We start from the raw sequence: 112,412 nt of genomic DNA on the forward strand, positions 1-112,412 counted from the left end.
ACTCTTTATCCAGATTCGTTATTCTAAGAGAGGTAAGGTTAAGTTTTTTTTAGATGGAGGGAGTACATCAATCCGGATTTATAGTATTAAAATGTGTTATATCTGATTCTATATTCGTTTTTTATGTGACATGAATATATTATTAGAAACAAGTGGAGCGATGAATTAACTATCGGCAGTCAAACTGGTAGTGTGAATGTTAACCGGATACTAGATGATTAATTATTGGTTGATTATATGTTACTGGTGCAAGACTGCATGCAAACACGTACTGGCGTGATTTGTCGTGTGGCCTGTTATTTATCAGCGTAATGCTCTACACGTATGACAGGGGATTCAGGGATTGTGTGCCTTGTGCTCCGTGCTGATGAATCTTCAGTAAACAAAGCGATTAAATTGTGCCACATGCCTGCAGCTAGCTAGCAGCATTTCTCTGCATAAGATGAGAGCAAGTATAATAGTAGGCTATAAGCCGGCTAAATGCTGAGATGGAGGAGAGAAGAGAGGAGAGAGAGGAGAAGCGGGCTATAAACTTATAGCCAGCCTGGACACAAGAACCAATAAACTTTCTAAGAGAGACAAGTGGATCCTATATTAATTGTAAAGAGCTAACTATTATATAGGTAGACTAAGAGAAGGCTAAAAAAAAACTTATAACCAACATGTTAGCTGTATTATTAGCCTTGCTTTGAGGGGGTGTGCAGTTCTGTGTGTGTTGCGTGGTGAGGGGAGTGCAGCCAATCCGGCCGAGGAGATCGTCGTTCAAAAAGTTGTCCCGACACGGCCAGAGTTAAGCCTAGAGATTGGTGGCCTCATGTCCTTTAGTTTTTGATGACTGATCCATGAGAGAGAACACGGAGGAAGCAAGCGGCCGGCCAGGCAGGTATCTTTTGGAATTTGCAAGCCTTTTCTCGCTTCTCCAAGTTTGAACCATTCATCCCTCGATCAGCACTACGACTAGTTGTTGTTTAGTTCAGTGCACCACCTTAAAATTGCAGTTAAGTGCATGTAATCCTCTCTTATGTACAGGTCGTAAACAGTAGAAAAATGAACAGCAGAAGCAGGTTGAGAGGAGAAATCCAATGTTTTTTACACGTACGCTTCTCAAACCACTAAATAGTATGTCTTCTCATAACAAAAAAATCTCTACGAAAGTTTATTTAAAACTCATATTAATCTACTAGTATGTTTCAAGCTTAAAATAATTAATACTCAATTAATCTTATGCTAATGATTCACCTTGTTTGGTGTATATTCTCAATATTTTCTAATCCTCTCCTCCCAAACACTCCCTAAGCAATCAAAATAATTTACCTAATAAACTTTTATACCTGTATTACCGACAATTTGAGAGCTAAGAAACCCTCCAAATCAACTTAAAACTAAGTTATAAAATTTAAATTTAAGATGCGGGTAATAAGCAAACAAGCACAGTCGATCACATTCACATGCATCGATCTCGTGGACTCCTGCCGATGTGGCACAGCACAGTCGACCAGATGGATTAGTACTATAGGACTAGCAAAAATGCATTCAAATGATTAGGTCGATATGACCATATCATTAGCAAAACATTGGTCTCGGCCGGAGGATCTACTCCGCTAGGATCGATGCGGAGAACGTACGCCGCCATCATATCCAACCCAACAACCCATGCCGGGCTTTGCTTGCTTTGGCGCCTAACGGTTGGCGGGCCCACGTGACATGACCCATCAGTGGTACTTCCTGCGCCTTTTGAAACCCCGCTTCCGGGGCCCACGACCCGGCCCACCTAATAGCTGGCCTCGGGCTCGAGATTGACTGACGCTTTTGTCCCCCCTGCTTTCGAGGGCAAATTAAACTTGGGAGTAGTGAAGGAGTTCATCCGGAAAGCCCAATTGCACATCTAGGAGTAGGGAAGGAAAAAGGGCCCAGCTATGTGCTGGGCCGAATCTGGTTTCAGCTGGATTTTATTAGCCCATCCTTGACCAGCCTGAAACACTTGGTCAGGCCAGCCCATGACACTCTGAGCCCGGTACAGAACACACACACAACCTGGCCTAATCGAGGCCCTGAAACGGAAAGTAATGTTGCAGATGGAATGCATTTCACGACATGACAGCATCCGCTTCTCTCCGTGAAAATACCGTGCAAACGCATAGGTACAACTATGATCACCTTAAAAAAAGTAGATCGATATATTTTGGAATTGATAAAGTTATCACTGTCTTATTATCGACAAGTATATCGTCTATCACTAAAAATATAATTGGCCGCAAATACGAGTATCTTTTTTCTTAACACATGAAGACGCGCACACGCAAAACACAGGTGTCACTTTCGATATTGGTGGTCGTTTTCTTCAGCATCGATCTATAGCAAAGCATGCAGACTGGTCATGAATCATGATATTTGTCACGAAACCTTTGACGCCGTTGGTCGTTTATGCACGTTTCTTTGACTCGACGCATGCGCCGTTGATTAGTGCTGTGTGTTTGTTTGTTAATCTTTCGATGAACATATTGGACTAGCTAGTATGCTATCAACATATCAATTAGGCAATTACCATCAAAGGATGGCAGCACTTGGGGCCACATTGGCATTATCTCAATATCTCGGAATGATGTGACCGAATACAAGGAACATGATGCGGATCATGATTCGCTGGATCTTGTTTTCTATAGTAAAGAACAGTGCAACACATGCGCGCAAAAGATTAGTGCAAAATTGAGATGATTATTGCACATGGATGCATGATGCAGGAGGGTTCACTGTCTAATACTATGACTGCAATTTTTCTCTCCGACGAGACCTGTGTGATTTGATGATTGATCAATCTCTCTGTACACTTAAGGTCCATAAATATATCTGGCAAAAAAAAAAAGGGTTCATGAATAATATGCATAGTGACAGAACACCTATCACTTTTTTTTTCTATAGAAAGCAATTAAGATTCATCTTTTTGTACCACACAAGGTACAATGGTAGTTCAAGTAACATAGATATCCCAATCATCATTTACTCATTCAGTACGTCAACATCTTAAAGATGAACTACATGGCACAAAAAATCTTGTCAGGCTGAAGCAGATGTTGATTTGGAGAGCATGACTCTTTTGAACAGAAGACCATGAACTATAGCTGGGGGAGGAAAAAAACAACTGCTTGATTCTTGAACTTCCTGTCACTGAAATGAGGAAATTCTTTGTTATTGCACAACGTCGAACCTACTTGCGAAGTTTTTCAGCACATCATCCAACGACATGTAAATAACTAACAAGTTGCCTTTTCTTGTTATTGAACTTCAGTTGGTATACCAGTGCACTCTTGCTTACGATAGGTTGAAAGCACATGGAAGGAAAGCATTGACCAGCTTGATTATCACATAAAAGAAAAATTAGATAATCCACCCTTAGCTGGGATGTGTGAGGTAGACACTGATGTCAAATATAAGGATTGAAACAAGACATGTGTGAATTTAAAAGAAACAACTTCCAGGAGCATCGATATCTTGTTGTATAGTATCTGATGAAGTATACATTGATGTCAGCTACAAGGATTGGACGGCATTTGCGAGAACTTCAGGATCACATCCAGCTAAAAACCATTAATACATCAGGGCCAGTGGTAATAGCTAAGCAAAAGGAAACTTCCAATTGAACATGACAAATACACAGCACATCGATCCGTTCATCATAGGTTGGCAGGATCAAAACGCCCTTGCCACTAACATCAATCCCATGTGACAAAAAAGAAGGGAAAAAAATAAAAGAAATAGAAGAAGAAAAGAAAAGGAAAACAAAATTCGACCTTTCCTCTGGACCACTATGGCAGTATCTAGTGGAGTAAATGACAATCGGAAGCAATGGCTAAAGAGACAACAAAGTGTAGTGTACATAATACAACAATAGGAAGGCCTACCGATGACCTCGTCAGCAAAGCTCTGCTGCTACTCTGTAAAACTTACCTGATGATCCATGAAGTACAGACCAGTGTGATCACAGAGTAGAGAGCAGAGTTGGCAGCAGCAAAGTCTGGAGATTCTTCCAATGCAATCATGTCCTATAAAAGCAAGTGCCATTATGTCATTCTCACTAACCAATCTTTTGAGGATTTTTGGTTTGATCCATGATGATAAACGTTTGTGTTTGTTGCACCAATGGAGGAGAAGGATGGATGGATGGATGGATGGTGTTATTGCTGCGTGTTGTTGTGGGTGGCGAAGCCGTCGACGAGCTCCACCGGGTAGCGGTCAATGCAATCCTCCCAGGGGCTCTCCGGCGACGGATTGACGTTGCGGAGAGCGTGCCAGACGGCGCTGTTGCACTTGAACCCGCTGCCGAACGCGATCTGCCAGATGCGGTGGCCGCGGCGGACCCGGCCCTTGGCCTCCATGTAGGCGAGCTCGTACCAGATGGAGCTGCTCGACGTGTTGCCGAAGCGGTGGAGCGTCATGCGAGAGGCCTCGACGTGGACCGGCTGCAGCTGGAGGTTCTTCTCCAGCTCGTCGATCACGGCGCGGCCACCGGCGTGGATGCAGAAGTGCTCGAACGCGAGCTTGAAGTCCGGGATGTAGGGCTTGATCTTGGCGTTGAAGAGCTTCTTGGCAACGAGCGTGGCGAAGAAGAGGAGCTGCTCGCTGAAGGGCAGGACGAGCGGGCCGAGCGTGGTGATGTTGGTCTTGAGCGCGCCGCCGGCGATGGCCATGAGGTCCTTGGACAGCGACACGCCGGTCTTCCCCTCGTCGTCCTGCTCCTGGTACACGCAGTTGAAGGCCTTGTTGTCCGCGCCCTTGTGCGTGCGCACGACGTGCTTGAGGGCGTACTTGGCGCGGCGGCGGTCGGCGCCGCGGTTGGAGAGCAGCACCGCCGCGCCGCCGACGCGGAACAGGCAGTTGGGGATCAGCATCGACTTGCGGTTGCCGAAGTACCAATTCTGGGTGATGTTCTCCGTGCTGACCACCACGGCGTAGGTGTTGCGGTGCACCTGCAGCATGTCGCGCGCGAGGTCAACGGCGATGACGCCGGCGCTGCACCCCATCCCGCCGAGGTTGAAGCTCTTGATGTTCCCCCTCAGCTTGTACTTGTTCACGATCATGGCGGAGAGGGACGGCGTCGGGTTGAACAGGCTGCAGTTGACGACGAGCACGCCGACGTCCTTGGGCTTGACGCCGGTGAACTTGAACAGCTTGTCGAGCGCCCCGAACATGACAGACTCCGCCTCGGCGCGGGCATTCGCCATGGTTGGTTCCGGCGGGATGAGGTGCATGGCCTCGGGGACGTAGGTCTCCTCGCTGAGGCCAGACCGCTCGAGGATCTTGCGCTGGAACTCGAGGCAGTCGTCGGAGAATCCGCACAGCTTGGAGTGGTGGAGGAACTCGTCGAAGCGGACCTTGAGCTTGTCGGGCGGCTTGTAGCAGGCGAAGTCGACGAGGTAGACGGGGCGTGGGCGGGTGAGGACGTAGACGGTGGCGCCGAAGACGAGGACGGCGGAGAGGACGAGGACGGAGACGAGGTTGTACTGGAGGTGGAGCCAGAGCTGGCGGAGATCGTCGGGGTCGGTGCGGCCGGCCTCGAGGACGATGACGGCCATGAGCGGCAGCAGCAAGAGCGTGAGGAGGTGGGTGATGAGGTAGTGGTACCCCAGCTTCACGTACTTGAGGTTCACGCTCTGGAGGAAGTCCGGCAGCCGCCGGTGGCTCGGCGTCGCCGCCGCCGCCGCCGCGTCGCCGCCGTTCATGGCTCTCGCCTAGATCTGATGGCGGAATCAATCACCCGAGTCAAAGATGTGGGTGCTCGTCCGAGATTGCGCGTGGACTGGACTGCCTGCCTGGTGGATGAACGGATTGTTCGGGGGCGGCGATGATTGGGGGGCAGCTGGAGAAGAGTGGGAGCGGAGGAGGAAACGGATGCGAGGCGATTCCGCCGCCGGCGGATGCGGATGCGGCGGCGGCGGAGGAGGAGGAGGAGGCGGAGGCGGACGCGGACGCGGTTGTTTGGGGCTTTGTGAGAAGGGAGAGGTGAGGGATGGGTGGATAAATAGAAGTAGTTAACCACAGGCGAGGCGAGGTGTGGTATAGTTAATTTGAAGGAATTTTTTCAGGGAACCCCTCGAAGTGTTGGAGTATTAAAGACCGCAGGTTTTTTTTCCTTTTCTGGAACCCCTCGTAGTGTTGGAGTATTATTGCGATATTAAAGGCCGCCGGGTCTGCCTGTTCAAGCGATCCCATTCCCTCCCTTGTTAATGTGATTGTATTTAATAATAATGTTGTTTGCTTAGCAATAATATTGGGCCTACATTGTTTATTAGATTTTCACTTATGTGCTCGAATCCTCTAAACCAGTAGTTTTGGATGTTCCACTGCACTATTATACAATTTTTTGTGAAGTTTAACAGCTGACATCAGTTTTTTTTTTAATTCTGTTCATTTTTCGAAGTTGATAATTTGAAAGTAGCACAGAGCTGATAGTTTCATATACAGTCCTAAGTAGACTATAACAACGAGGAAAGACAATTAATATCCAACTATTTTCAAATAGACCGCTAATTGGTATTTTTGGTAATGCACACATGCATTGTTAACTTTTACTCATACAAGAAAAACAAATACTCGCATATTTTCATCTTAAAACAGTCAGTTCAGATTCCTTTCAAAAGAAACCAAAAGAAACAGGCTCAAAATTTTGCAGACAGGACGAGATGCCCAAACAGAAATCTCTGTTCTCACCAGGGCGTGGCTGAAAAGAAAGGCATGACCAGAGTGAAAAAAAAAAAGAAAAGAAAAAAAAAGGGCAAAAACTCTCAAAAGAGTCAGAGAGAAAGGAAAGCCCTAGGCTAGGCATCCGGTTCCCAGGCTGTGGCCCCACATGCCAGTACAGCCACGAGACGCAGCGTGTAGCCGACACGTGGGCCCCCACGCGCGTCTTCTCGTCGCACCTGCGGTTTTGTCGGCCATCGGATCCAGCGGACGGCTCCGGCTGGTTCGTCGCCGGTCCAGTGGACGGCGGAGATTCTCCCAAGTGAGTGAGTGACGGATGAACAGATCAGAGGAAAAAGCGGCCGGCCGCGTCGTGCGATGAGAAGATGTGATGAGCAGTTGATCGCGACAGCGGCGACGTTGCGCGGTCACGAAGAGGGAGATATATGGGCGGAGTTTAGCTCCAAAATTTTTCTTTAAACTATTAACTTTTTCATCACATCAAAATTTTCCTATACATAAACTTTCAATTTTTTCGTCACATCGTTCCAATTTTAACCAAACTTTCAATTTTAACTTGAAAACACACCCACGGTGTGAATTTACGTACCCCTCCTGTTGCACCCGTGTGCCATTGTCGTACTCATCCTTGCAAAGGGGGAAAAAAAGAATTCCAGCTGAAAATAGTAGTTGAACAAACGTACCAACATATACTATCCAAATATGACCTGTTTGGTTGGAGGGAGTTTTTAAAATGGATTGGAAGTTTAGAGGGATGAGGCTATTAACTATTTTGTTTGGTTGTGGGACATGGGAATTTTAGTGGGATGGAGATATGGAATTGAGAAATAAACTCCCTCCTTTTCAATACCTGGGTAGGGGCAGCTAATTAGGAGAGAATTTCTCCTTTACTTTGCCTAAACAAATCTCAGCCATCCGTTTTCATTAATGATCTAATCTCCAACTAAACTCCCTATCAATTTCCACCACCTCTACCAAATAAGAGACTGGGATAAAAAATCAAATTCACATCTTAATCTCACCATCAATTCCCTCGTGTAAACTTCCAATCCCCTTCCCTCAAGTTGCCAAACAAGCCAATAGGGTTTGTTTGGCTGCATGATACGAACAACACTAAAAGAGTGCAGCCGAACATGCCCATAGACATTTTTTCCTTATCAAAGGGTCTGAGCGAGAGTCTGAGCCCTTCATTTTCATTAATAGAAATGAGACTAGAATATAGAGGTAGCAACAGAGTCTTAAGAGTCTTTAGATACCACAAAAACAAAAAATAATAATAAAATAATAAAAAAGACAGAGCTAACTACTTAAGGAAGCCGTTTCGCTTATTCACGGAATAAGCAAAACGGTATCTTTGCAAACAAAAATAATTTGTGAATAAAACTTTTATACACATGTTCTTTGCAATATAAAAGTAAAGCCTGAAAAATAAACTTCAATGAAAAACCCTCAAAATCAACAAATTCAAATTTTGGTTGATAAGTATAAGTATAAGAAAAAAGATGATGCAGCAGCTATATTACACAGTAAAGAAAATGTATAGCACTGATCTTACAATGCATTGTTACTGAACAAGACCATAGTTGCGGGTGAAATTTTGTAAAAAAGATTATGAATACAAATGTGGTAAGCCTAGACCTATAACATTGCTCATGACTCACCCCCATTGGTTTATTTTGTATGCCTGCAAAAATTCCGAAGTAGGAATAGTAGGTGACATTGTCAACTCCCCAAAGAAAAAAAAAGGACGTTTGCTATTAGTTTGATGAAATTTGCTCAACAAACTTACCTGCTGGGTTGGCTGCAGTCTGCACTCTCTCAACACATGATTAATCTGGCCATTGACGCATGGTTGGCATCGGGAATTTGGAAGTTTGAAGGAGAAGACGATCTTTTTTGTGCAAAATAATGTTTTGAGGAGAAAAAAATTTCGAGGAGAAGACAAAGTCGCTGCACCTGTCCAAGCGTCCTGTTTGATGTGTAGACGACTTTGCAAGTTAGCTAGCGGTGGCCACTGCCAAGAAAATTCCGACTTTGCGACGACTCGACAAAACGAAAGGAAGAAATCGCGAAGTTTTCCATGGCCATGCACGTCCGATCTTTCTAGAGGGATGAGTAAAGTGTGACATGAGGTTTGTTTGAGAGTTTTTTTAATTCCGTTGTACTCCGTAGCTTCTCTAATTTTTTAAAACTCTTTTAAATAGGACTTCCTACTCCAATAGTTCATTCTACTACCCTCGTAGTATGGTTCAGCTTTTTTTTTTCATATTATGTAGGTGTAATAAAATTTATATAAAATAAATTAGAAGATGGTTTTCTCAGTTTGTTTAGATTCTCATCAATTAGATTTTCACTATCTGCTACTCAGAATTTAGAACTCCCAAAAGAAACCCATAAAATTTCATCAGACGATGCTGCTCTTTTCAGGAAATTTCCGAGCCAAATCGGCAACCAGACGAGCAGCCGGGAGAGCGAGTTGGTGAGATTTGGTTAAGTAGCTGCAACCTGCAAATACGTAGTCACTGAACTTGTCTATCCATCCAAAGTCATCTGAGAGATTGTAAAAGAGTCCTGAATTTTTGTGGCAGTTTGTTGATCTGATCACAGAGACAGCAAAAGTGGATTAACCACTGGAACATCCATTAACCAACTGGACCAAACTTTCACATAAACAATCATGCATCTTCTTCGAATCAGAGAAAGCAAGAGAAAGACAGCGAATTCAATTCATCCCCTCTTCTTCTTGGTACAGAAAGGGACGTGACCAACTTAGCATTAATGATCTCACGGCAGCACAGTGAGAAGTTGACAGGTACTGAGAGAATTGCTGTGATCATGCCATGCAAGATCAGACATCCTACCTGCTCCAGCGTCCAATTCCATCAGAGAACAACAGGTTAGTTAATACTTTCAGAGAACAACAGTGTATTGGAATGTTCTTGAATCTAATCACATTGATGAAGGGATCAATTGAACAGCGGTGATTCGTTAGTATGTATCTTGCTCTTTGATGATGCTGTCCTTGTCTCTTTGAGTTCAGCTTTGATGGATGAACTGATAGGTTCATCATCGCCAGTCGCCACTGTACTTCTTTTTTTGTTGTGATATCTAAAGCTAACCGAATACCTGGAGTGCATCTCTGAATTTTGCTAAGATTTGGCTAGCAGTTTGGAGGCAACAAAATTAAGGTTAGGTCTGCGAAACGAAAATTGCATATGTGGTGACCAACCAAAACCCATCCAAGTTTCGAAATTGATTGTTTAGCATGAAGAAGTCAACTAGCTAGCTATTTATACCTCCGTTTTTTAATATACAACACACTTAACCTTTTCTTGTCTCAAACTTTAAACATCATTTTTTAAGAGAAACGAAAATAGTACCGTCAGAACTTTCATCAAAATTACTTTAAGCATATCCATTTGCTTATCTATTTGCAGAAATATTTCTAAAAACAGAAATATTCAAATGAATTAAAAAGCAACCTATGTCGTACTCTCCCTGTTTCACAAAAAATAAAATTCTAATAATGAATCTCGAATTTTTTGTGAAACTGAGGAAGTAGAGTATACTATTAAAAAGCGGAGGGAGTAGTACGGTAGTAAAGTTAGGTATAACCAATAGGTGAGGAGTGAGGACCATTGAGCAACACAGGATATAGTCATTACATTCTCAATTACAGGCAAGTACGGCATGTCTGTGACTGCAGTGGTGGAGGAAGCTGACTGGTGAGCAGTTGGTAGCTTTGACAGACTGTACTGAATCTGGAGATAGCAATCCGAGAGACCATGTTCATGACACAAAAATTCCGGCCTGGCAAATTCAGATGATTTGCTAGACCAGCTTGGGACCATGTGAGACAATCAGATTAATTTGCCATAATGCAATTTGGTTTAGAATGCAATGGCAATTTACTGGTACAACATGTTTTCCAGGTGGCATGTGAAAAGAGGATATAATGCAAACCTGTCAAAAAGCTACGCACCCTTTTACTGTTTCAGGCCTTTCAGAAAACACCTCCTTTTTGTAACAGAAACAAGCAGGACAAGCACTGTAAACTCAATGATGCTGCAAACTGAAGAAAATACTCAAAACTGAAGAAGCATCAGAAAACACTGTATGGCTGTAAGCTTTCATCATTGTACGAGTGACTTTTGGACCCACTATCTGACCATCTTCTCACTCCAGTTGCTATACAACAAAGAGATGCACAGATAAATTGAATAGACAAGGCAACTTTTGAAAGAGCAAGATAATATTTAGACAGTTTTTCCCTAACTATTTGGGACTTTTTCTAGTGCATGGTCTTGGAAATGTCCCCCTGTTACCACCAGCATCAGGCATCCAGGCATGTGCAAAAAGATTCAGGCCTACTTCTTGGAGACAATGCCTCATCGATCTTGCAAAGGCATGGCAACTCACCTTGCAGACGCTACATGCCATTGCCCTCTAAAATAAAGTAACTTTAGGTGTAAGATGCAACTTGTAACATGAGCTGTTCCTCTTGGACACATAAAAAAATGGAAGGGCAGAAGGTCATGCAATCTTCAGTTAAATATATCACCTACATCTGGAGCCTTAAACAAAAAGGTTTACTTGCATGGATGTTTGAGAGATATCATAATCTTCACTGAAATAACAGAGATGAGCATAGCAAAATTGTTTGGTATAGTAGTGCTATCACACATAGCAATTTGAATTTTCAAACTTAAATTTGGAGCCGATTTTGAAGTTTTCTCATCGAAGTTTATTTTTCAGTCTTCGCTTTTAGATTGCTAAGAACACATATAATAAAAGTTTTATTCACAAATTACTTTTTGTTTGCAAATATATCGACGATGGCTCTGGTACCCCAGAAAAAAGTTGTTGCAGCAACTCCAACGAGAAAGTTCAAGCACTCTACTTTGGTCAAATCTTCAGATAGAAGAATGTTCAGTCCAGAAGTGAGCCCGGTCATCTAGAATCTGGCTGTGTTTAGTTCACATCAAAATTGAAAGTTTGTTTGAAATTGGAACGATGTGACGAAAAAGTTGAAAGTTTGTGTGTGTAGAAAAGTTTTAATGTGATAGAAAAGTTAGAAGTTTGAAGAAATAGTTTCGAACTAAACTGGGCTTATGTTTTGAAACAACATCAGTTGGCAACCTTGCATAGCGTCGTCCACATCCTTTCTCCAATATCAGAACACGATAGTAATCTTTTACTTGTTATGGCAGCATCCAATCAGTAAGATAGTAAGTGCAAGGCTTCTGAAATGGACATGGCGATGGATCGATTCTGAAGTTGACGTTCCACCAAAACCTCTAGAAACGGTTAATGTAAGTTAACCTCGCAGCTAGCATGGTGCATGGGGCATGCCAAATCAACGATTAGGCCAAAAATCGCAACAATTAATCAACACAGAAATATTTGCAACGTCAGACGTAAGTGTGGATGGGATGTGTAATCATATCTGATTCACTGATTTGACAAATCGTTAAACATTGTAAGGTTAGCTTAAAAATAGCTAACCATGTACTATTTTTTTTGTTGAACAACATCTGTATACCCAAGGCCTCTGGAAGACAGCAATGTCAAGTTATATAATTCTTGTCCTGGATGGATTGGTTATTTGCTGACGATAGAGAGCAGAAAGGTCAAGAGGTCACGGATGTACGTATCATTAATTATCTTAATCTAGACTCTGCACTTTGACCAGATGGACAAGCTTTCCTAAGAACTTTCATGAGCAGAGTTTAGCAGCCATAACTCGTTCCTGTCTTGCGTCCGTAGCTGGTGGGTTGAGCTAAGGTTGATATCCAAAGAAATGTGAAAAGACAATAAAAAATCATGCATAATCTTTTATATCAGATAAATAAGGCAATAAAATTTGTTGTTTAAAAGTTAAATCTGAAACATAGACCATAATATTTCATAAAATCAACTCTAAATTTAAATTTTAGCTGTGTCTAAGCCAACAAGCAGATAACGAAAGCGTGTGTAACTGGTTACTGTAGCCATGAAAACATGGTTGAATTAAGCTAGCTCGATGATGCTGTTGTAACGTGCATCGTTTGACATTTAGAATAGATTTACTGATTTAGTCCAAGAACCATCGTTCTAACCTCAATTTTCCTTTTCTCCCGCAGGGAATGGCACCTCAATTGTCATCCATCCAACAAGAATTTCAACACTTAATACCAGCTTGGTGACGCTGTTGTAACGTCAATTGTTTGACATTCAGATTAGATTTAATACAACAACCATATAGTGGAGTTTCTAACCTCAATTTCCATTTTTTTAATGGGGAATTTCAAGATTTCAACACTTAAGTACCAGCGAAGTGCCGGGCGATTTCTAGTTGGATGTATACGAACAGAGGGTACGAATTGATGCAAGCAAACCACTGTTTTTTCTCGGTCTGATGCTAATATAAATTCGTGCAGATAGTACAAGAACCATATAGTAGAAATAGATTTCTGAGTGAATTATTATCATGGGCTATCTACTTGATTATAAAGATAAATTAAATATTTTAAAAAATAAGTTAACAAAACAGGTTAGAAAAAAAGTTTAACCAATCAGTAGATTTTTTAAGTAAATTACACCCACAGTGCAACAACTTGAGAGCAATAAATGTCTAAGTGCAACAACTTGATAAATGAGTGTATTATATAGTGCAAGAAATATTCTGGGGCAACAACTTATGTAAGTACGTGCTATTTTGGTTAACAAGTACTAGGCGAGTTATTTTCATGATATTAATATAACATCATATAGCAATTCTATAGATATTGCCTAATCTTAGCAATTCTATGGATATTACCTAATCTTAAATTTAATATTTAAAATTTACATGGCACATCCAATTCGCATCACCGGTTTGATTTTTTTATTCACCTTCTGAAATCTCAATTGAAGTATAATATTTTCTACATAGTAAAGATTAATTGACTTTCAATTATTACAATAAAAAAACTAAATATGTTTATGCAAATCCGTACAAGTATAGTAACAAAATAAGTACTAAAAAATTAAATATGTATATCAAATGCTCAAAATAATTAAATTGTCATATCACTTCTTAACTTATTGGACTAAAATGAAACCGTCCTCACAAGTTGTTACACTCGTACGGTAATTAGAAAGTTTTTGCGCTAAATTACACCCTCCTGCCTTGTTGCACCGCAAATATAATTTACTCTTTTTTTAAGAAAACATTTTTGAGAAGAATGGATCAAATAAACTATAACAATAATGTGAAGAAGCAGCCGAGAAGAACGGGATCTAAGCTAGCTCGGTGTCGCTGTTGTAACGCGGGTTGTTTGACATTGAGATTAGATTCAGTACAAGAGCCATCCGGTGGAATTTCTTGCCTATTTTCCCCCCTTTCTTTTCTCAGGGAATAGTACCTCAATATTCATCCATTCAATTTCAAGTTTGCACTCACTCAATATCGATGAAGTACCGGGCAATTTTTCTAGTTTCGATGCAGACGGACAGGGGATATGAACAGAATAAAGAAAACGGCTGTTTTTTTTTTCTCGAACCGATTGCCACAAGAAATTCGTGACAGTTACGTGCTCTAGAAAATGAAATGGACAGGGTGACTACGAGATGAAGTCGAGAGTGACAGAGCACGTGTACACTTGGACATGGACGTGTAGAAGAAGCAGGCAAGCAGCATATAGCCCTGATCTGATGACCTCGAAAGTGAGGAGGCCCAGGCCCAAATATCTGTCAAGAAAATCACGGCCCAATACTACAAGGCCCATATCTCTCGCACGCTGAACCGAACCGCCATTCTCCCCCGCGGAGTAAGCCCGCCCACCCACGTGGGCTCCACGTGTCGCTTCTCCCGAGGCCCACGAAGCCACTCCATATCTTCGCCATATTTAGCGGAGCACACGCGTTCGTGGCGAGAAGCAGAGAGAGGAGAGAAATCCAGAGACGCCTCGACCCCTCCATCCCGATCAAGGCGAGAATTCGTCGGCGACGATGCTGCGCGCGGCGGGGAAGCGTCTCCTCGGCGTTGGGCTGCGCCCGGCGGGCGGCGGCGCTGGAGAGGCGGCGGCGGCGGCGGCGGCTTCGGCGGTGGCCGTTGTGAGGAGGAGGGGGTACCACGAGCGGGTGGTGGACCACTACGACAACCCGCGGAACGTGGGGACGTTCGACAAGGACGACCCCGACGTGGGCACGGGACTCGTCGGCGCGCCGGCGTGCGGCGACGTCATGAAGCTGCAGATCCGCGTCGACGAGGAGTCCGGTAGGATCGTGGACGCCTGCTTCAAGACCTTCGGGTGCGGCTCCGCCATCGCCTCCTCCTCCGTCGGTGAGTAAACCTAGATCCCCAGTATCGGTGTGCTTGTGAAAATCTGGTGGGTAATTGTACGAATGATGGAAGTGACTGATGTCGCACTTGAATGTGGCGATGAAATTTGTAAAATAGGGAAGTTATTGTAGGTTTTGGTTCCATTTCAATCAAATTCTATTATTGCAAAGCCCTTAGTATTGAATAGTGCCGTCCCCGCTAGTTCAAAATTACGAATATGCCTACCTGAGCATTGCAATATTGTGAATCTGAGAATTATAGTAGATGGCTGAAATTGAGTTTGACTTACTTTTTTGTGATGCTATTGGTTCTAATATTCTACGCTGTTGCCTTAATGTGTTCATATTAGTTTTTATAGGGTATAGATATATCGTGTGGGCATTGTATATTTGTAGATATCATATATCCTAACACAGAAATTCCCATTTCCACGGCTAGTATCCAGATTACTTTGTGGATCCTATGTCTTATGTTAGGAGACAAGGCCAACATGTTAGGAGAGCAGTCACTGAATCACTCACAAGTTGTTTTGAGGTTGATCAACCAACTGATTCAGTGACTGCTCTTGCTTACTATGTTAAGATTTGAGATAGTGATAAGCACTCTTATGTTGAAAACTGCAAATATCTGTACATTATTCCATAAATTCGCATTTAGCAATTGAACTCTGTTGACCTTTTAATTGTTTGCAAGTGTCTTTTAGGTAATAACATGAGGACGTGCCGTTATGTATCCAATTAATTGCTGTCTCCCTAACATGTTGGACTTGTCTCCTAACATGTTGCCATTATGTAGCCAATCTAGCTGTCATTGCGGTCACAATAACATTTGACACACTTGATATGCATTTAGGGTGCACCAAAAATATATTGACTTCAATGTTTAAGAAGCCGAAAAAGTTAATTTTGCATGGAGTGTCAATCAGTTAAACATACTTGAGATACAATTTTTTTTGGGTTTAGAAGTCTCTTTTAGATATAATATGCGTGCTTATGAAGTTATAAAGTTGAAATGGCTATTGGCTGGCTCTCTCTAGACTGCATAGATACAATTCTTACTATCATGCATGGCTTTTCCTAATATCATTATTACTATATTACAATTGAGGTTAAAAAGTTTGTCTCTCTAATATAGTTTTAATTTCAGCCAGTGAGTGGGTGAAGGGAAAACAAATGGAGGATGCAGCTTCAATCAAGAACAGGTAAATAACTGCTGTACTTGCTGATCTAGTCCTTTTTTTTGTGGGGTCTTTGTTTTCTTGTTGATGTAGTCTTTTCATTATATGTTAGTTCTCAGCAATAAAGGTTGTTTTCTATGTTAGTTCTCAGCAATAAGATTCATTAGTTTCTTGTGAGATACACTAGAGTGTCCTCTAGATGGCTCGGTGGTATGGGCTTCAGGATATGGGCTTGATTTTTTTTGCAGCATTGGTAGTCATAGGATATTTTCTGTTCTTATTTGCTTGATGATATCTATTTGCTTTTATAGATTTGAGCACAATGCCTGATTGCTGATTTTTCTTGGAAGCATTGGCTGACTCATGGTAGTGACTACCATGTCCATTGAGTCTGCAAATTCATTGAAAATACCAGGGCAAATGTTAAATTCATGTATCCTTAAGTTTTAGCCTGTCTTTTTTACTATAGTTTGCTTGGAGTTTTAATGGTTTCCAATTGCATGCCTGGGACAACGACCGGTTTTTCTGGTAGTGCACCAGCACATCTACATTTATTTTTACCTCTTGCGCAGCTGTACCCTGCATCTGAATGTTAATTGTCGGAACTTCATAGTAATACTTCAGGACTGCAAATTTTATCTAGTGTAAAATTTAGTACCTCAATACTGATTGGAGAAGAAGGAGAAAACAATAGAGCAAACTGATATAAAAGAGAGAAGTTTTAACAGCAAGCTGAACCACTTTATCTTCTGCAAAACCCACCCCAAAGTGTGTTGTCCAGGCCTGCAGTAGGCAGTAGGCCCACATTGGTGTTCATCTCATATCTGTGAATGGTTAGATGCAAGATAAGGCATCTAATCCAAAAGAAGAATGGAGGTGGAAAACTTAGGTCTTCTAAATCCCGTGAAATTCCCGAATGCTTAGTTATCTATTAACTAAATAAAGTCATCTATTTGATGTTACAAGTTCTCTCTTTTATGTCAGCTTGCTCCATTGTGCCTTGGTATTAGGAGGTACCAAATTTTTTTTATAATAGAGAATTATTACTTTCTGCATTTTGTAAATGTATGATACTATTAATATAAATGTCTATTTGCACAAATATTTATAGAACATATGAAGTTCGAAATGAATTTAAAAAAGTCAACGATGTCATACATATAACCAGAGGTAGTACATCTCAGGGATCGTAGGCTCATCCCTCATTTTTAGGAAACATCCTTTACCATATTATTGTGAGTTTCACTTACAATCCTATTGTCTTCCGCCTGTGGCTAGCATTGCTTGGGCACAAGCTTTATTGTGCTCATTGGAGTTCTATTGACTTATCATGTCCTGTTTTCAGTGAGATAGCGAAGCATCTATCGCTTCCGCCTGTAAAGCTCCACTGCAGCATGCTTGCAGAGGATGCAATCAAGGCCGCCGTGAAGGATTATGAAGCGAAGAAGGCAAAGTTGGATAAGGGGAACGAGTAGACATCCTAAAGAGAGAACAGGGGATAGTCCAGTAGCATAGCATGTACTAGTATCATAAAATGTGTGATGATGTTTATATTGCCACGGAAATAAACGCATGCAACGTTATAGTTTGTATTAGGCAAAGCCTGCCCCTGGCAGCGGTTCGTCCAGCTATAGTACACCACATGTTGTCGAAGGTGTACACGAAGGTATGCAAAACTTGCCAGTGTCGTTTGTACCCAAGTTCTGTACATGAAAAGTGCTTGATACTGGTGAGTCTAATGTAGAAAAGGCGTTTAACCAACCTGTAAATGATACAGTACCCTAGTATTGTAGTACTTCGTCCGTTTCACAATGTAAAACTTTCTAGCAATACACACATTCATATATATGGTAATGAATCTCTACGTATATTGTAGGATCGAAACACAAAGAACTAAACCAACCAGAGGGGGATGAATGGTTGGTATACCCAAAAACCCAAAGTTTTTGCGGAATCAAAAGTTACCCTTAAATTCGACGGATCACGGTAACCAGTTTGACCGCCTGGAAGTCGTCGTTTGACTGAGATAGTAACACCGGTCGAACCGCCGAGATCAGCTCCTGCCGTCTGTAATCGTTGCCGGTCTGACAGCAGGTACTCCGTCGGTCTAACTACCGCGATGCTGCCAGTCTAACCACCGATGTCTCGCTGGTTGGGCCGCCGCACCCGAGAAAACACAAATCGAAGAACTCTCGAAGTAGATGTCTCGCCGGTTGGACCGCCGCACCCGAGAAAACACAAATCGAAGAAATCTTAAAGTAGATAACACTTTATTACTCTTATATGTGTTTACAAAGTGCAACAACAGACTACTCACCAAAATCTCGACTAAATTCGAAACCCTAACTAAATGCTCTCAAAAGTGATACCGGGAAGCCTCACACTCCCTCTCTATTTATACACGAGGTAGGCAGCCTAAAGCCACGAACCAAACTCATACTAGAAGTCCTAATCCACCTAGGAAACCTTCTCGTACCAGAAACAAACTTTACAAACTCCAATCATAACAAATTTGGACTCCTTCCAAATTCAACTCCGTATCCCATGTGCACACAATACCTCCATCGTATGCCATATGGAATCTTCACCAACCACGTACATTGAACTCTAGCCTAAGCATCCCGCATGATATCTGACCGTCACGGACATCGCCTTATCCCCAAGTCAACTCCCGATCCATCACCGGCAATACTCTCCCGAGACATCGAGTCACCTACACATGAAGCAAATAAAGAAACCATATTCCAAGACCAATCTATCTCCAACTTGACTCATTAGTAGCAAACAACAGTATTACATACACATAGTATCCTTCTAGAAAACATAAACATAAAACAATCACGGATATCCAAACAAACAACCCGAAACCAAAACCAACACAGGGTCGGCCGATCAAACCGCGAGCTGGCCGGTCTGACCGCTCGATAACCGCCGGTCTGACCGGCAACCCATGCCCGGTCTGATCGGACCAAATCCAGCAATACATGTTTAACACCTGTAAATCCAATCATCTCCAAAACCACTTCGTCAATAATCTTCAAATATGAAAACCAATAATCACATATGTCAATTGTTCATCACAGAATAATAATCAAAAACACCTTTGATTTTACACATATATGTGTTTAGATTCATTAATATCTATATAAATATGGATAATGCTAAAAAGTCTTACATTGTGAAACGGATGGAGTATATGTTAGAACATAGTCAAGGGCTCAAGGCTGCTGCCTGTTGTGCAACCCTGTCCTGTTTCTTTTATCGGGGCTCTTTTATGATTGAAACGCATATAGACGTCGATAGTCCATTTCACAGAGGCATGAAACATGTGGCGTAATCTGTGGACTTTGGGCTGCTTACGGTTACCAGCAGAAAGCTAATGGGTTTGGCAAATGTGGCTTCCAGCAGTAGTGGTGCATTTGCACTTCAGCTAGCAGCTGGAAATGAAACAGTTTGGTACAGACGTTACGCTCTTCAGGATTCAGGAACGTGGTCTTGTTTGTAGCTATGGAAGTTGGGCACTAGAGTACACGGTTTTCATTAACTCGGGTTCACTCGATAAGATACTTGCAGAATTAAACACGAGTACCCTCACTCTCATGCACCACGCAAAAGCTTAAGATCCATTGCAACCTTCAAGCCTGCAAGCTGCTTATCCAAGCAACAATAGTTTAAGGAATAGCAACCATATATCTTTGCCTATACTCCATCCGTCCCATAAAAAATGAATCTAAGATCAGATGTGATATATTATAGTACTACGAATCTGGACATATGTATGTTCAGATTCATAATACTAGGATGTGTCATATCCGGTACTAGGTTGGTCTCTGTTCATAAAAAAACGAATCTAGAACCGAATATGACATATTATAGTACTACGAAGACATATGTATGTCTAGATTCATAGTACTAGGATGTGTCATATCCGGTACTAGATTGGTTTTTTATGGGACGGAGGGAGTATGTAGTTAGTTGCCTGCTTACACACACCGTTCCACAATTAATTCGTAGTGTTGTTCCTTAGTACGATTTGTCTCTGATGTGTCTTGAGCTAATCTTTCACGCGATTGGTAATACCACGATGTACTACTAACTAGCAGGGGAATTTACTATTTGACATCCTCCAACAATCAGTTTTTAAATATCACTCTCCTAAATTTCTGTTGTAATTTACTACCCGATCTTCACTAATTCTCTCTCGTGTGTCACTCTTTGCCCAATTCCTAACTACGTGGCTGGTTTTTTTATTGGCCCGTGGATGCCCTCATAAAAAGACCAAAATACCCTAGGGATCACCTACAAGGAGCGGCTTAAGAATAGGCCACACTATTGCAGTCACTACGGTCAGCCGCACTGATGAGCAGGATGGCAACGGCAAAATTGCCCATGGCCGACGAGTAGTAGAGGATGAGACCACCTGAGGAAGCCACCAGCACACGGCCCCCACGCATGGTGCGAGCGTGGTAGAGGTTCCAGGAACGGTCCATAGCATCAAAGACGAGCAGTGAGTGAGGACAGTTAAAGAGCATGAGCAACCAGTGGTCCAACGAGACAGGGCACACCAGTTGTCGTGGAGGTCCTTGTTGTAGGTCCTTGTTACAACTACAGAGGTTCGTAACAGTCCTCAACCCTCGCGGCGGGCACAAGTGGTAGGGAATGAAAGTTTAGAAAAGTGACACTTGAAACTGTCTTTTTGGAAGGACGGTAAATAATAAAATCTCCCCTAACTAGCAAATTCAGCTTCATCTCCCTGCTAAAAATTAATCAGCTACCTAGTCAGAGCATGATTGACAGATTGAGACTGAACTTTGACGTGGAGATCCAACCTAGCTCCACGTAAACATTTCCATGGAATTCGCACGTGCGAAATAACCAATGGAGAGGAAAAGGTACATAGATCCAAACCAATGGCAATTGCACGTAACTATGATACGATCAGTTGCCGAAGAAGTTAAAGGCAGTGCAAGGCCAAACGAGACGATCGAGCGCCCGTTTGATGCGACACGCCAACCCCTGCAGCCGTTTCGGGGGCTCCCGGCGAGCGGCTTTCCGAGTTAGGCGTGCCGAAGTTGCTATCCATCCATCGTATCATCATCATCAGCCACCTCGCGTCACGTCGTGCCAGCCTCCCCCGCGCGCGCATGCTGTTCTTCTTGTACAGTGCAGTATATAAGCGTGGCCGTCGCGCGGCGAGGTGTGTACGCCGCCGCCATCGTCCGTACGTCGTTGAGCCGCCGGTAGCCATGCAGTATACGGTGGAAGGGAGCGGCGGCGGCGGCGTGCAGACGGTGGAGGCGGCGGTGCGCAAGGGGCCCTGGACGATGGAGGAGGACCTCAGCCTCGTCAACTACATCGCCGCCAACGGCGAGGGCGCGTGGAACACCCTCGCCCGCGCCGCCGGTACAGTGGCTGTGGCATGGCATCCATATGCTCCTTGTCAACTGATTGGTCCTTAACCATTAGTGATGATAAAAGACAATTACCATTATAACCTTCTAGCTTTTATACCTGGCCCACACTCTTAAGTACCTTTGCATCTGTACCTTCTATCTTAGCTCTAATATATACCAAGCATAGTAGAAAATCTCTCTCTCTCTATATATATATATATATCTTCACGCCATCAAGCTGCAGGGCTTAACCGTACCGGGAAGAGCTGCCGGCTGCGGTGGCTGAACTACCTGCGACCCGACGTGCGGCGCGGCAACATCACGCCGGAGGAGCACACGCTCATCGTCGAGCTACAGGCCAGATGGGGCAACAGGTAACGCACATTAACTCGATCGCCTCCATCGCAAAATATTGCTATGACATACAGCATTTATGATTCCGAGATGGTCTTCCGTTTCGGGCTCTGGCGGAATGACGGTTTTCACGAAATCCGGTACAAAGCCGGTAGATTCCGAACAAATTTCGTAAACCAAACTTTAAATACAACTTCCCTGAGTTTACCGATAAGCTCGCGAAAACCGGTCAGATTTGTTAAATTCCGAGCAAAATCATCGAAATTTCATCAGTAACTAGAAAAAGAGGTAAACTGAGATTGTTTTTCTTTTTTTAATTTGTTATTCTTTTCTTTCGTACTGTAAATTTCAGTAAATACATGGAATACATCTTTTTTTTATTTTATAAATATCATACTATTTATAAGATTTTATTTAATTTTTTTTTCCTTTTTTATCAATTCAAATTTGAATTTGGATGAAACTCATCAAAATCTCAGACATCTTCTATTTTGGAGCCTCGTCGAAACCTCGAAATTTCGCGAAATTCGACCGGTTTTCGTTGGAATTGTGAACCCTAACGACACATGCTAATATTACGAATCTACGTATATATATATCCAAAATTATAGTATTAGTATGTCTCATTTAGTACTGGCTGACAAAATTTTGGAAGGGATCATCGATAGATTGATCACTTGGATTCTTCAGGTGGTCCAAGATTGCAAGGTACCTTCCTGGCCGGACCGACAACGAGGTCAAGAACTTCTGGAGGACCAAGATACAGAAGAAGCACAGGAAAAGCACTGACGGAATTTACGCGACGACGACGAGCGAAAGCATCATGCCTGCGGCTACAGTGCACCAGAACACGGTGGCCGAGGACCAAGGCAGCAGCAGCGTCTCCGGCCGGACCACCACCGCCACCGTCGCCGTCACGCAGGAGTACGCCACTGAGGCGCCGCCGCCGAGCGGCATGAGTAGTGGTAGCTACTTGGACCAGCTGCAGCCAGGCTACGCGAGCTCAATCCATGGAGGACAAGATGGCGGTGCTGCTGCCGCCGCCGCTGGTGACGTCGTCGTCTCCGACGAGTTCTTGGCAGCGTCGAGCGACAACTTCTGGGCCCTCGAGGATTTGTGGCCCACGGTGCAGTCTCTCCACGGCAATTGCTGAATGGATCATGGGTGATTGTGTTCGATCATGTAGGCCATAGCAAATCTATCTATTAACTTATCAAAGAAATAGAAAAAATAGCCTTCACATTCGCTCTCACGGCTTAAAAATTCCCACATTAATCGGAGAAAAAGAAAAATAGAGTCCATATAGAAATACAATTTAGAAATAGTTGAAATTCGGAATTAAAAAATAAGAAATATTAGAAGATAAGACTAGAGTACATATAGAAATACAATTTACAAATAGTTGAAATTCGGAATTCAAAAATAAGGAATATTAGAAGAGGAAACTGGAGTCTATATAGAAATACAATTAAGAAATAATAGAAATTCAGAATTAAAAATAAGGAATATTATAAGTAGAGTATAGAGTCCATATAGAAATACAATTAAGAAATAATAGAAATTCGGAATTAAAAATAAGGAATATTAGAATTAGAGTATAGAGTCCATATAAGAATTTAAAACTAACTAAAATTCAGAATAAACATAATAAAATTAAAAGTAGAGTTTAGAGTTCGTATAAAAATACAATTTACAAATAACTAAAATTCGAAATTAAAAAAAAGGAAGAAGAGTATAAAGTCAATATAAGAATGCAATTTAGAAGTAACTAAAATTCGAAATTATAAATTAAAGAATATTGAAATATGAGTTTAGAGTCCATATAGAAATACAATTAAAAATAATAAAATTTTAGAATTAAAAATAAATAATATTAGAAGAAGAGCCTAGAGTCTATATAGGAATATAATTTACAAATAACTAAAATTTGATATTAAAAATAATTAATAACTAACACGTATATAAAATACAATATGAATACTATACATTAGTAGTTTCGTAAAGGTAGTACAAAATTTAAAATTATGTTGTCATTTTAATATATTTCAATAATACATTGAGAAAACATATATGTTATTATGTGACAAAATATAATGATGCTAGCCACGCAATCTGCGCGGGCCACCATGCTAGTTAGCAAAGTATCTGTATATGCACATCAATTCTTCAAAGGAAATGTATAAACCGGAATGTATGATTTGGCAAATCCAGTTATTCAATTCTTGCAGCGAAACAACGATGATACAAAATGTCTCGAGGTGTAATGCAACACAAAAAATTGAGCAAGATTTGGGTGTCCTAGTAGCCTAGTGCGTGTGTTCGTCAGGGAGGTCAGGCGATTGACACCTTGGCGCCGACCTCCTCGAGCTGCTTCTTGGCCTCCTCGGCCTCCTCCTTGCTCACGGCCTCCTTGGCCTTCTTGGGGAGACCCTCGATGAGGTCCTTGGCCTCCTTGAGCGCCAGGTTCGTCAGCGCGCGCACCACCTTGATGGTCGCGATGCGCGCGCTGCTCGGCACCTCCTCGATCACCACGTCGAACTCCGTCTTCTCGGCGGGCGCGCCGTCCTCGCCGCCGCCCGCGGCGCCGGGCGCCGCGACGACCGCGGCGGGCGCGAACGCGGCCGCGGACACGCCGAGGCGCTCCTGGAGGTGGTCCACGAGGCCCCTGGCCTCCTCCAGGGTGAGCCCCGCGATGGCGTCCCCGAGCTCGAGCACCTTGGGGGAAGAAGCCGCCGTGGAGTTGCAGGCGACGGAGTGGCGGCCGCCGCCGCGGCCGCGGGTGGTGAACCGGAGCGCCGCGGGAGCGGAGGAGGCGGTGCGGACGTGGAAGAGGGGTAGGGTGGAGGAGACGGCGGTGGAAGCCATGGCCATGGCGAGCTCGCGGGTTCCTGGATGGCGCGCTCTGCTCTGCGACGGGGAGAGGAGAAAAACGCGGGAGGAGGGCGCGCGCGATAAGATAAGGCGTAGATGGGTTCGAGTGCGATGTGGCCACACCTCCCGTGTTCTACAGCCGTTGGATCTGAGATGGACGGCCAGGAATAACTCAGAAACTTGCCTATGCCTGACGTGGCATTTCGAGCTGTTCAAATTATTGTCAAAAATAACATTTCCAAAATTTAGCAATGGCCAAATTTTAGTACGCTGATAACATCCCCAACATTACCAATAGTATTAAATAACAAAATAAATATTTATTAATTTACTAAAATTATATAGTTCAAAATAACATCCATCTAAACAGGTCCTCCTGAGAGTGGATTTTGATCCCTTGAGGGGTTTGTATCTCGCTCAAATGGTTATAAAAAAATATAAAAAAAATTTAGAAGATGTATCAACATGTGATATATTACTCTAGAAACATACCAGTTCAAATTGAATTTCTACATCTCACAAAAAAAAAATTAAACTACAGCTAGTTAACATATATTCACAGTAAAATTTATTTTTTTGTTATGAGATTTAGAAGTTAAATTTGAACTTACATGTTTGTGGAGTGGTATATCACATGTTAATATATCTTCTTAATTTTTTTTAATTTTTTTCATAACCATTTGAGTGACATGTAACCACAAGGGGACAAATAGTCTCCCTTCCATCGTACTTTTGCACTCTCTATCTACTGCCTAATGACACACACTGCCAAGCGATCCTTCTTTGTTCTGCTCAAGATTCATGCAGAAAAGGACCAGATTAGCATTCAGTAACAACTTTTCAACCTCTGGCTTGAACAAAAATCCATTCTCTGTCTTTTGCTGTGCACAATGTGTCAGAAAAAAGTGCTAGGATCCTTGGCTTTGTCATGGCCAAAAAGGGGAAATTTGGAAAGTAGCAAAGTTCCAATCCTCCCCTTCCACACTAACCCCAGCCTTTAAGCTCACTCCAAGCATATTTACCCAAGTGATATTAAGTAGCCTCCAAATTGTTCTTAGCTCTCTCTGCACTAAGCACAGGTTTGCGTGATGTCGATGTCCTCGCCGGCGACGCCTCTTCTGGCCGGCGGCGCGCACGCCATGCGGCCGCCGCGGCAGGACACGTCGGCGGCGGCGGCGGCCGGGGCCACCGGCGGGGGCGGGTCGTACACGCCGGTGTTCATCGTGCTGGGCGTCATCGCGGCGCTGCTGGTGATCTCCTGCATCGTGGGGCAGGTCTGCACCAAGAAGCACCTGCGGCCGCGGCCGCGCCCGGACCGCGTCGCCTACTACGACGACGACATGGAGGGCGGCTTCGTCCACGGCGGCGGCGGCCCGGGCGCCATTGCCAAGATGGAGGCCGCCGCGCCGCCGGCGACGTCGGTCGAGGCGCCGCCGCCGGCGGCCTGATCGTTCGGTCGCCATGTACAGATGCTTGTTCATTCTGTAGGTAGTTATCCCTGAAATTTTCATGTGAAAAATTTCTTCGTCTCAAACAGCTGTAAAGGAGGTGATTAGATTGTGAATAAGACATGAATCAGGTTCTAATTTGATAAGATGTTCTGCTGGTGAAATCACATATTCGTTGCAAAATATACCATGTCTGAACAAGTTTGAACTCCACGGAAGGCAAAAATTTGACGACTGCGAAAGCAAGTCCTGCAGAAAATGTTCCACTTTTCCAATTTCAACGCAACACGAAATACACAAATCCTTAGCATACATCAGGTTAATAATTTTGCCAAAAAAAATGGTGAAAAATGCAAGAACAGATCAACAGAGGAAGAGGCCAGCAAGCAGGACAGAGAGTAGGGTTCTTGTGTGGCTTCAGAAGGTTAGCACCTGCTCATCATTGTCAGAGTCATCGAGGTCAAAGACAGCAGAGCAGCAGATTATTCGCACGGTCTAGTGTAATTAACTAGATAGGGACGCAAATTACCTTATCCTATGCATGTCTGAGGCAACAATGCACATGAACTGGGATGCTGCAGAGCATTGCTCACATCTGACAGCGCCACACCTGGATCTGGATCTGACCGATCTGGTCGGCAGCAGCAAGGCAAATTCAGTATACTAATCTCTGTTTACCTGCACCGATTAGAAAACAATCATCAAATCAAACCTAGTGGAAGCTTAGTACATCAGAGAGATATTTTTCTCTGAGATATTCCTGACTCCAAGCAACACCATGCATGCATTTGCACAGCATGAAACAACTATTAATCCTCCCCTGTTTTTCCGATGAGCCGTTGTAAAAAAGAAAAAAAAAAGAACTCTTATTCTCTCCGCTGAATTCGGGCTCTTCTTCCCGTTGCGATCTTGAATGGCGGAGGCGTCGTCTCCGCTTCCGGCTGAGCAACACCTACACGGATCGTCGAAGCTGAAGCTTTCGGTGGTGTTGGGTTCTTCCATTCTCTGACGGCACGGCAGCAACGACGTCCATGGATCAGGAAACTGCAGTTACAATGATCTCCCGCTCCAAGTAAGTACACCAATCTACTCTTCCTCGATCATCTCTATCTCTTTCTGTTCCACTCGATTTAAGGCGTTTGATTGGAAATGTGATCAAACCATCAAATTCAGTGAATGTGGCGACAATGTATTACATGCATGAGCTGCCATCTGGGCGTCTGCAGCTAATGGTGCTGAAAGCCTGAATCTACGATCTCACTCACTGAATTTCGAACAAGATATATGCTTCTTTAAGCCTGTGATTTTCTTACCTTTCCGGCCGCTACGATCCGAAAAGCATGACATGATCACTTGCAGTGTATGGGCAGAAATGCAGGAATTGCTAGGTGCTACTAGCTAGCTTTTTGCCCATGTACCTCGACATGTGTGAATTGTGATCAACGGACAGACAGATATACAGTATAGCCCCTTCCTAACTTGATTGCCATGTACTGCTCGTAGATTTTATCTGCTACTACATATTAGCTTTTGTAACGATTGGTAGCTAGCACTCTCATATTTTGATCAGCAATAGTAATTACAACTCTGAAAAACCTCTGAAACAGGTAGGACATCGTATAGGCCTAATATGTTCTTTTTAATTAAGGTGTGGAGTGACCATAAGCCTAGCTAACTTCTCACAACGAAAATATTTTTGGTCAATGCACTAGTTGATTAATTATCGATCGATTCCCCCTTAGCTTGGCCATATATGCTACTACAACACACTCAAAGATATTTTTTCATGTGAATAAACTATCTCAATATTTCCATTTTCCATATAATCTTTGATCAGTTTTTGCTTACATACGCATTATTTTCTGAGCTTATATACACAAGATTTTCCGGTCAAAATATTCTAGGAATTGATAAATGCAATGTGCACGCCGAGCAGAGATCAGAAGTTCAGAACCATCAGATTCGGTCCACTCCCGACATGTTCCACACATGCACAGATGCACTGATGCCCCCTCTCGGATGCAGCACGCGTACACAGATCTTCCTCCTCCAGCCATTTTTCCAGACAACCATGCATCTTGTTTTATCATTGATCCAATAATGACATGCAGAAAAAAGTCATTGCTTGCACAGTTGCATTTGTCCTTGTCCAGCATCTGATCAACGTACTTGTCCCAAAGCCCCCTGCAATCTCTGAATCTGATGATCAACTCACTCAGGCCCCCCCATACTCACACAGTCACAAACAACTCTCTTTCTCTCACTCTGAATGAACTCTCACGTCAGTACTAATGCATGGATGCATGTGAAGTAGTATTGCTGGGTCCTGGAACAACAAGGGGAATCAGACAGCGGATCGAGAGATGTTGGCAGCTACAGTTCCCAGCTGTACTAGAGCCTGTGAATACTGACGTGTTGGCACAGTGGCTAGATCAAAACGCACAGCCACTTTGCTCAGAAATGGCGCCCTGCACTGCACGGCCTTCAACTCACGGGTACCCAACCCCTGTCCCCTCCCTTCCCAAAAGGCGTAGCCGCGACCAAAAGCGCCCCAACCTTGCAGTTTTCGAGCACTGTAGCTACCATGTCCTCTCTCCAAGTAAAAGAGATCAGTGTGACAATGGCAATGGCAATGGCATGGCCTCTCTCTCTCTCTCTCTCTCTCACCTTCTGAATTCAAAGTTACTGCTTCTGCTGCTGCTGCGTCTCTGGCTGAGAGGGTTAAATTCAGCTTCGGCTTTGCTTCAGTGGAGAGGAGGAGATGGCCAAAACTGAGAAACATCTCTTCTCCTCTCGTGGCAGTGGCATGCATTTATAACCGTTGCTGTTTCCGGCTTTGCGATGCGACTGTGCTGCTAGCTAGCTGCTCGTTTGCTGACAGTAACAACGCTTTACCTGCCTCCCGGTCTGACGGATGCAGCGCATGCGTTACTACTGCGACGTCGTAACTACTCAGCTCGCACCCGAACCCTACCTACAAAACGCTAGCAGCAAAGCTCGCCGTGTCACGTCGCGATCATTTCCTGCATCCTCTCGAGATCGCCGGCGAGTTCAGTGTGTGTGCCACTACAGCTACTAGCTCACTCGCTCGCTCACTGACGCGAATCGCGCATTGTTCAACTATGAGCAGGGCCATGCAGCTGCAGCGGCCACGGCGGTGGCGCGACGGCGACGGCGACGGGGAGGAGGGGCCCACGACGGCGGGCGGCGGCGGCGGTGTGGGGTGCAGGTGCCGGTCGTGCGCGGCGGTGATGCTCGCGGACTGCATCGCGCTGGGTTGCTGCCCGTGCGCGCTGGTCAGCATGCTGAGCCTAGCGCTCGTCAAGGCCCCGCTCGCCGTCGGCCGCCGCTGCGTCGGCCGCCTCAGGAGCCGGAGGCGGACGCTGCTGCACAACAAGCGCGTCCGCGACGTCGCCGCCACGTCGGCGGCCGCCGCCGGCGAGAAGAAGGCGATCGCGAAGCCAGAAGAAGAGCTAGAAGCCGCCGACATCGTCGCCAACGACGACGACACCGCGTCCGCCGCCGCTGCCACCGCCGGCGCGGGTGCCCCGACCGACGAGGACCTGGCGTGGCTGGAGGAGATGTACCAGATGGGTCACTGGGGCTTTGGCCGCGTGTCCATCTCGGGGAAAACCCCGTGAGAAGCGCGCGCGCCACGCCTCGCCGCGCCGGCGCCGGATCGGATCAAGTCCACGCGACGCGCGCCCCGGCGGCGCAAGGCGCGGGAACGGGTCAACGTAGTACGTGCAAAGGTTGCACCACTATTCGGTTTGATGTTTTCTCCAGCTGTTTTCGTGTACGATTGAATTTGTCGGGGTGCACACGCGCGCCCGTGTGGCCGTGTGCGCTGTGCGTGCGTGTGTGCGCGCCTCGCGCGCGCGTGTGGCTCTGGAAAGCGTGTGCTGCAGCCTTTCGCGCGCACGAATCTCAATGTAAAAAAGGTTCCCAACGGAAGCAGTTTCCGAAGTACTCATGGGCCCTCTCGTATCTGGCACTTACTGTAGCCCGTGCAACTGATGGGCCCGTTCTACTAGGCCGACGACTGGATCCATCAAACTTTTGTCGCGTAGGCGAACGTTAAAAAAAAGGAGAAAGTCTAATATTAATCCCTCAATGTAGGTCTGATCATGTTCGTATCTCTTAATAGCAAAAGGAATACATACTAGCATATCGACTATTAAAACAAGTGTAAAATGACTCCCTCAAAAGTTTTGAAGGCGAATTCCATTGACGTGGTTCGTTGACCTAATCAAACCAACGTCAAACATCTGATGGTATGCCACATGGTTTGCTGATGAGAGATACGAATTAAATTAGACCTATATTTCAGTGAGTCAAATTAAATTTATTTTATCTACAAAAGTAGATATGAATAAGAGTCAGCTCAAGCACCAGAGAGAACATCTTGGCCCATTAAACCCCTAAAAAATAAAGAGTTTGTGCTTGTTTGGTTCTCTACCGTACCAATTTATTGGTAGTGCCAAAGTCTAGGCAAACTTTGGCACTACCAAAATATTGGTAGGGTAAAATTATTTGGCTACCATTTGGATTGCTACCGATATAAAGTCAAATTCTTATAGTATAGTGAAGAAATTTCTAGAAAATGACCAAATAGTATAAGGGTACTACCAAATATTTGGCTTCAATCCAAAATAACACGCATACTATTCAATTTGCCAATAAATTGGTAGGGTATGTTTTTGGTATCAAATCAAAACGGCCCTTTATTTCCTCCGAGGAAAAAATGCCTTTTATTTTACGGAAAGAAAACCCTGCAGAGCCGTTCGACTCTTTTGTGAATTCACGGGCTCACAGTATGTTGGTTGAGTAGCGTATGTACTGCACAGTACATTTACATGTGCTGCCTTTGATTTTTTGCTGTTACCATGGCGTGCATCTTGAGTGAAACATACTTTACTTAGAACGGAGCAGATTACCCGGGCGCCATGCCGTCAATCACACGCCATACAGATCAAACATCACAAGCATCGATCCTAGGACAAGCTAAACGGAACCCCAGAGCTGCTAATTTTTTTCTTTCCTTTTGTGTTGTTTCCCTTTCAGTTTCATCTTTTGCTTCTAGATCTAACCCAACAACGTCTTCTGATCTCGGTGGTAGGTGATCCATTTGGAGCTCAAGGAAGCAACAAGTAGAATAGATAGACAACAATAATTTTTTTTTAAAAAAAGGCTTGTAAGAGACACTAGAAAACGATGAGAAAAGCACATGGATCCAATCCATTCCGTTCCATTCCACTAGGATTCTTTGCTGTCCAGCTTGCATTCTATTTCCCTTCCATTGCATGCCAGCCTTTTCTTTTCTTTTCCTCTCCCAAATGGCAACTCAACTCAAGCATCGTCCGCCACGTGTCGCGTGGCCCACCGTGGCCCTCATGGGCCCACGCACCAACCGACCAACCAGCTCCCCCCTCTCATCACTGGCGGGAGATTGGTGGGGCCCACCTGTCGGTTAGATTATGGGCCGTACCGGCCGTCACTTGTTGCTCGCGACGCGCAACCGCCCGTGGCCCACCTCACGCGCGCATCTCCCGCCTCCCTTTAGTTCCGCCGCCCCGTTGGCCACAGCGCAGCGCAGCTCGCGCCACAGAAAAACTCCACCACCACCAGCCACGCCATGGCGGAGGCGGACGGCGACCGTGGCGTCGCTGCCGCCGCCGCCGCCGCCGCCGTCGTCCACGACGACGTCCTAGAGTCTGACGAGGAGGACTTCACCTTCGCGGCGGCGGCGGCTGTCACGTGTGTGGTTGGAGGCGGCCGCATCGGCGCTGTCGTGTACCCGGTCTTCGGCCGCCCGCGGTCGCCGCCGCCGGTGCAGGAGGTGGAGGAGCCTGACACGGCCACCGTGCGGGTGCCGCTGGGGCAGCTTCTGCTGGAGGAGAGGGCGTCGGCGCCGCCGTCGGGGGAGCAGGCCGACGAGGATGGCGTTCTTGACGGCGTGCCGGCGGAGACGTACTGCCTGTGGTCGCCCGGATCACCCGCGCCGGCGGTTTCTAACTCTCCGGCGAGGTGCCAGAAGAGCGGCTCGACCGGGTCGGTCCTCCGGTGGCGGCAGCGGCTCATCGGGCGGAGCCACAGCGACGGGAAGGAGAAGTTCGTGTTCTTGAGCTCGGGCTCCGACGTCCGTAGTAAGGGGAGGACGACCACGACGTCGCGCGGCGATGCCGGTGGCCGTGGCGGCGGCTGGAGATATTACGCGAGTGGAGGCGGCAATGGCGGTGGCCGGAGGCCGTCGTTCCTCCCGTACAAGCAGGATCTCGTCGGCTTGTTCGCCAACGCCGGCGCGTTCCGCCGGAGCTACCACCCGTTCTAACGTATTGTAGCGTTCTTTCTCGCTGATCGTTTGCTTAATTAATTCCTTAATTATATATATTTTTGTCAAGTCATGGTGTGACTTCGGATTGCCTTGTGGTAGAACTGAAGTGTGACAGATTTGTAGTAGCAGAAAATCTTTATGCAGATTTTTTTTGTATGTGGGTAATACTAATACTTATGTATATATCGTGGATTTTGTATTGGTTTGATCACTTTGATGATTCCTACTACCTTTTTAATAAGCATTGGAATTCAGAAACGTGTAGTACGTTTCTCTCTCTTTCCAACGTAAAAACGTGTAGCAGTACGTGAAACGCGATTCCGCCAGCCGAAGTTCGAATTAATTCGAATTCGGTTTAGAACATAGGAATTCCAAGCAAATAGTTTATTTTAGAAAATGGATTAAAAATCCAGCCTTTATACCTTAAAGGATGTACGCGGTCACAGTTTGAACAACTATTGGTACTTAGGCCTTGTTTATTTCAGTCTAAGCTGCGAGTTGTTTGTTTCTCCAATATATGCTCTTATATTGGAGGTATATAAGGGCAGTGGGTCTTATAGATTATTAGATTATACTAATCTGGCTTATAGATTATAATAATCTATCTTAATAATCTACTTATTTATTTTAGCTTACTCCTAATAATACAGATTATAATAATCATAGACTGAATCAAACAGGGCCTTCGACGTAATCCCTCCTTCCTATTTTAAATACAATCATGAGTTTACATGTCCAACTTTAATTGTCCATCTTATTTAAAAAAAATAAAAAATGTAAGTCGCGCATAAAATAATATTAATATTTTATCATCTAATAAAAATAAAAAAACTAATCATAAAAAAATAAAATAAAAATCAAATAAGACGGAAGATCAAAGTTGGAAACGAAAACTCATGGTTGCGTTAAAAATGGAACAGGGGAGTACACCTTAAACAAGTCTTTCCAAACAAATAGTTTACAATAACATTTGAAAAATGCAACGCATCATCACACCAAACAATGCAGATTACCCAATTAGCTTTAGCTCTCTCAGAATCAAGGACGCAACTTGTGGTTGCGGCAATGGGGAGTAGGATTACCTGCTTATGTTAACACATCTTATCGATCTGGAAGCCTGAAGAGTACATCGGATCAGACGTCGCAAATACATACGGACGCAACACAACACAACACAGGACACAAAAATCGCTGTCAAATCTTCAGTATCTTTCTCACCACTCGATTACCAACCCTTCTCCATCTCCTTTTCAATTAAGCCCTGCGCTTTGGGTTAGTGGACACAATTAACCCGGTCGTTGCGTCTACGTAGCACTGTACCCTGTTTCGTAGGTGAAAGGTACAAGTGGTTCTTTACTTCTTTTTTTTTTTTGCCTCTTTTATTATTAACCCGTTACCTATAGAGTCGTCATTTGTTGGCACCTTGTCGTTGAGCTATTGGACTCATGCTTAATTATGCTGTATTTGTACAGCAGCTAGCACTCGACGCAGCAACGTCCTTCATTCTCGTACAGTCTCACTGTACCCAAAAGGGCACTTGTATCGAGATGGGGCGTTAATCTTGACCGCTGATCACAGCATTAGAGAGCTCACGTGGCCTTGACACGAGATGTGGGTTTGCGGAGTTGCAGCCCAAGCCCACGTGAGCGCTCTGTACGAATCGCCGTACAACTTAGGTGGGCCCGTCTTGTCATTGAGTGACTGAAAAAGTTCATTTGGGCCCCTTAATTTGACACCGAATCCGATTTACGTCCCTGGAAAAAAAACAGATACAACGGGTCTCCAACTTATAAAACCAGTGCAAACGAGATCCCTCGGTAGTATTGTCCCTTTTTTTGGTTGTCGTGGTACCTACTAGGCTAATTTGACCATGTCTTTTGTTCCACGTGGTATTGACGCTTACGTGGTAGTTTACTTCGGAAAACAAATAAAAGGAGCAAAATTGAAAACTAAATAATTAAAACAAAATAGGGGCCTACAAACAAGATAAAAAATGGTGGGACCCACATGTTAATGGGTCCTACTTCCTCCACCCATGGCGAAGGGACAGCGTGGCGAGCCGATGCCCATGGCGAGGATGTTGTTGAGGTCGGAGCACGATAGAGTACAGAGGATGGCGAGCAGGTTGGAGGGCGTTGGGAAGGGCGGGCACTGTGTGGCGAGCAGTGTCCGTGAGAGGGAGTTGAGATCGGTGAAGGAGAGGAAGGAGGTGGAGAAGACGAAGTGGCGGAGGAGGTGGCGGAGATCGTGCTGGGAGAGGTGCGGCGGTTGGAAGGGGGAGGGGAGGACGAACAGCGTGGTGTGGCGAGCAACAGTGGTGCGAAGACGGATGAGACAGGGGAGAGGAAGAGGAGGTATGCGTCCTCCTCCTCAAACCCATTACCGTTGTTGTCGTCGTCTTCGGTGGCGGGAAAGCAGGTTGGGAAGCGGGAGCTCACCCGCCACTGCCCATGGCGAGGATGCCATCAAGGTTGGAGGATGGCGGAGACAGTGGCGGGCGCCACGGTGGTGAGGCATGAGTCCTCCTCCTCCTGTCCATTAAGATGAGGTTACCACGCATTACGAGGAAATGTAGGCCCTCTAGAGTCCGTCTGGAGAAAATCACGACTCGTTCGGCCCATTACGAAGGAATGGCGGTCGACTGCGGTCCATTTAGAGGAAATGTCGGATGGGCCCATTGACGGTTAATTCGGCCCATTAAATAGCTTCTGCGGCACTCTGCGGCCTTATTGGGCCTAGGGAGGCCTAACCTGGCGAAAAAAGAGACCTACCTAGGCCCAATAAAAAATTCGGGCCTACCAAAATTGCCCAGCGATTCGTAAGGCTCCGCTCAGGTGGGCTTGGGCCGCAACTAGCCACATCTCTGCATGCCACGTTGACAGCGAGTGCAACCTAACCCAACTAGTAGTACGATTCAACTGCAACGCGCAATCACATCCGTTGCGAGCTGTCAAATATCGTGATCAGCGGTCGAGATTAGTGCCCCCATCTCGAGGCAATTCGAAACGCTTTCGTGCAGTACAGTTGAGAATGAAGGCTTCTACTACTCCGTAGCTTGGTGTATATAAGGAGAGCCATGGCGCCAAGACACCGAGGAGGAAGCCGCACACGCCATGGGAGGCGACACGCACGGCAGAAGCAGCTGAACGCGATGGAGCTCAACGCGATCATCGCCGGCGGCAACATGATGGCCGACGACGACGGCGGCGGCTTCACCTTCGCCGAGGTCCCGCCGCTAGCCGGCGGCCGCTGCGTGGGCCCGCCGCTGTACCCGGTCTTCGGCCGGCCGAGGTCGCCGCCGCCGACGCCGCCGCCGCATCGGCAGGCGCCGGAGAAGGCCTCGCGTCTGCCGCTATGGCGGTTTCTGATGGTGGACCACGGCCCGCCGCCGCCGCCACCACCGACGACGCAGCCGGCGGCGGACGACGACCTCGACCTCGACCTCGACGGGGAGCCGGCGGAGTCGACGTTCCTGTACTGCCCGCTGTGTCCCGCGTTGCCGGTGGCGGCGGCGGCCTCCCCGGCGCGGTGCCGGAAGAGCGGCTCCACTGGGTCGTCTCTCCTCCGGTGGCGCCAGCGCTCCATCGGCCGGAGCCACAGCGACGGCAAGGAGAAGTTCGTGTTCTTGAACGCGAGCTCCTCCTCCTCCGGCTCCGAGCACAAGGGCGGCAGAGGCGGCGAGGTGGGCCATGACGGTGCCCTGAGCTACTACGCCAACGGCGGCAGCAGGGGCGGCGGCGGCGGCGGCGGTCGCCGGAGGTCGTTCCTTCCCTACCGGCAGGACATCGTCGGACTTTTCGCCAACGCCACCGCGTTCCGCCGGAGCTATCACCCGTTCTGACGTCGCGAACGTCTTCGATACCAATGTTGCTCGATCGATTTTATTCTCTTCTCTCTGCAGGTTAAGTATGTACTTAATTACTTGCCACGATAAATTCGTGAGCAGGTTTAATTAAATTTGTTTGATGCGTGTGGCTGATAAGTTTGGCTGCACGCTTTAATTTGTTTGTCTGCGGTAAATGGTAATTGTAACAATTTATTCCAAAAAAATGTTGAGTGTAACAGAGCTTGCATAATAAGTATATATTGTATACAGAGTTTTTATATGTTCATGCAGGGCTACTATATAAGTTCAAATATAGTCATAAAAATGTTTTTAAAATTTTTCCTCGAGTCGCAATATTTTCCACAAGCTTATTTGCTCTTGTTCGCAGAATTTCTAGTAAGTACAACTTCGCACAGAATCTTCAATTCCCTTATTAAGAAAATAAACTAGAAATTAGATGCTGGGAAAGTTACCTTTTATAAATTCTCAGAAGCAACGTACCAATCAATTATTTCTTATAATCTTAAACCCCTTTAAACATAGCCTTTGTTTTTTTTATCATAGAGAAGTACCGAAGTAGTCATATGTTTTTCTCTTTATTGTTACTAAATACTCCATCCGTCTCTGGAAAACCAAATTTTCTAAGAATAAATTTAGACAATATATATTCAGATTCATCCCTAAAAGTTGATGGCCAATGCTGTATGTTGGTAAAACAGTCTACGTGCGGCTCCTGTCATATTTCTAGCTCTGCATGGTGTGGTGAGTATGTGGTAGTGCAGAGATTGACTTGTGTTGCTAATTAACCAACATGGCACAGTTGTAGTCGACTTGTAACACTTGTTTCGGCATATTCACATAATTAGCTACATCATTAATGTACTAGCTAGCTCAACACGTACGTACAGGACAGATGCAACCTTCAAAACAAAACTAATTAAAGTACAGATCGATGCAACATTCAAACGAAACTAATTAAAGTACAGGTGCAAACTTCTTTGTTTCAACAGGGCCTTTAATCTCTCCAACCTTCTCTTCCCCTGACCGGCCACTACGTACTGATGATAATCTGATACTGAACTACTCTATGAACCATGCTGCATGCACCATAGATTTCAACCATATGCTACAAATGAACGGTCATTTTCCAGATATCTCCTTCGATCACCAACTCTCCTTTACCAAGCTTTACTCTTAATTCGTCCTGAAAAATATATATTAGTGCCCTTAATATCATAATCTGTACTTGTGCAATCATGCAAATCCGGTCATGCGCGAGAATATGCTACCAAGTCCTCCCTAATTAAACTCATGAAAGTTAACTATTTCTCCGGTCAAAAATATATTATTAGCTATATTTAGTGAGAGAAAGCCCATCTATGCATGCAATAATGTAGTACTGATTTGGCTTGTTGTCTCATCTAATTTATTACTAGTCCATCAAGATGAAAGCTAAACACCAAGGGTACTCTGAATGATACAAGCATAACTACCTAACCAAAGTTCCAGAAGAGCAAAGAGGTGAAGTACAAATACTACACACTTCGGTTAATCCATATCTTTCGTATAAATGACAGCTATTAAAAACCAAACGAGTTTTAGCCTACTCTGTCCGTGCTTATCTCCACGATCTTCTCTGATAGGCATATCTCTTTGGACCACGTTTGATTAGCAAGGAAGGCTCTGATTAGGAAATTACTATGCATACGACCTATCTGTTATTTACGTACGACTCAATTTAATCACTAATTTTAAACGAATGCAATGCATATAAATATACTCTATTTTAATTAATCTATAGTTGTATGTCTCTAATTATACATGAGTTATGTAACTGGATCACACGTATAGCAGTAATCCTCTAATTAATCAATTTGTGGGTGGTAATCTCGCTGAGCGGCTGAGCCGAGCAGACTTCAATGTGAAGTAGACTCTGCACGCGACAGCCGGGGCCAACGGCGGCTTGACCGATCGTCCTGCTCTGCTCGCTCGTCAGCGCCCCGGTTGAGCGATTATCGACTTATCGTAGCGGATTATCAATTTGGTTACAAGGATAAACTACTCCCTCTGTTTCTAAATATTTAATACCGTTGACTTTTTAGCACATGTTTAACCGTTCGTCTTATTAAAAAATTTTGTGAAATATGTAAAACTATATGTATACGTATAAGTATATTTAACAATGAATCAAATGATAGAAAAAGAATTAATAATTACTTAAATTTTTTAAATAAGATGAACGGTCAATATTTAAAAAAGTCAACGGCATCAAATATTTAGAAACGGAGGGAGTAAATACTTTATTACAAAATAAACTTAACAAATGTCTTACAATAAGTGGGTAAATAATGTAGTAGAATTTTTTTTAAGAAAAGGTATTTTCTAATCAATGGAACAAACAATTCATAAGAATCCAATGAATAAGCATGTGTTTAGTTCACATCAAAATTAAAAGTTTGGTTGAAATTGAAACGATATGACGAAAAAGTTGAGAAAAGTTGGAAGTTTGTGTGTAGAAAAGTTTTGATGTGATAAAAAAATTGAAAGTTTGAAGAATTATTTTGGAACTAAACATGGCCTAAGTTCAAAAGAATAGGGCAAAGTGTGTTATAGTATCATCTTGCGGCTGATTTATAGCCGGTTTCAGATAGCAACACGGTACGGCCGTGCAGGGCTTGATGAGAAGTTGCATGGAATCAATCAGCATGGCTAGTTTCTTGATTACATCCTACCTCTGCTATACTTAAGAGACAATTAAGTTTTTTTTAATGTATTCTTTGATGAAGTCAGATATGATCCATCTATCAGAACTTAAAGTGGACTGTGACGGTTTACCTTGCAAACAGTGCCCAGACCGATGGACCTGACGTCTGTCTACTTGTCCAGAGCAGCAAGGATACTGTAGTAGTATCACTTGAAAATCCTCGTACTGGTAATTGTTTATTTATTTATTCTCTGATATAAATTAATCATGCAATGAACATGATTAGCTTTTCGTTGCTTGTTGCTGCGGTGCTTCCTTTCTAAAACATTGCATCCTTTTCACTTGTTGCTCACAGATCTTTTCACGCCTTTGATGCAAAATCCTCGCAGAGGTGTGACCATGAAGCTAAAGTATCTTCAGAGACTTCTTTGATGGTTACCCTGCCGCGTTTACAGAAACATCAGCCCTGCCTCTCGACAACCGTATGGATCCCCAAAATCCACGACAGGGTCGTGTGTGGTTGACACTGCTGTATTAGACATCACGACATAACCATCACATTAATCTCCATGCCATCGCAGACTACCCAACGCATTGCATTGGCCATGAAAACAACTTCTCTAGCAAAACCTGCATGGATTCTACTGTCAGAAAGGATTTTTAGGTGATATGTGAGATCAGTACGACCATCAACCTGTTAGTTCATAGATGGCCCAGTGATGAATGCAGTGTAAATACGGTAGGCCATGTTAAGTAGACTTACGGAGCAGTGTGGGGTCTACTATATAGTCTCTGCTGTACATGGTCCTCACCAAAATACAGGAAAACAGAGACATCACGTATGACACGTCTCTACTGAGGCGGTTACACCAGAAGCATGAATGACAAGGAAATAAGCCAAATTGGATTTTCTCTTTTTGCCAGAAAATTTACAAGCATGAATTATGTACAGCGAATTCCGTGGTAGGGGAAAATGCTAATTTCTTGTATATATTCCATTTCTGCATCTATGTGGACATACAAACAGTAGAGTGGATCCTATGGAGGTGGCTTACTATTATGATTCATCTGGCTTTGGTTCAAGAATCACGGGTATCTTCTCCTTTTGATCTCCACGCAATACTTCCACAGTCACCTATAACACAATATGCATAAGTACCTGAGCTATTATCAATCACAGCAATTTCTTCCTTACAAAAACGTGTGAAAGCTTACCTTCTCTCCAACTTTACACTGATCCAGAATCCTATACAAGTCGCTTCCATTTGTTACCTTTGTTCCATTCACAGAAGTAATTATGTCCCCTAGGATAAGCCGACCATAGGAATCCCGCTTGGTCGATTGCAGACCCTAGCATACAACAAGATGTATAAGTTTTAGTTGCACCAGTCATTTTCAAAGCAAGCAGCTAGTCTTCTATTACACGAACATGTTCAAAGAAAATACAGTGTCTGCAATAAAAAGGATTTGTTCTATCAATCACATAAGGTTAGCCTTTATGCTAAATGAATTATCACTGTTATGTCTGTTCAGCTGTCCTTAGTCCTAGTGACGATTGAAAACACACGAGAGGACATCAATCAACATAGCATATGATGTTATGGAGTAATAACTCAGGTGTTCTCCCAGTAAACTCAAATTGACACGTAATTGGAACATGCCTAGTGCAAGAAAACCAATGCTTTTAAGACTGACTGCAATTTACAGGAAACCAATAAATAAGATCTATGGACAATACCGCTTTGCCTGCTGGTCCATTTGGAGGAGCATCCAAGACAAGCACTCCACTTAATCCAAGCTGCTCTACAGATTGATCTGGAGCAAATTTTATCCCTAGAATAGGTCTTGTTACTTTACCAAACTTTATAAGCTGATCCACAATACCACCAACCTGGATGTGTTCAAAAGAGATGTTAATAGAATAGAAAATAAAAAATTCTGAAACTCTGAGTTTTGTATTTATGTCAAGTTGCATACTGTATCAACTGGAATGGAAAAGCCAACACCGGATGATGCTCCTGAAGGTGAGTATATAGCAGTGTTTACACCTATCAAGTTTCCTGAGCTATCAAGAAGTGGCCCACCACTGTTACCAGGATTGATAGCAGCATCAGTTTGTATCACATCCTGTATAGGGCGTCCTGTTGCAGCTGAACTGATTTCTCTACGCAATCCACTGCAGGGAAGGGGGTCAACAGAAAAACAAAACAGAGGTGTCTCAGTGTATTGCATTATGAATCAGCAAAAGACAGAATCTGTTTACTCAAACAACATTACACCTGATGACTCCTGTAGTAAGAGTGTGGTCAAGACCAAACTGCATAAACATAGACATAACATGTTACAGACTGTTAGTGATCAGTAAGTTAATGCAAGCATGATAGAAAATAACTCAGAATAATCAAGTGTTGTAAGCATATTTTTCTATCCAGGAATCAATACGTGCTAAAAGCCTAAAGATATCACCAAAACACGCGATACATAGTCTTAGTGGCATAAGATCATTTTGATATATTGGTTGTTTGCATAGTGATTAATTGTATTTTTTTTGTGTACAATATTCTCTAGCATATATTGTATTTTCATTACAATGTCAGACATATTCATGAACAGCTAGGGGGATTTCTAAGGTTGTTTCAGCTCTGAACAGAAAAGTACATTGAAACTATGGAAATAAATTATTCAGGGGTGCACATCACAAGTAAAGAACTGGATAGTGTTTTTTTGAGACTATGTTAGAATACATTTTATTAAGCTTATGAGCCAGTTGTCATGAATGGGTAATACACCGAACAGTTGGTGTAAGAAACACTCACCGGGTTCCCTATGGCAAATACTTTCTGACCGACCAGTAAGTCTGCCGACACACCAACTGGTACAGGTCTTAATTTATCTGTTGGTGCTTTAATACGCAAAACAGCAACATCCTTATCCTGGTCAAATCCAACAACTTGCGCTTCATACACTGTCTGATCAGCAAGTGTGACCCTGCATAAAACTAGCGTGGTAACTTCACTTCGCCATGATACCGTTGGAGGTTATTATGTCATAAGAATTCATCAAAACAGTATCTTAGATGGATGGATGTTTTAGCTCTATATGCAATAATGCATTGTCAATAAGTTGGCACCATGTAGCATTAGCAGAACAGTGTACACAGCATACTAGTATATGCGGCTTAGAAGAAACCAAAACGCAAGTTATTGTTGGGCTCGGGAATGAATTATTGTGCACCAAATACTCAAGTGTAGCATTTAAGTACATAATGAAAATGATATGCAAAATATAATCGTTTTAAAGCTTCAAACACACAATCCTGTCAGCAACTATGACTAATCTATATCATAGCACCTTTGAACATATTAAACTAAGAAAAAGGAAGCCATTGAATAATGAGTCACTAGTAGGAAGTGTTTACAGTTCACTGAACCGTTGTCAGTTGTCACTGTAACCACATTACTGCAGCTAACCAACATCTATTTGCATTACTCCATCCATTTCAAGTTCTAGAAGTCTAGAGCAATTTACACTCCTATACAAATCTTCATGCACCCAAAAAAATCTATCAGAATTGTGAAGTATGATTCGAATTCAGCTCTAAGTGGGCGACAGCAGCATGTCATTTTAACAAACCTGAGATCTGACGCGCCACGGATGACATGGAAATTGGTGACTATGTGGCCGCTCTTGTCCCAGACGAACCCCGACCCGGACCCCTGCGGCACCTCGAGCACGTCCAGCGTGAAGGCATCCTGCCTATAGCAACCCGAATTCGCATCAGTACGCGTGAAAAAAAAAAAGGCAAGCCGAGGAGGACGAACGCGGCGGATTTCTACCTCACGGCGAGGTTGGTAATGTAGACGACGGAGGGCGTGTTCTCCTGGAAGAGGCGCACGGTGGCGAGCTCGTCGGCCTGCAGCTTCCGCGGCGTGGCGACGACGAACGCGGAGGCGGAGCCGGCGTCGCCGAGGATCAGCGCGGCCGAGGCGAGGGCGACGATGAGGGAGCCCGTGGCGGACGACAGGATCCGGCCGGTCTCGTCGGGGAGCAGGTCGCGGAGCCGCCGCGGCCACGGCCACGGAGAAGCCGAAGCCGAAGGCGAAGGGAGGGCGAGGGAGCGGGAGGAGGAGGGCCCCGGCGACGGCGACCTGGAGGCGGCGCACGCGAGGTGTTTGATGGAATGGTGGCGCGGGCGGGGAGGAGGGGACGGGGAGAGGAAGCAGGCGGCGGCAGAGGAGGAGGCGGCGGCCATTGGAGGAAGGGCGGAATCAGTGGAGGGGGAGGAGCAGCAGCCGCGGCCTCCCGTAGAACTGGATGAGTGGACGAGGATTTGCTGCTACTTGGCTCGCCACGTCGTCGTCTTCTTCTTTTTCCTTTTTTTTTTCTTCTTGTTTATTGTTGTTGCCCTCGTCGGGGTCTTCGCCTTGGTTCGGGTTGCTTCTTCTTTTGGTCCACGGATGGATCAACGGATGGTTCTCGATTGTTCGAGTTTGCATTTTGGATGGAATTCAGCGGATGATCTGAATTTGATGGCAGTTTGCAAGGCTGCTTGTTATTATCAAATTTTGCGATAACTGACAACACTCACGTACTACCAACAAGATCCGAAGAGGTTTATACGGCTGGCAGCTCCAGAACCTGAAGCTGCATCTGATACTTCAATTTGATTCTGTCTCGACAAATGATCATGTAATAGCTGGTGAATTCTGGCACTGGGAGGTGGATCTGGATTCCAATCGATTAGTTTTTTTTTCCTCTTTTCAACCTTGCATCGGAGCTTGGCAGTATGGTCTGTTACGGTTTTGTTTGCCATAACTGATAATTTGTAGTATAACCTTTGGGCAACTAATCATTGTCATCGTCGTCAACTAAAAGTACAAACTAGGCTTTTGGTCAGCAACAGAGCTTGCCATCGTCCCCAGATTAGTTCATATTTCTGTCATCGATGATCCTTTCCTCAGTATTTTTCGTCGTTATCTAGCTCGGGCTCCCTAGAAATGCAAAATTCAATTTTTGAAAAAAGAAAAGCAAAGTCATCCAAAAGATCAGTTTCACCAGCACCTCCATTTTTATTGGATGAAAAAAATTAATACATGGTGGAGAGTGTACCTGCAAGGAGAGATTAAATTCTGTAGTTGAACCAGTGTATCGCATAATAAGTTACTCCTGCTGGTATTTATGTTCTAGCAATTTAGTATTCAGCAAAGTGCCCATTCCATTGACTAAAGAAGAGAGTTTGAACAACCCCTAGAAGCAAGGAAACCTATGTACGACAATACATTTTATACTTGCAGTATGTAAGGCTACATTTTGTACCAACAGTTTTACATATACAGACATACTCTATCTGATCTTTTAAGATCAAAATCACTAACAAGGCCTAGGCCCAGCTCTTATAGAAAGCACTACAAGGCACATTACAGCAGGTCACACAGCTCAAAAGCGACCACAGCTAGTAAACTCTATCTTTGAACATCTATAAGCAACACCAAGGGCAATTTTCAGCCAATAATGCTTTCTTTTTTGTGTGAACAGTTTCAACCCCAAATCACATTACAAGAGGAGCTCACAGTTGTGTCACTGCATCATCACGGCTTCTAATCAGCAGAAAACTACACCTACCAAGTCAAGCTACAAGAAAAGAGCACCAGGTTTACTATTTTTCTACAAGCAAACTGGGGAAACAACAGCAACCGAGAACTAATTCATCATCAGAGATCTTGTACGGCTTGACAGGTCTACTGATCGCTCGATTCAAATTCTGCTCTTGAGGTTGTTCCCAGCTCCACAAATCCAACCCCGTTAGTTATTTATCAGTAGCCTCTCGCACTGCAGTAGCAAAGCGATAATTAGAAATATTACACTTACAATTTATCTCTAGTCTTTCAAGGGAACACAAAGCAAAGATCACAAGAATTAAAATGAGGATAAAGAACATCCACGACTATTTAGTTAATGCAAGCTCCAAGATACATATATCAAGGTGTTTCCAAACCAGTATTTCCTGAAACTATTCACGACCCTTGCTAACAGCCACCCCATTGAGGTTTTCAAAATTTACACTGCACCAGCAACCAAGGTTCAGGAATCTCTCTAGAGCACAAGTAGTACGTACTCAAATCCTTTGGTACATTGCAATTGCGCATTTGCCCTGGATCTGCGGTGGTAATGCAGGGCCTAGTGGACACAGACGGGCATTGAACTGAAAGGTGAAGCAGGTGTGCAGTTAGAAACTGAAAAAGTTCAATAAAAACTGAAAGAGAATTACTACTGAACAGATTGTAAAGGAAACAATGCATTATACAGGATTGGTTTTGCTTAAAACTTACCCCAGCGGCTTCTACATGTGTCCAATTTGTTGGCTCTAATAGGCAATAGAGACAAGCCTTGTTTCTTTCTGGCATTACGCACGTAAGCCCATAGTCCTTGGGGAAAAAAATAGTGAGAGGCGATTCAGTTCACTGCTACGATCTAAATACTTTTCCACATCACTAAGGAAATCTGGGAATATACCTGATTTAAGATTCTCAACTCAGGCAGGAGGCCTGAAACTTCATAGAAGTTTAGAACCTGTGGTAATTTGCACACTTTCATACGCTTGTATCCTACAGCGATCTTGCACTCATGACAGTCCAGGTAACACTCCTCTTCAAACTCGGAGACAGAACGGCCATCCATATAAATAGATTTGCTACATTCCATGCGGGTGAAATGTACAGCACAGTTGTAGCATCCCCACTACAAAATTATGATAATGTAATATTCGCACAATACAAGCCCAACTTATGTTAGAGATAAGGGAAGTACTACCTTTGTGGAGGACTCAAAAAGAAGAAGATCATTTGTTTGTTGTGTGAAGCTGACTTGCATCAAAACCATATTCATTGAATTCTCATAATCCTTCTCTAAGCACCAATAGTCAATCTCAGATAGAAGCTCATCCATAAGAGCTTGTACATTCACCGTCACTGTTTTTGGCTCCCCTATAATATTGATAAACTACCAGTAAGAACACTGCAGATCAGGAATTTAGAGTGTTCAACTATAGATTGAGTTAATAACACTTACAGTTTCTGAAAATAAACAGGGAGTTTGTGATGCGTTGTATTTCCAAATAGTCCATCAGAATATATTTATTCAATTCCTTCATATTACATCTCAAGCACAGATTTCCTACGTGGAAAAGATAATAAATATGAGTGGTTCACTTCAATGGTTGAGGTTTTGGGAACAAAATAACATAGGGATCAGATTAGTACCTCCAACATGTCCAACATCATAACTATGATGAGGAATGTCATCTACGAGAGCTCTGAGACCAGGGATTGCTTTCAGGAGAGCATAAGCGCATACCTGAAAGCATATTCAAAGGGATGATTTCCTAGAATTGAACTTGATTCTTTTCAAGAGTACCATGCAACATTGTAATCTTTCATACTACTACTGCTCCATTTGAGATTAGCTAGATACATAGACCCTACAAAACATTTATTATAACTGCATTGTATCATAAACCACATCATATCTGTGGCATGAAATTTTCATAAGCCTGAAACTAAGACACTCATGTAGGCTCGCATATCTTGTCTGCTGTAAAACACTACTTGTGCAACCAGATTTATATAATCTCTTCGGAACTTTCAAATTTTATTTGCCATATTCTGTTAAAGTATACGACCTCGGTTTATCACTTGCCTAGAGCAAGACCTTATGGTGTACAGTTTTTTTTTTCTCTAAGGTAGTAAAGCAAGGAATAGGGATTATTTTCACAAAACATGCACGCAAGTCTGACTGCACATTCGAAAATTGGCTTTAGGAAACTATAGCCTGAAACTGGACTTAATACGACCAGAGGCTTACCTAAATTAACAGAATACATAAGGTAAATAGAGGTCAAAAGCTTAAATACAACCAGAAAATACTGAATTCGCCTATATTTTCTAGAACCGATAAAGATTCTGCACTTAATTTGCTAGAAACGAAATAAAGACTGAGGACAAATATCATGTTGAATAACTTAAATTTGGTCCAAATATATCAAGTTTAAGGATCCTATAACGCAAATCATAAAGAACATCAAGCAGAATCTGAAAGCCTGACATGGAAACTAGGAAATTGAAAGGATTTTTTTTTAATTCACCCAGAGGATAACTTCTTCATCTGAATCATTCCATTGGTAATAAGAGTTGCCGCACAGATGAAAAGTACTACTACATTACGACTTTGCAACTTGATCATATGATTGGATAACTAGTAAAACGATCAAAGCGGAAGTAACTGCTAATTGGTGTTGTTCTCCAGTGTGGCCAGCCAAAGTTGGCCTTGGATCGCAGCATGTGAGATTGTGTTTCTGGATAATTTTGACCACTCTCTCCTTGGCTGGAACAGTTGTTATGAACAGAAATGCAAAGGACAAAAAATTCTCAGGTCTAAGGTCATGTGGAGTTGTTGTTGGGGACTCTTAATTATAGTGTACTCGCCCACATGAATGATGCATCCAGGCAAACAGGTGATCAACTGCTGGGCCTCTGTGTCCAATGACACTGAATTTTCAGGTTGTGCACATTAACATTCCTATATATTTTCAGTGCACTGTGTGTCAGGATTCAGGATGATTCAGGAACAGATATTTCTTCCATTTTTTTCATAATTTGCAATGCATGAAGAAATGTAATTAAGTGAAATGCAAGTCAATTTATGTCTGGTTTTTTTTTTCATCTGAATTTGCAGGGAATAGCTAGGTTTCTGTCCACTTCCAGATTTGTAAATATAACTTTGGAGCTTCTTTGCTTGACAAAAAAAAAGTAAGAGCCTACTCAAGAATTTGACCAAATCCTTCAGATATATGTTCACGAAGAGGGACTAAAGAAGAGAAATTTCTAGGAAGAAACTGAACAAGGATTGAGTTGTATGAATAAGCTTACGGCAAACAGGGTGCGTCGGCCATGGACAAAGTCCTCCATATCGACATCAAATATCGTACCCAAATCCAGAGGCCCGGCCACCAGCTCCAAATCTGCTCCAGACAAAGAGAAATGTGGTAGGTCAAAGAAGCAAGAACTCTCGTAGCATGGAAGAACAGAGAGAGAGAGAGAGAGAGAGAGAGAGAGAGAGAGAGAGAGAGAGCGAGAGAGAAATCCGAAGAACAGAAAGAAAGAAAGAAAACAAGAAAAGAGGAAAAACACTATAATTCAAGCAAGAAGAGGGGATAAGAACAAGAAGAAGAAATCGTGAAACAAAAGAAAGAAAAGAAAGAAAAATCGCAAGAACAGAAAGAAAGAGAGAAAATCGTAAAATCAAGAAAGCAAGAAAAAGAAAGAGAGGGAGAAGAACCAACCTGGAGAGGTAACAGAATCGCTCCCCTCCATATCGGTGAACTGGGACACCTGGTCGGAGAATGCAGGGAGCGGAGGGGCAGGCCACACGCGCGGGAGGCGGGGAGAGGAAGGATTTGGATCTCCGCGAACGGGGAGGAGGCAGCAACAATGGTGGACGCCTGGTCGGAGAAGATGCAGGGAAGCGGAGGAGCAGGCCACGCGCGCGGGAGGCGGGGAGAGGAAGGATTTGGGAGGAAGCCGAGCACGGGAAGAAGAAGAGAAAAAACATTTGGGCTGGCCAGATACTCATACCCGCCCACGGCTAGGTACCTCAAATGGGCCGGGCTAAGCCAAGCCACAAAGTAGGCCCAGTCTGATATACAACCAGACGGCCCATTTGGCTGCCGATGCTACCACCGAGGCACCGACTAGGGCTGCGGCGGCGGCGACCGGGTGGGCGGTGAGGCGGCGGCGGCGGCGGCATAAGAGATTTGAGTCTCTCTGTGCAGTCTGCAGCCAAGGGATTTCATGGATCTGCCAAGTTGACGATGGCTGAAGCAGATGGCGGCCGATCGATCGAACGATTCGAGCAATCGATCCCATCGCTTCAAACTTGGAGCGGAGCAGGACGACGAGGAGGATATATTATAGCAAGGAGGTAAGAGGTCGCAAGTAAGCGGCCTCAATGCCTAAGAGAGGACAAGATTAAAGAATCGGAGAAGGATGAGCAAATCGACAAGAGAATGGACGATTTTTTTGGAGATCTACAGAGCACAGACCTGGGGAAGAAGAAGAAAGCAAACCGTATGTGGGGATTCTCGCTCTAGCGCCTTTGGGGGTTGTTTACCATCTGATACCAGCCCGACCCATCTAATAGCTGAGCGACTGAAGGAATAAGTCCACTTTGACTCCCTTACCTAGTGCCTGAATCTAATTCGTATCCCTCAACCATAATAGAGGATCTCTCAACCCCAACTATTAAAACCGGTGCAATTTAACTCCCACGACGGTTTTGCAGAGCGGTTTTGCTGACGTGGTGTCCATGTGGCATCTCAATCATCAAATAAAATAAAGTGGGACCCATATATCATCTTCTTCATCTCTCCCATCCCCCTCTCTCTCCTCCTTTCTTCTTCTTGACGCCCTAGCGCAATACGACGGCCGACACCACGAGCATCACCGCTACTGCCACCGCCTAGCTCCGGCGGCCACTACTCACGTAATTGCCACCGCCACCGAGGCCGTTTCTCAGCGTCATCAGTGGACGGCGCAGCAGCACTCCAACATCCAGCGCCACGCACTACCACTCCTCCTCCGCTCCCACCATCGCCTCCGTGGAGGCGGGCCCTCTTGGACGCCTTCCAGAAGCTTCTGGAGCCCACGCCACTGATCTGATCGGAGCAGCGCTGCTGTCGCGTGCCATTGCCGATGAGGCGAAAGCGAAGGGTAATGTGGCCTTCTCTGCAAAATGGAGCATAGACTGCAGCAAAGCAAGGCCAAGTAGTGCCACGACCACGACGGGCAGTGAGGATGGAGCTACAACAGGCAAGCCGCGGACTCACATGGCTGCGATGGGCGGCGATGCCGTGGCGAAGTAGACGAGTTTGGGACGGAGTAGATTGGCGCGATGGCTAGTAGTTGATGGCTGATTGGGGGCCCCGCCAACCTTCTCTAGTGGCGGAGGATGGCGCGCGGCGACGGGCGGCAGAGGATGGTGCGTAGCGACAGGCGGTGAGGATGACAAGTGCCGCGACGAATGGTGGTTGACGTGGGATAGATGCACGTGGAGGCGAACGCTTCCTGCTAGTTGCTATGAACTGCTGCTGCTTCATACTTCCTCCGATTAACAATATAAGACTTTATAGGATTGCTCATATTTATATAGATATTAATGAATCTAGACATATATATGCATCTAGATTCAGTAACATCTAGTATATGAATATGAGCAATGCTAGAAAGTCTTACATTATGAAACGAAGTCTTACATTATGAAACGAAGGGAGTAGATCTATGAAGAGATGATGAGCCGTGAATAGAAATGATCAAATGAGAGTAAACCCTAGCTTTCTTCGGTGGGGGCAAAATAAGGAAGGGGAGGTGACTAGCTCCCTCCCCCTTGCACGTGCGGGTGCTATGTGCTATTGCATGGGCGCAGTACCACTGTATCCATGGAGCCAGGTTGAGTTGCGAAGTTCAATTCCTGCGTTTCCGCTCGGCATGGCTCAAAGGCAATTTTTGCATTGCCTCATCCTGTCTCGAGAGCCAATACAGGCAGCCAAACATATCAAATCTGCATGCATGGTCTGACGAATTTGCTATATATCTCTCGTGTGATTTTTTTCTTCGTATTTGACGTTTTTTCAACCGTCGGATCTGCACCGCGATTAGGCGCGACGAATCAGACACGCACAAAGTGGTCCAGCGCCACACGTCTCACGGGCGACATGGTGGAGGAAACGATCGATAAGCTGATAGTAACACAGTAGACAGTAGCCAGTAGCCGGAGTATCTCAGCTTCCAGTCAACAGAAAATGGATCATGCATGGCGCCGCATGGGGCCCATGTTCACCACGGTCTCCGTGCGATATTTTGATTTGCGCGCCCATGCTTCTCTCTATTTCTTTTTTTTCTTTTTCTAGTTACCAAAATTTACAGTATATTTGTACTAAAATTATAGCGCACTTACATACCATAACTACTATTTTTACAAATGTAATTTTAGTTATAAAGCACTATAATTTTAGTTATAAATGCAATATTTAACACTTTAGATACCTGGACGGTTTCTCAAGCAGTGCATTTATACTAAAACGATAAATATTCTAGTTACCAAATTTTACATTACATTTGTACTAAAATTACAGTGCACTTACATGCCATATCTACTATTTTTACAACTGTAATTTTAGTTATAAATCACTGTAATTTTAGCATATTGCAACCCATATTGTATCTGTTTTATTAGTCTGTATTGGCCCGATCTTATTTAGACCTGTTTTTGTCTGTGTACTATTTTTTCTACCGTTGGATACAAATATGAGGGGATAAAAAATCTGGGTAATTTTTTTTCAAAAATCACACGAGAGATACCTAGACAGTCCCATGGTCTGATGCGAGCTAGGCCTAGTACAGGCAACCAAACATACCCTAAATAGACCCTAAGTGTCCAGCTACGGTCGATCGACATGATATAGGTGAGATTTTTCGTACAATATAAATGTGTATAATTTACAGTGTAATCTGACTATTTTTAATGAAAAATAGCTAGTCAAATTTGCCTTACTAACTGCTCCGCGTAATTATTTTTGTAAAGTTAAGGCCCCGCCACCCAAAATAGCTCGCGTATAGAACAGATATATTAATTTCAGGCGTTTGGTGGAGTAGCAGCAGCCTCGCAATGCGAACAGAGATAGCTGGACTTTAAGATCGCTGGACAGAACAGCTGAAGTGCTGAACGCAAATCGCAACCCCGCGCGTCGTGGCGAGCGACCTCCGAGAGTCCGAGTCCTAGAGGAAGAAGAAAGCGCTGTCCGGTACGTACGCTCGGTGCCTGAACCCAATTTCGAATCGTATCCGGACAACGCCTGCCTATTAGTTTACAGAACAGCTGAAGTGTTGAACGCATTGGACGATCTCATCATCATCCTCGTTTAGGGTGTTAAGCCAATTAAGGAGCTGGGCATCAGGGCCAGGGGGTTTCGGTTCCGGTTTCGATAGATCTACTGGCGAGGACACCAACTATGGAGACGATCCCTGTCGAGCTATGGCAAGAAATCTTGCTCAGGGCATCAACCAAAGACGTCGCCCGGTCATGTTGCGTCTCGACGCAGTGGCGCGACATCGTTAGGGACCCCTCCTTCCGGAAGCTCCACCATGACAGGCACGCCACGGCGCACGATGTCCCCGACGCTCTGCTCGTCGCCACATACAACATCGACTCGCAAAGAGTCGCCAGCGTCTTCCCGGTCGAACCGGCCGCCGTCTCTCCGACGTCGTCCACGCGCACGGCCACGGCGCCCATCTGCCGGGTCAACCACATGGAAGGCTACAGGATCGCCAACATCTGCAACGGCTTCCTCTGCTTCGCCTCCCATAGCACAGCCAAGGCCATCGTACACAACCCCGTCACCGGCGAGAGGCTGGAGGTCCCCAGGGCTCCTCGCCTCCCTCCCGACCAAGACAACGCTCGCTCGCCGGTCACGTTCGCGTTGGGGTTCAGCCCGAACAACTGTGTTTACAAGCTGTTCCGCTTCACCAACCGCACGATGGATGTGTACACGCTGGGCCGCGGCGCCGAATCCACCGGGTGGCGCCGACACGCGCTTCCTCTGCACCCGCGCAACCTGGTAGAAAGCAAGCCGGCCGTTGTCATCGGCGGCAAGATTTGTATGGCGACCATCGGCCCTGCGCCGTACAGGCACCCAGCCGACAATGGCACGCCCGGCCCGGTGCTGGTGGTCGACGTCGCGCACGAGGAGCCCTGCACGTACAGCCCACCGGACTACGGGCTCCCGTGGGCGGACGCGGCGGTGAGCGTCTTCGAGCTGCACGGGAGGTTGTGCCTGGCCATCAGGACAGAGAGGATGATCCAGTTTTGGACAATGCCAGTTGAAGAAGACGACGACGACCAACCATGGCAGCTTCTCTACAAGTTCAAGGTCGTGGATGATATCCGATTCAACCAATTTCAAAGGCTAGTGCCCATGAGTGCTTGGCTCGACGGCCACACCAACACGCTTTGCTACCGAGAGGGCAACAACGTGTACCGTAAGTACGTCGGCACTACCACGGCAACAGTACGACGTTTTTCTTCGACAAAGGTCGTTATTATGTCGTGGGACAGCAAAATCTGCCTCCCGGTGGCTTCATCGTCGTTGTCGTCGTTCCAGTGGGACATCTACGCGGGCTACCGTCCGACCCTGCTATCGCCTCTCACCTTTGCATCCGGGCAACATGAGGAAGATGATAACAAGTGTGATCTGTTCATCCGCAGCTTACTACGCACACTGCGATCCCAAAAATCACAGAAATGCCGCCCGTCTCCGACGTCAGCCGGTTGCACCAATGCCAAGAGAATTTGCTGCATAAATCCACGCGGATTCTAACATAACATAAATCCCGTTCCCTTTTGTATAAGTTCGACCTGCACAGACGCACAGACGCAGTTGAGTTCGTGAGTGCGGTGTACGGACACGGACCTTGTCTTCACTGTAACGAAAAAAATGAAATACAAATTTGTTGACAAGTTTTCTCGGAAAAGGAGTAAGATGACATCACCTCGTTTTTTTTCATGTCATCTAAATATTTATAAAAAAAATCATAACATGGATTAATATAAAATATCACTTCATAAACATGTTAGCATAAATTCAACTTCTACAAATTACAATAAAAAGAACAAATTAAACTGAAAATAGTTAACATATTCACAATTATATTTGTTATTTTTATTATAACTTGTAAAAGCTGAATTTGAATAGCCATGCTATCGAAGTTACATATTTCATATTAATATATCTTGTTATCTTTTTTAAAAAAAAATAGTGTGACTATTTAGGTACAATGTGACATGCAAGAAAATAGGAAAAGGGGGTTGAAAACACTTTCCCAGCTTTCTCTTCCATAGGCCCAACTATAACGGGCACAACCCAAGTAAAATTACGGCCCAATATTATACAGGCAAAATGGGAGAAGAGAAACGAGGCGAAGGGGAAAAAGGGTAAGGAAACCAGCGAGCGATCCAGGGAGGCCGTAGCCCGTAGCGACCATGTCGATTGCTCCGTCGAGCTCGCTCCGTGCCCTGGTCGTCCCCATCCTCCCCTCCGTCTCCTCCTCGCCCTCTGCTCGCCCAGGGCTCCGCGGAGTGGCGGCACCGGTGCAGCACGCGCGGGCGCGGCGGCGGAGGGGGGCGGCGGTCGTGGCGCGGGCGGCGGCGCTGCCGTCGGACGCCGAGTGGCTGGAGCGGCTGCCGGAGAAGAAGAAGCCGCTGTACACGCACAGCCTGCCGTGCATCGAGGCGTGGCTGCGCAGCATCGGGTTCTCCCAGACCCGCGAGGACCGCGCCGTCTGGGTCGCCGAGATGCCCCTCTGGCACGCCCGCCTCAGCCTCGACGTCACTGACCTCCACATCAGGTAGATTTTGCAGTAACTTGTCCGTAGATTTTGCTGCCCACACGTCGTAGGCTGTAGTAGTCTCTGAAAACTTGGTGATGCACTGCACAATGCGTGCTCGTTTGGGCTTTAATTCTTGCTCGCCAAATTGCTCCTGAACCGTGGTTTTGCCAAATTAAATCTCTAAATTATGTGGTGTGGGTGCATCAAATGGATGGATATGTCTACTGAATATTCACTGTGGATGTTTCATTGCTGCCCTTTGTAGCAATCGGCATATTGTTCAGCTAATGCTGCAATCTCTTCATAGCAATCAGCATATTGCCAGTTCAGCAGATATATACCAACTTTATTTAGTACCCTGACAGCCTGACTTCCCCGACTGAACCCTCGAATCACACTATGGAATGTTTCGGTATAAGGACGATGATTCTGTTTCTCACTTATCAAAATTCAGTTACTAACTCCGTGTCATATTGTGAATCAGGTACTTGAAGAGCGGCCCTGGGAATCTTGACAAGGACGTAGAGAGGAGATTCAGCTATGCCCTTAGCAGAGAAGACATCGAGAACGCAATACTTGGAGGACCTTAATCTCATCAGGCCATCAGAGGCTCAAGATTAGAAGTTCTTGCAGGATCTTAGCTTATGGGCAGCGCAGTAGGTGCATGCTCTTTCATGAGTGACTAAGAAAAGCTCTGCCCTGCTGCTGATTGGTCGTTCGACGTCCATCAGGAAGGAGCTTTGCTTAAGTTCCCTTCAGTCATTTGTACAAGAGAAAATTAATTATGTATCTCAATTTCATTTGTAATAATTCAATGTGCTTAAGGATGAGACGTCCAGCTGATAATTTGGCAATTTATTTAAGCTGCAACTACTGTTGAGTAGTACTCCAGCAGTTTTAGCTATAGTCTGGAAGAATTTTTTTTGAGTAGCCTCTTGACCTCTGTGCTTGGGTTCTTCTCTGGAACAGCCGATGGTAGTGCGATGCACTATCGTATTCGTATCTCAGAGCCTTTAAATCGGTGGTTCTAGTTTTATTTTTGGGTTTGTTAAAACTGTTGCGTTCTCTTTGCCTCGTTGCACCTAACGAGCAGGGGAACTGCATCCAGCTCAGATAGCCAGCAGTAGCCTACAAGGCACAAGATAGTGATTGGCAACATGGCATCATCCATCAGGCATTCAGGCTAGTACTTATCTGAACGCCGAATAGCGACTCTACATAAAATGGAATCAGGAAGACTCGCCTTGCCTGTAATTGCATAAAGTTGGTGTCCCGAATGTAGTACTACAAGACAACGTTTGCTACTTGCTACTGTCCTGTGTTTCATTTCCAGATCACGCAATATCGCCACCGAGAGAATGGTGCCTAGCTCAGCTGACAGGCAGTTGCTAGGAGTAGAGCACTGGCCTGAGCTCAAATCCTCTCAAACGCAAGTTTCTTATCATTTTCTTATTTAGCAATTACACTATGCTAAGTTTCTCATTGATTCCAACACATTTTAGAGAACGATGCCTAGCTCAACTGGCAAGCTCCTGCTAGCAGTAATACGCTGGCCTGAGCTCAAATCCTCTTGGGCGCAGGTTTCCTCACTAATTTCTCCTCTATCAATATCAATAATGGGTACTATGTTTCTCTCCAGTACTTTCAAAGGAAAAACATATCGATGATTTGCATCTTTGTGTATCTGCTGGGGCAAACCAGGACTGATCAATGGTCATTATAGACAAAATCGACCATTAACAACGGGAGAAAAAAACGGAGTACATGATCAATTGATCAGGTTTCCGGCGCAACCAACCTATACTAGACGGGTGCAGATCCTCTGGAGTTGGCTTCCAATTCTAACCGGTGAATTTGAACCAATCTGACCCCTTACTTTGTTTCTATGGGCTAGATGTAGCCATGTTACCTCTTTCTAATTACACATTTACAACAGAAATAATCCTATCTACTTTTATTTTTTTGTGTTGTCCGTCCATTCAGATCAATAGTCTCGGAAGAGCATTATACATCATGGAGTAAAAAATAATTATCTTTAAACTTTTTTAACTGAGTTGTTATGAAATTTACGGTATTGAGACCTGTATCGAACTCATTCATCCTAATAATCGACAGAACAAAAGGCTTCTATCGGTGCAATGTTTTTGTTTTGTTCTTCTCTAATTGTTGCCAGAAAGTTTGAAGGTAACATGTTCTCTACAATACTAGATAACATTTTTTTATAGACTCTACATTGTAGTATTTCTTTTGAAAGAAAATGGGCCAGTAGTAACCAGGGGAAAATGGATTGGATTTAATCTAATCCATCAAATTAAAGGGACGGCTTGGATTAAGTAAATCCACCATGTGGATTTGGAGGCAACTCCAGGGGATCCACACCCACACTAGACCAAGGAGGAGCCCCCAGGATATGCAAGGAAACAAGAAAAATCATTCAGCAAACCGAGACACGGACGAGGTATCAGTGAAGCCACACACACGAGGCACACTAGTTCCAAACTTTCTGTTTAAACTTCTAATTTTTCCATCACATCAAAACTTTCCTACACATAAATTTTTATTTTTTTATCGCATCGTTACAATTTTAATCAAATTTTTAATTTTAGCGTTAACTAGACACACCAACTGAACTTCTATTCCAACACGCATGCTGCAACGAGGCAATTGGATAGGTCTGGTCCAACCCAATCACCGGGCGCCCCAATCCAACCCAAGCCAGGTCAGGGCGGGATCAAAAAGATAAGCTAGCTAGGCCCCGTGAGCTGGCACCTAGTCACTGACCGCCTCGTCTCCACGCTCGCGTGGGCCCACCCCCACACTGTTCCCGGCGACGTGGCTCAATCGCCTCCTGACTGCTGCGTAGGCGCACATGGGCGACGACGTGGCAAAATTGACGCACATGTCCCCTTTCTTTTTCCTTTTATTCCCTCCTCTCGCACTTACTCCAATCGCCAGGCTATAAGCGGTGGCCCCACACCCCCACACGCTCGGGCCCACAAAGCCCACGCCCCACGGCACGCCAACGGCGTGGGAGAAGCTTCCGCTTTTTTGCTCGGCAAGTTTTTAATAGTATAGCTAATTGTGGACTCTAAATTATTTATAGTCAATTTAATTACCGATTCATATAATAATTATTTAATAGATGGTCACACATGTCATATACATATGCATCTTGAAGTTCGACACATGCATCTTAAAGTCTGTGCTACAACTGGCTACAAATCTATAGTCCGTTGTCCTTTTCTCTCCTGTTTTATCTTTATGAAATGTGTTATAGCTTGTTTAGGGCCCCTTTGAATCGTAGGGTTGAAAATTTGGAGAAATAGGAAAAACACATGATTCTGATATGAATTGAAGTGTAAAACAGAGGATTATAAAACACAAAAAAAACACAGGAATGATCGTTTGATTGAAGCGCAGGAAAAACGCAGGAATCGGATGAGAGAGATGAATTTTCCAAGAGGTTAGAGCTCTTGCTATATTTCCTCTAAAATCCACATATAATGTGTCATTCCATAGAAATTTCATAGGATTTGGAAAACTTCAATCCTTTGAATCAAAAGGCCAGGTAGGAAAATTTTCTATAGGATTTGAATTCTATGAAATTCCTAGATAAATCATTTGATTCAAAGGGGTCTTATATTTGCTATTGTACTTGCTCTAGCACGAAAAAGTTTATTTTATTCTGTGGGGGGTGTGGGTCCCACCTGGGGATGCGGGCACCACGTCACCCACATGACTCGGATGCAAAGCTGGACCTGGAGGGGGCGACGCGTAGAGCGGCGAGATGGTCGACACGTGAGCGGACGGATGGAGGTGACGAGGAATAAACAAGTGGCCCCCACACCACGCAGCCCGTGGCCCAGTGCACCCTCCACTTGCCGCCTCGCCCATCACCCGACCCCAAATTCCAGACGCACCCCCCCAGAGAATGTACACACCAGTACACCACCACCACCATTTGGTCCATGGGGCGCACAATGACACAAACCACTTTGCTTACCTAACGAGCAGTCGAGCACGCACGTTTATCACGAAATTAGTACTACTAGTTCTTATCCTGGAGATTCTATCTGGTACAGAAGCTTGTTGGCAACTCAATTATTTGCTTGGTGCGTGCAATCTTAGTCGTCCAGTTAATCACAACATTATTGTTCTTAGCGTGGTAGGTCTCCTTATAATTGGAGGATTAGCATAGAAACTTTAGAGGATTCTAATATTATATTAGCAATTCTTGTGAAACCTTTGAAACAAATGATTAAATCCTGTTATATCTTTGAATTCATATGGAATAAACAATCCTATAATGATTTTTGAGGAAAATAGCCAAGAGATCCAGTATCATGTTTTTAGTTCTTTCTCTTTTGCAATCATATGTTTTCTCTTGGTTTGTAATCAAACATCTCTTTTGAAGTTTTTATGTTAGAATTGAGGATTTTTTGTGTAACTCCTATTCCTATGTTGTGAGTTTTTCATGATTAGGGTCTATTTATATACACCAATGCTAGACAATCTTAAGCTAGGGGTGTAACAAAAGGTACACGTAGCACTTGGGGATGAGGTTCACTGGCTGGCTGAAGGCTAAGGAGATGGGGGGAACAAACAAGGTACATCGGCGGCTGACGGTGTTAACATAGTGGACGACGGCACTGATGGCAGGAAGTAGTAACTCGAGCGAAATTCAACAGAGGAGTAGAAGGATACTGAGGGAAATTCAGCCGCTCGCTTAATTTGAATTTGAATCCAAAACGACCTACAATCTGTAAAATTACTTATATACGCTAATGTGAATCAATCTCAAGTTGGGGTGCAATAAAGGGTACGCGTAGCAATTGGCGGTGCAGGGCAACCCCCGGTGGCCTAGTCCTTATCATAGACACGTGTCTCGTGACGTGGCTCCAGCCTTTGCCGCCTCCCCTTTCTCTCGCCTCCCTCCCTCCCTCCTCTCTCCGCGCCCTTCTCTCTCTCCCCTCTCTCGCTGCTCATTGGAGATCAATCTGCTTTCACGTCTCCTCTCTCTCTCCGCGTGCTTCCTCCGAGGGTCTCCTCCTCCACCGCCGTCTCGCTTCCCGGCACGCGCGCGCGGGCGGCGGCGAGCTCCCTCTCCTTCGCCACTCCTCCAACCCCTGTGCGGCTACTCCGGTGCGGAGCCGGCGAGCGAGCATGTTCTAAGTGGCTCTCTTCCTTAAATCTCTCTACAAGAGGCAATTGAATTGAAGGTATTTGTTCTCTTCCTAGCCGCTGCTTTCATGAGCGATAGGAGATCCATGCTAGCAAGTTGGATTGATTTGTTCACTCCGTCCAAATTATTAGTCCGTGTCCTCCTCTTTGTTCCGGATTTCGATGATGCGTTGGTGGTGGAGTTCTAATTGCAGTTTGTATCGATTGGGTGTGTGACTGAATATCTAGTTACTGAAGCAGTTTCATGTTGATGTATGCGTTTGCCCTGTCCTGTTCCTGGAACCAGGATTAATAATAAACATATGAAAAGTTATTTGACCTCGAAAAAAAAATTGTGCTCTCCAATGTAGGAGACCGACGAAACTTTTGTTTTTAATAGCTGCTTTTAGTTCTAAAAATCATAATTCGACTTGTATGATAGGAATTTGCATCTTATGAAAAGATTGAGAATTGTTTTTACACAAGTTGATAGCTTTATATCGATACTGTTGGGCAGTGTGCCAAAACGTCCTTTTGGTGAAATCAAACATTTCTCACATTTCAGGCTCACGCAAATTTTTATTTATTTTTAGTTGCTTAACTGCACACCATTATAACCTGAATTTCTACTTGATAAGCAGACAGCAGGCTTTCATAAAAGGCATGGCTCATGATGAAGCTGTTGCTACACAAAAGATTGGGAAAACAACCTCCCCTCCTAAGGTAAGAATACCTGTTTTAGTTGTAGTTGTACTGACTACTGAGATATTCCTTGTGATCTGTTATGTTATATCTTCTTTGCTGTGAATTGAAATTAGTTGTACTGTTGTCGAAAACAGTGGCATGACCAAAAGCCCCAGATCATGATCAATGTATATATAACCCGTCTCTTTTTCCTTCACTCTTTTTTGCTTTCCTTTATGTACCTCTATCTCTGTCTCTCTTCTCTCTAACCTTAAACTTGTAACCTGTAAACCTCATTTCTATTAATGAAATGACTATAAGGTAGAGCATGCTCTACCTTCTTGCGTCAAAAAAAAAAAACTAGTCTCTTACCGCCTCTTTTCTAAAAGGGAGAGTTCTTCTTTCTCCAAAAGTAGGGGACAGAGTACGTAAATGAATTAGCAACCTTTGAATTACATCCAGTATTCCCAATCTGTTAACATGATGTCTACACTTTGAGGTCTTATTTCCACTACATGGCTTACTCTGAGGTCTTGTGTGGAATGACAACATATTGTATTTTCTCACCTGACTCATCAATTTCAAGGGTAGGAGAGTAGAGCTACATCCATAAACATCTTATCAATTGCCTTCATTTGCAGGATCAACCAACTCCATGTCCATTTCCTGATTGGTCCGCTGTTCAGGTTAAGTGTTTTGCTAGTAAATTATCCTATAATCTCCACTTCCAAAAGATAGAATATATATAATGTAAGCATCAATACAAAATTTTTCAGGCATATTATGGCCCTGGTGTCTTACCACCGACATATTTTGCCCCAGCAATAGCTTCAGGCCATGCTCCTCCACCATATATGTGGGGTCCTCAGGTAATTTATTTTCGATCTATCTATGCAATGAAGTTCCAGGTGTTGCATGAAATCTGAATTTCTCTCTGCATATCTGCAGCCTATAATGCCACCCCCTTTTGGGACCCCGTATGCTGCAATGTACCCACACGGTGGAGCTTATCCACACCCTCTTATGCCCATGGTAAACATTAATCTTGATGTGCTTCCATACACTTTTTTGTTCAATTAAACTTGTTAGTTGAAGCATTAAATATAAGATTTCTGCCTAACCATTTTAGATAGATGTTTTGTTATCAATAATGGACTTGCACAAGATATTGTAGTTTTGTGGAAAATCGGACAACCAAGTCCCATCATATACAGTATCAAATTAACTTCTAACATGGCAGATATTTCGGAAAAGTCTATCACGGTTGACCAGACAACACAGTATATTAAAGGGAAAAAATGTATGCTAATCTGACTTCTGTAATGTTGTTTACGGTGCACCATAATCAGCACTGATTTCATACCAAGCATATCAAACTTTTAAATGATGTGCCGAATACTAGCTTACAGGAAGAACATACGTGTAGGCACAGTAACAGAATCACATTCCTAATGATCCATCACGCTTGTTCCCCTTGGACCATACAGTCCGATTGTTTTCATTATTTCAGTTACAGCGTCAGAACCTCTCATATTGATTCTTATTGAAAAATTTTAGCCTTAATCCTATGTTGACTTGTGATTCAATATATTTATTCTGCTGACTCCTATTAATTTGTTTTATGTCAATTCTTTCAAGATGGCAAATCCATTGAGCATGGAACCAGCCAAGTCTGCAAGCAGTAAGGAAAAAGGCTCCAACAAGAAACTTAAGGAAGTTGATGGGGCTGCAGTATCCACTGGGAGTGGTGACAGTAAAAAAACAATGACGTCTAGTGGGGATTACAGTGCAGAAGGCTCTAGTGATGTAAATGATCTAAAGGTACCAGTTAGTTTCAAATGCATGCTACATTGTGTTATCTTGTTGTTTTCTAATGAACATGTCTGAATATGCTTAAATATACTAAAATTGTACATTCTTTAGGTGGGCAAGACTGGCAGGAAACGGAGATTGGATGATGGAGCTGGTATTTCACTTTGTAACAACTTTTTTAATATCATAGGCATAATGCTAATTTCATTTTCCCTCATCTTTGTAAGACTTGTTATAGATGTATGCAGTACCAAACTTGATTAATCATTTGCTTCAGCGGTTATCTTGTCCTCTATCATGCCTTGTTTGGTATAACTTGCAACAATTTTTTTATTCTCAACATTATCCCTTTGTATTATTTGGCTCTTCTTAATAGAAAATAGTGTAAAGCTTCTGCACCTTCCTGAGAAAAGGGAAAAATATTTATCAAATGACACATAAGACACATCTTTATCTTTCAGTTTCTTAATGGAATGGTGACTAATCAAATCCTGTTTCAAATTTGACTTTGTAAAAAAATAGTGGCTAACAACTTAAATCTCTGCCAGGTGCTGAAACATCAGCAGCTGCAAAGATGGAAAATGCTTTACCTCCCAGCCATATATTGGGAAGTACTGCGATTTTGCCAAATCACAGCTTTCCAGCTCAAGTAATTAGGCCCAGTGCTACTAATGTTGCTAATTCGAGGGCATTGGGCACACCAATATCTCCACCGCCTGGTGTGATTGTTCCAAGTCATACAGGAGTATCAACAGAATTACTGATCAAGGTATCTTCAATCTGACATCATTTAGAAAACTGTGAAATCAGAAATTATGAAAAACAATAATTTTATGTAAATAAGTTAACTTTCATGTCATTGTTATTCCTTGAAAAAAATTACACTAGTATATATACATTTCTCAGGGATTAACTTTGTGGAATTCTTATATGCCAGGATGAAAGGGAATTAAAGCGTGAAAAGAGGAAACAATCAAATAGGGAATCCGCCAGACGATCAAGGCTGAGAAAGCAGGTATATTATAGTAGCAATTACCCTGTGATCAATATGAGCAAAACCCAGTTTTCTGAAGAAGAAAAAGAGGCATCATCCTGGAAACATGGACTGAAACTGAAAACCAATTTGGACATTCTGTTTTGGGAAAGGGATTTTATTGCAAATCCCAGTGAAGTCACAGGATAATTTAATCACATACATGTCATGTCACATACAAAATTTCAAGTTAGTACAGAACATATTTCCATAATGCTTTCACTTATGATGTCAGTGTTTTCGTTTAGGCTGAAACGGAGGATCTGGCTACACAAGTAGAATCACTTACAGCAGAGAACACGTCACTTAGATCTGAAATCAGTAGGCTATCAGAAAGCTCCGAGAAGCTCAGGCTGGAGAATTCGGCTCTAATGGTACTGAACCTCTTTTATGCTTCCACATAACCCTTAACATGTATTATATACATTTCTCTGATAGAAATGTGCCTTATTATTCCTAGGGGAAGCTTAAGGATCCTGCAGCATCGACCCAGGCAGAAACATCTCTGCAGAAAACCACCACAGCCTCCTCTCCTCGCGTCGTGGAGAACTTTTTGTCAATGATCGACAACACGAACAAGACGAGTGTCAGACACACAGAGCATGCTGAACCCAAGCTTCGACAACTCCTCGGCTCCGGCCCGGCCACTGATGTTGTTGCTGCAAGCTAATCTGCCATTTTCCCTGTCACAGAGGAGAGACTACGCGCATGCGGCCTGGGGATTTTGCAAGCTCACGCTACTACTCACATAACATTCGGCAGTACAGTGTTAGGTGTCAATTTGGTCAGTATATTCAGGTGACCATCTACTACTCAAAATACCGTTTCCAATTGCTGTTCCCTGCTCAGGCATGGAAGCTTGCTAGGTGAGACCAATGTACCACGTTTTAGCAGTGTTGTAACATAGGGGTGTTGTGCTGCATGCCAACCTCAAACCTTGTGAGATCGCTAAACACTTTTTAGAATTGAAATTTGTGGAGACCAAACTAAATGAAATGTAACCTACCCTTTTTACTTGGGTATATGGGCCCATATTCTTTACATGGCTTGGAACTGTAACTTTGTAAGATGTTTTTAGTCAAACTTCTTTAAAATTTATATTTATAACACTAAATTAGTTTCATTAAATATATTATGATATTATGTTTGTTTTGGTTTGAAAGTGTTACTAGATTTTTCTAAAAGCTTAATTAAATTTAAATAAATTTAACTATAAAAGGATAAACTCTATTATAATATAGAGTAAAGTGTACGGGCAGTACTTAAACTTATAGTGGTATGTTATCTAGGTCTCTAAACTTTTAAAATACATATCCAAGTCCCAAAACTTATCACAGTGTGTTATCTAGGTCCTAAATCACCGCAACGCCTTCAGCATCCTGCGTGGAGTTGATGTAGCATGCCACATGGACATGACATGACATTATACAAATGGAACCCATATAATTTTTTCCTTTTTCTTTTTTTTTCTCTTTTTCCCGTTTCTTCTCCTTTCTCTGTGACCCGAGCAGAAAAAAAAGGAAAAAAGAAGAATGAGAAGAAAACGAAAAAGAAAAAAAATAGTAAAAAAAAAGAAAAGACATGTCACGTCCATGTGGTATTGCCACATCAGCACCACGTAGGATCCTAGAGGGGATGTGTCAATTTAAACTTAGATGATACACTTTAACCAGTTTTGGGACCTGGATATGTATTTTGAGAGTTTAGGGAGTTATATAACACAATTCTGCAAGTTTAAGAACTGCTAATGTATTTTACTCTATAATATATTACGAAAAGGAGGAAGTAGTTCATATCCAAAAGGTTAAGCCATACTAGTACGTGAATCCATACACTTTCTACAGTACACCCTGTGATCTGAACTTCTGATCTGATCAACTCTAGTTAATGACTCTGTCGGCCTGTCCTTGTACAGGAGGACCACTCTGCCCCAACAGCTTTGACAGTTTGACGTTTGACCCTTTGCAATCGGATCAAACGACAAACCACAAACGATTGACACCGAAACACTATCCAGATCCACTTTGACCGCTGGATGCCAAACTTCTTCTTCTTCTTCTTCTTCTTCTTCTTCTTATTTTTTTCCAAAGCCAAACTCAAGGATGGTAGAAGTCCTCCTGTCTTAAGCACATGTACTACATTACAACACGTGTATGATCTTTCAGTTTCTCATCAATTTATCCTGCTTAAAGTTCAACATCACACCAACCGCAAGTTCTTGAATCTTTGATGCATAATCGTGCCATGTCTTGGGAGTTTGATCAAGCAATTCCCTCTTTTGTGCTGTGCGCATTAGCAAGTTAGCATTAAGCAATGGCGCACTCTCGCCATGACATGCCACCACATGTAATGTCCATGTACTGATGCAGAGTTAACACTCTAGTGGCTTAGCTAGTGCTTCACTTGCTCGCAGTTAAGTGGGAGATTAGGTCCTCTTTCAGCTTAAGACTTTGCTCGAAATGAAAGGAAAAGATACAGAAAGAAAAAATGGAATGCCGTACTAAGCACTTGACCTCTCCTGATCTCTGACGGCGATGGGTGAAAGAAAATCTCTATCTCTTCAACTCAGCTTAGCATGGTGCTTAGCTAGCAGCCGTAGCTTTACACGGAGGATGCCGTTAATTTCGCCATGGACCTGCCGCCCATGCACATGCGGGAGACTCAACGAGACGACAACTGAAGACGACCTGTGCAGGGCAAATCTCCAAGCTTCTGACTTGTGGATTACACTCGCTGCACTTCTCCCTTTCCGAAAGATTCGCTTAAACAGTTTTCGGATCACCATTTTTGTCCGAATCATTGAGTTCTTTTTTAAGTTAAAAAAAGTTAAATCACTGGGTTGATGTAAGTAAATGAGAGGCCCCTGTTCTAAGCAGGTTTCAGAGAGCACGGCACTCGTACATTTGGCGACCATGGATAAGTTCCAGGTCCTGAAGCAACGCAAGTGTTCCTTTCGCTGCACTGTCTGTGAACAAAGCATACCTGGCCTATGTGTGCATGCAAACAAAGTTATTTAGAGATCGTGTCACGCATAAGAATCGTTTGTTTCTGGAAATTTGTCCTCTCCGAAAACAAAAGAACACATTACTTCGATGTTTGAACAGACGCCATGTTTAGAACAAGGCTTGTTGATTATAGTAGCTACTACTAATCTGCCGTTCTGCTTTAAAGAAGAGAATAAAGATTATAATAAAGGAGTAAAGAAAGAGAGATGGCGAAGCGGAAGGCTTAAGAAACGCCAAAAAAGCCTTTGAAAAACTTGGAGGAGAAAACTTGACCGTTGCAGCGTGGGCTCCTCCGCGAAATTAAAAAGAACCGGCTAAAATTAAAATGCAGGCATTACATTACGCAGACTCAAGGCAGGACACGAGAAAAGCTGCAAGAGTTTATCCGATTATTATCCACAAGGCAGAAGCCAAAACAATCTGTTAATTCTCCTCCTCGTTCTTCCTTCAAAATTTCTTTCTCCTACTCAGCATTGCGTCGTCGATGAAACCCTTTTTTCCTTTCTCAGTTTCTTTCCTGAGACTTTTCTATACCTGCAAAGTGCAACAAAGTGGTCGAACCCCCACGGTTTGTCTTAGTTTTTTCTCAACGAAAAAGCGGCGACTGCACGTGTCCTCCATGGCCGCGGCGCTGGGTTGGTTTTACCGGGTTCCGGGCTCTGCCGGGTGCACGAAGCCATCGGTATCAGCATCAACCTCTCCTCTCCTAGCCTCGGATCCTCTCATCCTCCTCGCGCACTAGAGAAGCTAGAGCTTCACCCACTCGTGCTTCTCTCCTCGCCTCGCCTCCCTCATCTCGATCTTCCAATGGCGACGTGACGAGGTGGTTGCCCTGCGCTGCGCTTCTGACCACCACGTGCATTTCCATTTCCCGCTGCATCCGATCCGTTTGTTGTTGTTGCCGTGGCGTGCCTTGTGAATTTGCTGCTCCGAGCGAGAGCGAGCCGGTGGTTTGGTTGGTTGCAGAAGCTTTGGCTTCCGCTGAGGCTGCGCTGGTGTGGCCGGTGGCTCACGGGTTTCAGGCCGCGCGCGCGCTCGCGCGGTGTTTTTTTTTTTTTTTTTTTTTTTTTTTTTTGCGCTCACAAGGAAAGTGCAGACGCGCAGTGTAAAACGTCGTGGCAACCCCAACCGTCCCAATGGCGACGCCGCCCACTGCTTCCCGCGCGTCGCCATAAAATCTCGTACGCGTACGTGCGCGCGCTCGTGTGCGTCTCTCCTTCTCCTCTACTCTCTCTTCACGCGGGCTGGCTGGCTGGCTGTTGATGAGCATGGGGCACTACACCAACCTGACGGATCCGAGGACGGAGCTGGAGGTGGTCAGGGACTGGAACGGCGTCGACCAGGTCGTGCTCCGCTCGCCGCGGGGCGCCTACGCGCGGGTGAGCAGGTTTTTGCGAATGGATTTTGATCGGCTTGGCATTGAGTCCTTTGGTTTGGTTTGGTGCGATTCTGATGGCTTTGTTTTCTTCGTCGTGGTGTGTGTTTTGCAGGTGAGCCTGCACGGCGGGCAGGTCCTCTCCTGGAGGAACGACCGCGGCGAGGAGCTTCTCTTCACCAGCAGCAAGGTGACGTTTTTTTTTTTTCAATTCATTTTTCGATTCTTCAGTGCTCTGCAACCGGGTTCACATTACTGCGATTAGCCTAGGGAAGTGTATTTCGCAAGTTCAATTGATTGCAGTAGAATTCAAACTGTACGCTCGCGGGATATGTTCTTGGATTGATTCTGTTTGAGAAGTGTGTACTCTGAACATTAAACTGTACTTGTGGAAGGACAGTTCAGACGGGCTCTGAAGACACAAAAACCTGAACTGTTTCACTGTTTCCATCTGGGAAACTGAAGAAATCTTCAGTATTCTCTTCCATGGCTCTTTCACTGGCTTCAACACGCAGTTTCTTGACGTGCAGGCAATCTTCAAGCCACCAAAGGCGATGCGTGGTGGAATCCCGATATGTTTTCCACAGGTATCATAGTCTTCCATTGCACTGAAGATTTGTATTATATACTGTTACAAATAGGATGCCAATTGATAAGGAAGCTAGCTTCCCTTCTTTTTGGTCTTTTCTGATATCCACAAGACTCACTGCAGTTTGGAAATTCTGGAACATTGGAGCAACATGGATTTGCAAGAAACAGGATATGGGCCCTAGATGAGGAGCATCCACCATTAAATCAAAATGATAACAACAGCAAAGCTTCTGTTGACCTTATACTAAAGCCATCTGAAGATGACCTGAAGTGCTGGCCACATGGGTATGCATTTGTTTTTGTCCAATATGTATTTCCTTTTCTCTTATAGCACGCCTTTTTGTTAGTAAGGGCCATATGTCAAAGTTTTGTTATGTACTGCATCATGGGGGTAATTAGTTGAACAGCCTAATCCTGGCACTTTTGATGATAATAGTCAGGAGAATATTTTATTTCAGGGAGGTTGTTGAACATTTGCACCTCATCTCGTTGTTAATGCTGACTGAATTTGATTTTATGTATGATCCTGCAATATTTGATTTCAGTTTTGAGTTCCGCCTGAGAGTTTCTCTTACAAAGGATGGGAACCTGTCACTAGTATCACGCATCAGAAATGTTAATGGCAAGCCATTCAGTTTCTCATTTGGTTATCACACATATCTGTCTGTTTCTGACATCAGGTCAGGCATTTCACCCAACATTCTTTTTGTACTTCAACCACTTTTTGTTGGTGCCATATAATATTTTGAAGATGACAGATTATATATCTTGTTAATTCCAGTGAGGTGAGGATAGAAGGCCTTGAGACACTTGATTATCTCGATAATCTTAGCCAGAGAGAACGTTTTACAGAACAAGGAGATGCCATAACATTTGAATCGGAGGTGAAAAATGTTTGAATAATCATATGCGCTATATACTTTGATCTACTGATTCCGCAAATCTTGTTTTGACATTTTGTTGTAAAAATTTACTTGCCACATCATAAAGTCCAAGATTTACGGTGTTAGCACCTGGTCTATGTGCAAACATATGCAGGTTGACCGAGTCTATGTTAGCTCACCAAATGTAATAGCTGTTCTGGACCATGAGAAGAAACGCACATTTGTCATAAGAAAGGAAGGACTGCCTGACGTTGGTAAGACACAATATTCTCTTTGCCACCTAACCATGGTAACTTTGCTTGAAAAATTTCCATCATATTCGCTTTATTCCTCCCAGTTGTGTGGAATCCGTGGGAAAAGAAATCGAAAAACATCGTGGACTTCGGCGATGAGGAGTACAAACAGATGCTGTGCGTTGATGCGGCTGCAGCGGAGAGACAAATCACTCTGAAACCGGGAGAGGAGTGGACAGGGAAGCTTGAGCTTTCTGAAGTTCCATCGACTAACTGCAGTGGCCATCTTGATCAACCCGGTATCATCATTTAGAATATGGCTTGATAGTTTAGAATTTTACCATTTTCCTTTTTTACATGAGATCGATATGCTCCTCCTCTGCCATCTTGGTAAAAATTCTTCTTGTACGTGTACAAAGATTTTACCATCTTGGTCAGCGGTTCGTTTTAAGCTTATGCCAGAGTCATCTTGTTTGTTTTGGTTTCTGTGATACCAATACATGTGGGCGCAAGATATACTGAACTTTTCTGATCAGAATTCAGAGCTAACAGCTACGCAGACAGAATTCAGACTTCAGGGTGACACTTAAAAAAAAGAGGACTTTTACGGTACATTATACTGCAAGTATATACTAGCAGTATATTTATGGGTATAATAGGAATTTGTCAAAAACCTAAAAAGTGCTTATTAGTCATTTGAAGTTGAGATTTATAATACCGTCCATCGACAGTACCCTGGAGGCCTGGATCTCGCATGAGCGGTCGGGGCATGTTCTGACGACGACGCGCTTGTAGGCTCCTCGTTTGACGACTGCGCGATTCCTCCCCGCGTGGCTTTCTCCTCCGCATCCGTCCTCACAGCTCCAGCCTTTCCCAAACCGCTACGAGCTGGCTGCCTCCCCCCGCTTCCCACCTCCAGTCTCACTGCTCCTGTACTCCCCAACCCGTGGCGGTGAAGTGTTTGTACACTACTCTCGTGGCGGCTGGAACCCAGCATCAGCCTCCGTGCCCTCTCGCGGCGAGGCGGCGCGCTGCTATAGCCGGCTGCCTCCCCATCTTCTGCCCTCCATGCCCGGCCGTCGCCGATTCTGTAGGCTTCCTTGGACTGCTGGTGTTGCAGAAAATGTTACTTCCATGCGGTCTGCCTCCTGAGGGAGAGACAAAGACTGAGGTCGAGCGTTCAATGTTACATGCTACTACTGAAAGTATCAGATTCTTATCCAAAACAGGATCAAAATATTTTTTTGCGTAGCCATCTTGAACATCTGAAGCCCTCTATATGTACCCTTTTCGAACCTGTTCATCATTAATGTTCAGTCCTTGTGTGTAGCCTTGCCGGTGCAAACTGCCGCAGCTGCGCGCCTTGGCCTGGGCCCCCAGCAGCCGGCACCCATATGCAGCTCCGCCTGAATGCCGTCTCCGCACACCCGAGCCGTCAATAGAGGAGTTAAGGAAGGTTTTGGATGAGTGGGAATGATAGAAGAGGATGAAAAGAGGACGTAAATAGAATCGATTCCCGGGGGCGGCGGCGCGGGGCGCGGCGTGCTTCCGGTGGTTGTCGGCGGCGGCGGTCAAACATGCGACAAAGGAAAGGGAACGGCTCTAACTCTCCAACTGGAATTCGCTCGAGCGGGATCTGACGAAGAAGTAAAGAAATGCGAAAATACAAAAATATTCCTCCACGCAAAAGATGAAAAAAACTAATATACCCTATTCAATTTATACTGCAGGCTCATTGGGCGGAAGATTAGATGAATCTACACCGTTAAATCATATATACTGCTAGTATATACTTGCAGTACAATGTACCCTAAAAATCCTCTTAAAAAAAGGCCAATATTAGAGAAGGATCTAATATCAAATAATTAGAATGGGTGAGGTTTCAAACCCAGATCGTCTAGCCCACCACCTTATGGAGTTAGTCGGAGGAAAATGGGCTGAATTCTGACAATCCTATTGGGCCGCGGGCCGAAAATGGACACCTCAATTTCATCGCTCTTAGGCCCATATGCTTCGTGCCGATAGTTCGAGTCGTGGGCGCTCGTGGCAGCCGGCGGCAGCGAAGCATCTGTCGCGGGAGACACGTGCCTCCTCCAGAACTACACGTGTGCAACTGCATGGGCGAGTCAGCGCACCATAAGAACAGCTCGCTCGCACTCGAGTCTCTCTCTCGTTCATCCATCCAGCGGCACACACACCAAGCTAGCTTCTAGTAGTTGAGCAATGGCGGCGTCGTGCCACGAGGTGGAGGTGCCGGGGAAGCCGACGGAGACGGGGACGGCGCTGCTGGAGGCGGCGACGGGGAGCATCCAGGGGTTCGGCCCCGTGAACCAGATCCACCAGCACCTGTGCGCGTTCCACTTCTACGCCGACGACATGACGCGGCAGGTGGAGGCGCACCACTTCTGCGCCCACCTCAACGAGGACATGCGCCAGTGCCTCATCTTCGACGGGCCCGACGCCGGCGCGCGCCTCATCGGCGTCGAGTACATCGTCGCCGAGCCGCTGTTCCTCACGCTCCCCGACGACGAGAAGCCGCTGTGGCACACCCACGAGTTCGAGGTCAAGGGCGGCGTCCTCTTCATGCCCGGCGTCCCCGGCGTCGTCGAGCGCCGCGACCTCGAGAGGGTGTGCAAGACCTACGGCAAGACCATCCACTTCTGGCAGGTCGACCGCGGCGACGCGCTCCCGCTCGGCCTGCCCCAGATCATGATGGCTCTCACCCGCGACGGCCAGCTCCGCCAAGAACTCGCCAAATGTACGTGCAAAATCATTCATGTTCAATTGTGTTTTTTTCTCCAATCTATCGTCAGTCGTCACAGCTTAACTACTTGTGTTGGTGATTGGTGCGTGCATTGCAGGTGTGGAGGAGAAGTTCAGCGTGTCGTTCGACAAGGAGAGGGAGAACCGAGCGTACATGAGCGGCCCGGATCACGGCATCCACCCGCTGGCGAATGCCGCCGGCAAGGGCTTGAAGACCGATCTCCGGGAGGTTGATCTGCCGGCGATGACTACGGCGCACGCCGGGAGGGTTTTCACCTGATGACGACACACTGATGAGCGATTGAGCGACGACTCGACGGCCTTGCTGCTTCTGCCTGACGACGGTTAAGTAGTATGCTAGCATATCACGGGATGCTCCGATTAGCTTGTGTACCTTCACTCGTGTTATGTATCGATCTGTTGTCCCTGAGCGTTTGTTCTGAAAGAAGCACACTAGAGTATCCGACTGTAGTACCTGTAGCCTCTTTTCTAGCAGCTTGATGAACACAAGAACAACAGAACAGGTTGTGTATAGCTAGTTCAAAACGTGACATCTGTACCTGTCTCGACTCGTCTCACGTCTCCCCATCTGTACTGTGTTGACTCGTCTCACGTCTCCCCGAGTCTACACGTCACCACGCACGTACGTACGACGACACAGAACTCTCACACGAAGGGGCAAATATTTTCCAAATATTTTTCTTTTTTAGAGGGTTGTGGTTACCTGTCTTGATGCCTTTTGGATCTCAAGGGCCACACCGCTGTACGGTGCACGTCGCGTAACGGCGCGTGGAGCGGGTTCCACAGCGCCAGGACGCCGTAGTGGTCACCGATCCCCCGGAGACGGCCAGGTATCAGCGCTGCGAGTTGAAAGCGACGGGAATTTTTTTCATTTTTAATTTTTTTTCTTTTAATATTTACAGAAATAATCCATCAGCGCAAAAAATTACAAAAATAGACCCTACTGCCCTCCATTAGGGCGGCAAGCTGACGTGGCAAACGGGTGAGGGACGGGCGGTAACGGCAGATGGGCGGCAAGCTGACGTTGCAAATAGGGGAGGGACGGGCGGTGACGGCAGACGGGCGGTGACGGGAGAGGTAAGCTGACGTGGCAAACGGGGGAGGGACAGGCGGTAATGGCAGACGGGCGGCAAGCTGACGTTGCAAATAGGGGAGGGGCAAGCTGACGTTGCAAATAGGGGAGGGACGGGCGGTGACGTTGCAAATAGGGGAGGGACGGGCGGTGACGGGAGAGGGAGGGTTTTTTTTTTCGACGAAAACCGGCAAGGGGCTCCCATGCAAAAAAAGCCAACCCGGGCCTAATACTTTTTGGCTGGTACTTTTTGCATCTGGGCCTTTTGCCGCCCTTGGTACTTTTTGCATCTGGGCGGCAAGGGGCCCAGATGCAAAAGTACCAGCCAAATGCTCTTTAGCGCTACGAAAATTGCATTTAGCCCCTTGCAACCCTTACAGAGGGCGGCAAGGGGCTAAATGTAATTTTTGCAGATGGCGGCAGCCGCCGTCTGCCACGTCAGCTTGCCGCCCTCTACTGTTTATTTTTGTAATTTTTTGCGCCATAGATTATTTCTGTAAATATTAAAAGAAAAAAATTTAAAAATGAAAAAAATTCAAATAGACGGTACAAGTACGGTCTGGCCGCTAGCTCGATGGGCCGCCTAAAAGGGGATGTGGTCTACGTGGGCCATATTTTTTGGGCCGGAAAGGATTGATTGAATCCACCACATAAATAAGTTTATGTATTGTTTGTACTGCTTAAAATACAATTTCTATGTGAATATTGTCAACGAGGATCGGGGAATTACATATTTACATTAGCATATGCATGGATTTCTATAGCAAACTCTCTTGCCGTTGGTATGATCGGTTGATGTTGGAGACATGCGGCGTTTCTGCGATTTCTGGTGTCGTAGTGCACACAACAATCTGCGGACGAATGGACGGGACTCGTCGCCTTCATCTTCATCATCGTCGTTGTTATCTTGCTGGGACGCAAAGGTGAGAGGCGAGAGCAGGCTGGGGCGGTATCCCGTGTAGATGTTCCAGTTGCACGACACTAACCACGGTGGAGTCGTAGGGAGACGGATTTTGCAGTCCCATGACATAACCTCGGTCGGAGAAAGACACCGTGCCGCCAGCGATGTTGTCATCGTCATGGTTGTGCCGACATACCTGGAGTACAACTTATTGTCCACTCCGTAGCACAACGTGTGGGTATCACCATCGAGCCAAGCACGCATGGATATTTCTTCAACAGGCATTTTCCAGAAATGGATTTCCGTATCAGACCTGATGGCCAGGCATAGCCGTCCGTGCAGCTCAAAGCCGCTCACTGCCATGTCGGCCCACAGGCACCCATAGTCCGCTGGGTTGTACGTGCGGTACTCCTCGCTTGCGACATCGACAACCATCACCGGACCGGGTTTGCCAACATCGTTTGGGTGCTGATGCGACGCCGGGTTGGCTGTCAGCATGCATATCTTACCACCTACAACAATAGTTGGCGTATTTTGTACCACGCGGTACGGGTGAGGAAACGGGTGTTGGCGCCAACCGCCAGCAGCGGCAAGCGTGTACACGTCCATCCTGCGGTCGGCAAAGCGGAACAGCTTGTACGCACCGGTGGTCGGGCTGAACCCCAAGGCGAACGTGACCGGCCGCGAGTAACGTCGACGCTTCTCGAGTCCAAGGTGAGGAGCCCTGGGGAGCGCCAGCTTCTCGCCGGTGACGGGGTTGCACACGATGACCTTGGCTCTGCTCCAGGAGGCGAAGCAGAGGAATCCATTGCAGACGTTGGTGAGGCTGTAGCCGTATGGGTTGTTGACCCGGCAGATGGGCGCCTGGCCCGTCACCGCCGGAGAGACCAGTGCAGCCGGGAAGACGCTGGAGACGCTTTCACCGTCGACGTCAGACGTGGCGACGAGCAAAGTGTCGGAGATGCCGTCGTTGAGGTTGGGCACGGCATGCCTGTCATGGTGGAGCTTCCGAAAGGAGGGGTCGCTGACGATGCCGCGCCACTGCGTTGACACGCAGCTTGACCGGGCGACGTCTTTGGTTGGTGCCCTGAGCAGGATCTCCCACCACAACTTTACCGGGATCATGTCCCCGCAGAAGACTGCCGCCATGATTGATCTGTATGTCCTGTAGTATATCCCCTTGTCTTAATTGGTTATTAAACGCGCCTTACTTAATTTAAGTAGGCACGCATTGTCCATTTGGAATTGGACACGAATACGATTGATCGGGATAACCCATACATAACCGTACCCTGATTCCGGTTATTAAACCGCCTTGTCCGCATTCAACTCGCTGAATCCCCCCACCGGCATAGTTTTCCCCTTTTCTTTTTCTCACTTTGTTTCAAGGCTTTTGCCTTGACTCGACAGTTTAATATCGGAATACATGTATTTTACTCTCAATCTTAATGAAATTTGGTCGGCATTCTTTCGCCGACCCGGCAAATCCCCCACCGGCACCGATCCACCACCACCAGGCGCCTAAAACCTACCCAGGGGCCAGGGGGAGGCCGCCATGGATTGGGAGGGCTACGCCAAGGGCCAGCACTGCCTCAGTGCCTCGGTATCGCCTCCACAGGTCCTTCAGCCGATCCAGTTCCAAAGAAATCTCCCAAAGAGTTTGAAATTTACTTCCAATTAAAGCACTTGACGGCCAATGAATAACTTGTAGTATGTGTCTCAATCTGACAAACTGATGATTTCAACAAACAATTAAACAAATTGCTTGTTCCTCATTGTCTTCATGACTAAATACACAGTAAGAGTATCTTATTAAGGGATGCACTGGTTTCAACTATAAAAATTAACTTCTGATCTAGTAACAGTGGCGGTGCTGATGAAACTGAACTTCTGGATGACTTTATTGAGCCTGACCAGATAACGGTGAAAATACTGAACAAAGGATTAGTGAGGACCATAAGGTTATCACAGCGACTTCATTTTGTCTGCAAAGTCTGTTGCGATCGTTATTGTCAATTATAGCAGTAACATGTAGCCTTCCGATGCTAGCAAATGTAAAACAGTTCCTATTTAGCACACATATTTATTGAAGAATCCGATGGTTGCATTAGCTTGAATTCCAGTAGATATGCTGATTAACCTAGAAGAGCTTACTTTTTTTTTTCTAAACATCCACGGACCTCCCAAAAAAACCAGATTTTTTGTGAAGAGCGGAGAAAAGGTCGGACAAAAAAACCCCTAGTCCGTATCTCGACATGAAGAACTACTGGTGACGATGCAATGCATCATGTATTCATGTGTTGCACACCTTTACTTTTTTTTTCCTTTTTTTTTAAAAAAGAGAGGATTATTCTCCCCCATTTCCATTATAAGAACACTGCTACACATACTTATTTTTTTTCTTTTTACAAAATTCTTACTAACAATGATATCAAGAAACGGCAACTACAATTAACAGCTTTTGACATCCGGTGCTTCATCAGGGTCATTTGAATCAGAGCACGCCGTCACTTGCCGCTTGCTGCGGCAGGTTCAATCTCCTAGATCACTAGCAGCAGGACGCTTCTCTGCACGCTGATTCTGCTGTGGCTCATGGTTACAAGCCGCATCTTGCAGCACACCATCCAGTTGCCCACACGATGCAGCGATTAGTCCTGCAGGTCGGTATACATGTTGATCAGATTGTCAAAGAGAAATTTTGACGGTACTCGAGAAAGCGGTATGTTGATATTACATCGCTAACTTTTTTTTTTTTCAAAAGAAAGATATATATCAACTTCCCTTGGGTCGTTTACAGAGGTTTAAGTAGCTTACCGACAAAAAGTGCGGAAGGTTTCGAAGGTCTCGACATAAACTCGGGGTGAAATTGAACGCCAACGAAAAATCGATGATTGGGTATTTCGACGATCTAGAAAATTGGACAAACAATAACATCAGCATGCATGAATAATGGAAAAGTGAAAAGTTGAAATTTGTTCAAGCAAGCTGGGTTCTTCAGCTTGTACCTGCACAATTTCTCCGGTCTTGTCTGTGCCTACAACCTGAAGCCCATTGTTCTCAAATAATTGCACCACATTGGGATTTACCTGGGAAGTTAGTCAATATCACAGTTCTTTTTTTAAAAAAAAGGTAAAAAAGCAATTAAAACACCATGAGTAACATTATGATGAACTACACTAAAGATATTGAACAACAAACCTGGTATCTGTGCCGAAACCTCTCATCTATGTGGTTGACGCTACCATATCTGAGTGATTGCAACGTAATTAACACAGAAAATTAAAACAGAAACAATGCAATTACAGTAAGGGTAAGTGTTCATGATCACTCACAGCTTGGCAGACTTGCTATTTGCAACCTTGAAAAATGTCCTCTTTGATCCACGCCGCATGGTACCACCCTTTCCTTCGTTGGAGCACTGAAGGAAATGCAAGTAAATTAAGTTACTTATTTAAGGAAACAAGTAACTAATGGCCTAAATTAAGTTTATAGCTAACCAGTACATACACCTAAATGCAACACATTTTTCTAAAAAAAAAACTAAAGGCAAATACACGTTTTTACACAATAAATAGAAATCTGATATTTATATTCACGAGTGGATATAAATGTTACAATCATATCTATATATATAGACTGAGGGTTTGACAGTTAATTACCTCTGGCATTATAATTACACATGGGTTCTCCGTTTTGGCATCAAACTCTGTGCTGTTCGCATCAGGCAGTTTCAAAACATGGCATGCGAATTCTACCACGGCGAGCTGCATGCCAAGGCATATGCCCAGGAAAGGGACATCGTTTTCGCGTGCGTGCTTGGCAGCCAATATTTTCCCCTCAACACCTCTTTCTCCAAAGCCACCAGGTACTAAAATGCCATCTGCACCCTGAAATGAAATATATTTCAGATAAAGCATATATAATAAAAATTCTACATGTAGCAAATATTTCAGGAGTAAACTTCTCACCCTCAGTAAACTCCATGCTGTGCTGTAAGCATCAGGTGCCTATTAAAATTTAACAAAAAACATGTAAGGAGACAAATATATATACTACAGAGCAAAATATGATGCATAGTGTAAGTTTTTCAAACCACACTGGCAGTTGAATCCTCAAGATCGGTGGAAGGAACCCAATCAACAAGAAGTTTTCTGCCACAAGCTATACAAGCATGTAGAAGAGCCTACAAGAATTGCAAATCAAAAAATATGTTGGACAAAACCGATGAGGTTTGTAATGGACTGAAGGAAGAAAACACCATAGGGATCCATGCATCCCACCTTCATCACAGAAAGGTATGTATCAGATACACCGGTATATTTTCCAACCATGGCAATCCTGACCTGAAAAAAGAGTACACAGATTGCTTAGGTCTTTCTAAATTTTTCTTACTGAACTTTTACTAACAATGATCTCAATAGTTTGATTTAGATAAATCTAGATGTACTCACACCATGACACATCAGTGTTAGTAAGAAAAACAATAGAACGTATATATTTTTCCTTTTTTAATGTAATCTCAAATATCCCTTTCGTTTCCATCACGAGGATAAAAAATATTGGATGTGTATATCTTTCGTAAATATAAAGACCGGATTTATGAAAAATCCGTTATTTAAAAAAGGATGAAAAAGAGGCTGACTGTTTCATGTAAAGTGTCATATAGATCAGCCCTTGCCATCCATTCCTCCAAGTTAGGCTCTTCGGCAACGCTGCAAATGAGATAAAGGAGAATTTAGGATTGCGTATAGCAGCATGACACCTTCAACTTACATATATATATGACACATGGAAATTTTACCTTTCAAGATTCAAAACTTTAAGAATAGCTTGATCTGCCTTTTGGTCCTAAAACGATGGAGGAAGATATTCAGCACAGTGCAAGGGTGAAAATTTTCGTCTGGTGTATAAGAAAGCTGTTTACCCGCAATAACAGAGGAACACGCCAGATGTTTGAAACATCATACAGAGTAAAAATGTTAGCTACCTGCGATGACCACAAGAGTTCATTAGCAACTAGAGCAATTAGTTGCTGAAAATAATCATTAACTAAAAGCCAAGAAAATTTCATTACCGGCACATGGCAGAAGAGAGAGAGTTTTTCTTTCACATTTTTCTCCAGTTCCTATTAATAAATAAACACGCTCTTAGTTAATAAATAAAAGACTACCACAACTTCCAAAACTAAAAATGAACCGCAAGATGAAGGTTACTGGGTTCATAATACAAACCTTGGTACAGCGGCAAGCTATAATATTTGGCGTGAGACCATATTCTCTACTTACGTATACTGTTTTGAGTGGGCTTAGTTTTCTACACAAGAACATAAACCAAAAGATGTAGGATATTATTTTCAAGACGAAGACGACAATTAGCAAATAGCAAAGCTGTGGTTAATTAATAGACATGATTTTTCTGACCTGCTCACCCACAACGTTCAAAACTGGAACAAGACCAACGTGCACCACACATAAATTACCAGCACCTGTCCAAAAATAACATGCAAATAAGGTTATCATATCACCATGGAGAAAATTAAAATATCTGTTATGCAATAATTCAATTTATTTACCAACACGATAGGAGAATTGACTAAAGGCTTCAATAAATTGCGTGGATTCAATATCGCCTGCAGCATAGTGTCGAACAAATACTGTTAATAAACTGAAAATAAAGACATGATATATAGCTTTTAAATTGACTTGTAAGTCCAAAAATTTATGTAACTCTAAGAATTTGTTAAGAATAAAATGCAGCTGGTTAATTGTCTCTTGTTACCTATAGTGCCACCGAGCTCTATTATATAGACATCGGCAGGATCCACCTCACCATCAACGGGAACCATCGCGATACGCTCAATCCAATCTTGTATCTCATTTGTAATATGTGGGATAACCTTAAAAAAATGATGATTGGTTGGATTTTCAAGAAATGTAGATATTAAATTTACCAAAAATTGAAAAACAAATTAAGAAGAATTGAGGAGAAGTGGTTGGCACCTGAACAGTCTGACCCAAGTAGTCTCCCCTTCTCTCTTTTTCGTAAACATACTGTCGTCAACCACCACAAGAACATGGCTTTAAGTAAACAAATCAAGAGCTAGCATATTGCTTAAAAAATGAGACTTATTTATTTATTTATTCATTTGTTTGCGAAAGCTCATAGCTTTCATTATGTTATTCTAAGTACTTACATATTACAATATTGATTTTTGTTTAGTTAAATAGTGGGAGTATATCATAATCTAACATACATAACATTTGGCTATGTACATCTGTTTGGATGTAGAGGTTGGGTTTTACCCATTTTCTAAAAAAAAATAACATCCATTTATTTTTCAAACTCTGCCTAAGGCGTTATTTTTTAAGTGTAAATGTGGCCAACAATTTATTGGCCATAGCTTAGACATGCATGTGGGTTCTAGGCAGTAAATCAATGTTTGGGAGTGAATGAAATGATGTGTTCACTCTATTATTCAAAAGTTTATACATACATGATGGATCTTTCCGGCGGTTATGCTATGGTCTCGAGTTAGTTTAATGTCGAGAAACCTCTCATAGTTTCCAAGATCCAAGTCCACCTGCAACAAGTGCAAGATAATATATACATCAATTGAACAAAAATGACTCCTATTATGGATGCATCGACGTGAACATCAATTTATCCAATACCTCACCACCATCATCTAATACAAACACTTCGCCGTGTTCATGAGGAGATATAGTTCCAGCATCAGCGTTAAAGTAAGGATCTGCACATTTGAGCGATACAGTTACAACAAGTACGTCTTACCTCAATCCATCAAACGCCTGATTAAATAAAAGTTGGCATGATTATTCTACAAGGCAATACGCCTCGCTGATATGAAGTGTTCTTTTTCTAGAAAATCCTCTAAAACAGATCGATAAGCAGAAGGAAACAGCAATCGGTAAATCTACAAAGAAAAGAGGTGACTTTAGGTCGGACTTAAGGCCTTGTTCTTTTCAGCTACTTCTCTAAAAATACGTTTTCTGAAAAGATTCTTCACCTGCATTAATTAGTCTACTTACTCTAAGCTATTTGTTAAATTTATTTTAAGGAATATTTAATTTATCCCTACAATCAATTTTATAATCCTATGTAACAATTCGTTGTATAATGTGTCAAACTTGACCTAACAAGTGCATGCACTTCTAGGATTCAAATAAACATACTACCTCTGTTATATTTTGAGACAAAAAAGGTATACGTTAGAATTACAGTTATTAATTTAGGGATGGAGGTTAGTACAGTAGTAAACTAAAACATACACAAACATATATAGGAAAAAGAGAAAAGGAGGAATTAGCAGCACGTTGGTTGCTAGGAGTACTCCAGTACGTACCGATCTTAATGGACGTAACGCGGAGGCCGCACGCCTTGAGGACGACGCCAATGCTGCTCGCCGTCACCCCCTTGCCGAGGCCGCTGATCACGCCTCCCATCACCACCACGTACTTCATCGTCTCTATGTACCTAGCTTCTTGCTCCTTGGGTTAAAAACCTAACGCAGCCAACAACCAAAGGTAAATTAAAATTACCTGATCGATCGCTCACCGGCCGTAACTTCAGCCCTTTTATTAGCCGCAACAAGGGCAGAGCTGGACTCGGACTAGAATTTGGTTTCCACGTCGACAGTGCGTCGATTAGCATTCAGTTAGGGGCTTGTTTAGCAAATAATAACAACCATACATGTTGGAATAATCTGGAGGAGTATATGTCACACCATGATGTTCTGTTCCTTCAGACAAAGGGCACACGATTACAACTTAGGACTGAAATTACAACTGAAACTACACGAGAGACTCTGGCCTTCTCTCTAAAAAAAAAACTACACGAGAGTCATCATGTGTCAGGGTGTAATTAAGCAACCTACAAGTCTAACCAAGGCAATTAAGTGCTATATAGCCACAAGAAAACGTATCTGCCTTTGTGGAACTAGGCAGGCATCGCGCTTTTCTGCTAGGATCAGTCTAAAGCCATGGCATCTGAAGCATCGCCGCTACCTTCATCTGTGCTCATGTTCTGCTGCTCTTCAGCGCCAGCTCTCAGCTCATCCGCTATGCTCCTCTGCTCATCTTCGATTGAGATCTGCAATTCCTCGACCTGTAATAGATACAACATCAGAAATCAATAGGCATCAGCCAAAACAATGAACTGCATGGCATGATTAAAATAGCTACATATAGTCTTCCAAGTTCCTTCTTAGACAAATGGATGCTAATAGTTATAATTTGATAAAAATCAGAAACAGTCATATTTTTCCTAAACGTAGTTTTGTGTTGCGGTCTTGCGGGAAACAATGTTTGTAAAAGTAGTATATCATTTAAGCTTACCATGCAGATTAATAAATTCCAATGAGTATCCTCTTACCACTCTATATAGAAAGGGAAAAGGCATGATTCAGAAAAGCAAAAGGAACCTGACGAATAAACTCACCACATGAAGAAGAAGAGAAAGCTGCTTCTTCCTTAGTTCCAGAGTCCTTATACATGCTGTATTCTCGGCCTCCAAATTAGCAATCTCCTTCTCAAGACCCGCGATGAGCTTCTCTGTTTCCGATCGTGGAGGCTGCAAAGAAATCATTTTTCTGATCGCTTCGCACTCCTCTTTGTACAGCCTCTCAATTCTGCTCTGTTCCAGTTTCTTTTTGAGTTCCTCAATATCAGTCTGAGCTTGCAAGATTTGTCGCTGAATCTCGTCTTGCAGCTCGTTGAAGCTCTCCTTCTCCCTAAGGTTTGCATCAACCACGGCCTTGCTCTTAAGAAGAGGCAACACAAAAGCATTAATTTCCTGTAAAAAGGCCTTGTACAACCTCTCACAGTCACTTATGTTGTCAGCATCCTTCTCAACCTCAGTGGCAAAGGACATGAACTTCTTCTGAAGCTTCTTTAGTGGTGGTTCACCCCTGGTAGTTGTTGTCCTGGTCAGAAGCCTACGTTTAATGATCGCATCATCTTCCTGCAGCCCAAATGCATAGTGTGCAGACATGTCTCCACCCCTTCCAGCAACTTTCCTCCCTTTGGCAAGCATTTTGCAATCCGAGGGATCCAATAAACGAAATCAACACAGTGCTATGATAAAAAAGAAACTGTATCATTTAGAAGTCAACCAGTTGAGCAGTTTTGACTGGCCACAAATGTAGCTTAATTAATTTCAACAACAGGAAAATAGACATGAATGGGCATAGTACTCAGTAGTGAAGCACAGAACCAAGCGGCAGTAGCATATGCAAGACTAAAAAGAATGAGGAGTGCTTCCAGATCACACACACTCAGTCTTATGACCTGCTGCATCAGATCCACAATATGCCCAAACACAACTAGTTTTGCGCAATCGCACAACCCTAACATCTCACGTGTATCATTCTAGAGTTCCATGGACATCAATCACAACTAAAATTTGGCAGCAATGGGGAACCTAGACCCTAACATCTCGCGTATCATTCTAGAGTACCATGAACATCGATCACAGCTTAATTTCGGCAGCAGTGGAGAATCTAGAAGAGTTCACCTCCCACCAAATCGCGCGCCCAAACCCATCAAAGAACAAAATTTTCACTCAAATACCGAGGAAGCAAAGAACTAAACAGGATCCATCCAGCCACTCACCGGGTGCGGCCGTGCGGGCGGCAGGCGGAGACGGCGGTCCGGTCGTCGGGTGCGACGCGGCGGGGCGGAGGAGTCGAGGAGGCGGCGGCGGCGGCGGCCGGGTGCCGTCGGGCAGTGGGGCTGGCTGGCTTGGTGGGGAGCGGATAAAATTTATTTCAACTTTTTTTTTTACTTTTTAATTTTCAAATAACTAGAAAAGAACGCCGGTGTGTTGTAACGGGCGAAGACTATTTTAATCTTTATTATTATTGTTGTACGGTTTAGCTAAGGTAAAATTTACCTTGAATATTTTTTTTTACAAAATCATGAGCTGTAATTAGGAGTCCGAACGTCTCAAGTTAGCATGCGAGTATTTTAAAAGAGATTTCTTATACGCTCCAATATTTTCAAAAGCGAACGAACTTAAAAACTCACTTAAATAAGCGAATGACCTTAAAACTGACTTATACACGGATGACGTACTAAAGTACCGATAAAAATATCTTTAATTTTTATATTAGTGGAGATAGAGATTCATTCTAAAACAGTAGCATGACAAAATTACATCACCCGTAGTGGACATGATAGTTTTATTTTGTCACGTTAGTTAACATGGCGTGATCAAATAACGCTGCCACTTCATTTAAGTCTTGTTTGACACTACTCTGACTCTAACTCCACCTAAAGTCGGAATAGAGCTAGCTGGAGCGTTATAAAAAAAAATAGATAGGTGGAATTGGGTTATGCTACTCTACAATTCACTTCAGATCTTATCTCCGGTAGTTAAATTTAGGAGTTGTAAATCTATCAAACGGGGCCTTAGATTAGGGGTGAAAACGGTAACGGTAATTACCGGCCGACCGGCGTTCGTTTTCGACTTTCTACCGGCCGAGCCATATGGAAATGGTAATCGACCGAAACAAAAATGGAAATGGTAAAAAATATGGAAATGAAAACGGAAATGGTTTTGCTGTTATACCGATCGTTTCCGTATTTACCGTATTCTCGCGGAAATTACCGTTTCTTATAATATGGTAATTACCGTATTCTAAATATGTCGATATTATAGGACATGTCTATACTTAACCCACAGCTTATAGATTGAATGACTCTTCAATAAAATCTCTAACTTTTGTACATGGCTAAAATGAAGTTAATTTATAATTTATATAGTATAAGCTTGAATTTATGTATATATATATATAACATACTTATGTAAAGTTAAATATATGTTTTTATAGTTTAATGTTTCCGTATTTGTTACCGGTTTCCGATCTGTACCGACATGTTTCCGTCCGTATTGTTCCGTTTCCGGTTTTCCGATATTTCCGATATCGTTTTTGTTTCCGACTTTATCGTTTCCAATTTCGTTTCCAAGAAAAATATGGTTACGGAAATGGTTGAGGCTGTTTTCCGATCGTTCCGACCGTTTTCATCCCTACCTTAGATGAGTGTGGCAGCGATGTTTTGCTATGTTAGTCCCACTGATTGATGTGGTTAAAAGAAGTATTTTTAAAATAAGTTTTAGAATGATTATTTTAAAATTAAAAAATCAAAACTCAAAACATAAAAATAAAATCGAGCGGACATATAGGGACTACAATAAAAAGTTAAGAACACGGAAACTACTTTTGTTTAAATTCAAGGGCCTATTCGCAAAACAGCGCGTGAACGTGGCACGCCTGAACCGCACGGAACACCGGTTCATCTCGCCGTCGGTCGCGCGCGCGGCGCCGCCGCGCGGCCATCGTCGCGCGCTGCCTCCACCTCGCCGACTCGCCATAGCCCATAGCGAAGCAATCCTCTCTTCCCGTCTCGTGGAGAGCCGAAGGTAGCCGATGCGGCTAGAGCTAAAACCCTAGCGGAAGGTAGCCGATGGACGCGCTCGTCTCGGCGGCGCTGGAGGAGGTGAGCGCCCGCCTCTCGGCCGGCATCCCGGTGACCGATCTCTGGGCGGCGCTCCGTGGCGCGCTCGAGGCGGCCGGCCTCCCAATTGGGCCGGCTGTCAAGCGCGCCGTCTGGGCCCGCCTCATCGTGCTCCCCGTCATCAGCGTCGTGCTGGGGGAGGCGGAGGCGGAGGCGGAGGGGCCGGTCGTCGACGATCCCAAGGTCGGCGTGGAGGACGCCGAGCGGCTGGGCATGCGGCTGGTTGCGAGCGCCGCGCTCAGGGACAACTTCCTTGGCATGTATGATCTCAGGCACTCCAAATCGGAGATGAGTGCCGTCCAGAAGAAGGCTTTACAACGTGTCGGGGCAAGCAGGTTCGTCCTGGTTTTGTGACATTTTTGGTCTAAATTATCATCTGTTGTGGCATTTGGTCACAACATCTACCCAATGTGACATTTGATCAAATTATCATCTGGTGTGTCAGGTGTGACATTTGGTCAAATTATCAAACGTTCATAGACTAACTAAGTATAGTGCCTTTGATATAATGTGTGCAATAACTTATATCATGTATTTGTCATAGGACTTCTGGTGTAACACAAAATGACCTGTGCAAAAGTTTTGGCATGGAAGGGAACAACTTCCATTATATTGTGCAAAGCCTTCAGTCCCAGAAGTTAATTGTTAGACGATCAACTATTATAAAGTTTAAAGGCAATGGAGCTGAGAAGGAAGATGCTTCACAGAATAAACGAGTAACCAATACCAACTCATTGTATCTCACTAGATATGCCAAAGACTGTATGAATTCACACCAGAGAATTGAGATTATAAAGCCCGGACTATTGGTGAGCAATGAAGAGACCAACATAGATGATCTACAAGATGGGACTTTTGGTGTAAACTCCGATAATGATGTATCTATCCATGATTATCTTCCAGCAATGAAAGCCATTTGTGACAAACTCGAAGAAGCTAGTGGAAGGGTCAATTGTTCTGTTCATTTGTTCGGTGTTCTTTTTCATTTTTCCAGTTTTCTAACCTTCAGTAACTATTTCCTATAGGTTCTTGTCGTGTCAGACATAAAAAATGATCTCAATTACAGGATGACATTTGGGCATAGAGCATGGAGAAATTTGAGTTTGTTTGTAATCACTTCCTGTTTGTGTTATACACTTTATGGTTGCACTTATTTGGGTGTTACCGCGACACCTTTTCTCCAGGTACTGCATAGGCTTAGAGACGCACACCTTGTTGAAGAATTTGATGCCAAAGTTGATGATAAGGTGAAATTATCTTTCCTCCCACTTTGTAGTCTTTTCAGTTATATGCCTTTTTCTAATATTTGGTCTTAATACTTCTGGTTATTGGTGGTTTTTTTGGTCAAGAACAGTAAATTCAAAATAATCGATTTCATGTTTTGAAAATCTTTCGGTCTTCAGAAATCGCCAGCACGGTTTCATACCCTGGTTTGGATGCAGGTTGAAATTTGTTTTACCAAATTTCATGTCTCTTTTCTTTTTAACAAAAAGGCTATGCCTCCAGTTCTATTTTTTATTTAAAATAATCTGAAACAGAGTGCACAAGTTTTTACTTGAAACATGGTTAGACAACTAAGAACTCGTCCTTCTAGCATGCTTACAGGACTGTAGCAGTTCCATCCAAATCTGTTTGGCAACTGCAACACTTATGCTATATTTTCTTTCACAGCTGCAATGAAAACATGCAATAATTTGATCTGTTAGGCATGTAGTGACATAGTTATCAGCCTGGTGTGCCTCACTCATGCTTTAATCATTTACTCGGTCACATACCTTGTTGACCATAAGCTATAAAAATGCTCATCTTTTTCAGATTGTTCCCTGTTTACGTCTTTTGAAGAAATTTGATCCAAATGAGTTTCTGCCAAAAATTCAAACCTCAAACTACAAACTTGGCAAGAAAGGGCAGGCAACTGACCAAATTATGGAACTCTCTTTAGAAAACTGTATATATGATATGATCAGTGCTCAAGGGCCAAAGGGTATAACCCTTGTTGAGGTATGTCTCTGAACCTTTCAACATTTGGTGTATCATGTTCTTTTTAATGATGTGCTAAAATTTCTTCATAGCATCAACCTTTATATTGCTTCTTCAGAACACCATTCAGCTTCATTGTAGTTCCTGGTTCCTGGTTGATAGTATCTAGTTTCTATTTACAATCATATATAAAACAATGCACTTGCTTTAAAAACTTAGTTGTAGTAGTCGATTTATCATGATGGAGAACAGAAATAATTTCCCATCTCCATCTGTTATCTCAAAAACGAATCTTGGACAAAAACAAGTTATACTTCTTCAACAAACAAATTAATATTTACCCATTTTTTTCCTACATCATTGGTCATCTTTGTCGTTTCCAAGTGAGATATTTTCTCCTTATGGGTCCTTGGCTACGATTAGTGCAGCATGATTGCAACGCATAATCGGTGTGACATGATTGCAACAATAAAGGCTAGGTGTGTGGTGGTGGGCTTGAGGGGGTGTAACATAGGTTGATCATGGCAGTGGGGGGCTGGAGGCTTCATGTGGGCTGCATTAGCGGAGCATCAGTTTTGTGTAGGCCAAGCATAGCAGCAAAAGCACGATGTACTCCATTCCAGAGCTTTGCCAGCAATGTGATATAAGGCCAGCGATAGCATCTTGATTCTTGACATGCCAGAGTGATATGACCTTTTTATACGTAGTGATGGATGAACATGAGCCCAGCTTGTGCTGCAACAAATTGGTTAGATTGCTAGAAGGTTTCCTCCACTTCAGTATCAATCTCAACACCCTTACGGTCAATGTTGTTATCACTATCTCAAATTTCCTTCTTTTTTTTCTCTTTCAAAATAACCGGGTTAATGTTATGGATTGGGTCAAGGATAGGTCCTAAGGTTGGGAATAATGCTGGTCACTCTCTGGTTGTGTGGGCTTCTCCTGGCACACTAGAGGCTCTGGTCAGCCCTTTTCTTGTTTATTCATAGTAGGTACAATCACTGAATCACATCCTTATATAGATAGGTTAATTTGACTCCTCTCAGAAATTTGTGTCTAATATTATGGAAATAGGTCCTTGTGCCACCACAGTAATTGCAAAACGCTACAGTTCACGTGTGAACAGTACCTAGGCTACCTTGGGCTGATAACACATTAACACCGTAATGATTGTGTTTTCAATGGTGCTAATCCTGATTTGGCGGGGGGCTGCAAGCTGTGGCTAATTGAGGGTAGTATATGGTGTTTAGTGGGAGCCCATGCGCTCCATGAGTTTCTTTCTAAGTCACTTACCCCAGCAGTGAGTTACCTTTAGTGGGTTTGTTGGTTGGGCCTCACTTATGTGTGACGCTTGTTGGAAGTGTTCTGGTGGGAGGGGTTCCTTGACCCTTTCTTTGTTAATATTTCTCTCTTCTTAATGAAATTAAGCACAGTTGTCCTGCGTTTTTGAAAAGAAAAAGCACATAACAGCAAATCCCAATCCATATGCAAGGTAGTGAGATATCCAGGTGAATTTCAATATAAAAAATCATAGCCAATCCATCTTTAAACCTAAAAGTTTAGACCCTCAAAGTAGTACTTTCATGGGGAGCATTTGTATTCCCACAGATTGTGAAAAATTCCGTGTCCTTAACAGGGCCTTAACATGTCAGGCTAGTTATTGGGGGTTAATTTAGTTTCGATATCGACCTTTAAACACAATCATAGTCAAATATCTGTATTGTCGGTAATATAACCTATTATACAAGCATATAAACTATATATTGTCGCATATCTGAGATGGTAGCATGCACTGCTACTGGCATATTTTCCAATATACTTGCATGCAAACAGGTAATGGCATTTGGTGATTCCTACTTGCGGTTTGTGCCTAGCTCATTTCTAGTAGCACAAAATACTTTTCTTTTTGTTTGAGCTGCAGTGGCCTTAACAAATTTTTGTTCAGAATTTTATTGACTGCCCAACTTAAATGAGATAAGATCGCCTTATTATGACCAATACATTATCCTTCTTGATTGTAATCCGGATGAAAATAAATTTGGGATACATTGCAGTTCACAGCACAGGCACATTCTACTGTAAAATGGCTTGTTTCTGCTTACCTCGTCTGGTGTGGCATGTTGGTTTTCTATATATTTATTGAAATCAGCAACTCATGCTCTCATATTACTTCCAATTAGCTTGGCAAACGTCTTGGGCACAACAATTCAAAAAGGATCCACAGACGAGTTTCATCTATGCTTGAAAGATTCAAGTTGATTCGGGAGGCTGAAGTTCTAGATAAAACATCACAATACCGAGTTTGGACTTCGAAAAACTTTTCACACTACAAAGCTCGTATTGCTCTGCAAAACTTTGATGTGCTCCTAGATGATCATGATTATTGTGCCGATTTGTGGTCACTAGCTCCATCTAAAGGATCAGGTTCTCCTAGCCCTAAGGGTGATTTATGTGTTGATAACAATTTCTCGTTTGAAGAAGAATACTCTGATAAACTAATCGGACCTCACCTCCTGAGTAACCGTGAAACTTGTGTTGGAGCTTCTCAACTACTAGAGGAAGGTACATCAATCTAAATTCCTGTCACTTTCTATTTATTTTGTAAAACCGTGCTCATTGTCTATCTGGGAAGTGGGAACTGCAACGCTTCTGTAAGACCATTTGGTCTATGTGCTGCCTCAAACTGACTTACTTTGACCTTGACTTGCGGGTGCCCACAGATCCAAATGCTTCATGTAATTCCATAATCCATTCAAATAAATAAGCAATAATACACCCTGTTTCATGCACCCATTGTCAGATTGTACAATAATATTCAAACCCATTTGTATATTTTATCCAATTAGTCAAGTTCATTTTTAAAATTTTCTCGTGCAGGCTTGATTTTTTTTTTTGAATTACATTGTACTGAATTTTGACCATTAGTTTATGATTTTCCTAATAACTGCAAATTATGATAATATGAAAGTACATTGAATGCAAATTTAAGGTGTCACTTCTGTGAATCACTATAACTAAACTTTTCATACAGTTTTTGTATTAAATGTTGGTAAAAAAAACTACAACAGTTAAATCTCGTGACGCACGAGTACCTTTAAAATCAACAAAGGGTGCAATATGCATAGACAAATACTAGTCTGTTCAATTAAAGTGATCTTGTGTTTTCTGTTTTAGATAAATCTGCCTTGGGTAAGAGGAAAAGGTGCCACCGTCCTACTTCAATTCGTGATGATCAAAGACCTAAAAGGATTCTTCATATGTTGAAGGTTGCCTGCTAAGTTTATTGTCAATCAATTTTCATATGAACCATATACTGAAATACAGATGTGTTGGAAGTCATTGTTCTTTTATATGTGCCCTTACACACACACACTCAAGTACGTGCGTCAGTGTCATGTGCATGGATTGTGTACGCACACCTTTGCATGCCTGATTGCATTGTTATAAACATCTTTGCCTTTTTCCCTTTCCAGAAAAAGAAATTTGTACTGATGGTGGAGTTACATAAATGGCTAGAGAGACTTGAGAAGGAGAATGGAAAAATAATGGATAGGAAGACATTGACTAGCACAGTGAATAAGCTTCAGAAAGAGGGCAGCTGCAAGTGTATCAAAGTTAGTGTCCCCTTGGTCACAAACTATGCTCGCAATCATCTTGTTGACGTAATACTGCATTCTTCTGTTGGGGACTTGTCAATGGAACTTGTTAATGAGATCAAGGACAGGCAAAGGAATTTTGATACTGAAACTCGTTCTCGTGCAGTAACTAAATTGAGGAAGAAACAGCAGACGGCTGCCATACATGGTTTGAGGATTCGACGTAGAGTCAAAGTCAACAAACCATTAGTGTTAGAAGCTATTTATGCCAATGGTTTCATAGGCGCAAAGATGATTCGGGCAAAGCTGTTACATAAATTTCTGTGGTTATATGTTAGCAGTTTGTCAAATTGGTGCAGCCCATCTGATTATGCCAAAGAAGGGCATCTCAACAAGAACCTTAATCAGTCATGTCTTTTGTTTTCAATGTCGGCAGCTATAAAAGAAATGCCACTTGAACTCTTTCTACAAGTTGTAGGATCAGGAAAGAAGATTGATTGTGTCATAACTAAGTGTAGTCTTGGAGAAACACTTTCAGAAATTCCTACCAAGGAATATGATCAGCTCATGGACACTCATGCCAAGGGTCGACTCTCACGCTTAATAACTATTTTAGATAAGCTCAAGGTAATGTTCTTTGTATTTGATGTTTGCAGTTAACATTACGAGAGTAGCAAATCTTATAGTTCATGAAACTAAGAATATAAAACTAGATTTCTTTTTATATTGATGTTATCCTGCTGCATTTTTTTGTCTAGCAAGTCCACTTCAAGTTTATTGCAATTCAGCTTGCATGCTTTCTTGATTGGATAGTGTGCAACAGACTTTAAATGACCACCTTTTGGCTCTGTTTTTTAGTTGATCCAACTTGCAAAAGCATCTGTAGAGGATTCTGGCGTGCAATCAGATGCTGCGCCTACATATTCACTGGTGCTCAGGCCTTATATTGAAGAACCTACACCAATAATTTTACCCTCATCACACATCAATGTGAGCCATTGTCCAAAATTTCGGCATGATTTTATGCTTTCAAAGCAGGAGTCTGTTGATGCTTATTGGGAAACGTTAGAGTACTGTCATTTAACAGCTGGATTTGCTAAGCCGTCAAGTACCTTCCCTGGCTATTCTGTACCTGAGGTTTGTCATCACTGCTGCATGTTGTTTCACTGTTACCTAGTAATAATGACATCTTGCTATCGAGTTTATTTGTTGTTATCTTTTTATTACCATTTTTCTTTTCTTATCCTTTAAGCAATATGTTTATAATTTTTCTCAAATATGATTCATGTATGACTGACATGGTTGGCTAACCGCATAGTGATTTTTGCACTAACCTTTGTTTCATTCTCTACATACCCTGCATTTGATGAATGATGAGACATCATTTCTCTTTTCTGGTTGTGGTAAAATGTTCTGCCTATATGATTCTTTCTACTAAAATGTGCATATAAGCATATTGTTTTTGAGTGGGTAGTGCTGACCTTCACATATTATTTCATAACTTCATGGCCTCCAACTTTGCCATCTGTGTGACCTTCAATACCATATTTGACTGCTACTGCAATAAACTGTTTCACTATTATTCTGAAACTCTAGTTGGCTAGTTTCATGGATCTTGATATTGATATTTCACGTTTGTATTTTCTTCTTTTACTATATATATTGTCAGCAGCAAGAATGTTACTATTTTGTTGAATTTTTTCCAACATCTATTCAGCTATTTTTTAAGGCCAACAATTATCCCCATTGTAAACAATATTGGCTGATGCTGGCTATACTGTTAGTGTATTGAGATCTCTTAGGCCTTAGTTGTGAACTTCTGATTTTATTTGTACAAGTTACTATACGATACCCTGTTCCATGTAGGTTTCTCATCCTCGTTCATGGAGTTCACTTAGGGTAATGACTACTGAACAACGACTAGAATTACAACAGCGTGTTATGAATGTCACTGAGAAGGGGAAACTTTCTTATAAAGATTGTCGCATAATTGCAAAGGATTTAAATCTCTCTGTGCAGCAGGTATGAATCCTCCGCTTCCATCCAGAGTTCTGTGGAATACACTTTTTTTAAAACAAGAAAATCTTATTCTGCACAACATTGGTTCATAATTTCATATAAAGTGCTATTGCCTCTTCTTGATCAATTATGTTTATGAGACAACTCCACATATCATGGAAAAGACAACTAGATAACAAAATCAACTAAGTCCCATGTTATTAAGTATTAGAAGAAAGGGTAAAACAGAAAGCCACACCGAGACCAATAGAACTTCAAATCAAGATGGCAATGCTTAATGTCATAGCAGTTAACTGTATGATCCTGAGGTCATCCCCTGTTTACATTCATTTTCTTTCACGGGGTAAATTAAGATGGCACGATTGCCACATTATTAATCCCAAGTCAAGAACCTCTACAGTGGTGTCACGGCCCGATGCTGAGTGAAGGTAGTAACCGTGATGAACAGGCAGCCTTGGTCACAATCCCCGTGGCCGCCGATGCACAGCCATCAGAAAGAGAAGAAGAAGACCCGGCAAAAAAAAAAATCAGAAAGAGAAGAAGCGTGCACTGCGTAGAGAGGGCACACCAAGGGCAGGAAGATCAAGCGGTAGATAGAAAGATGGTTTAGAGATTAATATTCTTCATTGACTTGTATCGCGCGATTACAACTGATTAAACAGATGACAGACCTGACTCCGCTCCCATCCTGTATCGCGTCAGCGCCAGCGCCATCATTTGCCGCAGCCCTGCACCTTCACCTCTGGAACGGAATTCCCCACATGACAAGTGGAGTGTGTACATGTAACCCATCATGGGAAGTTGAGGATAAAGCTACCACCTAGGTAACTGGCTCTAGCCAGTTTTACCAGTAGCAACTTCATGAATTCTCAGATGAAAGAGAGAATATTTTGAGGGTAACTGCATGGTTCACAGGACATGCGTGATAAGTGAAGTCTGTAGGTTGGCAGAGGCCAGCACTGGTTCTGCAGAATGTGTGATCCATTATTGATATTTGCATGGGGCACATTACCGTACGGCCTGTGAGAGCCTATACCGTGCACATTTCATGGATAATTTATATGAGAAATTGCCTAGCCAAATCCCCAAGCATGTCGTCACCACTGGCCTTGAGGGAAAACTTAGTGGAAGGATGCTTAGCGCACCTTGGTGAGTAAGAGCATTGCGAACACAGTGGTGTAGAAAAGCTAGTGGCAGGCCATTATGACTGTGGGTGAGTCACTGAATTGAATGGGAGCAGCATCCAGGGGTTGCTGATATAAAGAAAAGACTGATGATAGGAGGTGATCTGATTCTCGAAGCTTAGGGGGTTTAGTAGATAAACTGGGTACTTCAGGGTAGTTAAAATGTATTTTTTTTCCTAGTCTATTATTTTTGTCTTAGCAATGCTGTACCATCAGCAGTTCTCTATTAAATCCTGATAACAGAGAGCAATCTCATCATATGTCCGTTTCACAAAGACTGTTGTTCTAGCATTCAATTTTTTTATCAAAATGTTTGTCATTCTCATGTTCCAATGCATTTTTATCAAAATGTTTGCATTGGGGATGCCAACAGTCAGGAGCATAAGGGGTTCAAGCTCTGAACCACACAATTTATGATAGCTTTGGGACACGTTTGGGATGAACTAAATGAGGGTAACCATGTCATTTTCCACAACTTCTTTGTCTGATATTTGCTAGATCAAGAATCTTTGTGCAACGGAGGAAGTATTATTTAGCTAATGAAAGAATTTTTAGCATGGAAACTGGCAATAATAACATGTATAGGATTATTTAGCAGGAAGGGGATTTTCATACGGTCTTATGTTTTAGTATTCATTATGCTTATCCTATCAGGAGTAATTGCTTGCTTCTTTCATCCTTCTTTTCTATTTTAACTACTCATTGTTAGCCTGATGGTTTCGTCATCCTAGTTGCAACTTTTGTATGGCTGATTTGTCTTGTCTACTTATTATAGTATCCTTTTTGTTACTGGGTGGAATTTTATTTTCTTGTTATGTCTATGGTTTCCTATCCAATAGCACTGACTGGTTGGATTGGTTTCTACTTATGTAGGTGCTTTGTGTCTCCTCCCAGAATAGACGTCATAGACAGCCGAGAGTTCCTGTTTCACAAAGTCAGCCAAAAGTTAGCTCTGGGTCAACCTCTCAGAAAAGGAAAAGATCTGCTGATGAGATTACCCTGAAGTTTATTAAACAAAAAGTTGAAGCTAGCGGATCAGCTCAGCAGAGATCATCCCAGTCTATTCCGAATGAAGAAGTACCAGAGAGAATCTTTCTATCATCCCCTGATCTACCAGAACAACATTATCTACCGGTATCCAAAACTAGCAGCACTCCCACATACCACATTGATTCTCCCGTGCATACAGATGAAGATAAGGAAAGCAGTCCAATGATCAATCAATCTACCCTTGTAAGAAGATGCACGGAAAGTTCTAAAAACAAAGAGAAATTCATGAAAGAGAAAAAATATTTTGGACATACGAATCTGACAGGTATATTAGTCCCTGCTACTCTGCACTGTCTTGTGCGGGTTGTTTCAAAAAAAAAAAAGTCTCAAAAGTTTTAGTTATACATGGAGATGAAAAGTTTTACATGAAAGAGAACTTAAGACTGGAGATGAAAAGTTTTACATGAAGCCTGATTTGCTAATATTATTTGCAGGAAATTGTTGATGATATACACTAGATACCGTGCAGCACGTGGAGCAAGATCTTCCCGTGTAGATTGGAACTCTCTCTCTGATCTTCCAGCTTCACCAGCAGCATGTTGTAGAAGGATGTCAGACTTACGAGCAAAAATGTACATAAGATTAGCAGTGAGCCAAATCTGCAACCTTCTTGGGATACGTTATGCTAAGCACCTTGAAAGGGAAAGGATATCAAAAGCGAAAGGATTACTTTCCCAAGTCTCAGATTCTAACAAAGAGAACTGTGTAGATTCAGATTCTGAGCAATTAAATTGGGATAATTTTGAAGATCAGGAAATAAGAGGTGCGCTCGATGAAGTCCTTGAGTTCATTCAACTAGAAAAAATGGACCGAACCAAGCAAATCAGTTCTAAGAATGAAGTGAGCAATGATTCTAATGCTGACGAAGCTCCAACTGGGCAGGAACAGACAGTAAGTAATTATCTCTTTATCCTCAACCAACATATATTTTATTCAATACTGATTTTTCCTTGGAATGATCAGATTATGCAATATGTAACCAGCTCAAGCACTGAAGTTCCAGAAAGCGGACTCCATGAACATGTAAAACCGTATAGACATCCAACTGCAATCCATGCAAGTAAAAACATGGAAAATTTCTTTAGATATCATGAAGAAGTCATTATACCTAACAAAGATGAAATTACTAAAAGAGATGTATGCAAGTCCTTGGCTGTTGCCAATGCATTAGAGCTCCTCAAGATGGTTTATCTCAGCACATCATCTGGACCAGAAGTACAAGCTTCATTAACAGCCACCTTCAAGCTTTATTCGGAGAGGGAAATTTTTACAGCCTTTTGCTTTCTGAGAGATAGAAACTTCACAGTTAGTGTTTCTTAACTTATCTTTCCATCAATATTTTTTTTACGCAATTCCATCAATATATCAAATATCTTTTATTTTTTCTTTAGTATGCTTAACCAGCTTATACATTTTATTCTGTATCCCCCCTGTCGAAACATGCAATATGAAAAATAAATGTATTTCTAATACCATCCTGTTGAATAATGTTCAACCTTTGTTGGCTGTGAAATTGAAGATTGTCTTATGTCCCCTACTCAACGAGAAAACTATTTGTAATTGCAAGTAGTAGTGTAGAATTTAAAATATGCTCAAGCATGATAAGCCGTCACACAAATGATACATATCTAATCCCTGTCAGATCCCACCAGTAAGAAATTAACTTCATACAGAAGCAAGATGCAAATATAAGGTTGTGTATGGTACACTTCGATGTTGGATACCTTGTTCTGGATTTTTTAACCATATATCATACTCCCCCTTGTTTTGCAGGTCACTAGAAATGGAACAAAGCCTGCAACACTTTCTGGAAAATTCTTCTTTAATGCTTCCCACTCACCCTTCCCATTTGGTTCAGGGAAGAAGGCTTCTGAATTCTCAAAATGGCTTATAGCGCAGCAAAAGAATACCATGGACAGTAGAGTATATTTGTATCCAGATCTACAATGTGGGGAAATTGTTCACCTCTTTTCTCTGGTTTTGTCAGGAGAAATGTGCATTTCACCTTCCTTGCCAAGTAAAGGAGTAGGTGAGGCCGATGAACCTAACAGCCATATTCCTTTAGATGAGGCTGATGAGCCTGACGACCGTATTCCTTCTGTTGAAGATACTAGTGAGTTGGATGACAGCACTCACAAACGCAAGGCTGATAAAGTGAAACTGAAAAGTAGTAAGAGTAAGAAACACAAACCTTTGCCGAAGATAGAAAGTGATTTTTGCTATCGCCGCGAGAAAGGCTTCCCTGGAATCCAAGTGGCTTTGAATCAAGAGAAAAACCAAACAAGCAATCTCATGCATGCATTACATGATGAAGAATGCCTTATTTTTACCTTAGCCAGGGAAATGGGCAGCAAGGATGTTAGTTCACAGGTGGAAAGCCAAAATATGCTATCATATTTAAACAACTCCAGTTCATGTCGTTGTTTATTGTCTGCGTCTCATTTGGAGAGGTCTTACAGCGGATGGCCTTGGGATGCTATGAATATATATGCCAAACAGTTACCATCATTATCTTGTTGTAAAGATGAATCATTCATATTGTCTTCTGACATGTTCAGAAATGCATTTTCTGTTATTCATCAAACTGGTGAGCAAGGAATTGATTTAAGAGAAATGTCACAGGCACTGCATCCACTAGGTATCCTCAGTAATAAATATTTTTTTTTAGTTTTTGTAGAAGTTAATTATTACATAAAGCTATATCTTTTTGCCTGGTATAGTTCATTTGTTTTGTTTTATCCTCTGCAGGCATGCAGTTTGTCAAGGTGATTATTGATACGCTTGAGATATTTAAGCTAGTTTTTAAGGTAAAGCTGTGAGCATGTATATGGTACATTAGTAATGCACTTTATTGTTTGATTACTGTCTGTCGATGAACTTGTTTTAATTCAGTTCATATGTCCCTAGTTGTGAATATTTCCATTGCTCACATTTTTTTTGTTGCTTGTTACCAGTTCTCCATAGATTTTCAACAAACAAATGATTTACATTGCAATTTCCATTGACATAATTAAATACTCCCTCCGTCCCAAAATATAACAACTTTTAGCCCTCAGGATTTGTCTCAAAATATAACAACTTCTCCGCAAACATTCTATTTCCAACCAATCACAACCATCCACCATTCACTTTTTCCACCTACCTCCACTACTCATCCAATCACAACTCTCCACCACTCACTTTTACCTACTTTCTTAATAACCATGTCCAACCCTAAAACTTCTTATATTCTGGGACGGAGGGAGTATGCATTAAGCACTGGTTAACAATGCACTGCTTGCATGCAACTTCTTTCTGCCTTCTTGGCCACATCTTTTGTTATTTCCTCTAAATTAACTAATATATATATATTTTTTCGAGGGGAATTAATTAATATATATAGGTCCTGCTAAAAAGCCTAATATATATCTTTGAAGTTGTTCAATTGCTTCACAAATCACAGGTCAATGCATACGATGGTGTGCAGATCGTTGACACGCTACATAAGTCGAAGTATCATATAACCACACTTGCAAAATACAGTGGTTGCAGCTGTTTGCGAGATCCAGCTTCTGAAATAGCAGCAACTGGAGATGCCGAAAATACACTCAAAGATAAGCATGGGGTGGCTAGTAATTTGCAGCGAACTGTAAAAATGCTTGGTGATGTGCACACTGTTACAGTCCTTGATGTCCAAAGCAATTCGAGCTCACCTCATATGCACAGTGGAGAGGATGAGAGGCTATCAACTCCAACACAAGACAATGGGGGCAGTGGTTGCTGTCATGCTTGTGGAAGGCATATTTATCAGCCAATATTACCGTGGATAAATGGTGATGGTAGCATGAATGAAACTGTCTATGAAGGTTTTAGCCGTCGAATTATTGGATATGTCATGCAATATCCAGGAGTTGTGGAGGTGCATGTTTATTTTTGTTATTTTGACCTGTTTATTTCTGTGTTGGGAAATTTTTATATGCCACTGAATCTGTGCATTATTTGGTCAGCCATAATTCACTTTTGTTCATTGTACATTGCTAAAAGGTTTGTATTATGTTAAATGTCATTCTTGGCCAAGTATCCTTTTTATTAAATTAAATAAACTCCAGATTTTTAGGAAGACTTTACGTAAGCAAAAATTTCAAAATTGAACTCCATATGTCCCAGATTGGGGGGTTCAAAATCAAGCTTTTCATATTTTTGGAATATTTCTGTTTTTCTCTTTTGTTTGTGATGTTCATGGGTCAGCTTAGTTTTGTGGATAAGATTGAGATATGAATAATTTTCTTAACTGTCAAAACTAGTGCTGATGATTGGGGTACTTTCTTCATATAGTTAAATGCATGACTTTGAAAACACCAACAAAAGGGTGGATCTAATTATTTGAACCTGCTTTCCCCTTGAGAGTGAAGCATCAAGCATGGAAACACTATTCAAGTTCTGGTCGTTCCATCTAAAATAAAATTCTGACCGTTTGCTCTGCGTGTTTCAGGAGCACCTTATCTGTCGGATGGATGTACTGAACCCTCAGGTATGTTACCCCATTTAACCGTATTTACATTTGCATATTCCTTCCAAAAACAATGCATTTGTATATTCTATATTCAAATGACCGTGATAACAATATTTTAGCTTCATCCCCTCATTGGTTTATATACCTTCTCTGTTCGCAGACATGCAGAACCTTGCTGGAACAACTGGCAGTTGATAAACACATCTACGTTCGGGTGTTTGATGAACCTGTGCCTGTGGCTCCGACCACATTTCAGTCTCTTTTGAAGCAACATGGCCACTGTAAAGAACCATCCAAGTGTAGAAGGCGTTACTTTGCTAATCCAACGAGTACATTTCAGTTGTAACTTGTAAGACGGTGCTGATGATTTGTTCTATACATATTTGCCTATATGTTTATACACTTCATAGAAAATAAAAGAAATAGTAAGGTGCCGAGTCAGTTCTGAGGTTCTAAGCAGAGATGCAGAATCCAGAAATCTTGTCCCACGATCTTGGAAAAGTTTCATAATGAATTAGAGCTAAACCAACATTTTTCACTTCGCACCACGTATACCTCTGCTGGATAAGAGAAAAAAAAAGACCGGATTTGCTAAATGGTATTTGACAGAAAATTGAGAGTGATATCTTACAGATTCTAAATCGTTGGGTCCACGCCAAGATTTGCGCTCCAGCTCCTCCATCTATGTCGAGCTCTACCTTTCTTTATCGTTGGAGACACCCTAACTTAGGCAAAGGACCTAACGTAGGTTTAGGATCAAGGTAGAAGGGGGAGGATTCGCTAGGTTTAAAGGGATGGCCATGAGCACACGGTCGGCGGACAGTGGATATGGGCAAGCAACGAAGCAGCAGCAATACATCGAAGCCGTGGAACTGGAGGACGATGTGCAAGGTTTGGTAGCTGGGTGTCTTCGACGATGAGGGGGCTGCTGGAGACTAGAAAGATAGTGAGGGCTTAGAGCATCTTCAATAGCCTCTCCAAACATTTATATAGCCAACTCTTCATCTAATTTGGCTAGTCAAACTAGTTATTCGCTCCAACAGCTTCTCCACCACTCTCTATAATAAGTCTATGACACTTAGGGCCCACATGTCAGCCTCTACTATCTATTCTTCTTCCTCTTTCTCCCCTTCTTCTCTTCTTCCACTGAAACCTGGCGACGATGTCCACGCGACAGCGGCTGGCGAGGGGAGGCGGCTCGCCGATGCACGGCGGCCGGCGTCGGTGGTAGCGGAGCTGCAGAGGAGGGAGGTCAAGCGGATCTTGCAGCGGAGGGAGAGAGGGAGGAGGCGTCGCCGTGGGCTTCCTCCGCGCCATCGTCGCCGCGGGCGGAGGCGTTCCACCCGCTCGCCCCTCCTCGTGCCTCCCCGCCTAGCTCGCTGCGCTCGAGCTCACCGCCTCCCGTGGAGGAGAGGAGAGGGGAGGGGTATAATGACGTGGTGGCCTCGACAGCAGACGACGACGACGACGGAGGGGCGGCGGCCTCGGCAACAGACGACAACGCGACGGATGGGCGGCGGCCTCAGCAGCAGACGACGACACGATGGAGGGGCGGCGCCGGCGGGGGGAGGGCGTTGAATCAATTTGGGATAAGGGGGATGAGGAGAGACGTCGCTCGATTTGGGAGAGGGGGAAGGCGTGGGGTCCATGCGTGGGCCCACGTTGGAGAGGTGATTTTGGCTGGCCAAAGTTGGCCAGCGCGAGGTGGAGTTTGGCCAGCCGGATGGCTTGGCCATCTGGTTGACTAGTCTGTTGGAGTGTATTTTTGTTCAAAATTGCTAAAAATTTGGCTTGGAGAGTAGGATAAGGAGACCGTTGGAGATACTCTTAGTGAAGAGGAGAGGCAAAGAAGGTGGGGATGGACGTGTGGGGCCTCGCCGTCAGCATTTGCTCCTTTCGATGCCACTGAGGCGAGGAAGGGGTGATGTGCTAGGAAGGGGTGATGTGCTAGGTAGGGACACGGCGGCTATAGGTGCGGCAACACGAGTCCTCTTGATTTGGTAGTGTCTTTGTAGCGTGAAGGCGAAAAAAAATAGGATAAGGACATAAGGTTGTACATAAATCTTGATGGGATGGCTTTCAAATGTGGCCGAGATGAGGAGAGGTTTTCTTGCAAATGTTACATCGCAGTAATTAAAAAAAAAGGAAAACAAAGAAAGAAAATTACAAGATGTAACACTCAAAATTGTCACGGTCTCAACTCCCTGAGTATCATGGGCTTCTTTGCTCCTTTTTCAGCCCCAAACGCAGAGCCCAAGAGACCGAGTTCCCAAATCCCAACGGCCCAACCTGATCCAATGGTACATAAAGGTCCACTTCTTGCAGCCCAATCTGAGAGCTGCAACTTGCAAGGCCCCCCACCCCCACCCCCACCCGCCGGCTTCCAGAAGCGAGAGGAATCCATTCAATTCAAACGCAGTCGTCTTCCTCCTCGCCTCCGCCATCCAATCCAACAGAAAATCTACCCATCTCCTCCCCTCCTCCTCCAGGCTCCAATGGCGGAGGAACCTTCGCCCTTCGATGAGGTCCCCGCCTACCTCCTGCACGAGATCACCCGCACATCCCCTGCAAGGTCGACCGCCTCCGCGCGCTGGTCGTGAACCGCTCGTGGCGCACGTCGCTCCAGGCGCTCCCGCCACCGCCCCTGCCTCCGCAGCTCCCGTGGCTACTCCGCCCATCCGCCGGTGGCCCTACCTTCTCCTGCCTTCTCAGCGGCGCCGACGAGCTCAGCGTCCACCGCGTCCGCGTCCCCGCCGACCTGCGCCACGCGCGCTACTTCGGATCGTACGACGGCGGCTGGCTCTTCCTCGCTTCTCGACAAACTTCCGGCCACATGCTCTTCAACATCCGCACCGAGCAATGCCTCTTCCTTCCCGACACTGTCCCCCGGCCGTGGAGTTCAGATGACTTCCCCATGATCATGCTCGCCGCCACCGTCTCCTCCCCTCCGAGCCGCGGCACCGACGACCCATGCATCGGCGCTGCCATCGTCCACTGCACGCCTTTCATCACCGATTCGCGGCAGATCACGTTCTGGCGAATGGGGTCTCACATGGCCATCCCGTCCATCCCTCCGGACCATCAGTTCGACGTGGTGTCCAACCAGTTCGTCGTGGAGGAGATGGAGGACGTCATCTACCACAAGGGAGCCTTCCATTTCGTCACCAAGCTGAAGAACGTCTTCGTGTGCAGGCTGGCGTTGCATCAAGCAGACCTGGTAGTAGATCATCGGGAGTGGTTGATGTTCGCGCCACAGGACGACCTCGGCTACCCTCGCCCGGTTGCCACCGCTCGCTACCTCGTGGAGTCTCGCGAGCAGCTGCTCATGGTCCTCAAGTGCACGTGCAACCTTCCTGGATGGCCGCCATTGGTGTTCTCGGTGTTCGAGATGACGCATGTTCAGGCTCCAGCCGGGGCGCCTCAGTACGTCTGGACGCCGGTGCCCACGCTGGTTGGCCGGATGCTGTTCGTTGGACATGGCTGCTCCAGATCCTACGAATTGGCTAACTTCCCAGGCTTTCAGGAGGGCATCTACTTCTTGGATGACCTGCAGTTCTATTCAGTATCCAGGATTGTTCAGTACCAGGAGTACCTCTGCTTCGACAATGGCAAGTACACGTTGGGGCCGCCTCACGTTGCCAGCCGCTGCTTCTGGCCGGATCAAGTCAACTCGAACTACTCTTCACCGGTTTGGCTTCTCCCTGGAGGTGAAGATGATGCCAATAATGCTCAAGCTCAAGTTGATGTTCACATGATGTAGAGCTGCTGGAGTGTATGTTAGTTGCCGAATTGGGGCTAACCTGTGCTGCATTTACATTCTGTTAGTGTTACCTCTTGCTGCTTTGAGATTTGAGGATGAGATAGTTCTTTCTGCTTTGTGAATTGGGGATAGGATTGTTGCTGATTAGTCTGGTACAGTTACAATGACACGGTGGATATTAGCTGAAATCACTTGCAAACTCATTACTGAATCAATGTGCTACTTTGATCTCTGCACTTATAGCAGTTTATTACTGCATTTTGGCACTTTCTGAATTCTGATGTTTTCTGACCTCTGAGATTTTGATGAACTTCAATGCTGAAATTACTGGGCTAGATTCCTGTTATGATTATTGTTATGTGATGCCTGTGTTGAAAAGCAGAATTCAGTGCAAAATGTATGTAGGTGCTTTGATCTCTGCACTTAGCAGTTCATTACTGCATTTTGGCACTTTCTGGTGCTCTCTAACTTCTGAGATTTTGATGAACTTGAATGCTGAAATGACTGAGCTAGATTGTATGATGTTAGTGGTCAAATGCAGACTTCACTGCGAAAAATTTGTGTGTGCGCTTAGAATTCAGTCAGAAATTGGTGTAAAAGGCTGCAGGCATTCCCCTTTTATGAACTGACAGTACTGTATTTGTATTCATGGCATGTGAAGTGTGATCATGTTGTTTTTTAGCTCCTGCAAGAAACTACTAGGTTATGGTTCATTTTCTTCTCTTTTTATGGGCCCCTAAAATTGCATTGTCAGAAAGCTTCTTCAGACTTTACTGAAATTGCAGATATCTAAGCTCTTATAACTGTGTAGAATGCATACTCTTATAATGCACATGATGTTGTTTGATAAATTGCATTCGTATAGTTTTTTTCATTTTACATGTTCTCTACTCTGGTCCATCTTAGTAACAGCCAGCCTCTCTTTACCATGCATGATTTGTACTACTGAAATTAATTTGTGAACCAGATCATGTTCACTACGCAATGCAGAGTAGGCTGTAACAAGCTGCCACCGACATGAAAACACCAAGTTCAGCCTGAACTAGTCCCACTTCCAGAGAGTACAGAAGTTATAGTATGTGATGTCCAATGTTCTCCACAGAGCATATCCTCATCAGATATACTGTTTGTCAAACACTGAAACATGCAGTATTTGCATGCTTTGTTGCCCGTATGAAACGTACGCCACAATCCTTTCCGGCCCAAAACATATGGCCCACGTAGACCACATCCCCGTTCAGGCGGCCCATCGAGCTAGCGGCCAGCCCGTAGCCCCGTACTTGTACCGTCACTTCCAATCGTCGCACTGCCACATGGCATCGCAGCGCGGCGCTGCGATCTGGTCAACGGTCACGGTCTCACGGACACAATCTCGGGCGCTAGCTGCTGCGCACGCCCGTCTCCGGGGGATCGGTGACCACTACGCCGTCCTGGCGCCGTGAAACCCGCTCCACGTGGCGTTCCGCGACAGCGCCGCGTGCACAATGCAGCGGTGGCCCTTGAAGGTCAAAGGCATCGAGACTAGAGCTGGCAACAGCCCCGCGACCCGAAACCCGTTGGGTTTTTACTTTATTAGGGTATATAAACGTTTCAAACATCATACCCATGGGTACGTTAACGGGCAAAACCTTCACCCATCGGGTACACGGGTGTGGGTACGTTCTCCCGTCACCCGTGGGTTGAAAATACCCGTAGGCCTAGCCCAATATGCAGATGGCCCAAGGCCCACAACCATCAAAACACTAGGTATAAATCCTCTTTTCCTCACCCCTCTAAACCTTATTCCCCTTCTCCTCCTCTCCTCTCCCTCCTGACTCCGTTTCTCCGCTGCCCCCCATCCCCTAAGCGGCCAAGCCACGGCCGCACGCCACACGCCGGCACGCCACCGCGCAGGCGCGCACGGCCGCAGCACCAGCCGCCAGCCGGTCTCGGTCGCGCCGATGGAGTAGGGGCGCCGTCGTGCGGGCAGCCCCCAGCGTGGGGGCGGACATCCACCGCGTCGGTCGCCACCTGGGGCAGGGTCCAGGGAGCTAGGGACGCTGCCTCCTGGGGGCGGGATAGCCACCGCGTCGGTCGCCGCTTGGGGGCAGGGACGCCGCGCGCCGGTCAGCTGTCGGCAGGAGCCAGGCTGTATGTATTCTGTATGGTTTGTTTGAGCCTTAGTTTTTCAATCTTGCTGTGTACATATCACTGCAGCCAATAACCTTATTGAGTTGTTGTTGTGCACAATTGAAATTGTTGCAACGGGTGTGGGTACCCAATGGGTACCCATCACCCGTGCGGGTGTGAGTATGGGGGAATTTCTCACCCGCGAGCGGGTGTGGGTTTTTTAGTGGGCAGATTTAGTTTCAATGGGTGTGGGTACGGGGAGTGGAAACCCGTCGGGTCCATACCCGTTGCCATCTCTAATCGAGACCTTCCGTGTCGTCGTACGTACCTGCGTGGCGACGTGTAGACTCCGAAATCTTTTTTTTAATGACTTGTACGAGACGGTGCAAAGTCTACTGATAGAGCAAAAAAAATTATAAGACTAAGAGCCTGGTTGGTAGATCTACTACTTCTTAAAGTGGAGTTGTATAGCAGTCTAAACCACCTCCATCTCTGGGAGCTCCAACCAGTTTCCACTCCGATTTTAGGTGAAGCTACAACTGTTTGACTGCACTCTAGCTGCAGGAGAGGTGAAGTTGGAGTTGGAGTCGTGCCAAACAAACCCTAAATGGCGTGACAATGTTATTTGGTTATGCCACTTTGACTGACGTGACAGAACAAAACTGCCATGTCCACTACGAGTGACATGACGGTGTTATTTTGTTATGCTACCAAAAGGTTCATATCTTGAAATAAGTTTTAGAATGAATTACTTTTTAAATAAAAAAAATAAAAAGTTGAAATAATAAGAACTTTATCTGAATATTCTTTAAATCGGGCGTCCGATGTGGGCGTGCATGCATCGAGGGCCCTGGCCTCCTGCCTCGCCTCGCCGAAAAATCGGGCGCCGCGCCTCCGGGCCATCCCCACCATGCGCCGTTGCAACAAACTACCCACATATTACGGAAATGCTCTGTTAAGAGACTCCGTTTCATTTCTTTTCCACCAACAATGTTTCAGCAAGTATATTCGTGTTATTTCACTATTTATAGATCAAATGTTGCAATGATCTTTCGTTATTTGCTAAAACTTTGTTTTATATGCGATGTAACAACGTCTGATTTTTGAAAAAAAAAATCCGGCGTCTGATTTGTAGGCGCCTCAAACTTTATCCGCTCCCCACCAAGCCTGCCAGCCCCCACTGCCCCACGGACCACGGTACCCGGCAGCCGCCGCCTCCTCAACTCCTCCGCGCCGCTGCGTCGCACCCGACGATCGCGCAGCCGTCTCCGTCTGCGGCCCACACGGCCGCACCCGGTGAGTGGCTGGATGGAACCTGTGCAGTTTGCTTCCTTAGTATTTGAGTGAAAATTTTGTTCTTTGATTGGTTTGTGCGATTTGATGGGAGGTGAACTCTCCTAGATTCCCCATTGCTGCCAAAATTTACTTGTGATCGATGTTCATGGTACTCTAGAATGATACGCAAGATGTTTGGGTCTAGGTTCCCCATTGCTGCCAAATTGTAGTTGTGATTGATGTCCATGGAACTCTAGAATGATACGTGAGATGTTAAGGTTGTGCGATTGCGCAAATCTAGTTGCGTTTGGGATATTGTGGGTCTGATGCAGCAGGTCATAAGACTGAGTTTTTGTGATCTGGAGACTCTTGTTATGCTAGCTCTCCTCATTCTTTTTAGTCTTGCATATGTTACTGCCGCCTGGTTTTGTGCTTCACTACTGAGGTACTCTATGCCCATTCATGTCTATTCTCCTGTTGTTGAAATTAATTAAGCTATATTTGTGGCCAGTCAAAACTGCACAACTGATTGACTTCCAAATGATACAGTTTCTTTTTATCATAGCACTGTGTTGATTTCGGTTATGGGATCCCTCGGATTGTAAAATGCTTGCCAAAGGGAGGAAAGTTGCTGGAAGGGGCGGAGACATGTCTGCACATTATGCATTTGGGCTGCAGGAAGATGATGCGATCATTGAACGTAGGCTTCTGACCAGGACAACAACTACCAGGAGTGAACCACCACTAAGGACAACATAGGCTGTGTTTAGAGGGTGTTTGGGAAGTAGGGACTAAACTTTAGTCCCTCTCACAAAAGCATAAGGGGGTGTTTGGGAACTAGGGACTAAATTTAGTCCCTCTCACAAAAATATAAGTCCCTTTGTGAGAGGGACTAAAGTTTAGCCCCACTTTCCCTCCAACCAAACACCACCTTAGTTCCTCCCCTAGGGACTTATGTTTTTGACTCCCAAACACCCCCTTAGATCACGCTAAAATTGAAAGAAAGTTTTGTTGAAATTAAAACGATGTGATGGAAAAGTTGAAAATTTGTATGTGTATGAAAGTTTTGATGTGATGGAAAAGTTGGAAGTTTTAAAAAAAACTTTGAAACTAAACACGGCCATAATACTTTTTACAGGAAATTAATACTTTTGAGTTGCCTCTTATTAAAGGCAAAGCCGTGGTTGATGCAAACCTTAGGGAGAAAGAGAGCTTCAACGAGCTGCAATACGAGATTCAACGACAAATCTTGCAAGCTCAGACTGATATTGAGGATCTCAGGTCACTGATATTTATTGATGAGGATCGCAAGCTTAACACGTTCGAATCTAGGGAACACACTGCTATTGTATACTCCCTCGGTCCCTCCGTCCCTAAATATAGCAACTTTTAGCTATGAATCTGGATACACAGTTGTCCAGATTCATTGCTAAAAATGCTTATATTTTAGGACGGAGGTAGTACTAATTAGCTTTCTGTTGTCCCATCCCAACGCTTCTACAAGAACTATTGCTGTGTTCGGACATCAGGGTTGGTAACACATGTGCTGCGCACGGAAAACGGAGCGGTCTATTAATGCGTGATTAATTAAGTATTACATAATTTTTTTTTCAAAAATGAATTAATATAATTTTTTAAGCAACTTTCGTATATATATATTTTAAAAAAAACGTATCGTTTAGCAGTTTAAAAAATATGCGTGCAGACCACGAGAAAGGGGTGTTGAGAACTATGGGTACCGAACAGGGCCATAGATATAGGGATCGCCGCCGTAGAGGCTGGACACAGAGATAGCTCCAGCGATTTGTCCACCACTGGCTGGGTAGGGGACCATCTCAGAATCCACCTTGGACTCAGAGCCCCTGAGAGCATGGTTAATGGTTTCGCCGGCCCCTGGCGCAATAGGGTGGCCATGTCATTTTAAGCATTTGAGAAAGTCATTGCATATAGTGAACTGGCGTAGAGGTTGGCTATAAGAGTTAATGCTTGCATGTACTAGTAGCAAATGGGAGAGAAGAAGCTTTTTATCTCGGTTCTGCCGCTTCAAGCGAGCGTCTCACCAGTCGCCCGTCCTATTCTCTATTAGGATTTCTCTCTCTTCCACCTCAGATTTGGGTGACGTAGTCAGTTATTTCGCTGGCTGACAGTGCTCGCTCTGAGAGAGGTGGGGGTTGTTGGAGAATGGAGTGGAGCCCGTACTGGAAGAAGGGGACAAACTGTGCGCAGAGGCGACCACAGCTTCGGCTGTACTCCTATTCGGACTGCTTTCTGTTAAAGCAGCTTCCTGGGCCTGAAGCAGAGGCCTGATGAATTTTAGCCGCATTCAGGTTGCCATTCTGGGTAAACAGCTTTCCTGGGCCCGCTACAACCGCTTTTGCTTTGACGGTCACCGGGATCACGGGGGTTAGGCGTGCGCCGGTCCGCGGCCCCTGTCCTCCGCCGGCGAGGCCCCGAACATGACCATCAGGGCGAAGGCCATGGCCGTGGAACAGCAAAAGATGAAAGCACCGACTTACATCAAACAAGTATTCTGGCAGAATTGATTCCCAGAAATATTAGCGCAACAAAATGAATCAAGATACTAACGCAAACTCAGGGTGTTGCTCTGTGAATCTTAGCTAGCCACACAACCGAGTAACTTGAGATACTGGCACAGAGAGGAGCCAAACAAGGAGGAGAGTAATTCGATGTCTCTTCCTCCTGTTCCTGTAAGAAGCATTGGCTAACACTACAGAAGCCCCACCTACTCTGCATTGTGCACTAAAATTGCATTGTCAGAAAGCTCTGTAAAGAAGCATCGGCTGACAAATACAGTTCTGTCAGTTCAGCATTCAAGTTCATCAAAATCTCAGAAGTTAGAGAGCACCAGAAAGTGCCAAAATGCAGTAATGAACTGCTAAGTGCAGAGATCAAAGCACCTACATACATCTTGCACTGAATTCTGCTTTTCAACACAGGCATCACATAACAAGAATCATAACAGGAATCTAGCCCAGTAATTTCAGTATTAAAGTTCATCAAAATCTCAGAGGTCAGGAAATATCATAGTTCAGAAAGTGCCAAAATGCAGTAATGAACTGCTAAGTACAGAGAACAAAGTAGCACATAGATTCAGTAATGAGTTTGCAAGTGATTTCAGGCTTTCAGCTAATATCCACCGTGTCATTGTAACTGTACCAGACTAATCAGCAACAATCCTATCCCAATTCACAAAGCAGCAAGAACTATCTCATCCTCACATCTCAAAGCAGCAAGAGGTAACACTAACAGAATGTAAATGCAGCACAGGTTAGCCCCAATTCGGCAGCTAACATAGACTCCAGCAGCTCTACAGCATGTGAACATCAACTTGAGCTTGAGCATTATTGGCATCATCTTCACCTCCAGGGAGAAGCCAAACCGGTGAAGAGTAGTTCGAGTTGACTTGATCCGGCCAGAAGCAGTACGTTTCCATTAGAGGCGGCCCGGCGGACCACTTCCCATTGTCGAAGCAGGTGTACTCATTATCCTCAGCAATACTGGATACACTGTATGAATCCTGGTCGTCGAAGAAGTAGATGCCCTCCTGAAAGCCGGGGAAGTCACCCACTTCGTAGGATCTGGAGCAGCCATGTCCAACGAACAGCATCCGTCCATCGAGCTCTGGCATCCTCCTCCAGATGTACTCCGCCTCGTCGACTGCTTCTTCTGTCTTTGTCATATCAAAAATGAAAAACTCCCGCGACTGATTGTAAGCAGGCCGCTCCCTGATGACCATGAGCAGCTGCCCGCGGGACTCTACAAGATAGCGAGCAGCCGCATTGCGGCAAAGGCTAAGTTCCTCTTGTGGTAAAAACAACCTCCACTTTTGATGTACTTGCAGGACTCCTTGGTGCAATGTCAGCCTGCACTCCAGAACGTTTCTCCATATGCTCAGAAAGTTAAACGCCCCCTGGTAGTAGATCACGTCCTCCATTTCGAAGAACAGATTAAACGGATCCTGTGGTGGCACGAACGATACGGCTCTGCAATCCCCCAACTCCCAGAAAACATTGCATCGCTGGGCAAGCTTCTGCCCAACATCAGAGACGATGGCTGCGCCGAAGCATAGGTCGTCCTTGGCACTCGGAGGGGAGGAGACGGTGGCGGCGAGCATGATCATGGGGAAGTCATCTGATCTCCACGGCTGGGTGACAGTGTCGGGGAGGAAGAGGCGTTGCTCGGTGCGGATGTTGAAGAGCATGTGGCCGAAAGTTTGTCCAGAAGCAAGGAAGAGCCAGCCGCCGTCGTACGATCCGAAGTAGCGCGCGCCGCGAAGGTCGGCGGGGACGCGGACGCGGTGGACGCTGAGCTCGTCGGCGCCGCTGAGGAGGCAGGAGAAGGTAGGGCCACCGGCGGATGGGCGGAGTAGCCACGGGAGCTGTGGAGGCAGGGGCGGTGGCGGGAGCGCCTGAAGCGACGTGCGCCACGAGCAGTTCACGACCAGCGCGCGGACGCGGTCGACCTTGCAGGGGATGTGGCGAGCGATCTCGTACAGGACGTAGGCGGGGACCTCATCGAAGGGCGAAGATTCCTCCGCCATTGGAGCCTGGAGGGGAGGGGAGGGGAGGAGATGGCTGGGAAGTGGGGCTTTGCTGTTGGATTGGTGGGTGGAAGCGATAGAGGAGGAGACGACGGCGAGGAGCCGAGGAGGAAGACGAGACTGCGGAGTGCGGAGTTTTGAAATGATTCCTCTCGCTTCTAGAAGAAGCCGGGTGGTGGGACCGTGGGAGGAGGATGCCGTTCTCAGCGTGGGCTGCAAGAGAAGTGGACCTTTATATCGCAATTGAGTTAGTTTGGGCCGTTGGGAACTTAGTTTCTTGGGCTGTACATTTCGGTCTGGAAAGCATTAAGAAAAGCCCATGGTGATCAAAGATTCAAGGAGTTGCCTTGGTCGATTTCAAAATGGGGGAAAAAAAAGAATTGCCTTTGCAGGAAGCCAGGAATTATTTTGAGCACTTCCTTTTGGCACCTTGGAGCTGGATATGTACTGCAGTACTGGTGCAGTGGTGCTACCGTGCTGGTGTGTTCGCAACTCTCTGCTTTCTCCGAGTTGTAACTTTGAGTATGTGAACCATAAAAATACTGAACACTTCAAGTTTATACCAAAGGAAAAACAACTGATTCCAGGTGCATTTCACCATTAAACACTGCAAGGCATCTCAAAGGAAAAACAACTGGTGCCATTTCAGCAGAACTTCACGGAAAGAATTTTTTGGGAAGAAACACCAAAAGTTATACTACTTCACAATTTTCCTTTTGATTGTTTTATTGTGGTGATGTTTACAGAGCTTTTGACATAGAAACATCCGGCCTCAG

At 44.1% G+C, this 112,412-nt stretch overlaps 19 protein-coding genes and 1 pseudogene across 20 annotated transcripts; 12 read left to right on the top strand and 8 right to left on the bottom strand.

The window, feature by feature from the left end:
• Nucleotides 1-3,609: 3,609 nt before the first annotated feature.
• On the bottom strand, nt 3,610-6,028 carry LOC4339645 (3-ketoacyl-CoA synthase 4). Its single transcript, XM_066310477.1, has 2 exons — nt 4,136-6,028; nt 3,610-4,040 (listed from the first exon to the last, which is right to left on the bottom strand). Exon 1 carries the CDS (start codon nt 5,715-5,717, stop codon nt 4,173-4,175), a length of 1,545 nt encoding a protein of 514 aa, XP_066166574.1. The 5' UTR covers nt 5,718-6,028; the 3' UTR covers nt 3,610-4,040; nt 4,136-4,172.
• Nucleotides 6,029-14,596: 8,568 nt separating this feature from the next.
• On the top strand, nt 14,597-18,032 carry LOC4339646 (iron-sulfur cluster assembly protein 1-like). Its single transcript, XM_015782334.3, has 3 exons — nt 14,597-15,001; nt 16,148-16,202; nt 17,524-18,032. The coding sequence occupies exons 1-3, from the start codon at nt 14,668-14,670 to the stop codon at nt 17,651-17,653; spliced, it is 519 nt and encodes a 172-aa protein (XP_015637820.1). The 5' UTR covers nt 14,597-14,667; the 3' UTR covers nt 17,654-18,032.
• Nucleotides 18,033-21,320: 3,288 nt separating this feature from the next.
• On the top strand, nt 21,321-24,321 carry LOC4339647 (MYB-like transcription factor EOBII). Its single transcript, XM_015783534.3, has 3 exons — nt 21,321-21,581; nt 21,816-21,945; nt 22,616-24,321. The coding sequence occupies exons 1-3, from the start codon at nt 21,323-21,325 to the stop codon at nt 23,076-23,078; spliced, it is 852 nt and encodes a 283-aa protein (XP_015639020.2). The 5' UTR covers nt 21,321-21,322; the 3' UTR covers nt 23,079-24,321.
• LOC4339648 (large ribosomal subunit protein bL12c-like) lies at nt 24,118-25,724 on the bottom strand. Its single transcript, XM_015783219.3, has one exon. It carries the CDS (start codon nt 24,794-24,796, stop codon nt 24,257-24,259), a length of 540 nt encoding a protein of 179 aa, XP_015638705.1. The 5' UTR covers nt 24,797-25,724; the 3' UTR covers nt 24,118-24,256.
• A 1,373-nt stretch (nt 25,725-27,097) lies between these two features.
• On the top strand, nt 27,098-30,213 carry LOC107281006 (uncharacterized). Its single transcript, XM_015783207.3, has 2 exons — nt 27,098-27,316; nt 29,375-30,213. Exons 1-2 carry the CDS (start codon nt 27,276-27,278, stop codon nt 29,883-29,885), a joined length of 552 nt encoding a protein of 183 aa, XP_015638693.2. The 5' UTR covers nt 27,098-27,275; the 3' UTR covers nt 29,886-30,213.
• Nucleotides 30,214-31,768: 1,555 nt separating this feature from the next.
• Nucleotides 31,769-32,789, top strand: LOC4339649 (uncharacterized). The gene has a single exon (XM_015782998.3). The coding sequence runs from the start codon at nt 31,880-31,882 to the stop codon at nt 32,573-32,575; it is 696 nt and encodes a 231-aa protein (XP_015638484.1). The 5' UTR covers nt 31,769-31,879; the 3' UTR covers nt 32,576-32,789.
• Nucleotides 32,790-35,647: 2,858 nt separating this feature from the next.
• LOC4339650 (uncharacterized) lies at nt 35,648-36,688 on the top strand. Its single transcript, XM_015782942.3, has one exon. It carries the CDS (start codon nt 35,655-35,657, stop codon nt 36,417-36,419), a length of 765 nt encoding a protein of 254 aa, XP_015638428.2. The 5' UTR covers nt 35,648-35,654; the 3' UTR covers nt 36,420-36,688.
• Nucleotides 36,689-39,990: 3,302 nt separating this feature from the next.
• Nucleotides 39,991-43,420, bottom strand: LOC4339651 (protease Do-like 1, chloroplastic). The gene is made up of 8 exons (XM_015784810.3): nt 42,945-43,420; nt 42,742-42,864; nt 41,925-42,096; nt 41,388-41,425; nt 41,086-41,284; nt 40,847-40,999; nt 40,324-40,458; nt 39,991-40,243 (listed from the first exon to the last, which is right to left on the bottom strand). The coding sequence occupies exons 1-8, from the start codon at nt 43,358-43,360 to the stop codon at nt 40,166-40,168; spliced, it is 1,314 nt and encodes a 437-aa protein (XP_015640296.1). The 5' UTR covers nt 43,361-43,420; the 3' UTR covers nt 39,991-40,165.
• A 938-nt stretch (nt 43,421-44,358) lies between these two features.
• Nucleotides 44,359-49,258, bottom strand: LOC107275895 (uncharacterized). Its single transcript, XM_015784811.3, has 9 exons — nt 48,446-49,258; nt 48,033-48,124; nt 46,368-46,461; nt 46,177-46,281; nt 45,919-46,091; nt 45,622-45,846; nt 45,438-45,533; nt 45,224-45,310; nt 44,359-44,937 (listed from the first exon to the last, which is right to left on the bottom strand). Exons 1-8 carry the CDS (start codon nt 48,474-48,476, stop codon nt 45,224-45,226), a joined length of 903 nt encoding a protein of 300 aa, XP_015640297.1. The 5' UTR covers nt 48,477-49,258; the 3' UTR covers nt 44,359-44,937.
• A 2,910-nt stretch (nt 49,259-52,168) lies between these two features.
• LOC136356491 (F-box protein At2g40910-like) lies at nt 52,169-53,533 on the top strand. The gene has a single exon (XM_066310476.1). The coding sequence runs from the start codon at nt 52,169-52,171 to the stop codon at nt 53,531-53,533; it is 1,365 nt and encodes a 454-aa protein (XP_066166573.1).
• Nucleotides 53,534-54,149: 616 nt separating this feature from the next.
• LOC4339652 (uncharacterized) lies at nt 54,150-55,448 on the top strand. The gene is made up of 2 exons (XM_015782669.3): nt 54,150-54,560; nt 55,027-55,448. The coding sequence occupies exons 1-2, from the start codon at nt 54,196-54,198 to the stop codon at nt 55,130-55,132; spliced, it is 471 nt and encodes a 156-aa protein (XP_015638155.1). The 5' UTR covers nt 54,150-54,195; the 3' UTR covers nt 55,133-55,448.
• Nucleotides 55,449-59,519: 4,071 nt separating this feature from the next.
• Nucleotides 59,520-64,272, top strand: LOC4339653 (common plant regulatory factor 1). Its single transcript, XM_015785259.3, has 11 exons — nt 59,520-59,761; nt 60,344-60,425; nt 61,028-61,072; nt 61,163-61,255; nt 61,335-61,418; nt 62,025-62,207; nt 62,310-62,352; nt 62,747-62,967; nt 63,136-63,213; nt 63,480-63,605; nt 63,692-64,272. The coding sequence occupies exons 2-11, from the start codon at nt 60,366-60,368 to the stop codon at nt 63,899-63,901; spliced, it is 1,143 nt and encodes a 380-aa protein (XP_015640745.1). The 5' UTR covers nt 59,520-59,761; nt 60,344-60,365; the 3' UTR covers nt 63,902-64,272.
• A 2,533-nt stretch (nt 64,273-66,805) lies between these two features.
• LOC4339654 (putative glucose-6-phosphate 1-epimerase) lies at nt 66,806-69,799 on the top strand. 2 transcript variants are annotated; one of them, XM_015782006.3, is made up of 8 exons: nt 66,806-67,615; nt 67,727-67,801; nt 68,142-68,198; nt 68,324-68,487; nt 68,748-68,882; nt 68,984-69,086; nt 69,241-69,340; nt 69,424-69,799. In XM_015782006.3, exons 1-8 carry the CDS (start codon nt 67,499-67,501, stop codon nt 69,630-69,632), a joined length of 960 nt encoding a protein of 319 aa, XP_015637492.1. In that variant the 5' UTR covers nt 66,806-67,498; the 3' UTR covers nt 69,633-69,799. The 2 variants fall into 2 exon arrangements, with proteins under 2 accessions (XP_015637492.1, XP_066166811.1); XM_066310714.1 differs by having other exon boundaries at nt 66,810-67,623.
• A 1,692-nt stretch (nt 69,800-71,491) lies between these two features.
• Nucleotides 71,492-72,620, top strand: LOC4339655 (oil body-associated protein 1A). Its single transcript, XM_015782007.3, has 2 exons — nt 71,492-72,077; nt 72,181-72,620. Exons 1-2 carry the CDS (start codon nt 71,543-71,545, stop codon nt 72,360-72,362), a joined length of 717 nt encoding a protein of 238 aa, XP_015637493.1. The 5' UTR covers nt 71,492-71,542; the 3' UTR covers nt 72,363-72,620.
• Nucleotides 72,621-73,838: 1,218 nt separating this feature from the next.
• Nucleotides 73,839-75,240, bottom strand: LOC136356570 (F-box protein At2g23160-like). Its single transcript, XM_066310713.1, has one exon. The coding sequence runs from the start codon at nt 75,223-75,225 to the stop codon at nt 73,915-73,917; it is 1,311 nt and encodes a 436-aa protein (XP_066166810.1). The 5' UTR covers nt 75,226-75,240; the 3' UTR covers nt 73,839-73,914.
• A 1,150-nt stretch (nt 75,241-76,390) lies between these two features.
• LOC4339656 (uncharacterized) lies at nt 76,391-81,651 on the bottom strand (annotated as a pseudogene).
• A 108-nt stretch (nt 81,652-81,759) lies between these two features.
• Nucleotides 81,760-83,827, bottom strand: LOC4339657 (THO complex subunit 7A). The gene is made up of 3 exons (XM_015782558.3): nt 83,706-83,827; nt 82,534-83,168; nt 81,760-82,200 (listed from the first exon to the last, which is right to left on the bottom strand). The coding sequence occupies exons 2-3, from the start codon at nt 83,125-83,127 to the stop codon at nt 82,063-82,065; spliced, it is 732 nt and encodes a 243-aa protein (XP_015638044.1). The 5' UTR covers nt 83,128-83,168; nt 83,706-83,827; the 3' UTR covers nt 81,760-82,062.
• Nucleotides 83,828-85,349: 1,522 nt separating this feature from the next.
• Nucleotides 85,350-100,372, top strand: LOC4339658 (uncharacterized). Its single transcript, XM_026025785.2, has 17 exons — nt 85,350-85,945; nt 86,155-86,557; nt 86,636-86,857; nt 87,426-87,611; nt 89,771-90,152; nt 90,765-90,856; nt 91,064-91,813; nt 92,045-92,323; nt 93,053-93,208; nt 95,263-95,762; nt 95,874-96,330; nt 96,403-96,744; nt 97,213-98,077; nt 98,188-98,246; nt 98,882-99,337; nt 99,911-99,949; nt 100,092-100,372. Exons 1-17 carry the CDS (start codon nt 85,560-85,562, stop codon nt 100,275-100,277), a joined length of 5,760 nt encoding a protein of 1,919 aa, XP_025881570.1. The 5' UTR covers nt 85,350-85,559; the 3' UTR covers nt 100,278-100,372.
• Nucleotides 100,373-102,277: 1,905 nt separating this feature from the next.
• On the top strand, nt 102,278-103,956 carry LOC4339660 (uncharacterized). The gene has a single exon (XM_015783478.2). It carries the CDS (start codon nt 102,765-102,767, stop codon nt 103,689-103,691), a length of 927 nt encoding a protein of 308 aa, XP_015638964.1. The 5' UTR covers nt 102,278-102,764; the 3' UTR covers nt 103,692-103,956.
• Nucleotides 103,957-110,208: 6,252 nt separating this feature from the next.
• Nucleotides 110,209-111,636, bottom strand: LOC107281007 (uncharacterized). Its single transcript, XM_015783208.3, has one exon. It carries the CDS (start codon nt 111,634-111,636, stop codon nt 110,404-110,406), a length of 1,233 nt encoding a protein of 410 aa, XP_015638694.1. The 3' UTR covers nt 110,209-110,403.
• Nucleotides 111,637-112,412: the final 776 nt, after the last annotated feature.

This window comes from Oryza sativa, chromosome 5, assembly GCF_034140825.1.
Source record: "Oryza sativa Japonica Group chromosome 5, ASM3414082v1".
NCBI classification, from domain to species: domain Eukaryota; kingdom Viridiplantae; phylum Streptophyta; class Magnoliopsida; order Poales; family Poaceae; genus Oryza; species Oryza sativa.

Excerpts from the sequence above, each read along its gene's own strand:
- LOC4339645 (XM_066310477.1), bottom strand. The coding sequence starts at position 5,717 with ATGAACGGCGGCGACGCGGCGGCGGCGGCGGCGACGCCGAGCCACCGG.
- LOC4339646 (XM_015782334.3), top strand. The coding sequence starts at position 14,668 with ATGCTGCGCGCGGCGGGGAAGCGTCTCCTCGGCGTTGGGCTGCGCCCG. Across the intron at positions 15,002-16,147 it reads CATCGCCTCCTCCTCCGTCG|CCAGTGAGTGGGTGAAGGGA; the intron begins GTGAGTAAACCT and ends TTTTAATTTCAG. Across the intron at positions 16,203-17,523 it reads GCAGCTTCAATCAAGAACAG|TGAGATAGCGAAGCATCTAT; the intron begins GTAAATAACTGC and ends TCCTGTTTTCAG.
- LOC4339647 (XM_015783534.3), top strand. The coding sequence starts at position 21,323 with ATGCTGTTCTTCTTGTACAGTGCAGTATATAAGCGTGGCCGTCGCGCG. Across the intron at positions 21,582-21,815 it reads CACCCTCGCCCGCGCCGCCG|GGCTTAACCGTACCGGGAAG; the intron begins GTACAGTGGCTG and ends ATCAAGCTGCAG. Across the intron at positions 21,946-22,615 it reads CAGGCCAGATGGGGCAACAG|GTGGTCCAAGATTGCAAGGT; the intron begins GTAACGCACATT and ends TGGATTCTTCAG.
- LOC4339648 (XM_015783219.3), bottom strand. The coding sequence starts at position 24,796 with ATGGCCATGGCTTCCACCGCCGTCTCCTCCACCCTACCCCTCTTCCAC.
- LOC107281006 (XM_015783207.3), top strand. The coding sequence starts at position 27,276 with ATGGATCAGGAAACTGCAGTTACAATGATCTCCCGCTCCAA. Across the intron at positions 27,317-29,374 it reads ACAATGATCTCCCGCTCCAA|GGCCATGCAGCTGCAGCGGC; the intron begins GTAAGTACACCA and ends AACTATGAGCAG.
- LOC4339649 (XM_015782998.3), top strand. The coding sequence starts at position 31,880 with ATGGCGGAGGCGGACGGCGACCGTGGCGTCGCTGCCGCCGCCGCCGCC.
- LOC4339650 (XM_015782942.3), top strand. The coding sequence starts at position 35,655 with ATGGCGCCAAGACACCGAGGAGGAAGCCGCACACGCCATGGGAGGCGA.
- LOC4339651 (XM_015784810.3), bottom strand. The coding sequence starts at position 43,360 with ATGGCCGCCGCCTCCTCCTCTGCCGCCGCCTGCTTCCTCTCCCCGTCC. Across the intron at positions 40,459-40,846 it reads ATGGACCAGCAGGCAAAGCG|GGTCTGCAATCGACCAAGCG; the intron begins GTATTGTCCATA and ends GTTGTATGCTAG. Across the intron at positions 40,244-40,323 it reads AGTGTAAAGTTGGAGAGAAG|GTGACTGTGGAAGTATTGCG; the intron begins GTAAGCTTTCAC and ends ATTGTGTTATAG.
- LOC107275895 (XM_015784811.3), bottom strand. The coding sequence starts at position 48,476 with ATGGAGGGGAGCGATTCTGTTACCTCTCCAG. Across the intron at positions 46,462-48,032 it reads GCCGACGCACCCTGTTTGCC|GTATGCGCTTATGCTCTCCT; the intron begins GTAAGCTTATTC and ends ATATGCTTTCAG. Across the intron at positions 45,847-45,918 it reads TTTTTGAGTCCTCCACAAAG|TGGGGATGCTACAACTGTGC; the intron begins GTAGTACTTCCC and ends ATAATTTTGTAG.
- LOC136356491 (XM_066310476.1), top strand. The coding sequence starts at position 52,169 with ATGGAGACGATCCCTGTCGAGCTATGGCAAGAAATCTTGCTCAGGGCA.
- LOC4339652 (XM_015782669.3), top strand. The coding sequence starts at position 54,196 with ATGTCGATTGCTCCGTCGAGCTCGCTCCGTGCCCTGGTCGTCCCCATC. Across the intron at positions 54,561-55,026 it reads GTCACTGACCTCCACATCAG|GTACTTGAAGAGCGGCCCTG; the intron begins GTAGATTTTGCA and ends ATTGTGAATCAG.
- LOC4339653 (XM_015785259.3), top strand. The coding sequence starts at position 60,366 with ATGGCTCATGATGAAGCTGTTGCTACACAAAAGATTGGGAAAACAACC. Across the intron at positions 61,419-62,024 it reads CACACCCTCTTATGCCCATG|ATGGCAAATCCATTGAGCAT; the intron begins GTAAACATTAAT and ends AATTCTTTCAAG. Across the intron at positions 62,353-62,746 it reads GAGATTGGATGATGGAGCTG|GTGCTGAAACATCAGCAGCT; the intron begins GTATTTCACTTT and ends AATCTCTGCCAG.
- LOC4339654 (XM_015782006.3), top strand. The coding sequence starts at position 67,499 with ATGAGCATGGGGCACTACACCAACCTGACGGATCCGAGGACGGAGCTG. Across the intron at positions 67,616-67,726 it reads CGCGGGGCGCCTACGCGCGG|GTGAGCCTGCACGGCGGGCA; the intron begins GTGAGCAGGTTT and ends TGTGTTTTGCAG. Across the intron at positions 68,883-68,983 it reads CTGTCTGTTTCTGACATCAG|TGAGGTGAGGATAGAAGGCC; the intron begins GTCAGGCATTTC and ends TGTTAATTCCAG.
- LOC4339655 (XM_015782007.3), top strand. The coding sequence starts at position 71,543 with ATGGCGGCGTCGTGCCACGAGGTGGAGGTGCCGGGGAAGCCGACGGAG. Across the intron at positions 72,078-72,180 it reads CCGCCAAGAACTCGCCAAAT|GTGTGGAGGAGAAGTTCAGC; the intron begins GTACGTGCAAAA and ends CGTGCATTGCAG.
- LOC136356570 (XM_066310713.1), bottom strand. The coding sequence starts at position 75,225 with ATGGCGGCAGTCTTCTGCGGGGACATGATCCCGGTAAAGTTGTGGTGG.
- LOC4339657 (XM_015782558.3), bottom strand. The coding sequence starts at position 83,127 with ATGCTTGCCAAAGGGAGGAAAGTTGCTGGAAGGGGTGGAGACATGTCT. Across the intron at positions 82,201-82,533 it reads TTTCTCTTCTTCTTCATGTG|GTCGAGGAATTGCAGATCTC; the intron begins GTGAGTTTATTC and ends TATCTATTACAG.
- LOC4339658 (XM_026025785.2), top strand. The coding sequence starts at position 85,560 with ATGGACGCGCTCGTCTCGGCGGCGCTGGAGGAGGTGAGCGCCCGCCTC. Across the intron at positions 87,612-89,770 it reads AGGGTATAACCCTTGTTGAG|CTTGGCAAACGTCTTGGGCA; the intron begins GTATGTCTCTGA and ends ACTTCCAATTAG. Across the intron at positions 98,078-98,187 it reads ACAGGCACTGCATCCACTAG|GCATGCAGTTTGTCAAGGTG; the intron begins GTATCCTCAGTA and ends TATCCTCTGCAG.
- LOC4339660 (XM_015783478.2), top strand. The coding sequence starts at position 102,765 with ATGCTCTTCAACATCCGCACCGAGCAATGCCTCTTCCTTCCCGACACT.
- LOC107281007 (XM_015783208.3), bottom strand. The coding sequence starts at position 111,636 with ATGGCGGAGGAATCTTCGCCCTTCGATGAGGTCCCCGCCTACGTCCTG.